The sequence below is a fragment of the Muscardinus avellanarius genome (assembly GCF_963383645.1).
Source record: "Muscardinus avellanarius genome assembly, chromosome: 15".
Lineage (NCBI taxonomy): Eukaryota > Metazoa > Chordata > Mammalia > Rodentia > Gliridae > Muscardinus > Muscardinus avellanarius.
Genome location: NC_137801.1, coordinates 32415565 through 32552403, shown reverse-complemented (window position 1 = coordinate 32552403; position 136839 = coordinate 32415565). Strand labels below are relative to the sequence as shown.

General features: G+C 43.5%; 2 protein-coding genes across 4 annotated transcripts; one reads left to right on the top strand and one right to left on the bottom strand.

The window, feature by feature from the left end:
• Positions 1-47602: 47602 nt before the first annotated feature.
• Positions 47603-56257, bottom strand: MORN2 (MORN repeat containing 2; the record flags this gene model as incomplete). The annotated part of the gene is made up of 2 exons (XM_080711134.1): positions 47603-47705; positions 56121-56257. The coding sequence occupies 2 exons, from the start codon at positions 56255-56257 to the stop codon at positions 47603-47605; spliced, it is 240 nt and encodes a 79-aa protein (XP_080567260.1).
• A 7659-nt stretch (positions 56258-63916) lies between these two features.
• Positions 63917-123476, top strand: DHX57 (DExH-box helicase 57; the record flags this gene model as incomplete). 3 transcript variants are annotated; one of them, XM_080710981.1, is made up of 23 exons in its annotated part: positions 63917-64149; positions 71921-72073; positions 73228-73416; positions 74132-74958; positions 76914-77092; positions 80328-80449; positions 81680-81875; positions 84068-84192; positions 88734-88867; positions 93878-93932; positions 95245-95450; positions 99575-99691; positions 103134-103230; positions 104765-104938; positions 105563-105763; positions 106819-107095; positions 109502-109597; positions 109686-109769; positions 112899-113033; positions 113857-113931; positions 117266-117400; positions 120318-120518; positions 123333-123476. In XM_080710981.1, the coding sequence occupies 23 exons, from the start codon at positions 63917-63919 to the stop codon at positions 123474-123476; spliced, it is 4155 nt and encodes a 1384-aa protein (XP_080567107.1). The 3 variants fall into 3 exon arrangements, with proteins under 3 accessions (XP_080567107.1, XP_080567108.1, XP_080567109.1); XM_080710982.1 differs by lacking the exon at positions 71921-72073 and having other exon boundaries at positions 63917-64143; XM_080710983.1 differs by lacking the exons at positions 71921-72073; positions 109686-109769 and having other exon boundaries at positions 63917-64143.
• Positions 123477-136839: the final 13363 nt, after the last annotated feature.

Genomic DNA, 136839 nt, shown 5'->3' with positions numbered 1-136839 from the left:
CAAACAAAACAAAATAAAAACCCCTGTAAATGTAGATATTATTTTATAAGTATGAACTTCATTAATCAAAAGAATGTTAATTTTTAAGGCCAGGTTAATGGTGCACACTTGTAATCTCAGCATTCAGGAGACTGAGACAGGAGGATCGCGGTTCACAGACAGCCTCAGCTACTTAACAAGGCCCTTTGCAACTCAGTGAGATCCTGTTTCAAAATTTAAAAAAAGCCAGGCATGGTGGCACATGTTTGCAATCCCAGCATTTCGGAGACTGAGACTGGAGAATTGTGGTTCGCGGACAGCCTCAGCTTCTTAGTGAGGCCCTCCACAACTCAGTGAGACCGTTTCAAAATAAAGAATAAAAAACTGGACACGGGGTATAGCTCGGAGGTCATATGTCTCTGGGTTCCATCCCCAGACCCACACACACACAGAAAAAAAATATATTTAAAAAAAAAGACTGAGAAATGGGGCTAGGGGTATAGTTCGGAGGTACAATGCTCCTGGGTTCTATCCCCAGTACTGCAAAAAAGAAAAAAATGTTAATTTTTTTAATATGATACATTTTCTTCTGGATCAAATTAATTAACTTAGGCCTACAGATTTTATTAGCAGGTTATATAGTTTAGTGAAATAATTTGAAGAAAAACCTTGAACAAGTATGAAGGTCAAAATACTTGCTTTTTACGCTGGGCGTGGTGGTGCACACTTGTAATCCCCGCGCTTGGGAGGTAGAGACAGGAGGACCATGCAGGTTCAAAGCCAGCCGCACTGGCTTAAGAGACCCTGTTTCCAAATTAAAAAGTATAAAATAGGTGTAGGAGTGTAGCCTGGAGGTAGAAGGGTTTCCAGTAACAACAAAAAAAAGAACTTGCTTCTATTTCATTAAACAAGTTCAGAATGCAGTCTAACAAATACGTAGACAATATGGACATTGCTTCTCTTTTTAGCCAACCAGCATTTTAAACCTTTCCTGTATTTGAGGAATTCTACTACCTGACAAGCCTCCTCCTGCAGAGGCTGAAAGAGCCAGATTTTCTAGACTCCCTTGCAGCTAAGGAAAGATGGGTGCATGAATAGGACCTGCCACTCAGATGTGCCTACCCCGACTGACACTGGAAGATTTTGTAAGAAATTTTCTAAGGCAGATCAACTCGATAGACTCTCTGCTTTCTAAGAAACAGAGCCAGAAAGACAGCAGTGACCATTTCTGGTACAGACAGCTTAGCCTGTGATACTTTCCTCATCCATAAAGGAAAAGAACACTTTTCCTATATGATTTGAGACATTATAACTGGACACATAATTCTAAACTTGGTTCTACCATCTCCCAGTGAGTCTATCTTTAAAGAAATTTCTTTCCTGCTTAAATAAATCAGAGGTGTTTTCTGACCCTTGCAATTGAGAATATTGATGGAAATAATCAAGATACATCAACACTAAGAGTAAAAAAATACAAATTTAAATTTTGCTCATCATTCAATAAAAGACAAATCTAATCTATAAAAGATGTAGATCAGTAGCTGCCTATGGCAGGAGGGGGTGGGGAGACTGAGAAGAGGCACAGGGGACTTTTTAGAGTGATATAAATGTTTTATCACTAAATTGGGGTAATAGCATACAGGTACATAAACTTGACAAAACGTATCAAATGTTTATTTATTTTTATTTTTTATTTTTTATTTTTTTGGTGCTACTGGGGATGGAACCCTTCAACCTCCAGGCTACATTCCCAGACCTATTTTTTATATTTTATTTGGAAACAGGGTCTCAAACCAGCAAGGCTGGCTTCGAACCTGCTTGATCCTCCTGTCTCTGCCTCCCAAGCTCAGGGATTACAAGCATATACCACCACGCCTGGCGTTCGAATGTTTATTTTAATTATTATTTAATTTAATTAATTTATTTATTTATTTATTGCGGGTCTGGGGGTGAAACCCAGGGGCATTTGACCTCCAAGCTACACCCCCTGCCCTATTTTTTATTCTTTATATTGAAACCGGGTCTCACTGAGTTGCAGAGGGCCTCACTAAGTAGCTGAGGCTGTCCACGAACCACGATCCTCTGGTCTCAGCCTCCCGAATGCTGGGATTACAAGCATGAGCCACCATTCCCGGCTAAATTATTATTTTAATAATAATTTTAAAGCTGGGTGTGGTGACGCACGCTTGTAATCCCAGCATTTGGGAGGCTGAGACCGGAGGATCGCGGTTCGCGGACAGCCTCAGCTACTTAGTGAGGCCCTTCACAACTTAGTGAGACCCTATTTCAAATTAAGAATAAAAAATAGGGCAGGGGGTGTAGCTCAGAGGTAGAATGCCCCGGGGTTCCATTCCCAGTACCACACACACACACACACACACACACACACACACACACACACAGTTTGATTATAGCCAGGTATGGTGGTCCACACCCATAATCCCTGTACTTGGGAGGCTGAGGTTTGAGGTCAGCCTCAGCAACTTAACAAGACTCTCAGCAACCTAGCAATACTCAGCTTCAAAATAAAAAATAAAATAGGCTGGGAGTGCAGCTCAGAGGAAGAATACCCATGGGTTCAGTCCCTAGAACCACACACACAAAAATATTTTTTATTATTATTATATTATTGTTGTTGTTGTTGTTATTAATACTGCCTTAATCACATTTTATTTGATTTTAAAATTGGGATCGTGTGTGTGTGTGTGTGTGTGTGTGTGTGTGTGTGTGTGTGTTTGTTAATGGAGATTGAACCCAGCCATGAGTGCTCTACCTTTGAGCTACACCCTTAGCTCTATTTTCTATTATTTATATTTTATTTTATTGCATGTGGTACTGGGAAGTGAGCCCGGGGACATTCTACCTCTGAGCTACCCTGGAGACCTATTTTGTTTTTTATTTTGAAAAGGAAAATATTCGAAAAGAAAAAAGAAATATTTTTATTTCTCACTAAGTCGCTGAGGCCCTCGCTAAGTTTCAGAGGCCGGCCATGAACCTGCGATCCTCCCGTCTTGGCCTCCCAAGTTCTGGGTGTACGGAGCATGCAGGTGCTCCTCCCCACCCCCAGCTGCTGTTAACCTCTGTTTTTCTTCCATTCCTTTCTCCATCCTCACATAATTCCATGTGTATGTGATGTGCACTTACAGGGCGAGGTTGTCTGGTAGGTTCATATACCTTTTTGCACCTTACTTTCTCACTTGATACACAATGGCGGTCTCTCGGAGTTAAGTGGCACAGAAGCAGTAAAGTATTCTTAATGGCTGCATAGTATTCTTTGACTTGAATAAACTCTTATCAATCATTCCTGAACTGATGGGCATTCTCTTTATTCCCAGTATCTCACCGCTGCAAATGATGCCACAGATACGTTGTTGCATCCCATCTTACATGGCTACGCTGCTTTCCAAGAGCCTTTAGTTACTCTGGTTTCCCGAGGAGCACAGCATCAATTCCCTTTCTCCCGCACCCCAGCCCATGGGCGGCGCGCTTTAGTTCTGGTTGCTCAGAAGGGCAAGGAGTGATATTCCAGTTACTTTTGCTGGTTGCTAGTGCTACGGGGCATCTTTCCATCGCTTACTGAACTCTTAGATTTGCTCCTCTGCACAATATCCCTTCCTCTAATTGTCTATTTTTCTATTTGGTTATCTGCCTTTTCCTTATAAATTAGTACAAGATTCTATATAATAGAAAATCTCTGTCCTGTGCTATATTGCTATATTATCCCTTTTTCTTTTCTTTTCCTTTTTTTTTTTTTTTTTTTTTTTTTTGGTACCGAGGATTGAACCCAGGGGCATTCTACGGAACTCCGAGCAACACCCCCAGCCCTATTTTTTTTAATTATTATTCTTTATTTTGAAACAGGGTCTCACTAAGTTGCAGAGGGCCTCACCAAATACCTGAGGCTGCCTCAAACTCAGGTCCTCCTGTCTCAGCCTCCCCAAGTACTGGGATTACAAGTATGTGCCACCATGCCCAGCTCCTTTCTATCTTTTTTTCTTTTGACTTTGTGACCACTTTTCTATTGAGATATTTTCAAATATATGAAGCCAAATGGCCCTTTTCCTTCACTGCTGCAAGTTTTAAGTATTTAATTCATCGGGGATTTTTTTATATATATGGTACAAGGGAATATTCAACTTCCTTATCTTCCAGAGAGATAGCCACTTGGCCCTACAACAGGCTATTAAGGACACCATACCTTTTCCTTCATGGAAATGAAATATTAATTTTTGTAACATAGTAAATTCCTTCTACATTGAAATCTATTATGGACTCTTTACTCCATCCTTGTATGTCTACCAATGCTTATTCTAAAACCACAGATTCTTTAGTGTTTTAAAAATATTTGGTGAGCCGGGCGTGGTGGCGCACGCTTGTAATCCCCGCGCTTGGGAGGCGAGACAGGAGGATTGCGCAGGTTCGAAGCCAGCCACGCTGGCTTAAAAGACCCTGTTTCCAAAAAATATATATGTAAAATAGGTCTGGGAGTGTAGCCAGGAGGTAGAAGGGTTTCTAGGAACCCCAGTACCACACATACACACACAAAAAAAAAATTGGTGAGGCAAGTCAACTATTATTCTCTGTGGGGAAGGGAATACTTGGCACTAAACCCAGGGGCATTTTACCTCTGAGCTACACTCCCAGACCTATTTTATTTTTATTTGGAAACAGGTTCTCACTAAGTTACTGAGAGCCTCACTAAGTTGCTAAAGCTGGCTTTGAACCTGTGATCCTCCTATCTAAGCCTCCCAAGTACTGGGATTACAGATATGTGCCACCACATTTGGCTTATTATTCATTTTTACAATATATTTTCCTGGTATTTATTTTGCCATATGAACAAATGAACTCCCAAACCATTTTGCCCATTATAAAAAATGTGTAATTCTCATTGGAATCCTATTAGGTTTATATACTAATTTGGGAGAAGTAATATTTTTCTTACATTGATTTTATCATCCAAGAGCAATATAGTTCTTTCCATTGTCTGGATTTTATTTTAGGTCTGCCTTTTATTTTCTTTATCTTTTTTTTCCTTGCAGTACTGGGGGTTGAATCCAGAACTTTATGTGTGCTAAGCAAGCACTACCACTAAGCCACATACCAGTGCTATTTTAGGTCTTTCAACTAAATTTCATAATTTTTTTGTTTTGGTGGTACTGGGGTTCCTGGAAGCCCTTCTACCTCTGGGCTACACTCCCAGACCTATTTTATATTTTTATTTGGAAACAGGGTCTCTTAAGCCAGCAAGGCTGGCTTCGAACCTGCGCAATCCTCCTGTCTCTGCCTCCCAAGTGCGGGGATTACAAGCGTGTGCCACCACACCCGGCTTAAATTTTTTTAAAAGATAATATCACATAGCCATGAAACCATTTGGTCCTGGTGCCTTTTTTATTTTATTATTATTATATTTTATCAATACAGGGAATTGAACTTAAGGGCATTCTTCCTCTAAGCCACACCCCAGTCTCCTCCTCCTCCTCCTACTCTCACTAAGTCTCTGAGGCTGGCTTTGAACCTTCAATCCTGTCTCAGCATCCCAAGTACTATGATTACAGGTGTGGGTGTGTGCTACCATGCCTGGGTCCAGTGACTTTTTTTTCTTAAAAAAGCAAAGCCAGGTGTGGTGGCGCACGCTTATAATCCCAGCATTCGGGAGGCTGAGACCAGAGAATCGCAGTTCCCAGCTACTTAGTGAGGCCCTTTGCAACTTAGTGAGACCCTGTTTCAAAATAAAGAATAAAAAATAGGGCAGAGGGTGTAGCTCAGAGGTCGAATGCCCCTGGGTTCCATCCCCAGACCAGCAAAAAAAAAAAAAAAAAAAAAAGCAAACATCTTTAAATTAAAGAACAGGTCTTTTCAATTTCTTCAGCAGTATTTGATCTACTCAACTTCCTTACTTAATTTTATCATTTACATTTTCCCAGGAAACCACGCAATCCTTACGTTTCTCAAATCTGTTTTGGAGCATAGCATTTTTCCATATGAAAGGAGAGGCAAGGAGGAGAGAAAGGTCCCTTCAGTGAACTGATGCTCTGTGCCAGACACTCCCCTTCCTATTTTATCATATTGTCACACTTAACTGAACCCTCGCATTGATCCTGTTTCACGTGTATCATTGTTCCCACTTTGTACATTAGAATTTTTTTTTTTTTTTGCAGTACTGGGGAACCCAGCGGCATTTGACCTCTGATCTACACCCCCAGTCCTATTTTTTATTATTTATTTATTTATTTATTTATTTTGGTGGTACTGGGGGTGGAACCCAGAGGCTTTCTACCTCTGGACTATACTCCCAGACCCTTTTTTATATTTTATTTGGAAACAGGGTCTTACTAAGTTGCTGGAAGCCTCACTGAGTAGCTGAGGCTGACTTCGAACCTGTGCGGTCCTCCTGTCTCAGCCTCCCAAGTGCTGGGATTACAAGCGTGCACCACTATGCCAGCTAAGATCATTGTATTTCACTTATATTAGGGTAATTTTCTGGTTTTCACTGTAATAAATAAATCTAAAAAGAAATACAGCCTTCTTTTTTTTATGTAGGACATTTTTTCTTAGGCTGGGTTTCCAGAAGGGGATTCCTAGGCTCAAGAGTATGATCATGCTAATTAGTAATATATACTGAAAAGTACATTTCAAAAGGGGAGGGTAATAGCATGATTACATAGAAACAATATGTACGCCGGGCATAGCGGTGCACCCTTGTAAGCCCAGTACTTGGGAGGCTGAGACAGGAGGACCACGGGTTCACAGATGGCCTCAGCTACTTAGGCCCTCTGCAACTCAGTGATATGCTGTTTATAAAGAATAAAAAATACGGCTGGGGTGTAGCTTGGAGGTTGAATGTCCCTGGGTTCCATCTCTAGAACCATGAGAGAAAGAAAGAAAGAAAGAAAGAGAGAGAGAGAGAGAGAGAGAGAGAGAGAGAGAGAGAGAAAGAAAGAAAGAAAGAAAGAAAGAAAGAAAGAAAGAAAGATGAAGAATAAAAAACAGGGGCCGGGGTATAGCTGGAAGGTAGAATGCCCCTAGGTTCCATCCCTAGTACACACACACACACACACACACACACACACACACACACACACACACACACGAGGGGTGACTGGCCACTTAGCTTGGAGGTAGAATGTTCCTGGGTTCAATTCCTTGTACCACAAACAAACAAAAACGCCAACCTAGACCTTCTTGGCAGACCCTTGGGAAATACCGTTCTGTTTTTCGGGAGAGCCCCAGTGGTCTCTCAGGCCGGATCATTGTCTAGAGCAACGGTTTCCCCCAGTCCTGGCCTGATTTGCACACGGTAGCACTGGGAAAGGATTTTCCTCAAAAACCCATTTCTGCTCTTTGAAAACAAAAGCCCTAAACTTATTAATATAGAAAAAGGGGAATGTTAAGACATTTTAATCTAAAGTTTGATTTTTATAAAATTAACTAAATTTTTTAAGTCATGACATTAACAGGAACCTAAAGAACTCCGAAACCTCTGCTGACCCTGTCCCAGAGTGACCTAGAATGACTCTCCTCTTCCCCACCCAGCACACATAAGATCACAAAAACTTAGGATTGCCTATTACTTTCCAATTACTGCTGCGACAGAAAAGGAAAGCTTGGCACTTCAGGGAATTGAAATTAATTGAAGGTAGACTTGAGTTAATTTCCATTTCAGTGTCCTTTATCGAATGGGTCTTTAGTGCATATTTCTAATTTAGTAAAATGAGAACCTTTAAATTGGGGGAAGGGTGATGAGAAAATATTTCCCCCTGAAACTAAAGTGATTCATCAAGAGAAATTCTGAAAACATTTCCAGAAAGGTCTATATCATTTTTGTGATGCAGGAAAAATGCTAAGGAGAAAAAAAAGGCCATGAAAGGGGCTGTATGGGGTGTGTGTGTGTGTGTGTGTGTGTGTGTGTGTGTGTCTTCTTTGTGGTACTGGAAATGGAACCCAGGGGCATTCTACCTCTGAGCTACACCCCAGCCCTATTTTTGTATTCTTTATTTTGAAACAGAGTCTCACTGAGTTGCAGAGGGCCTCACTAAGTAGTAGCTGAGGCTGTCCTTGAACCACAATCCTCCTGTCTCATCCTCCCAAAGGCTGGGATTACAAGCATGCACCACCACGCCTGGCTTGTTTTCTTTTCTTTTTTCTTTTTCCTTTTTTCTTTTCTTTTTCTTTTTTTCTTTTCTTTTTTCTTTTCTTTTCTTTTTTTGTGCAGTACTGGGGATGAAACTCAGGTGCATTCTACATTTGAGCTACATCCCCTAGCTCTATTTTTATTCTTTATTTTGAAACAGGGTCTCACTGAGTTGCAGAGGGCCTCACTAAGTGGTAGCTGAGGCTGTCCAAGAACCGCAATCCTCCAGTCTCAGCCTCCCAAATGCTGGGATTACAAACATGCACCATCACGTCCGGCTGTGTATTTTCTATGCAGCCTAAAAGCAGGGTAGTGCATGCTGGTAATCCCAGTACGTGGGAGACTGAGACCGGGATAACAGCAGGTTTGAGGACAGCCTCACCAATAGTGAGACTCTCAGCGACCCAGCGAGAGCCTGTTTCAAAATAAAAATAAAATCGGGCTGGGGGTTTCGCTTGGAGGTAGAATGCCCCTGGGTTCCATCCCCGGCACCATACACACACAAAATCAGCCTTATTCTGTGCCAGTAACGCCTTACTTGCGCATGCCCCGTGGTTCCTAAGCTCTCTCGCGGATTTTCTCGCTTGATCCGTGCAGTAACGCTGCACAGTGGGCCCCATTCATTTCCCATAGAAAGAAACCACAGCTCAGAGCATCGAGTATTTGCCCAAAGTTACACAGGAAGTAGTTCCAAGTAAGATCTTTAATTTTTGTATTAGTCTATATTTTATTTATTTATTGTCTATTTTGGTATTGGGGTTTGACCCCAGAGGCATTCTACCTCTGAGCTACATCCCTAGCCATATTTTAGTGTGAAACAGAGTTTCACTAAATTGCTGGGGTTGCCCTTAAACTGGTGATCCTCTGGTCTCAGCCTCCCAAGTACTGGGATTACAGGTTCACATCACCATGGCCAGCTTCTACTTTTTTTTTTTTTTTTTTTTTTTTTTAATACTAGGAGTGGAACCCATGGGCTTTTCTACCTCTGGGCTATACTCCCAGACCTATTTTTTTTTGGGGGGGTGGTACTGGGGGTATAACCAAGAGGCTTTCTACCTCCGGGCTATACTCCCAGACCTATTTTATATTTTATTTGGAAACAGGGTGTCACTAAGTCGCTGAGAGCCTCACTAAGTAGCTGAGACTGGCTTCGAACCTGTGTGATCCTCCTGTCTCAGCCTCCCAAGTGCCGGTAGTACAAGCCTGCGCCACCATGCCCGGCCAGTTTCTACATTTTTAAATAAATTGCTTCATGCCATAATATTCCAAAGCACTGTACTATAAGAAACCACTTTTATTTTTTTATACTGGGGATTAAATTCAGGAGTGTTCTATCTCCATGCTACCTATCCAGCCCTTTTAACCTTTGTGTATGTGGGATGTGTGTGTGTGTGTGTGTGTGTGTGTGTGTGTGTGTGTGTGTGATGCTGGGGGGATTAAAGCCAGGGGCATTCTATTGCTGAGCTATACCCCCAGCCCTATTTTTTTTATTCTTTATTTTTGAAACACGGTCTTACTAAGTTGTGGAGGGTCTCACGAAGTAGCTGAGGCTGGCTGCGAACCTGCAATCCTTCTGTCTTAGCCTACCAAATATCGGAATTACAAGCATGTGCCACCACACCTGGCTCCATTTTACCTTTTTAAATGTTGAAACAGGGTCTCATTAAATTGCTGAGGGTTTTGCTCAATTTCTGAGGCTGGCCTCACAACTTCAATCCTTCAGTCTCAACCTTTTATGTACTGAGATTACAGGTGTGGACCAATGCACCCAGAAACCACTTTTCCTGTCACACACACAAAGTTTCTGTTGCAATGTGAGCTCTGATAGCTATTTGAGGAGGCTGATAAAATACAAGAAGTTCAGCCCTGGTGTGGTGGCACATGCTTGTAACCCCAGCATTTGGGAGGCTGGGATGGGGGATCATGTTTCACGGACAGCCTCAGCTGCTTAGTGAGGCCCTTCACAACTCAGTGAGAAGAACTTGCTTCAAAAATAAAAAGACCGCTGGGCGTGGTGGCGCACGCTTGTAATCCCCGCGCTTGGGAGGCAGAGACAGGAGGATCGCGCAGGTTCGAAGCCAGCTGCCCGCGCTGGCTTAGGAGACCCTTTTTCCAAATTAAAATTTTAAAATAGGTCTGGGAGTGTAGCCCGGAGGTAGAAGGGCTTCCAGGAACCCCAGTACCACCAATAAATAAATAAATAAAATAAAATAAAATAAAATAAAATAAAATAAATAAAAAGACCAAAAAATAGGGCTGGGGGTGTAGCTCGGAGGTACAATGCCCCTGGCTTCCATCCCCAGTACCGCAAAAAAAAAAAAAAAAAAGCAAGAAGTTCTGGCAAGTGTGATGATGGAGACAGAGACTGAGAGAAGGGGAAAGAACAGGATCAGAAAGAAGAACATAATTATCGATTCAGAGAAGAGGAAATATTATTTGAAAAACTCCTGCCCGACTTACAATGATTTTTAAAACTAGATGAATTGGACAATTTTCTAGGAAAGCACAGATTACTGAAATTTATTTTGAAAACTATAGAAAAGTTAACCAGAATAACTATCTACAGAAGACATTGAAGTGGAGGATTAAATATATACCTCCAAATAAGTTATGACCCAGGATAATATCATAGTTTTATAAATAATGATGATGTGGTAGTTGATCCATACCAGAAAATAGTATATATGTAAGTTGTTAAATTTATTTTATGTGGTTCTGACAACCAAATCTACTCTAAAGTGTATAATAAATAGGCACATAGTCTAAATAAAATATCAGAAAATAAAATATAACACCAACTCCAGTGGAGGTTGTAATAGAACAAAAAGAAGGCCTATTAATATAACTCAGTAATCATTAAATGTAATGCAAGGAAACAAAGAACACAGAGAGACTGTCAGAAGCCAAATAATCAGGAGATAAATAATCAGGAGGTAAATGCCACGATCAATAGGCCCGCAAATGTTTAAAATGAGGATATCTCAAAAATAAAGCAATTTTTATGCCCACTCCCCCAAAAAAATCATTTTTGAATACACAACAAGTTAAAGTGGCAAAGACAAAAATGCTGACAATTAAAATGGGACTCTGCCACTAGACATCCTAACAGTGGGTAGCATCATTTCGGACTGGAGGATCGAAGGTTTGAGGTCAACCTCAGCAACTTGACGAGACCCTCTGCAACTTAGCAAGACTGTTCCTAATTAACGATAAAAAGAATTGTGGTGGTAGCCTGCAGGTGAAATACTCCTGGGTTCAATTCCCAGGAGTACCAAAAATAAATAGATAGCCTCATTTTTTAAAATTATCTTTAATAAGTTTAATAAAATGTCAGCTTTTTTATCCTGGTATTACCAAACACAGAGTGGTCCCTGCCACTGAACCAAGACCTGAGGCCATCACCTCAGCAAACTGCCCGGATGCCTTTCCCACATCAGACTCCATTCTGAGGAACAGATGTGTGTGTGTGTGTGTGTGTGTGTGTGTGTGTGTGTGTGTGTGTGTGTGTGAGTGACTGGGTATTCAACCTCCGAGCTACACCTCCAGCCTTATTTTTTATTCTTTATTCTAAAACAGGTCTTACTAAGTTGCGGAGGGCCTAAGTAGCTGAGGCTGTCAGCGAACCCGGATCCTCCTGTTTCAGCCTCCCAAGTACTGGGATTACAAGCGTGCACCACCACATCTAGCAGAGAGGGTGCTTTATTCATCTATCTATTCCTTCCCTCCTTCCTTGTTGGTGGTGCTGGAAATTGAAACCATGAACATTCTACCTCCAAGCTACACCCCCCAGCCCTTTTTATTTTTTATTTTGAAACAACGTCTTCCTAAGTTGCTGAGGGCCTCAATGACTTGCTGAGGTTGGCCATGAATCTACGATCCTCCTACCTCAGCCTTCCAAGTACCAGGATTACAGATGTGTGCCCCTATACTCGGCTTCAGCTTCCGTTTTCAACAAATATTTATAGAAATGACCTGGATTCTCACCCAGTAGACTACCAGAGAATTACCCTACTTAGCACAACTTGCTTCAAATTAACAACAGAGAGTTTGTTTGGCCTTGAGATGGTTTTGGTTAGGGGGGAGAAGCCCCTATTTTATTCTATTAAGGAGAGTTCCTCCGGCAGAAATCTATCCCCTGTGCCCATCACTGAGCTTGAAGACCCCTGAAAGCAGATCTCCCAGTGAACCTCCATCACCACCAGTGACCCCGGTGTGCCCAGAGCCGGTGAAAACTGGGCGATGCACAGAGCAGGCGATTCCTTAGCTCGGAAGCACACGGAAGGTTCTTGACACTAGAGTGTGAAGTAAAATCGGCCCTACCGCCTCCTCCTCCACTGATGGGTTGATTTTTTGTTGTTCACCTAATATGAGTCAGGATGGAGTAATTTGGTTGAGTTGACATGTGCCAAGGTCGATCAGAGAAAAAGAATGTCAGTGTGCCATCACACACACAAAGCAAACCACTGGCTTGGATCGGCGTTTTGAGTTTAAGAGGCCTCAAAACTCAGAGTGTGGTGAGGCACGCCTGTAAGCCCAGTACTTGGGAGGCTGAGCCAGGAGGATTTCAGGTTTGAGATCAGCCTCAGGAACTTAGGGATACTCTCAGCAACCTAGGATGACTCTGTTTCAAAACAAAAACCCCAAAAGGGCTGAGGATATAGCATAGAAGTAGAATGTCCCTTGGTTCAATCCAGTACCACAAAATAAAAATAAAAACTTATCAAAAATTTCAGACCATATTATTTCCAGGAGCTCCTCTGCCTCATTTTCTTGGTTGGCAAGAAAATGTGTTAGAACCAGATTTTGTGAGTCTGAATGTTTCATGGGCTGTGAGCCTGGACAAGAAGATGCCTCCTCATCTTTCTGTTGCTTTAATCTCAGTATTTCAAGCCTGTTTCTTCCCTGGATTCACCTGAGTGGAAGGACCTCTCAGAGACACGGTGCAAGAGGCAGTGCGCCCCAGTACGAGGCAAGTGTCTACTTAAAAGGAGAATACAGTAAATGCTACTCCACTTTCCCTAAGTAAGGCCCAGCTGGAAGAGAGGCTACAAAGGAGAGAAGACAGCCGGGCGTGGTGGCGCACGCTTGTCATCCCCGCGTTCAGGAGGCTGAGACCTGGAGGATCGCGGTTCGCAGACAGCCTCAGCTGCTTAGTGAGGCCCTCTGCAACTCGGTGAGACCCTGTTTCAAAATAAAGAATAAAAAATAGGGCAGGGGGTGTAGCGCGGAGGTCAAATGCCCCTGGGTTCCATCCCCAGACCCGCAAAAAAAAAAAAAAAAAAAAAAATCCAAGGAGAGGAGAGGCCCCAAGGAGACTTCTGGAAGGAAGGGAGCCTCCAACAGAGGGGGATATCAACGGGAACAACCTTCACTAGCCCCAGGAAATATGCCTTCTGCTGAAGCAGAGACAGTTACAAGACTTGCTAGATCCAAACCGGTGCCTGGTGAAACAGATCGTCCGTCACCGATGCCTATTTCAGGCAAGAGAAGAAATCAGGTTACTGCTCTTCTCCAGGGAGAACTTTTTCATCGTTCAGATGAAATGACATCCAATTTGGACCTGCCTTTGGCACTTTCAGAATTGCTAGAAAGGAGAATAGAGTACAGTGCCCATCTTCAGAAACACTAGTTTTCCACCAATTCCCAGAGAACAGGCTTCTGGGAGCAAAGACTCCAGGAGTTGGAAATCCTGGGCAGACTTTTAAAACCTGTGACCTCCAGCAGGAAAACAGCCCCAGCTGTGCCCCCGTGGCAGCGGCCGGGATGTCTTACATCCCTTCAGAACGAGTCTGCCCACGAGCCCTACGCATTCCTACCAAAGGATCTCAGTCCCTACGGGTCCCCTGCTCGGACCCGCTGCTTTCTGCAAACCCAAGTCCTGCGGACTGACTGTCAAGGCAGCTCCTCCTCACAGCCTTCAGGAAGCCGCCTCCGACGTTCTCAACTCTCCCCGCTCTTCGCCGAGGCTCACTGACAACCCGTTATGATTCTAGAGTCCTGCCACATGAAACTAAAGATAGGAAATGTTCGATCTTCTTATTGATCAAAGAACTGTATTAAATTCACCATTAATTCATTTTTATCATTTCAGCTTGTTTCATACATGCCCTCTCTAGAGCTAAGGCACACTAAATCCAGCCAATGTGATTTTTTTTTAACCACGACTGATAAATTTGAAACAAGGAGAAAAACAAGAGATATTTCATCAAAAGTCTAGAACACACATTGGGGATAGATTTGCTAAAAAGCTACATTTGGATTCCTTAATCTCATATTGCTTTATTTTAATTTCCTTTGTTGGAACAAGCTGGGACATGAATAAATTAATTAAAAAATAGAATAGAGCTAGGCGTGGCACACATGTTTGTAATCCTAATTCTTGGAAGGCTGAGACAGATGGCAGGGTTAAGGCCAGCTTCAGCAACTTAGTGAGACCCTCTATAACTTAGGGAGACCCTGTTTCAAAACAAAGAATAAAAAATAGGGCTGGGAGTGTTGCTCAGAGGTAGAATGCCCCTGGGTTCCATCCCTAGTACCACCAAAAAAAAATTTTTTTTTAATCTATTCTGGGGCCGTGTAAGCATGAAATAATTCCTTGTGTAGATTGTGTTCATTTAATCTTGTTCTTAATGTCACTGGAAAATGGTTCTTTTATGTGAAGACAAGTCAGTCTAATCGGCACACACAGGCGGTCCCAGATCATTTCCTGCTTTCAATGCTATTTTCAAAGGCCTTCCATTTTATTTTTGAATAACTCAATCTCTGAGCATTTTCATCAGTATAAATGTTGCCCAAAGAGTCAAGAAGGTAGAGTATTCAGGGGAGGGAGGATCGCAGGTTCGAGGCCAGCCTCAGCAACTTAGTGAAACAATGCTTTAAAATACAAAATAAAATAGCTCTGGGGTTATAGTTCAGAAGTAGAGTGCTCCTGGGTTTGAACCCCAGTACCAGACAGTGTGGAGGGGAAGGGGGAGGAGGAAGAGAAGGAGGAAGAGGAGGAGGAGGAGGGAGCTTTCCTGCTGGCCCCCATTGTGAGGTAGGGGAAGTGCATTAGCCTGGCATCTCACTCACCATGGGGCCACAGGAGCGCCAAGCTCCTTTCTGATTTTGCATTTTTTTTTCCTCTGCAGTATGAGGAGGTTTTCAAAGTCCTTACAGCTCTAAAATGCTGGGCTAAAGTTTAGCAGTGTCTTTCCAAATCTTACTCACCAACATGGCGATCCAGCGATACAATAAACAATGGCCTCCTTCCCAGCCCTCCAGCCCCAGACCCTTCCATAACTGTTCTTCTGTTCAATCTTAAAACAAAACAACACTGTGCTCATACTGAGATTCTGCAAGGCAATTCACCATTTCCGCATCCCTCGTTCTTTCTCTATGCACTTTTTGCTAACTTTTTTTAGTACTCAGGTCTTTAAAAAGGGGAAACAAAACTGCTCTTTCTTGGGACCTTTCCCATAAGTATTCCTGGTTTCACTTATCCTTCTTCCCAGTGAATACTGTCAAACTCAACCGGTTTAAATTACTTTGTTTGTTTGTTTGTTTGTTTGTTGTTTGGGGTTTTTTGTGTGTTTTGTGTGTGTGTGTGTGTGTGTGGTACTGGGGTTCCTAGAAACCCTTCTACCTCCGGGCTACACTCCAAGACCTATTTTATACTTTTCTTTATTTGGAAGCAGGGTCTCTTAAACCAGCACGGCTGGCTTCGAACTTGCATGATCCTCGTGTCTCCGCCTCCCAAGTGCGGGGATTACAAGCGTGCGCCACCACGCCCGGCTTACTTTGGTCATCTTTAGCCTACCCAAGCTCCCCCTACAAACTGCCCTAGCTCAGTCACTCACAACACCATCCACCCAGGCTCTGGACTTTGGAATGATCATTCTCTTGCCCTATAATCCACCATTCACAAATCATTATGGGTCTTCCTTTATAAGATTTCTTTAATTTCTCTCTCTCTCTCTATCTCTCTCCTTCTGAAATGGAGAATAAACCCAGGGGCTTTCTACCACCAAGTTCCACCCACAGACAGGTTTTATTTCTTATTTGTAAATGGGGTCTGGCTAGCTTACTGAGAGCCTTGCTAAACTTTGGAGGCTGTCCTTGAACCTATGATCCTTCTGTTCTAGCCTTGTACGTACTAATGCCAGTCCTTGCAAGGCACCACAGCTGGCTTTTTTTCCCCCTCTTTTTATTGTCTTTGATTCAACCTCTTTGATTCAACCCTGACTGCCCTGTCCCCGAACCTGTTAGGACATCCTAATTGGTTTCTCAACCTCCCTCACTGAAACTAAATTAATTTCCTTGACATATCACTTTGATAATCTCTTTCTCCTGTTCAAAACTTCAGTAGGTCTTTTCTTATTTTTAAAACAAAATAAAAGCCTCAAGCCCTTCACAATGTCCCTGTCCTGCCCCTCCAATCTTGTTCCAATGTGTCGGAGGTCTTTCAGCCTCCCCAGCCCATTTGCCATTTGCCTGCCTATCTTGGCTCTTCCTACCTTTCCCTGCTGCCCCATCTGCCATCCTCACCCTTTCCAATTTTCTTTTCTTTTCTTTTTTTTTTTTTTTTTTGGTAGTACTAGGGATGGAACCCAGGATTATTTTAGCTCCAAACTACATCCCCAGCCCTATTTTTTATTCTTTATTTTGAAACAGGGTCTCACCAAGTTGCAGGGGGACTCGCTAAGTAGCTGAGTCTGGCAGAGAACCTGTGATCCTCCTGTCTCAGTCTCCCAAATACTGGGATTATCAGCACGCGCTGCCACGCCCAGCCCCCTTTCCAATTTTCAAACCCCCACTCATTCACCAAAGTCTCCCTCAGGCTCACGCCCTTTCTAGAACTTCCCCTCTTCAACCAAGAGGAAATTATCCTTCCTTTCTTGGAATAACTATAGAACTCAATTTGCAACCCAAACCATGACTTCCTACCATTACTTATCTGATGTAAATAATCTCCTTTTCATTAACTCTTTGAGAAAAGGGGCTATTTATTTTTTCCACCTCCTAGTATTTATGATACCAGTTCCATGTTCTTACCTGAGTATATCAAAGTTTGTTGTCAAAGGCAAACCTGTTTAGACACTGTCAGTGCTGTTAGGTACATAATCCTTCTCACTTTAATTAACTGTTAGTAAGTAATCGATTGAGTAGTCTCTCCTCTACAAATCTGGTAATCAACAGTCATGGACATAAAGACTAAAGGAGAAAGAACCGGGGGAAGGAAATCAGGCTGGTAAAGTAGAACAAAGGAATTGAATGTCCTATCTGGGTCCTAGAGGTTATTTTCAGAGTGACAGATTCATAAAACATGATGATATGTGATAGCTCGGCCCTTGTAGATTCTAATTCTGCAGAGAAAAAGTCAATCATTTTCTCCCTTCCTCCGCTTTGGAACGCACCCCAGAAACCTCATTGCCCGAGTCTTGCCCATTTCTTTCTTCTTAATACTTGGGTACCTTGCCTTAGGCGCCTGGAACCGGCCATTCATCTTCCCCAGGGATCCCTGCTCCTGGTCTCCAAGACAAATTATGTGGTAAGAGGTAAAGGAGCCAGTAGATCCATCAAGACAAACAAAACCTTTGAAAGCAGCCTAGCCCTTGAATCTTTAACTCTTCCTATACATGATTTAGCTTCGGTCCTTCTTCTAGCCTGTGATTAGAGACAGTTACTGTAAATCTGAATTTCACATGAAAAATAAATACCTGCTCCTTTTTTTTTTTTTTGTAATACTGGGGATTGAACTCAGGGGCATTTTACCTTTGAGCACCCCCAGCCCTAATTTGTATTCCTTATTTTGTAACAGGGTCTCACTAAGTTGCATAGGGCTTCACTAAGGGCCACAGAACTGCGATCCTCCGGTCTCAGCCTCCCAAGTACTGAGATTACAAGCGTGCACCGCCACGCCCGGCTTAGATGCCTGCTCCTTAAAAGACTGTGAATTCAGCTACCATAGTTTTTTATTCACTATTATTAGCCATAATTCCCATTATTAAAAATTAAATAATATGTTGCTGGAATACATTTGGAAAGTCATTCAAATGTTAAAATAGAGCGTTTGTAATTATAGATGCAGAGAGAAGCTCCTGTGAGAATCAATCCTGAGACATAAGGGCTGCGGGGAGGAAGCAGGCTGAGGCTCGGCTCTTATTCACCTCTACCGAGGCTCACCTGGCACCTTCAGAATAGTCTCAAATTTACAATATTCTCCTATCACATATTAAGAACAAAATACCTAGCCGGGTGTGGTGGCGCACGCTGTAATCCCAGCATTCAGGAGGCTGAGACTGGAGGATCGCAGTTCACAGCCAGCCTCAGCTACTTAGTTAACCCCTCTGCAACTCAGTGAGACCCTGTTTCAAAATAAAGAATACAAAATAGGAGAGGGGGTATAGCTCAGAGGTCGAATGCCCCTGGGTTCCATTCCCAGACCTGCAAAAAAAGAAAAAAAAAAAAAAAGAAAAAAAATCTAAAGTCTCTGCTTAAATATCACTTTATTAGAAAGGTCTTCCTTGCTGGGCGTGGTGACGCACGCTTGAAATCCTCGTGCTTGGGAGTCGGAGACAGGAGGATCGTGCTGGTTCGGAGCCAGCCTCGCTGGCTTAAGAGACCCTGTTTCCAAATTTAAAAATATAAAATAGGTCTGGGAGTGTAGCTCGGCAGTAGAAGGGCTTCCAGGAACCCCAGTACCACCAAAAAAAAAAAAAAGAAAGAAAAAGAAAAGAAAAGAAAAGAAAGAAAGGTCTTCCTTGACTGCATATATAAAAAAAAATCCCCAGCCTCTATTCCATATTTCCCTTTCTTTCATTGCTTTATTTCTTCTGCAGCATTTGCTGTCAAATGATCATTTCATACATTTATTGGCTCACTAACCATCTTGGTCCACTAGCTCTATTTCTCGAGACATTGGGCATTTTTACTTACTTTGTATTTTGTAAGATTTAAACCACACGCACTGGCCTAGCACATATTTTGTATAAATAGGTGTGGAACAAATGAATGAACCAGCCTCACAGTTTGGAAGGACCAAACAAAACAAAACCACGCCCACCAGAACTGCCTGCAATTTAAACTAAGGTTCAACCTAGAGTGGTAAAGAACATGAAACTATAAGATTATACAGAAGCCAGGTGTGGCGCACACGCTTGTAATCCCAGTCCTTGGGAGACTCACCGGAGGAGCACAGGTTCGCGGCCAGCCTCAACTGTTTAGTGAGGCTGTTTCAAAACAAAGAATAAAAAATAGGGCTGGGGTGTAATTCAGAGGCAGAATGCCCCTGGGTTCAATATTTTAGAATTACACATACTCACACAAAAAAGAGCTGCATGGATGCCAGCCGACCAGAGGAACTAAAACATCCCTAAAAATGTGAAAGGGAGGAAACTATTTATCAGGATTACTCTCAAAAATAGTATGGTGTAAAACCAGGTGTGGTGGCACACGCTTGTAATCCCAGCATTCGGGAAGCTGAGACCGGAGGATCGCGGTTCGTGGACAGCCTCAGCTACTTTGTGAGGCCCCGTTTCAAAATAAAGAATGAAAAAAATGGGCATGGGGTATAGCTTGGGGCTTGAATGCCCCTGGGTTCCATCCCCAGACCCCCCCACACACAAAAAAAAAGTAAGGTGTGTGACTAAAAAGTATGTCTCAATAACCGCCTTGGGGGCACGCATGCGTACATGTGTGAGGACCCTAAACAGAGACTCGAGCAGCAAGAGATAGTCACCAGAACGCCTTCTGAGAAGACTGCCTCGTTTTCTAGTAGGATTTCTGTTGAGCTGAGTGATGGATGTAGTCGTGTGAGACCAGAGCTGGACTGCTGCCCATTCTGGATAAGAAACTGAGTGCTCCCCCTAGGAAGCACTAGCTCGTCCATCCTTCCTCCCTACAAGGACCAGTCTCTCTTTGTTCAAATGTTAAATACTGGGAAAAAAAAGTCTATTTGAACAAGTGCCAGGGCTTAGCCTGCCTTGGGTCTCTCTCTCCCCTCTCCCCTCGCCCGTCTCCTCTCACCTCTCTCCTCTCTCCTCTCTCCTCTCTCCTCTCTCCTCTCTCCCCTCTCCCCTCTCCCCTCTCCCCTCTCCCCTCTCCCCTCTCCCCTCTCCCCTCTCTCTCTCTCTCTCTCTCTCTCTCTCTCTCTCTCTCTCTCTCTCTCTGCATTGTAATCACACATCATGATGAAGTTCAGGGTTATAGAAGACACATGCAAGCTGGGCGTGGTGGCACACACTTGTAATCCCAGCATTAGGGAGGTTGACACAGGAGGATCACAGTTCGAGGACAGCCTCACCTACTTAGTGAAGTTCTCTGTAACTCAGTGAGACCCTGTTTCAAAATAAAGAATAAAAAATCATCCGGGCGTGGTGGCGCACGCTTGTAATCCCAGTACTTGGGAGGCTGAGACAGGAGGATCGTGTAGGTTTGAAGTCAGCCTCCGCTACTTAGTGAGGCTGTCACAACCTGTTTCCAAATAAAATATAAAATATTGGTCTGGGAGTATAGCCCGGAGGTAGAAAGTCCCTGGATTCTATCACCAGCACCACAAAAAATAAATAAGTAAGTAATTAAATAAATAAATGAATAAATCGGGCTGAGCTGGGCGTGGTGGCGCACGCTTGTAATCCCAGCACTTGGGAGGCTGAGACGGGGGGGTCATGGTTTGAGGAAAGCCTCAGCTACTACTTAGTGAGGCCCTTTGTAATTCAGTGAGATCCTATTTCAACATTAAAAAATAGGGCTGGGGGTGGAGCTTGGAGGTAGAATGCCCTTGGCTTCCATCTCCAGTATCACACACACAAAAACGATACATGCCCACAGCACGTGGTGAGCTTCTCCTGCTCCCTCCACACTCCCTCCCCTTCCCTGTACATGATATTAAGCTTGGACCTGATAGGTTTGTATACGTACATCACGTCAGTTAAAGTATTTCCTTCATCAAATGCCCTCCCACCTGTGTCCCCCCCCAGGCTCCTCCATCACTCCACTGGGGTTTCTCCTCCTTTGTCTGGAGCCCCTTTGTATCTCGATCCAGCTCTGTCTGTGGGGCCTTCATTTTAAGCCCCATCTCACTAAGCCCAGCTCATCAGCTCTGCAAATCGCTATCCCCCAAGCCCTCTTCTCATCAGGGAGCTGGCGAGGCTGCCAGGGTGGGGCTCCCCGCCGTCCAGTAGCCCACTGACATCCATTGCTCCTTGGAACAAAGTGCGACTGGACTAGCTGGACTTACTTGATTTCTCTATGTTGTAGAATTTCAAATACAACTTTTCACTCGCTCATCGACGTGGCGACGTGGCGTGGACGTGTAGGTGGCCGTCGTCGGTGCGCTTCACCGAGCCCGTCGCTGCGCCGCACCTTTGCTCCTCTGTGCCTCAAATATCTTTTCTTACAGAATGAACTATTTCTCATCCTGCAAGGCTCCCGTTGAGCACCTCCTCTAGGAAGCCTTCCCTGACCCTCCAAGTCAAAAGAGCCAGCCCTCTTCCTTGGAATCATGCCATATTATTAGCATTTCTTTTTGCTTGACATTATAGGCCATAGTTCCCATGTCTGTTTCTCGCTTAACATTCTAAAACCCCACTGGGGCAGGGACCAATTTTATTCATATCCATTGCAACTAGTTCCTTTTTCCCTGTAACTCTTTTTTATTTTTGACAATTTATAACTATGTACTTATGGGTGCCACTGAGACATTCTGTTGTGGAATTATTAAATAAAGCAAACTAACAAATCCATCACTCACATGCTTTCCATTTTGGCGGTGAAAACATCTGAAATTTATTTACTTAATAAGTAAGAAATGCACAGTAGCTGGGTGTGGCGTGTGTGCCTGGAATCCCGGTACTTAGGAGGCTGAGATGGGAAGATTGGAGGTTCAAGGCCAGCAATGGTAACAAGACCCCATTTCAAAGTAAAAAGGGCTGGGGTATAGCTCAGTGGTAGAATGCCCCTGGGTTCAAGCCCCAGCACCACACACACAAAAAGGAATAGATAATTTATTAACTATAATCACCTGCCACGCAATAGCACTAAAAGAAAACCAAATCCTGCTTCTTGTAACTGAAGCTTGAACTCTCTGACCATCACTCCACTCCACTGTCCACGCACCTCAGCCTTGGTAACCACCATTCCATTCTCTATTCTATGAGTTTCTTTTTTGTTTTTTTTTTTTTTTTGTTTGTTTGTTTTTTGAGTCAGCAAGGAGACTTATTTATTTGGTACCATATTTGGTGCTCACAAACTCCAATGAAAAAAAGTCACATCGACCCATGACCACATACAAAAAAATGTCCATGGATATTCATGGCAACATTCTTTTTTTTTTTTTTTTTTTCAGTACTGGGGATGGAACCCAGGGACATTCTACCTCCAAGCTACGCCCCCAGCCCTATTTTCCATTTTTTAAATTTTTTTTTTAGGTGAAACTATCATACATTTATTTATTTATTTTTCAGAAAAAATCTATCCTGATATGGAGTATGGACTCTAGATACCCAATATGAGTTTCTTTTTTGGATTCTACATGTAAGACAATGCTCGCAGCAACATCCCTCAGCGCCTGCTCACGTCACTCAGCGCAATGTCTTATCACCTAAGAGTGCTAAGCTTAAACATAGCACACCTTGCTGTAGTGGCAATTGTATTCCCTTTTTAAGTAAATTTTAAAATCATATTATTTATTTATTTATTTATTTATTTATTTTTGCGGGTCTGGGGATGGAACCCAGGGGCATTCGACCTCCGAGCTACAGCCTAAGCCCTATTTTTTATTCTTTATTTTGAAACCTGGTCTCACTGAGTTGCAGAGGGCCTCACTAAGTAGCTGAGGCTGTCTGCGAACCGTGATCTTCCGGTCTCAGCCTCCCGAATGCTGGGATTTTAAGTGTGCGCCACCATGCCCGGCTTAAAAATCATATTTTAAATGCTCAGGTATTTTATACAGAGGAACAAAAAATTAGCTTGAATTTTAAATGTAAACCTATCCTTAGTTCCCATGCCTCTGACATGTGAAAAGTTTGAGAACTTCTTGCCATGGGTACTCAACACAAATGTGAATTTAGATTCATTTCATTCCAAAGAATGTTTATGGTTAATGATTTCTTCCCCTAAAGAAAAGAATACAGAGCTATATTTTTTTCACATTCATAGCAAGAAGGCCCAGTCTTTTATTTAATTAAATCGTTAAGTTGGAAAAGGGCGAACTGAGCCAGGTGTGGTGGTGCATGCTCGTAATCCCAGTACTTGGGAGGCTGAGACAGGAAGATCGCAGGTCTGTGGCCAGCCTCAGCCACTTGGTGAGGCCCTCTGCAACTCAGTGAGACTGTGTTTTCATCCCTGCGTGTTTTAGTCCCGTGGGATTACAGGCATGGTGGATCATCGAGCCTGGTAGCATTGTCTTATTTTGCGGGTCTGGGGATTCAACCCAGCGGCATTCCACCTCTGAGCTACACCTCCAGCCCTATTTTTTATTTTTTATTTTGAAACAGGATCTCACTAAGTTGTGGAAGCCTCGCTAAGTGGCTGAGGCTAAACCAGACACGGTGGTGGTGGTGGTGGTTTCTTGTAATCCCAGCATTTGGGAGGCTGAGACAGGAAAATTGTGGTTCACGGACAGCCTCAGCTACTTAGTGAGGACATTTGCAACTCAGTGAGACCCTGTTTCAAAATAAAGAATAAAAAATAGGGCTGGGGGTGTAGCTCAGAGGTAGACTGCCCCTGGGTTCCATCCCAGACCAAAAAAAAAAAAAAAGCTGAGGCTGGCCATGAACCTATGAGCCTCTTATCTCAGCCTCCCAGGTACTGGGATTATAAACATGCGCCATCACACCCGGCTTAGTATGTCTTTTTAATAACATATTATTTAGCCAATATTTCCCCAAAGGAAAAAAATCTGAATCAAAAGGAATTATAGCTGTGCGTGGTAGCGCACGCTTGTAATCCCTGCGCTTGGGAGGCAGAGACAGGAGGATCGCGCAGGTTCGAAGCCAGCCATGCCGGCTTAAGAGACCCTGTTTCCAAATTTTAAAAAGTAGAAAAATAGGTCTGGGAGTGTAGCTCGGAGTTGGAAGGGCATCCAGGAACCCAAGTACCACCACCAAAAAAAAAAGGAATTATGTTTTATAAGCCAGCTGTTGTGGCACATAACCTCTGATAGCAGTATTTGGGAAGCTAAGAACGGAGGATCACAGGTTCGAGGACAGCTTCAGCAACACAGTGAGACTCTCAACAACCCAGTGAGACCTTCTTTTCAAATGAAAAATTAAAAAAGCCAGGGGTAAGCTCTGAGGTACAATGACCCTGGGTTCAATCCCCAATGCAAAAAAAAAAAAAAAAAAAAAAAGATATAAAAGATTCATAGTAAATTTATTGACTTTTTTTCAAGTAGACAAGAAGTATGTTACAAAGCCAAGCATGGTGGCACATGCTTGTAATCCCAGCATTTGGGAGGCAGAGACAGGTGTATCATGGTTAGAGGCCAACCTCAGCTACTTAGTGAGGCCCTTGCAACTCGGTGAGACCTTGTTTCAAAATAAAAAATAAAAAATAGGGCTGGGGTGTAGCTCAGAAGTAGAATGCCCCTGGGTTCCATCCCCAGTACTGGGAAAAAAAAAAAAAAGTATGTTGCAGTAAAATCTGCACTGGACAAAAGGAAAGATATAGAAGGATTTATACTAAAATACTAACAGTTAAGAGATACGGGGTTAGGGTGGGATGGGCTTTCAAATTTTACTTGTACTCTTCTGTATTGATCAAGTTTGTTTATTTTATACTGAGTACTTTTTAGTTTGGGTTTTTTTGTTGTTGTTGTTTGTTTTTGTTTTTTGCAGGTCTGGGAATAAAACCCAGGGACATTCGACCTCCAAGCTACACCCCCTGCCCTTTATTATTATTATTATTATTATTATTATTATTATTATTACTATTAATTTTGAAACAGGGTCTCACTGAGTTGCAGAGGGCCTCACTAAGTAGCGGAGGCTGTCCGTGAACCGCGATCCTCTGGTCTCAGCCTACTGAATGCTGGGATGACAATCGTGCGCCACCACGCCTGACTTTACTTTTTAGTTTTGAAACTTAAAAAATGATGTTTCAGCCGGGCGTGGTGGCGCACGCTTGTCATCCCAGCATTCGGGAGGCTGAGAGAGGAGGATCGCAGTTCACGGACAGCCTCCGCTACTTAGTGAGGCCCTGCAACTCAGTGAGACCCTGTTTCAACATAGAGAATAAAAAATAGGGCAGGAGGTGTAGCTCGGAGGCCAAATGCCTCTGGGTTCCATCTCCAGACCCGCAAAAATAATAAAATAAAGTAAAATAAAATAAAAAGAGATGTTTCAAGCTAGCATGGTGGCGCACATTTGTAATCCTAGTACTTGGGAGGCTGAGACAGGAGGATCTCAGGTTTATAGCCAGCCTCAGCAACTTAGGCCCTCTGCAACTTGGTGAGATCCTGTTTCAAAAATAAAAAATAATATAGTGCTGGGGGTGAGGCTCAGAGGTAGAATGCCCCTGGGTTCAGTTCCCAGTACCACATACACACACAATAAAGAGATATTTCAAACTATGGGACATTTTTCTTAAATGCCAAACATCTAGCTTGAACCCTCCAGTTCTATCACCTAGTTTAGTGACCCTGGGAAAGTTAATTTTTATAAGCCTGTTTCCTCAGCTGTGAAATGTGCATAATATTTAGCCACTTCACATAATTATGTGACAAAGCTCAACATAAAGTAAGAACTCCATAAATATAAATTCAATGTAAATTATCTTTCTTAAGTTTTTTTTTTTTGCAGTCCCCAAAAACATTCAAAAAATAACTCAATTAAAACATAGTGCATTCTTGTCGCCATATTGTAGGTAAGAATTCACACAGGCAGGAAGTCTGATAGCATGGCTGGTTTCTAAGGTGTCTATTCACCCTAACGGTTAAGGAAATGCTTAACTAATTTGTGTATTTGATGTTTCTATTTTTGTTTTGTTTTGCCAGCAATAGTGGGTGAGTCCATCTGTTTGACAGTTTTTATTTTTTATTTTTTTGGTATTGAGGATTCTGGGCTACACCCCCAGCCCTATTTTATTTTCATTTTGAAACAAGGTCTCCCTAGGTTGCTGAGAGTCTCACTACTTGCTGAGGCTGTCCTCGAACCTGAGATCCTCCTTTCTCAGCCTCCCAAGTATTGGGATTACAGGTGTACGCCGAGCCCAGTTTATGTGACAGTTTTTAAAAGATGCTTACAATGTTTTCTAGCCATTCACAATACTTCTACTATAAGTATCGCTGGTCCTACCAGAAACAAGCTCTTTGCTTGTTTTTCTACTCACCTCATGCCCTGTCTCCAGGAGATGTGATCACATCATGGAAGTGGAATCTTCTTCCCGACTGCCCTAGAGGTTCTGGAAAAAACAGAATGTCACTGACAGTGATGACTACCTTACATTTTATACCATCCTTTCCCTCATAATTTTATAATTCAAAGTTATTAGCCGGGCGTGGTGGCGCACGCTTGTAATCCCCGCGCTTGGGAGGCAGAGACAGGAGGATCGCGCAGGTTCGAAGCCAGCCTCGCTGGCTTAAGAGACCCTGTTTCCAAATAAAATAATATTAAATCGGTCTGAGAGTGTACCCCGGAGGTAGAAGGGCTTCCAGGAACCCCAGTACCACAAAAAAAGTTATTATATATGCAATTCATTGCTAAAGTTTTCTAATTGCTCAAAACTATAAAGTAATAAAGTAAAAAGTCCTTGTTTCTCTTAGCTCTTAATTTCTTTCTTTTTTTGGGGGGAGTACTACTGGGGATTGAACCCAGGAGTGCTCTACCACTGAGTTATATCCCTATCCTATTCCCCTTTTTAATTTTGAGGTGAGGTTTCACTTAGTTGTCCTGTTGACTTCAAACTTAACAATCCTCCTGCCTTAGCCTCCCAAGATGAGCCTGTTCTTTCCTTCTTTCTTTCTTTTTCCTTTTCCTTTCTCTCTCTCTCTCTCTCTCTCTCTCTCTCTCTCTCTCTTTCTTTCTTTCTTTCTTTCTTTCTTTTTGTGGGTCTGGGGATGGAACCCAGGGGCATTCGACCTCCAAGCTACACCCCCTGCCCTATTTTGTATTCTTTATTTTGAAACAGGGTCTCACTAAGTTGCGGAGGCCTCACTAAGTAGCTGAGGCTGGCTGAGAACCGTGATCCTCCTGTCTCAGCTTCCCAAACAGTGAGATTACAAGCGTGCGCCACCACGCAGGCTTCTTTCTATCTTTTGTCTTATGGTACTAGGGATTGAACGCAGGGGCATTCTACCTCTGATCCTCTTGTCTCAGCCTTTCAAGTACTGTGATTTCAGACATGCGTCACCACGCCTGGCTAAAAGCAATCTTTTAAATTAAAAAAAAGTTCAATAAATGAGAGAGAGAGAGAGAGAGAGAGAGAGAGAGAGAGAGAGCGCAGCACCAAGCTGGGCATAAAAATACATTTTCTCTAGAATAAAGTCAGGGTCCTTGACAAAATGACAGAGGAGACTGAGTCAGCTTCCTCTCCTTAGTCCCGCCCCTCCAGCCTTCACGACCCCCCCCCCCACCCACAGAACTGACCCACCCATTGCTCAGGTTAGGAAAGGGAGGCTGGGTAGATCTAGTGAGTTGGCAAAACTGTTCCAGAGATGTCAGAGAATGAATGATAGACAAGCAGGGAGCTGTGCTGGGACCCGCTGTACTGCTGTCAAACACCATATAAATCACAGAACATTTTCCAAGTAGATTTGTACTTAATTTTATTTGTAGATCGCTGTAATTAGTCCCTACAGAAAAAACTATTACAAACCCTTTTCATTTGGTACTTGAAGTAGGCAATTTCGTTTAGTGTGGAATACTTAAGGAAAAATTCTAGACTTGTGGTTTTCGACTGCTTTGAATTCTATGCTTCTCAATGCATAGGAATTTATTTTTTTTAGTCACCCCCAACACTGAGGTGGTTGTGTCAACTTAATACAAGTATCTTAAAAATTACAAAGTTCATCTTTGAACAGGCACAGTGGCGAGTGACTATAATTCCAGTACTTCGAAGGCTGAGACAGGAGGATTATAGGTTTGAGGACAGCCTCATCAATTTATCTGGGCTCTCAGGAACTTAGTGAGACCTTGTTTCAAAATAAAAAATAAAATAGGTCTGATGGTATAGCTCAGTGGTAGAATGCCCTTGGGTTCAATCCCCAGTACTGCAAAAAAAAAAAAAAAAAAGATTGTATCTGTACATAATGCTATACTTTGCCCTAAATGAATATAAGAGATAAAATTTTGGGCTAGCCATGGTGGCGCACACTTGTAATCCCAGCATTTGGGAGGCTGAGACAGGAGGATCACGGTTTGAGGACAGGCTCAGCTACCTAGAGAGGCCCTCTGCAACTCAATGAGACTTTGCATCAAAATAAAGAATAAAAACTAGGGCTGGCAGTGTAGCTCAGAGGTAGAATGCCCCTGGGTTCCATCCCCAGTATCGGGAAAAAAAATAGCCGGGTATGGTGGCGCACACTTGTAATCCCAGCATTCAGGAGGCTGAGACCAGAGGATCATGGTTCACAGACAGCCTCAGCTATTTATGAGACCCTGTTTCAAAATAAAGAATACAAAATAGGGCAGGGGGTAAAGCTCGGAGGTCGAATGCCCCTAGGTTCCATTTCTAGACCCCTCCACACACACAAAAAAAAAATTTTTGGTATTGGGTCTATCAGAACACTGATGGCTGTCGCCCAGTATCCACCCTCCCTTTTTCTTTTAATACTTTCATTATTATTATTATTATTATTATTATTATTATTATTATTATTATTAAAAGGGTACCACTAAGTGGCTGCAGGTCTTCGCTGGCCTCAATCTTCCTATCTGTCTCCCAAGCACCAGGACCACAGGCTGCACCACTATGCCCAGCCCCTCCCCTTTTCTTTATTAACCCTATTAAAAGATCATATTCACTGGGCATGGTGGCACGTATTTGTAATTCCAGTATTTGAGAAACTGAGACAGGAGGATCGCAGGTTCAGGGCCAGCCTCAGCAACTTAGTGAGGCCCTCTGGAACTCAACAAGGGCTGAGGGTGTAGCTTGGAGTTATAATGCCCCTGGGTTCCATTCCATTCTCAGTAAACACACACACGCGCGCGCGCACACACACACACACACACACACACACACACACACACACTCCTATTCCCTTTCTCCCTCACAGTTAGGTGTAACCAGGAGACTAGATTTCTACCCATGCTTATAAGTGGAAAGAGTGGCCGGGCGTGGTGGCGCACGCTTGTAATCCCCGCGCTTGGGAGGCAGAGACAGGAGGATCGCGCAGGTTCGAAGCCAGCCGCGCGCGCTGGCTTAGGAGACCCTGTTTCCAAATAAAAAGGTAAAAATAGGTCTGGGAGTGTAGCCCGGAGGTAGAAGGGCTTCCAGGAACCCCAGTACCACCAAAAAAAAAAATAATAATAATAAGTGGAAAGAGTGTGGGTGAAGCCACACACGGTGGCACACACCTATAACCCCAGTGCTTGGGAGGCTGAAACAGGAGTCACAAATTTGAGGCTAGCCTCAGCGATTTAGCAAGACTCTGTTTCAAAAATAAAAAGGGCTAGGGGTGTAGGTCAGTGGTAGAGCACCCTGGGTTCAGTTCTCAGAAGAAAGAAATTAAGGAGAAAGAAAGGAAGGAAGGAAGGAAGGAAGGGAGGGAGGGAAGGAGGAGAGGGATGGAGGAGAAGGAAAAAGAGAAGGCAGATGTGGGCGGCCCCTGAGAAATCTCCCTAAAAGAGAGAAGCGTCCTTTTCTTCCCACTCCACCTTCCTGCTGGCTGAACACCAACGCGTTAGGTGGAGCCCTCGCAGCTTTCCTGACAGAAGAGCCAGACAAAAGGGACCCGGGTCCCTCACACTAAGGAACTGATCTAACAGCCCGGGGCTGCCCATCTCTAATGAGTGTTGTGGGTTCTTTTTTTTTTTTTTCCAGTGTAAGAACATAATAAACTTTAGCTTATCTAAGCTAATATTATTTTGTTTTTTCCATCACATACAGATAAACTCAATCTTAACTGATATGTTGACTCTCTAGAAAGTTACCCAGCAGTCGGAACCATTTCTGAGCCCACCTGCGTGTGTTTTGCGCTTATTAATATAAAATTCTCTGGCGTGTCCCTCCAGCCATATTTCCCCCTCTCCCTTTCGTCTCCTATATCCTACTATTCATTTGAGCTCTTCAGCCAGAGACTTGGAAAACGGGGCTCCTTTATTGAAAAAAGAAGCAACGTTTTAGCTAAACTGTAGTTTTTAGCTTTTTGTGGGTTACAGGGGAAAACAGAGTCAATTCAACACGTTTTTATTAGGCATACCCCATGTAAAAGGAGTGTGCTGCGGGAAATACAGAGCTGGTGTTGCTCCTGCTACAGGGAGCTTCCAGTGGGCTAGGACGGGCAAGCCACACAAAGGACTGGAACGGAAGCTGGATGGTTCAGATGGGATGAGAAAGGTGTGAGGAGCCTGGAATTTACAGAGGAGAAAAAGACGAGTTCCAGCTGTGGGGATTAGAGAGCGTTTAGCTGGAAACCGGGATTTGAGCAGGGCTTTGCAGGAAATGGTAAACAAACAAACAAACAAACAAACAGGATTAGCGATGGAACCTGGTATAAGGTACAGGTGGATTTAGGAACTCAGGGTGGAAGGGAGGTCTAGACAGGCCGATTAGAGGCAGATGGAAGTGGAGACAGCAGTCACTGAAAGTTTGCGAGCAGGTTAGTCTGCTTAAGGGATCACATGTCTTGGGTAGAAAGATGACCCTGTGGCACTGTAAGGACCAGTGAGCATGCCCTGTAGTAACCAAGGAAAAGGTCATCACAGCCTGAATTTGAAAAGTGACTATTGGAAAGGAAAGGCGGACACAGAGGTGGCATTTCAAAGATCACTGCGTACGCTGAATGGACACTTTGCGCAAGAAACAGTGGGACAGGAACTCTCAACTTGAGAAGTTGAAAAGGCATCCTTTTTATACTGGGGGGGGGGGGGACTTACTGGAGACTGAACCAGGGCCATTCTATCTCTGAGCTACTCCCTGAGCTCTTTTTTTTTTTTTTTTTTTTTTTTTTTTTTTGGTGCTACTGGGGATGAACCCTTCTACCTCCGGGCTACACTCACAGACCTATTTTTTATATTTTATTTGGAAACAGGGTCTCTTAAGCCAACAAGGCTGGCTTCGAACCTGTGCGATCCTCCTGTCTCCGCCTCCCAAGCGCGGGGATTACAAGCGTGCACCACCATGCCCAGCTTGTTCTTTATTTTGAAACAGGGTCTCACTGAGGTACAAATGACACCAGCTGAGGCTGGTGGTGAACCTGCGATCCTCCTGTCTCAGCCTCCCAAATGTTGGGATTACAATGGTGGAACACCATGCCTGGCTTCTTCTTCTTTTTTTTTTTTTTTTTTTTTTTTTTTTTGGTGGTACTGGAGTTGGAACTCTTCTACCTCTGGGCTACACGCACAGACCTATTTTATATTTTATTTGGAAACAGGGTCTCTTAAGCCAGTAAGGCTGGCTTCGAACCTGAGCGATTCCCCTGTCTCTGCCTCCCAAGTGCGGGGATTACAAGCATGCGCCACCACTCCTGGCATATGCCCAGCTTCTTAACAGAATCTTAAAAATTGCTTAAACTTGCCGGGCGTGGTGGTGCACGCTTGTAATCCCAGCGCTTAGGAGGCTGAGACAGGAGGATCGCGCAGGTTCGAAGCCAGCCTCAGCTACTTAGTGAGGCTCTCAGTAACTTAGTGAGACCCTGTTTCCAAATAAAGTATAAAAATAGGTCTGGGAGTATATCCTGGAGGTAGAAAGCCTCTGGGTTCCACCCCAGTACCACACACACACAAAAAAAAAACAAGAATACTTAAACTTACTTGAATTGAGAAGCAAAAAGGAAGTTGAATATACCATAATATGAAATTGTTGAATCGAAAAAATTAACTTTATTTTCCTCCGATGTCAATTAGAAATATGCCAACTCTGCTAGAAGATGGAGAAAAGTTTTGAAAAGAATCTCAGTAGAGAAATACACCAGAGCAGCCGGGCGTGGTGGCGCACGCTTGTAATCCCAGCATTTGGGAGGCTGAGACAGGAGGATTGTGCAGGTTCGAAGTCAGCCTCAGCTACTTAGTGAGGCCCTTTGCAACTCGGTGAGACCCTTTTCAAAATAAGGAATAAAAAATAGTGCTGGAGTGTAGCTCGGAGGTAGAATGCTCCTGGGTTCCATCTCCAGTACCAAAAAATAAAAATAAAAAAAGGAATCTAAAGAAATAAAGGTGTCTCTTTTTTCCTGCTGTGTAGACTTTGCCCAGGCGTATGGTAGATAACAGGTGTCAGGGAACCTTACACAGTAAGGTTCTTCCCCTTCTCACAAGTCAGGTGTTTACGCATCTGTGTACCATCACTCGTCACCCCATCCACCCACACAGTCTATAAGAAATGCCAAGGAAAGTTTAAGAGGAGGTTTTTTTAGAAAGAAAAGGATTTTCTACTGTTTGCTTTTTCACTGCTCACTAACACCCGGCCAGCAGAGCTGAGGGAAACGGAAGGGCCGGCACAGACCCAGACGCAGGCACAGACCAAGGCGCAGGCACAGACCCAGATGCAGGCACTGTCTTCTCCAATGGCTTTGAGATAAGTAGGTCCCAGAGACAAATCCAAGACAGAGTCCCTCGTTCTCAAGAGAATACATTCTAGAGATTTCTTCAAGTGGACAAATTTGAGCATCTGACCAGCAGTTGGCCTGTTTCTTTCTCTCTCTCTCTCTCTCTCTCTCTCTCTCTCTCTCTCTCTCTCTCTCTCATTTTAGGAAGAGTTAGGTGTTAATACTCACCAACCTCTTTTTATCAATAGGGCAAGAACCAAAAAAATCTAACTCATGAACCTTCCAATCAGAACAGCATCGTGCATAATATTTAATACATGATTTGTTTAGTTCATCTTATTTGGGGCACTGAAAGTGCCTTATAAATAAAATAGCGAGGACTTTTTTTTTCTGTGACAACCAAAGTGGTTCCTGGCTCTCTTGAGAAGCACAAGTGATTAATCAAGTCCTTGGGGACCCAAAGCCGTAACATGATGGATGCTGGCTAAAATGTGTTTGTCTTATGCAAATGGGGAGTCAACATTTTAACCCTGACTCTGACAGAGGAATATTAAGAATTATTACATTTCATAAAAACCCAGAAACTAAGAAAAATACTGAACAATATATACGCCAGACCTAAAGTCAAAATCAAATAAAATATTCTTCACCTGAGGATGGAGCATGCATTGCATTTCAGGCTACCTATAAAGGTCCTGAAATTACACGCGAAATTTTGTGTGATCTTACTTTTTTTGGCAGAAAAAATAATGAACTGATTTCTGAAGATCTTTAAAGAAATCCTCAGCTCTCCCAAAAAGTTAAGAACTACTGTTATTAAAGGGAAAGAAGGAAGGAAAGGAAGAAGGGAAAGAGAGAGGGGAAGAAAAGAAAGGAGAGAAAGAGGGTAGTTCCTGCACAGGGCTCGGTTCACTAGTGGCTTGCTATGATGCGGTGCACTCTCATTCAAGAAGCAGAGAGAAGATGGAGGGAAACACAGAGAATCCAAGGGTCTCATCAATTTTGTCTGAAATCAAATCAACCAAACACATGAGGAATCTGTGCACGGTGCTTCAGCACTTGGTTAACTTTTAGCTTCAGAAAAATCACGTATATGCATTAAAAGTTAACGATATACCGGGCGTGGTGGTGCATGACTATAATTCAGTACTTGGGAGGCTGAGAGGAGGATCACAGGTTCAAGGCCAGCCTCAGAAACTTGTTGAGGCTCTCATCAACTCAGTGAGACCCTGTTTCCAAATAAAAAATAAAATAGGGCTGGTGGTGTAGCCCAGAGGTAGAAAGCCCCTGAGTTCAATCCTCAGCACCACAAAAATAATTTTTTAAAAAAGTTGACAATAGTATGATCTTTCTTTGAAAAGCCTCTGAATTTTTAAGTGGGTTTGCATTTTCTCTTCAAAGCTTATGGAGTCAGCCCGCTGTGGTGGTGCACCTTTGTAATCCCAACATTTGGGAGGCTGAGACAGAAGAACTGGGGTTCGCGGACAGCCTCAGCTACTTAGTGAGGGCCTTTGCAACTCAGTGAGACCTTGTTTCAAAATAAAGAATAAAAAATAGGGCTAGGGGTGTAGCTCAGAGGTAAGAATGCACCTGGGTTCCATTCCCAGTACTGCAAAACAAAACAAAAACAAAGCCTATGGAATCAACAAAAATGTAGACATTAATTAAATCTGAGAAAAAATGCTTAGAATAAGCATATGGCAAAACTTTTTTCTCTTGTATAAATTTCTGATCATTTATGTCGAATCCTTCAGAAGTAGACTTCAATGAAATACCTATACTATTTGCAGCTATATGATTTTATTTTTAAAAGAGCTGTTAAAAAAGGTAAAAGGGTAACACAAAATCAAAATAACCTATAGATTCAGAATACTGCTGTTTCAGCCTATAAAAACACACATAATTCCAATGCTAATTGTAACAGAATCCTTTTTCATTTAAGAATATAGAAACATTTTAAATTAAACCTAAATCTTTTCAGCATGCCCCTCAAGCCCCATAAAACGTTTAGAATTTGGTTTTAAAAATAAATGCCCCCTGTGTAATTAATCAGCACACATTTGCAACCAGAACACTTTTTCTTTCTGCACACAGAGGAGTGAACTCTGGCAGAATCCTCTATCCTTTTTCTTTGTTACAAAGGGATAACCCAAACTCCCACCATCCCTAATCTTTTCTATTCTTTAATTATTCTTAATCCCAAAGAGCCATACGCATGTTGGATTCATGCTGCCTTATAAATGTAGAATCCTATCATCCTTTCTTTAAAGCTGTTCTCAAAATATAATTCAGTTTCAACTAAATATCTAAATATGAAGAGCAACCTCAGTCCCCAAACACTTCATGACTGATAACCTGCAAAGATAGCTTAAGACATATAACATATAAGGAAGGAAATGAATGAAGGTTTTACATATTATTACAACTTCTGAATAAAAAGTTTACTTCGATGGCTGCCTTAAATGAACGTTATCATATTTTGAATTTAAATTAGCACACCATATGGCAAGGATGGATGAGTTTTCTTTTATAAAACTATTTTCCCTTTCGAGCCTCTTACAGCCCATAAAAGCACATACTTACCCCATGGTGCTTGCTGCGGTTAGATCATCGTCAGATCGGGGCTCATCTGAATTCTGAATTAACCTAACGGTTATAAAAGGAGGATGTGGAGTCGTTTGACTTCCCCTGAAACGAGACTGTCATATGCTAACAGGCTTTTAAATGAGGAAAACTAGTGTCTCCTCTAATTATATAAGCTCCAGGTCAAATCCTAGCATCAACTAATCAAATAGCTGAACTGCATCTAGTTCCAAGGAGTAAAACGAAGAAAAATCACTTAGCAGGAATGACTTTGGTATCTTAGAAAACCGAAAATGAATACACTGAAAAGCTGATAATAGAGCGATGAAAAGAGAAAGATATTAAAAGTAAAAAAATATATCCTCCTACTTTAAATAATCTGAAGAGTAGCATAAGGAAATTTTTAGTTTGCAGAAGAAAATTTAGTTTGTAAAACTAAAGTGTAGCTTGTTTAAGAAAATTTAGTTTGTAGAACTTCTGAAAATTTAGTTTCAAAAGTTTTGGGGTTTCCAATTATTTAGATATTCCTGGTTCCCAAAACTATCCTCTCACCTTATCTTAACCTTATTTATCTCCTTAAAAATAAAAATCGTTACAATAATAATAGCAATACTTAATTTAAAACCATATTGGCTAATGCTAAACATCTAGAAATGTTCAATTTTCAAAAACATATCTCAAAATTAAAAACAAAACTTTTAAGAGAAACTTATTTTATATCAATATTTTAAAGAATGTTTAAATTTTATAGTAGACTTAAATTTATAGTAGAGTAAAAATAAAACAATTTTTGTCAATGACATATTGAGAAATATAAACATTTATAATGTTTTAAGTAAAGAAACATGACACAGAGATCACCTATTGCATACACTATTTTTTAGGTCAGTTTTGGAACAGAATTTCAGCAAAACCCCTCAGATCTTTGGTTAATTTTGAAAATGCAGCTGTCTTGTACTGTTCTGATCATTTTAATTTTTTAATTGTATGGGGTACAATGTAATAAATCAATACATGTAGTTCTGATATTTTAAAAAGTATTTTGTCTAAAAGGTAAAGAAGACTTCTGGACATAGAATATATGATAACACACAGATCTACTTTTTTAAAAACATACTTTTATTGGTGCATTAACAGATCTACTTTTTGAGAAACTGCAGTACACTTCACATACCATACATAAAATTTGCCCTCTGAAGTGAATAATTTAGTCGTTTTTAGCAAATTTATAATGTTATATAACCATCACCATCATCACCACCACCACCACCACTACCACCTAATTCTAGAACATTTCTGCCATCCCAAAAAGACCATCATGCTTTCCTGTGTCTGTCTCCAGTGTTGGGCTATTACGAATGTCTTAGTCTGTTTGGGCTGCCACAACAATATACCTCAGATGTGATCATTTATAAACAACAGGATTTCACTGTTCACAGTTTTGGAGGCTCAGAAGTCTAATGTCAGGATGCCAGCAGAGTCAGTATCTGGTGAGCACTTTCTCCCTTCAAGATGGCACCTTCCTGCTGCATCCTCACACGGCAGAAGCAGCAGGCGGGCTCCCTCGTGCCTCTTCTATAAGGGCAGTAATCTGCCCTCTCTAATGATCAGCACCGTGGAAATGAGGTCATTAGGATTCAAGGTAAATTTGGAGGGACACGAGTATTTGGACCCCAGCAACAAGTAATATTACTGAGAACATTTCATAAAAGTTGGTTCTCTTGAGTACAGACCTAGGAATTGCTGAAGCCTACAGTAACTCTATGCCTGTCTTTTTGTTTTGTTTTTGATATTGAGGATTGAACCCAGGGGAATTCTACACCTCTGAGCTATATCCCCAGCCCTATTCTATTTTTTTTTTTTAAATTTTGAAACAGTCTAAGTTGTTCACGCTGACAAAAAAAAACTGCTATCATCCTGACTCAGCCTCCCTGGAATTTCAGGCATGTGCCACCATGCCCCATGTCTAGCTTTTGCACTGTGTCTGTACCATTGTACATTCCCACCAGTCATGTTTGAGGCTTCCAGTTTTTCCACATCCTTGCCAACCTATGTTACACAGTCTGTTGTTTTGTTTTTTAAATATAATCATCCTAGTGATGGTGAGGTGATATCTCGTTGTGGGTTTGATTTGCAGTCCCCTAAACAGGAATGATAATGGACATTTTTTGTTTACTTATTGGCCATTTGTATATCTCCTTTGAAGAAATGTATATTCATAACCTTTGTCCATATCCAGGCTGAGTAACACACTCCTATAATTCTAGTACTTGGAAATCTGGGACAGGAGAATCCCAGATTCAAGGTCAGCCTTGGGCACTTAGTGAGACTCCCAGCAAATCAGTAACACCCTGTTTCAAAATAAAAATAAAAACTCTTGGGTATAGCTTGGAGATAGGCTAACCCTGGGTTCAGTCATATATCATCCTAGTGATGGTGAAGTGGCATCTTATTGTGGGTTTGATTTGCAGTTCCCTAAAGAGTAATGATAATGGACATTTGTTTTGTTTACTCATTGGCCATTTTTGCCAATAAGTACCAAAAAATTACCTGTTTTTTATTTGGACTGCTGTTTGTGTGTTTCTGGGGATCAAAATCCAGGCCTCGTACATGCTAAGCAGTCTTCCACAGAAATACACCCCCAACCCTGGTTTGTCTTATTATTGAATTATAAGAATTCTTATTATATTCTGGAAAACTTTATCAGTGCTATAATTTTTATTGTTATGATTTCTTTCTAATTTGCTTCTGATCCATTAAGAGTGACCATTAGCCAAGACAGACCCTCTCACAGAGAGCCCTGAAGGGGAAAAGGTCGGGTTTGGGTGTATTGGTCAGGTGAGACAAAGAGGAGGTGAAACTGAAATGCCAAAGACAGAAGTCTACCTAAAGATTCCAGAGAGAGTAGGGAAGCCCAGCGGTGCAGGGAATCCAACCAGCAGGTGGGGAGTGAAGGCCTGTGGGCACAGAATCGCTGACATCCAGGGTATCAGCCTTGAGACTTTCCCTTGGTGGTTGTGAACTGGATAATTTAAGGGAAATTTGGGAATCAGGGGAACCTTTTATTTTCCAAAATTAAACAATCTTTTTTTTTTTTTTTGGTGGTGGTACTGGGCTTCCTGGAAGCCCTTCTACCCCCGGGGTACACTCCCAGACCTATTTTATTTTAGGAAACAGGGTCTCTTGACTGGCTTCAAATCTGCGCGATCCTTCTATCTCTGGCTCCCAAGCGCGGGGATTACAAGCGTGTGCCACCACACCCGGCAAAAATTAAACAATCTTTAATAAAATTCCTATAGAAAGCCCAGTCACAGGGCAGGTCCTCAGCGGTTCTCCCCCGCGGCCGAGGACGGACGGAGCGCGGATGTGAGCAATAATGGTATCCAGGGACACATTCAGACCAGGAGTTCCTATTGCCCGCCACCTAGCACCCTCAGTATATGACACCTCAAAAAGTAAACATATCCATGTAGCATAGAACCACTTCAAGCCGGGCATGGCAGCACACGCTTATAATCCCAGAACTTGGGAGGTTGAGACCAGAGGATTGCGGTTTGCGGACAGCCTCAGCTACTTAGTGAGGCCCTTTGCAACTCACTGAGAACCGGTTTCAAAATAAAGAATAAAAAATAGGGCTGGAGTGTAGCTCGGTGGTAGAATGCCCCTGGGTTTCATCCCCAGGACCATAATAAATAAATAAACAAATAAATAAATAAATAAATAATAAAACCACTTCAATATGAACAAATTCTTGAAAATCACATTATTACAAGTTTTAATAAATATAATAAGAACAGCTGGCATTTTACTAAAATGCTGACTTTTCAGTCTGGAGTTGATTCTATGGATAGGTTCTTTTTTGTGCCTCACTCTCTTGGCTATGTTTACTCAAGTGTCAGGCCCTTTCATAGATGTCATTTAAAAACTGCATTGAGCCGGGTGTGGTGGCGCACGCTTGTAATCCCCACACTTGGGAGGCAGAGATAGGAGGATCGCGCAGGTCCAAAGCCCAGTACCACCAAAAAAAAAAGAAAAGAAAAAAGAAAAAAATCTGCACGGATACGCGCCTTCTTATAGAAGCAGTGGACAAACTGGATCACACAGTTTAACTGGAGAATAATTGATGGGAAAGCTCCGCTTTTTGTAAAACTTTTTAAAACATGGGCTGAAGACTACCAAAGAAACATCTTTGTGTGTGTGTGTGTGTGTGTGTGTGTGTGTGTGTGTGTGTGTAAAACTGGGGATTGAACCCAGAAGCATTCTACCTTCGAGCTGTACCCTCAGCCCAATATTATTTCTTATTTGGAAATGGGTCTCTTTAGGTTGATGAGAGTCTCACTACTTGCTGAGGCTGTCCTTGAACCTGCTATTCTCATGTCTCAGCCTTCCAAGCACTAGGATCATAAGCATGCATGCACCACCACACTAGGCAGAAACATTTTTTTTGGTAGTGCTGGGGGGGTACACACTTGTAATCCCAAGATTTGGGAGGTTGAGACAGGAGGATTGCAGAGTCAAAGCAAGTCTCAGCAACATAGTGAGGCTCTCAGCAACCTAGAGAGTCCCTGTTTCCAAATAAGAAATAAAATTAATTGGGATGGGGATGTAGCTTAGAAGTATAGAATGCCCTTGCGTTTCATTCCTAGTGCAAAAAAAAAAAAAAAAAAAGCCGGGCGTGGTGGTGCACGCTTGTAATCCCCGCGCTTGGAAGGCAGAGACAGAGACAGGAGAATCGCGTAGGTTCGAAGCCAGCCGTGCTGGTTTAGGAGACCCTTTTTCCAAATAAAAATATAAAATAGGTCTGGGAGTGTAGCCCGGAGGTTCAAGGGCTTCCAGGAACCCCAGTACCACCAAAAAGAAAAAAAAGAAAAAGAAAAAGAAAGAAAAAAAGAAAAGAAAAGAAAAAGCACACAGGCTCTGACTGCTTTTTATATTTTGGAAATTAATACCAGAGCAATTTTCCAATACCAGCACATCTGGATCTTTGGATGCTGCCTTATGGCTGCTTAGCAACAGGAGATGACCCCAGCCCCATTGAAGTCATGAGCACCTCAGAAACAATGGCTGACAAACAATGCAGCTGCCTTTAACAAAGACGCCCTTCTGATTGGCTTAAGGAATAGAAGCCAGGGGTCTTCGAGTTTACCTTGTCCTGTGCTGGCTACTGTGTAGCTGGATATGTCCTCGGGATTGGTGACAGGCACAGTGACAACACACAGTCAAAAACACTAGCCAGCTCTTCCATATTAATTTTGGACATATTCTTGGAAATCTCAAATCTTTAAAAAAATTTTTTTCACTTTTGTCTTTTTTTCTTCTGTACAATTTCATTCATGCCATTTGACAAGGAAAAACAGGAATCACAGAGAAATCCAGCTGGTTCTGCCAGCGCTGTGAAGAGGTGTTTCTGATTTGACCGCAGCACGGGGATCTCTTCATCACCATCCTTGCGCTGATGTGGACTGCAGGGCGTCCTGGGCTCACTTCAGTCAAGGACGCACTCCCATTAGGGAAGAGTGAAGATGAAGCACTCAAACAATTTAAGCAAAAATTTGAAGATGCGCTCAGGGAAAGCTGGACCACTAAGGTAACTGGATGGCCCACGCCGTGCAGAAAGACTATAGATCTTAACGATGCCCTTCACTCCTAAGGCTTTGCTCCTGCGGCATCTGTTTTGTTTTCCGTTTGCACTTGCGCTGCATTGACTATGGCCCTGCCAGAGATGTTACAAAGGAAATGAAATCTTGGGACTCAGAGTTAAATCAAGAATCCCGCATCCCACAGAACCCAATCTGAGCAATCCCCGATGGCCACCCTCCGTTTTTCAATGCTTCCAAAACTCATTGCGAATCCTATCAGCGTTATGGATAATCATTTCCTGCTGACTTTGCATGCCAAGGAATGCTGCTAGAGATTGGTTTTTTAAGTGTTTGGTACTTTACCAGAACAGTATAAATACTTTTCAGTGTTATGACCAAGTGTTTCCACTCAGCCAACAACGTATCCACACCTGAGGGCTGGGTATTCTTCTCACTTTCCAAATAAGACTTCAAAGAAAGTTGTCTTCCTTCCCTTTTTAAGAATTCTGTAAACTACAAATTATAGTACAATTTGAAATTATTATTATTATTACTATTAGTAGTAGTAGTAGTAGTAGTAGTAGTAGTACTGGGGTTCCTGGAAGCCCTTCTACTTCCGGCCCAGGCTACATTCCCAGACCTATTTTATATTTTTTATTTGGAAACAGGGTCTCTTAAGCCAGTGAGGCTGGCTCCGAACCAGCGCGATCCTCCTGTCTCCGCCTCCCAAGCGCGGGGATTACAAGCGTGCGCCACCACAGCCGGCTGAAATTATTATTATTTTTTCAGGTCTGGGGATGGAACCCAGGGGCATTAGACCTCCGAGCTATAGCCCCTGCCCTATTTTTTATTCTTTAGTTTGAAACTGGGTCTCACTGAGTTGCAGAGGGCCTCACTAAGTAGCTGAGGCTGTCTGTGAACCGCGATCCTCCGGTCTCAGCCTCCCAAATGCTGGGATTACAAGTGTGTGCCACCATGCCTGGCTCTGAAATTATTATTTTTGGAAAAAAATTTTTAAATCTGCTAATATTAGGAGACCCTGTTTCCAAATAAAAATATAAAATAGGTCTGGGAGTGTAGCCCAGAGGTAGAAGGGTTTCCAGGAACTCCAGTACCACACACACACACACACACACAAACCTGTTAATATTTATTTATCTATTTTCAGTACTGGGACTGGAACCCAGGGGCATTCTACTTCCTGGGCATTGAGCACAGAACCTCAGGCATGCTAAGCAAGCACTCTACCGCTGAGCTACACCCCAGCCTCATCACTATTTATTTATTTATTTATTTACTTTCGGTACTGGGGATGGAACCCAGGGGCATTCTACCTCCAAGCTCCACCCCCAGCCCTATTTTTAATTCCTTATTTTGAAACAGGGTCTCAGTGAGTTGCAAAGGGCCTCACTAAGTAGCTGAGTCTGTCCTCGTTCCATGATCCTCCTGTCTCAGCCTCCCGAATGCCGCGGTTCACAGACAGCCTCAGCTACTTAGTGAGGCATACTCCACAACTCAGTGAGACCCTGTTTCAAAATAAAGAATAAAAAATAGGATAGGGTGTGTAGCTTGGAGGTTGAATGCACCTAGGTTCCATTCCCAGACCTGCAAAATTAAAAAATAAAATAAAAATAAAATAGACCTGGAGGTGTAGCTCATAGGTAAGTGCCTCTGGGAAGAAAGAAGAAGAAAGAAGAAGAAGAAGAAGAAGAAGAAGAAGAAGAAGAAGAAGAAGAAGAAGAAGAAGAAGAAGAAGAAGAAGAAGAAGAAGAAGAAGAAGAAGAAGAAGGAGAAGAAGAAGAAGGGGAGGAGGAGGAGGAGGAGGAAGAAGAAGAAGAAGAAGAAGAAGAAGAAGAAGAAGAAGAAGAAGAAGAAGAAGAGGAGGAGGAGGAGGAAGAGGAGGAGGAGGAGGAGGAGGAGGAAGAGGAGGAGGAGGGAGGAGGGAGGAAACAAAAATGTAGACCTTCCTTCCTTGTCTTAGAGTAAAAGCTTTCAATTCTCTATTGCTGCATGTCACATTAGCAAGTGCTCTGTGCACAGATGTCCCTATCACTTTGAGCTACATTATATGAGACTATAATGCAACATTAAAAGTATATTTTAAAAACTGTCTCATTAGCTGTAAACTTTTTATATATAATCTTTATTATATTAAGGTAATTTCCTAGTTTGTTGAGACTTTTTGTCGTGAATGGGGTGCTGAATTCTGTCAGATGCTTTTCTGCATCTATTGAAATGATCTATTAATGTGCTTTGTCATTCTGATTCCTTTTTTTTTTTTGGTACTGGGGATTGAACTCAAAGGCATTCTACCTCTGAGCCACACCCCCAGTCCTACTTTATATTCTTTATTTTGAAACAGGGTCTCACTAAGTTGAGGAGGGCCTCATTAAGTAGCTGAGGCTGGTCTTGAACCTGAGATCCTCTGTCTCAGCCTCTCAAGTACTAGGATTACCAGCATGCGCCACCACACTTGTCATATTGATTCTCATTTGTTGAACCATCCTTGAATCCCCAAATAAATTTCTCTTAGTCATGATATATGACCTACTTTTTAATTTTTTTAATTTTTAATTTTTAATTTTTTGCTTTTGGGGATTGAACCCAGGGACATTCTGCCTCTGGCCCTTTTTATTTTGAAACAGGGTCTCACTAAGTTGCTGAAGGTCTCGATAAGTTGCTGAAGATGGGCCTCAAACCTGGGATCCTCCTGTCCCAGCCTCCCAAGTATTGGGATTATAGGTGTTAGCTACCACACCTGGCTAGAATACAACCCTTTTAATATGCTGTTCAAAACACAATGAAAAATCTTCATGATATTGGTCTTAGCAATAATTTCATGGATATAACACCAAAATCAAAGGCAACCAAGAAATGAACAAGTGGGACTATGTCTAATTAAAGTGTTCTGCATAGCAAAGGAAGCAACCAATAGACTGAGAAGGCAACCTATGGGACAGGAGATGTTTGTAAACTATATACTGACAATGGTACTGTGTGTGTATGTGTGTTACTAGAGATTGAACCCAGGGGTGTTCTACCTCCAAGCTACACCCCCAGCCCATTTTTAACTTTTGTTTTGAAACAGGGTCTCACTAGGTTGCTAAGAGTCTCATTAAATTGCTGAGGCTGATCTCGAACCAGCAATGCTCCTTTCTCAGCTTTCCAAATTCTGTGATTACAGGCATGTACCACCATGCCCATTTTTAGGTACTTTTAAAAATAAAGAATCAGCCAGGTGTGGTGGCCTGTAATCCCTGGAGGCTGAGACAGGAGGATTGCAGGTTCAACAAGATCAGCCTCAACAATTTAGTAAGACTCTATTTCAATTTGTGTGTGTGTGTGTGTGTGTGTGTGTGTGTGGTACTGAGAATGGAACACAGGTCCTTTTACCTCTGGGCTACACCCCTGACCTATTTTATATTTTATTTGGAAACGAGGTCTCATTAAGTTGATGAGAACCTCACTAAGTAGCTGAGGCTGGCTTTGAACCTGTGTGATCCTCCTGTCTCAACCTTCAAAGTATGGGGATTATAAGTGTGCACCATGCCCAGCTTTCAAAATTTAAAAGTTAAAAGAGTTGTAGCTTGGAAGTAGAATATCCCTGGCTTCAATCCCTAGTGCCAAAAAAAGAAAAAAAGTGTAGACTTCATATTAAGAATCATCATAAGTTAAAAAAAATTGCATACTTATAAAGGATAACTCAGGGAAAAATTTCTTCAAAAATAAACATGGAGCGCCGCTCTCGGGAAGACCCGGTTCCAGGCTAGGGGCGGGCGGCCCGGTCCACTCCCAGGAAGGCCTGGTTCTGGGCGGGAGGCCAAGCTGCGGGTACCGAGGAACTCAGCGCTGCTGTGCTGCGCCGGGCTGTGATGCGCTTAGAACAGCAGATCCTGCTCTGAGCAGTGAGGCTGTGGGACTCCGCTCTTGGAAGGGAGAAAAAATTCATTGCTACCGAGTGCCTGATCCCACAACCTCTTCAAATCACACACACTGTCTTCTCCTATTCAAAAAGAAAAAGAAAACAGAAAAGAAAAAATATTGGAGAGGGGTCAAGATGGCCGCGGTGGCAGCCAGGATTCTGGAGATGCAGACAAAACATATCCAACTGACCTGGAACTTTTGGAAAAATTCCCTGCAAAGGGGGACTGCTCCTTCCTTATATGCTTAAGAATCCTGGACATAATCTGTAAGGAGGGAGCTCAGCGGAGACCTAGGAGGAAGGCGGTATTGGCAGTGGTGGCTGCAGTGGCAGTGGAGGCTTGTATTTGGGAGAGGCAGAGATCTGATCCAACCCACCCTGATCTTCTGAAGAAATTGCCCCAAAGGTGGAATGCTACTGTCACACATGCTCAGGAATACTGGACAACATGCAGTGTGGGAAAAGTTTGGGAAAGAATCGAGATGGTGGAGGCAGCGGCAATGGCAGCAGCCAGTACTTAGGAGAGGCAGAGATCTGATGCAACACACCTGGATCTTTTGAAGAAATAACCCTAGAGGCAGAACGCTACCACCGCACATGCTTGGGAACTTGGGACAACATGCTGTGTGAAGAGGGTGCTCAGACTGAAGCCTGCTGAGGGATGAGGCCGGTGCCGGGAACAGTGAGGCCAGGATCAGAGCCTGCCATAAGGCAAGGCCAGTGCAGGCGCCTCTGAGGCCAGGACTGGACTGCCAAGGGGTTAGGTCAGTGCCGGGGCCACCAAGGCTAAGATCAGAGCCTGCAGAGGGGTGAGGCCAGTGCCAGGGCCAGCCTGGTCGGGATTGGGGCCTGCCATGAGGCAAGGCTGTTTCTGGGGCCTTCAAAGCCGGGACTGGAGCCTGCCAAAGGGTAAGGCCAGTGCCGGGGCCACTGAGGCCGGGATCGGAGCCTGCCATGAGACAAGGCTGGTGCTGGGGATTCCGAGGCCAGGATTGGAGCCTGCCAAGGGGTAAGGCCAGTGCCGGGGCCACTGAGGCCGGGATCGGAGCCTGCCATGAGACAAGGCTGGTGCTGGGGATTCCGAGGCCAGGATCGGAGCCTGCCAAGGGATTAGGCCAGTGCCGTGACCAGCAAGGCTGGGATCAAAGCCTGCCATGAGGCAAGGCCGGTGCGGGGGCCTCTGAGGCTGGGATCAGAGCCTGCCAAGGGGTGAGGCCGGTGCCGGGGCCAGTGAGGCTGGGATCGAAGCCTGCCATGAGGCAAGGCTGGTGCTGGGGATTCCGAGGCCAGAATCAGAGCCTACCTAGGGGTTAGGCCAGAGCCGTGACCAGTGAGGCTGGGATCAGAGCCTGCTGTGAGGTGAGGCCGGTGCTGGGGCCTCTGAGGCCGGGATCGGAGCCTGCTGAGGTGTGAGGCTGGTGCCGGAGCCAGGGAGGCCGGGATCGGGGCCTGCCATGAGGCATGGCCGGTGCTGGAGCCAGCAAGGCTGGGATGAGAGTCTGCCGGGTTGCCAGGCCAGTGCCAGGGCCGTCAAGAGTGGGATTGGAACTTGCAGTGTGGCATACACAGAGAAATATCACAGAAAAAAAAAAACAACCAGATGCTTTCCCTAATATGCAAAAACTAGGAAGAAATAGGTGATAGGAAGAGATCTAGTTGAAGAAAGGGCCCTATAGAGGAGCAATTAAGGTGACCAATCAGAGGGGATGGGATAGGGGAGGATGGAATCTCTTTAAAACTCATGATGTACAAAAACAAATGTATCAAAGTTAATCACCAATCAAGCATGGGATGGAGGGAGGGGGAGGGAATAGAATGGGGATTGGATAAGGGCTAATTGGATGATGCGTGCTTGTATATCCTCACAAGTCTTGTATTCCATTGTGATGCATGACTACAATACACCAATAATATATATATATATACACAAATATATATGTATATATATTTGTATATATATGTGTGTGTGTGTGTGTGTGTGTAAAAAAATAAAATTAAGACTGAAAAAATAAATATATAAACATGGAGCTAGGAGTGGTGGCGCACGCTTGTAATCCTCACACTTGGGAGGCGGAGACAGGAGGATTGCACAGGTTCAAAGCCAGCCTCAGCTATTTAGTGAGGCTCTTAGCAACTTAGTGAGACCCTGTTTCCAAATAAAGTATAAAATAGGTCTGGGAGTATAGCCTGGAGGTAGAAAAGCCCCTGAGTTCCAACCAGATTACCACAATAAATAAATAAATAAATAAATAAATAAATAAAATAATAAAATAAAATACATGGAAGCACCATCTAGAATAAAAAAGACGGCAAAACCCAGGCACAGGACTAGAAATCGACTTTGCCAAAATTTGGATAATTCCTCTGTATTTATTAAAATGAGAAAACTCTGAATTGAATCACACACTTTATTTTGAACTAATGACAATAAAAATAAAACTCTGGCCAGGCGTGGTGGCGCACGCTTGTAATCCCAGCGCTTGGGAGGCAGAGACAGGAGGATCTCGCAGGTTCGAAGCCAGGCGCGTGTGCTGGCTTAAGAGACCCTGTTTCCAAATAAAAATACAAAATAGGTAGAAGGGCTTCCAGGAACCCCAGTACCACAAAAATAAATAAATAAATAAATAAATAAATAAATAAATAAATAAAAATAAAACTCTGAGCAATAGTTTATTGGTTAAGTTTCAGAGGTACAGTATGAAGCAATACCAGATGACAGACTGAGTTGCGTTACTCATAACTGAAGGCTTCCATTGCCGCACTGAAACCTGAACGCGGAGCGTCTACATCTGCAGCTTCAGTTTCAGGCCCGGGGCAGCCGTGAAGTGGAAGGTGCCACTCCACTCGAGTCCTCGGATGTCAGTGTATTCCCCTTCGCCTTCCACCCTGCAAGGGTGACAGATGAGTTTGTGCATTAACCAAGATCAAGTATTTACAGATCAGATATCAGGCTGGCCAGCGTATTTTATCCTGTGTCTGAAACATACCTTTCCACTTCCTAATTTTTTTTTTTTTTTTTTTTTTTTTTTTAGTGGTACTGGGGATGGAACGCAGGAGCCTTCTACCTCCAGGCTACACTCCCAGACCTTTTTTATATTTTTTATTTGGAAACAGGGTCTCTTAAGCCAGCGCGGCTGGCTTCGAACCTGTGCGATCCTCTTGTCTCAGCCTCCCTAGCGCAGGGATTACAAGCGTGCGCCACCACGCCCGGCTACTTCCTAATTTTTAATAAAACCAGCATCCCAGCTGGGCATGGCGGCACACGCTTGTAATCCTGGTACTTGGGAGGCTGAGACAGGAGGATCACAGGTTTGCGGCCAGCCTCAGCTACTTAGTGAGGCCCTCTGCAACTCAGTGAGACCCTGCTTCAAAATAAAAAGAATAAAAACTGGGGCTAGGAGTGTAGTTCAGAGGTAGAAAGCCCCTGGGTTCAATCCCCAGTACTGCAAAACAAACAAACAAACAAACAAACACCCCAGCATCCATCTTGCTTTTATATTCTGTGAAAAAATACACTATTCCAAGCACTGTCATGATGCAAATGTTGGTGTCCAGAATGTGAAGATCATATAAGCTAACTTCACATAAAACCAAAAAATCAGCTACAAAATGAAAAGTTCATATTGGTTATTTTACTGAATCAGTTCATGCACCTAGCCAGCAAACACAGCAAATCAGCTGTGTTTGAGGAGCGTGGCACGCGCTGGCGCTCTTCTGGGACCCTGGAGGGGCGGGACAGCACTCACTTAAACAAGCAGGCTTCTCCCCCAGGCTCCACTTCCTCCCTTTATTAGCATCAGTGGGAGAGTTAGTGTATTATTGGGAGAGTTAGTGTATTATTGCCACCAGCTTGGGAGCCAAATAGGTAAACAGTGTTTGGCCCTCCTCACAATGGATTCACACTGACCACTTCATATTCTAGAAATAAGAAAGAGATATTTATAAATAAGCTTGACCCTCTGGAAGGCATGGCCTGGTATTCAGTGGGAAGATTAAGCTTGTAAGATATACTCACATTTGATTTCATTTTTGTTTTTCCTACACTCATATGCTCAGAAAGGACAATAGTGAGTATATCTACAATTTGAAAACTGGCTAATTTTGCTTATATTTAAAAAGGTAGAGCCGGGCATGGTGGCACACATTTGTAATCCCAGCATTCGGGAGGCTGAGACAGGAGGATCGTGGTTTGCGGACAGCCTCAGCTACTACTTAGTGAGGCCCTCCGCAACTCAGGGAGACCCTGTTTCAAAGTAAAGCATTAAAAATAGGGGCTGGAGGTGTAGCTCGGAGGTAGAATGCCCCTGGGTGCCATCCTCAGTACTGCAAATAAATAAATAAATAAATAAATAAATAAATAAATAAATAAATAGCCTTAGTAGGGCTGGAGATACGGCACAGTGGTAGAGCACTTGCTGAGCATGTACAAAGCCCTGGGTTCAACCCCTAGCAAACACACACACACATACACACACACACACATGTATTTTTGGTCTGAATTTTCTCAGTAATTTCATTACGTTTTCCAATTGCAAGGTGACTGTAAAAAGTTCTGTAACGGTAGAGAGATAAGAAGGATAAGTAAAAAATCTAATAGATTATCATCAAGAATTATATTCTCTTTTTGAGGCTTATGATAGTCCTAGTCTCTCTTACAATATTCTCTACCCTCTAAAATAACAATTATTGGAAACAATACATTGCAAAAGAATATTTAGCATTAACTAAATATAATTGATAAGTTGGGTCCTGCACTCCTGTGACTTTGTGTCACATGACCTCTGCAGGGCAAGGGAGGGGCCGAAACCCCCAGGAGAATTGGGCGTTCCCGCGAGTAAACCCCCATCTCGCGAGATGCATACCTTGAAAAGGAGAGCCCGCGTCCTCTAGCTTCGGACAGGCACGCGGGCCCCACGGTGCCTCGCCCTGATCCCCGGGAGAGCCTTGCCATTAAAACTGTACATGCCACGTGTACCGGACCTCTCTCGTGTTTTTCACATTCCGCCGTACTCACATTATTTTTTATTTTACTCGCATAATTTTTTATTTTACTTAACATTTGGTGCCGAACCAGGAGAACTCTTGGGTCCCTCCCCTTTTTTTCTTTTTTTTTTTTTTCTCTTTTTATTTTTACTCTCTTTTTGAGCCCTGGACTCTCCAACCCGCCAGCAGCTCAACTGTGAGGTCCCACACCAGCGCTCTGCTTGCAGGCGTTGCTCCTACCACTGCCGCCGCTGCTGCCCCAGGCCTGCCTGGACCGTAAGCCTTCTCCCCCAGCCCCGCGCTCTCCGGGAGAGCCGTCGGCCTTCTTCCCACCCCGGGCTCTGCTGAGAGTCTGCGGCCATCTTTCTGGCCCTGCACTCTGCTGAGAGCCGGTGGCCATCTTTCTGGCCCCGAGCTCTGCTGAGAGCCCGCGGCCATCTTTTCGGCCCCGCACTCTGCTGAGAGCCAGTGGCCATCTTTCTGGCCCTGCGCTCTGCTGAGAGCCGGTGGCCATCTTTTCCCGCCCACATGCTCTCTTCCGGAGCGCCGGCGGCCATCTTCCACTGCCACCACAGCCGCGGCCACCACCGCCGGGGCATGCCGGCTCCGCCAGCTGCCAGGCTGCCAGTTCCACCCGCCCCGAGCCAGGCTCCTTGTGTGATGCTGGCACCTGCTCTGCCCGCCGACCGCCTGCGCGGGCCAGGACCTCTGCCTGCCGCTTGGACCTCCTAAAAACCACCGTTCCAGCTCAGCGCTCCAGTCACCGCCAGGACCTCTGGCCGGTTTGCCCCGCCCGCCCCGAGCCAGGCTCACTGGGTGGTGCACAGCCGGCCTTGGTATCCGCCGCAGTCACCCGCGCCAGGCGTAGCTCTACTCGCTGCTACTGCTCCATTCCACCCGCCCAAGCCAGGCTTACTGGCAGTGCTTCTCAGAGACCAGCCTCAGCGTCTGCCATGTGCCTAGAAGCCATTTTGTCTCCAAGCCACGCCGCCTGCGTGCCACCGTTTGATCCCACCTGCGCCGGCCGCCAGTGCTGTCCACACCAGCCACCGGCATCCGCGCGCCCCAGCTCCACCGTGCCCCCAGCAACTTCTCAGCGCTTGTCACAGCCAGCGCTGGCCGGCAACGCTTCACTCCAGTAAACTGCCTCCTTCCCTTGGTTAGTGGGTTCCAGACTTGGGTCTTCCGGTCCACTGGGACCCCAAAATCCAGGCTCTTGGTGACCAGGTCATCCTCCGGTTTTGAGAAGGAATGAAGATGTTCTTCCCTATCTCTTAACCTCCGTTTCCGAACGATTGAGCGGGGAAATCGGGGATGCCCATATTCTGTTCTTCGTTTCCGCCCGCGAACCAATTATGGGAAGTCGAACCTTTATACTAGCAGATGCCCTGAGAGCCTGTCTGTCTTGATACGAGTTGGGAAATGGGTTGTGGTGGCCCAGGAACAGTTAGGAACTTTTATAAGCGGTCTGGTATCCCTCCAAATGCTCTCCCCCATCAGCTGCCATTTATTTTCCCGCCAGCCGCCATTTCGTGATGGCGCGCAGTCACTGCCTGGTGATGTCACAGTCGCCATCTTGGCCCCCACCAGACTGCAATTTTGTTGGGCGGCTGCCCAGCCACTCCGCATGGTCCTAAACGCACTCGACTTCTGGCTCCCTTTCTGGTCGGCTTGGGCACGCCCTAGGTGCTGCGGGAAACGCCGGGACCAGGCCAGGGTTGGGGCGACACCCTCTGTCTGCCCTTGGGGAGTCCACGTTGCCATTCTTGCTGGACACCCACCCCGGGACACGCTCTTTGTGTGTGAGTATAGGTCCGTCGCAGCTGACAGAACCTTAACATGGCATCTAAAGTTTTAATTCCAGAGAGAAACAGGCGGAGATGGAGCGTACACTCCGACTTTGCCAAAAGGCAGATCCCTGGTAGCTGCCCTTCGGCTGGCGGTGGCGGCTCAGCCCTCTGGAGCGCCACCTAGGTGTGGAGGACTGCAACGACGACTACCTCCAGGAGCCTGCCTGAAGTGGGGTGAAGCCACGCCCACCAATCAGACTGTGCCCGTGTGGCCAGGAGGACCACTGGAACAGTGCCCTTGGAAAATGGTGAGCCCCAGGTGCTTCAACACAGGGGGAGCACCTTTCCAGACCAGGCCCCCCCACTGGCCCTACTCAGCCTGGCTGAAGACTGACGGCTCCTGGATCCCTCAACCTCAATCCTCCTTGCCAGCTCAGGGTAGCTCTCCAGGTAGTGAGTAAGCCAGTCTCCTTTTTGGTCGCTTGTTCAATCTCACAATTTGTTTTTTTCTTTAACAGCCCTCGCCTGTTCAAGCCTCCTCAAGCGCATATCACTAAGCTGTCCAGGGTAACCTCCAATTTGCACTGCAGCTATGCACCCACCTGCCCCACCTTCTGGGGGACTGGACTCCCAACTCCTCCCGGCCTGGGGCCCCTGACGACGGCCCCACCTTGACAGCAGGAAGAAGCTAGAGGGTCCAATTGTCATCTCTTATTCCTACCATCAAAAGGCCGGGATGATAAATTGGGTCCTACACTCGTGTGACTTTGTGTCACATGACCTCTGCAGGGCAAGGGAGGGGCCGAAACCCCCAGGAGAATTGGGCGTTCCCGCGAGTAAACCCCCATCTCGCGAGATGCATACCTTGAAAAGGAGAGCCCGCGTCCTCTAGCTTCGGACAGGCGCGCGGGCCCCACAGCGCCTCGCCCTGATCCCCAGGAGAGCCGTGCCATTAAAACTTTACATGCCACGTGTACCGGACCTCTCTCGTGTTTTTCACACTCTGCCGAATGTTAAGTTGGGTCCTGCACTCATGTGACTTTGTGTCACATGACCTCTGCAGGGCAAGGGAGGGGCTGAAACCCCCGCGAGAATTGGGCGTTCCCACGAGTAAAACCCCCATCTCGCGAGATGCATGCCTTTAAAAGGAGAGCCCGCGTCCTCAAGCTTCGGACAGGCGCGCGGGCCCCACGGTGCCTCGCCCTGATCCCCGGGAGAGCCGTGCCATTAAAACTTTACATGCCGTGTGTACCGGACCTCTCTCGTGTTTTTCACACTCCGCCGTACTCACTTATTTTTATTTTACTCGCATTTAATTTTTTATTTTACTTATCATTTGGTGCCGAACCGGGAGAACTCTTGGGTCCCTCCCCATTTTTTTTCCTTTTTTTTTTCTGTTTTCTCTTTTTATTTTTACTCTCTTTTTGAGCCCCGGACTCTCCGACCCGCCAGCAGCTCGACTGTGAGGTCCCACACCAGCGCTCCGCTTGCAGGCGTTGCTCCCACCACTGCCGCTTGGACCTCCTAAAACCGCCGTTCCCGCCTGCCCACGCCGCCCGCCGCTGGAATGGGACCGCGCCGCCCGCGGACTGCGCCACACCGCGCGCCTATGTCTTCTCCGCGCCTGGCGTTGCTTAGACCCGCCTGCCGGGGCCGCCTGCCTCCTCCATCTAGGCGGCCGCCACTCTGCTAAACAGCCCCCGGCCCGCCAAGTCCAGCCCGCGCTCCAGCTGGTTCCTCCACTTGGACTCGCGCCCTGGCGCCCTTCACCCTGTGCCTGCCCACCCCTGCTGCCTGGGCCTGGCCATTCCGGTAAGCAGCCACATGGAATTACTGGGGGGGGGGTCGCCAGCTTTGGCCCGCCATCTTGGACACGTGGAATCACTGGGGGGCCGCCATCTTGGCCCCACCATCTTTAACCCCTCCCACCTCATGGCCTCACTGGAGGCCTCGCCATCCTTAACCCCTCCCACCTCATGGCCTCACTGGAGGCCTCTCCATCCTTAACCCCTCCCACCTCATGGCCTCACTGGAGGCCTCGCCATCTTTAACCCCTCCCACCTCATGGCCTCACTGGAGGCCTCGCCATCTTTAACCCCTCCCACCTCATGGCCTCACTGGAGGCCTCACAATCTTTAATCCCTCCCACTTTCCACTCCTAACCAATCCTAGGAGTCGGCGGCCATCTTTCCGGCCCGAGCCAGGCAGCTTGGCACTTGCTCTGCCTGCCAACTGCCTGCGCGGGCCAGGACCTCTGCCTGCCGCTTGGACCTCCTAAAACCGCCGTTCCAGCTCGGCGCTCCAGTCACCGCCAGGACCTCTGGCCGATTTGCCCCGCCCGCCCCGAGCCAGGCTCATTGGGCGGCGCACAGCCGGCTTCGGTGTCCGCCACAGTCACCCGCGCCAGGCGTAGCTCTACTTGCTGCTGCTGCTCCGTTTCACCCGCCCAAGCCAGGCTCACTGGCGGTGCTCCTCGGGGCCCAGCCTCAGCGACTGCCACGTGCCTGGAAGCCATTTTGTCTCCACGCCGCGGGCCCGGCAAGCCATGCCGCCTGCGCACCCCCACTGATCCTGCCTGCGCCAGCCTCCAGTGCCGTCCACACCAGCCACCGGCATCCGCACGCCCTGGCTCCACCGCGCCCCCAGCAGCTTCTCAGCGCTTCTGTCGCAGCCAGCGCTGGCTGGCAACACTTCACTCCGGTAAACTGCCTCCTTCCCTTGGTTAGCGGGTTCCGGACTTGGGTCTTCCGGTCCACTGGGACCCAAAAATCCAAGCGCTTGGTGACCCATTGTCCCCCGGTCCACTGGGACCACCCTGTGGATGACCAGGTCATCCTCCGGTTTTGAGAAGGAATGAAGACGTTCTTCCCTATCTCTTAACCTCTGTTTCCGAACGATTGAGCAGGGAAATCGGGGACGCCCATTTCCTGTTCTTCGTTTCCGCCCGCGAACCAATTATGGGGAGTCGAACCTTTATACTAGCAGATGCCCTGAGAGCCTGTCTGCCTTGATACGAGTTGGGAAATAGGTTGCGGTGGCCCAGGAATAGTTAGGAACTTTTATAAGCGGTCTGGTATCCCTCCAAATGCTCTCCCCCATCAGCTTCCATTTATTTTCCTGCCAGCTGCCATTTTGTGATGGCGCATAGTCACTGCCTGGTGATGTCACAGTCACCATCTTGGCCTGCGCCAGACTGCAATTTTGCTGGGTGACCCGCTCGGGCGCGCCCTAGGTGCTGCGGGAAACGACAGGCCGGGGCTGGGGCGACACTCTCTGTCTGCCCGTGCGGAGTCCGCGTTGCCATTCTTGCTGGACACCCGTCTCGGGACGTGCTCTTTGTGAATATAGGTCCGTCGCAGCTGACAGAACCTTAACATAGCATCTAAGTTTTAATTCCAGAGAGAAACAGGCGGAAATGGAGCATACACTCCGACTTTGCCAAAAAGCAGATCCCTGGTAGCTGCCCTTCGGCTGGCGGTGGCGGCTCAGCCCCCTGGAGCGCCACCTAGGTGTGGAGGACTGCAACAATAACTACCTCCAGGAGCCTGCCTCAAGTGGGGCAAAGCCACGCCTACCAATCAGACTGCTCAGCGTGTGGCCAGGAGGGCCACTGGAACAGTGCCCTTGGAAAAGGGTGAGCCCCAGGTGCCTCAACACAGGGGGAGCACCTTTCCAGACCAGGCCCCGCCGCTGGCCCTACTCAGCCTGGCTGAAGACTGATGGCTCCTGGATCCCTCAACCTACATCCTCTTTGCCAGCTCAGGGTAGCTCTCCAGGTACTGAGTAAGCCAGTCTCCTTTTTGGTCGCCTGCTCAATCTCATGATTTGTTTTTTTCTTTAATAGCCCTTGCCTGTTCAAGCCTCCTCAAGCGCACATCACTAAGCTGTCCAGGGTAACCTCCAATTCGCACTGCAGCTATGCACCCACCTGCACCCCCTTCTGGGAGACTGGACTCCCGACTCCTCCCGGCCTGGGGCCCCTGACGACGCCCCTTGACAGCAGGAAGAAGCTAGAGGGTCCAATCGTCATCCATTATCCCTACCATCAAAAGGCCGGAAGCGGGTTTCGGCACCAAATGATAAGTAAAATAAAAAATTAAATGCGAGTAAAATAAAAATAATGTGCATACGGCGGAGTGTGAAAAACACGAGAGAGGTCCGGTACACACGGCATGTAAAGTTTTAATGGCACGGCTCTCCCGGGGATCAGGGCGAGGCACCGTGGGGCCCGCGCGCCTGTCCGAAGCTTGAGGACGCGGGCTCTCCTTTTAAAGGCATGCATCTCGCGAGATGGGGGTTTTACTCGTGGGAACGCCCAATTCTCGCGGGGGTTTCAGCCCCTCCCTTGCCCTGCAGAGGTCATGTGACACAAAGTCACATGAGTGCAGGACCCAACTTAACACCGAACTCACATTATTTTTTATTTTACTCGCATAATTTTTTATTTTACTTAACAACAATAATTATGTAAACATGACTGAAAAGAGTCTTTTAAAACGATAGTGATTTTTCTTTTATTTAAGCTTACCTATTTTCATTGAAATTTCCAGTATACTTCGCCCCATTTGGGAATATATAAGTCCCCCATCCATGAAACATATTGTCCTTAAATTGTCCTTCATATACTGCTCCTGAAAAATGCTCCAGTCTTCCAAAACCATTCATCTGTTTGTAATAAAGGAAATGACCTCAGAAACTAAACTATGCAGTTTTCCCAGAACCTTTTAAAAAGAGACATATACAAGTCTCTCTTATGGCCAGGCATGGTGTTGAACACTTGTAATCCCAGCGCTTGGGGGGTCTGAGACAGGAGGATCGCACAGGTTCAGGTTCGAAGCCAGCCTCAGCTATTTAGTGAGGCTCTCAGCAACTTAGTGAGACCCTGTTTCCAAATAAAATAGAAAATAGGTCTGGAGTATAGCCCCTGGGTTCCACTCCCAGTACCACAATAAATAAATAAATAAATAAATAAATAAATAAATAAATAAATAAATGCTGGAAAAACTGGGTGTGGTGGCGCATGCTTGTAATTCCAGTACTTGGGAGGCTGAGATAGGAGGATTACAGGTTCGAGATAAGCTTTAGCAATTTAAAGAGACTCTCAGCAACCTAGTGAGACCCTGTTTCAAAACAAAAAATTAAAAGGGCAGAGGGTGTAGCTCAGAGGTAGAATGCCCCTGAGTTCAATTCCCAGTACCGCAAAACCAAACAAAGCCCAAACCAACACTAATACCTTGTCATCTCTCCAGTTTCCTGTATAGACAATCCCATTAGGAGTGGTGTGAACGCCTATCCCATTTCTCTCATAGTATCCAGAAGATGTTCTTACACAGTCACCATCTAAACAAGGGAGACATACTGAAGTTTTCTATTTCAATGGGAATTATGTGTGGCTCTGTAATTGAATATTTATGTCTAGGTAAATTCACAAGTGCACCCCTATGTAGGGGCTTTTGGGGGGTGCTCCCTAGCACTGAAACCAATGAGACCAAGATCCAAGGACTGGGAGCACTGTAATCACTGAGATCTGGGGCCAGAAGTCTGGTAGATATCGAAGGTTTCCAAGGCATATTGCCTAGACCCGAGATTTGAGTTTTTATGTAAAATCTTTTCATCTATTAAGATTTCTACGTTATTTAAGTTAATAACATAGATACAGAAATTGATTGCTGAAGCAGTTTTATGAAGTGTGAAGGTCTCAGTCAGGGTGGTGACACATGCCTATAATTCCAGTACTTGGGAAACCCAGAAGAGGATCACAGGTTCATGGTCGGCCTCAGCAACTTAGGGAGGCCCTAAGCAAATAAGTGAGAAACTATTTCAAAATAAAAAAAAAATAAAAACAGGGCTGAGACAGCCGGCCTTTTCCATCCCCAGTACCGGAAAAAAAAAAAAAAAGGGCTGGGAGTATAGCTTAGAGGTGGAACACCCCTGAGTTCAATCCCCACTACAAATAAATGAATGAATAAATAAATAAATAAATAAAATGTTAGTCTCATTTTTATTCTTAAGCTATTTAATTTTTTATATAGAAAAAGTAATTGAAATGTATGCTTACCATACTTGTCTCCATTTGGAAATATAAAGCTTATCCTGTATACTTCTGAAGCTGCTTTAAAAGTTTAAAAAGAGTTATATAAGTTTAAATATTCATATAAGACCTACTAATAAATGTGCTATAAGCACTATCTAGAGAGACTCACTTCACACAATCACAAGCATATCATGATTCCTGCATTTCCATTGTGCAGAGTAGGGTCCTGAGGAAATAAATAATTTGGACTATGATGTATTTTTATTGATTTATCATAACAACTTTATTAACATATAATTCATATACCACAAAATATATCATTCAAAAGTATGTAACTCAATGTTTTTAGTATATTCACAGAATTATACAACCATCATCCTAATCTGATTTTAGAATATTTTAATCACCTCAAAAAGAAACCCTATCCCCATCAGCAATTATTCACCATTCCTCTCAAAAATCCACTCCCCATTGCCCTGATAACTACTAATCTACTTTCTGTCTCAATGCCTTTGCCTGTTCATTTCTTTTTAAGTAGATTCATACACTATGTGGTCCTTTGTGACTGGCTCCTTTAACTGAATATTTTCAAGGTTTATCAGTGTTGTATTATGTATCTGTACTTCATTTTTTTTATTAACAAATATATTGCACATACATGTTGCATGGAAAAAGCACATTTGTGTTTCTAGTCATCAGTTAATGGACATTTAGGTTGTTTCCACCTTGAAGCTTTTAGGAAAAATGCTGTTGTGAGCACGGATGATCCAGTGTTTGCATGGACACAGTCTTCTCTGAGGTAGCTTATGGGATCTATCGAATGTCCTGCAGAGGTAAGGTGGTGAGGGATCTCTGATTGGCAATGGGGAGAAATACAAAATATAATATGTGGAGAAGGCACAATCTTAAAAAAATATAAATAGGTATATTTGTTCATATTTTTTTCTATAATTTCTAAGATTTGGTTGTGGATAAAGGGTGAAATGTGGATGTATATCGAGACATGTCTTCAAAATTTGAAGTTCCAAGAGAACAGGGACACAGAATTGCTTTCTAAGGACTGAATATACTAACTAGAGAACCAAATCTGTGTGTAAGGGTTCCACAGGGACCCTGCTGTACTCTGTCCCTGAAATACTCCTCTTCTGAGGCTGGTTAACCATCATCCTGAAGGAGTTAAAACGTGGAATGCCCATAGTCTGGGGTTCCTGCATGCTCTGCCATTAGGCTGGGTTGGCATCTGGATTCCATAATTTTCATTGGCCTTGGACAAATGACTTATTTATGCCTCATTTCTTCATCCTTAGATTAAGTAAGTAAATGACTTAATCATGCAAGCACTTAGGCTAGTGTCTAACTCTGTAGACATTCACTACTGTTATCTTGTAGCCCAAGCTCAGGTATAGCAGCCTCTCTGAAAGACTTCTCTTTAGCCCCAGACTCTTCTTGAAGTCTCTATAGTACTCTATTAAAACAAGGCTTTTGTGTCAGATTCCCTATCCACCCACCTCCTACAGGACTAGGATCACGGATTGGTCAATTTTTTCTCACAGTATTGTCCAGTTCAGTTTTTAATGCTGATAGGAACTGATTAACCAATGAATGAATGACACTTGGAAAGTCATCGCTAAATATCTATCAGCACGCTCGTAATCCCCTGCTTGGGAGGCTGGGACAGGAGGACCGCACAGGTTGGAAGCCAGCCTCAGCTACTTAGGCTCTCAGCAACTTAGTGAGACCCTGTTTCCAAATAAAATATAAAATAGGTCTGGGAGTATAGCCCGGAGGTAGGAAGTCTCTGGGTTCCACCCCCAGTACCACCAATAAATAAATAAATAAATAAATAAATAAATAAATAAATAAATAAAATGGAATATAAAATAGGTCTGGGAGTATAGTCCAGAGATAGAAAGCCCCTGGGTTTCACCCCCCAGTACCACCAAAAACAACAACAAAAAACACTAAATGTAATCACACAAGAAACAGAACTATTTCCAGTCGCCACATTCTGAACTTTCGAAGACTACTGAAGCTAAAGGGAACCTCAGCGCTCCATACCGTCCGGAACCATAAAGGAAGGTTGGCACTTGCCTAAGGTGTCACAAAAACGCATCACCGGCAGAATCGATGGGCGCTCCACCCATCCCGCTCCGGGGGGGAGGTTTGTTACACAGAAGTTACAGGGGCCGAGCTCCCGCAGGCGCAAGTTCTACTTAAAGGCGCCCATGCCGGCGTGGTGGTGCACACCTGTAATCCCAGTAGTCCGGAGGCTAAGACAGAGAATCACGAGTTTGAGACTACCCTCAGTAACTTACTAAGACTTCCGGCAACTTAGACACTCTACTTCAAAAAAAAGAAAAGAAAAAAAGAAAGAAAGAAAAGAAAAGATCTTCAGGTATAGCCGGGAGGTAGAATGCCCCTGGGTTAAATCCCCAGTCACACACACACACACACACACACACACACACACACACACACACATTGAAGGAGCCCATCCCCGCCGAGGCCTGAAGAGAACAGCACTCACTCGATGGAGAGATGTCGGAGAAACTTTGCTGGCTCTGCGAATCCCCCGGGGCCGCCAGCTCTGCGATCCGCAGGACCTCGGCTCCCGCGAGCTCAACTCCGAGTGCGACTCGTTGCTGGGCGACCGGGCAACCTCTCACCCGGAAGCTAATGTGCGAGCGGCCAATCAAAAGGCGCCGTGCCCTGCCCTGCGCCGGGCCGCCGCGGAGCCGCTCCAGGTGAGGTCGGCGAGCGCCGCCGAGCCGGGTCCCAACCCCGAGCCGGACCCTGCCCCGAGCCCGGCCCCTGCGCGCCGCCCCCGACCGCCGCCCGGGCCTCGCCGCGAGCCGGGTACGCCTCCCCTTCCCCGACCCGGGGTGTGGGCGTGTGCGCGGCCGTGCCCGCGCCCTCCCGCTCCGGGAGTGGTCAGCATCGGAGGGTCATGCCAGGTGTGCCCCAGCCTGGTGTGAATCTGGTCCAGCAGGATCCCCGGACCTGCGACCCGGCCAGGCGGTCTGCAGCCGAGCTTATCCGCGCTCGCGCTGGAGGCGGGAGAGCGGAATCAGCCCGGGTGGAGTGAAGGGGCTTAAGGCTCCGTTTCCTGTCTGTCTCCATTTGGAACCGAGTGGCCTTTGGGGAGGGGGTTGGAACGGAGAAAGGTGCCATGTCCAGGCAGCTGCATGGAGCTAGATGATGCGTTGTGATCAGAGATTTGCCTGCGAGGGGAGTGGAATGTGCTCAGTTTTCAGTGCCCAGCTCGGGCATGCTGTGTGAGCCAAACTTAGGTGGGAAACAAAGGATAGATACCCTTACAGGCAAACTTAGGTCCCTGTGTGCACAGTGAAGAACGATGGAATCTTTCCGGGATGTATGGAATACAGTAGTGTGGCCTGTATCCGTGTGAATGATACAACAGATTGCCTACTGCCTGGAAAGCGTCTGGCTGTAGTTGGATACAACTACAGCCAGCAAGTCTTCATTCAAAATTTTGTGTGCAAATCTCACATCACACTGCAAAAGTAGCATGTTCTGGTTTGGTGTGAGACAGGTTGTTTTAAATCAGTACAGTATCTTGGTCCCCCTCCCCCTTAACCTTTCGATCACCAGTTAAGCTTTTTTTTTTTTTTTTTTTTTCCGTGGGGCTGGGGATTGAACCCAGGGGTACTCTACCTCTGAGGTACATCTCCAGTCCAATCTTTTTTTATTCTTTTTTTTGAAACAAGGTCTCACTAAATTGCCGAGGGCCTCAATAAGTACCTGAGGCTGGCCTGTCTCAGCCTCCCAAGTACTGGGATTATTAAGCAGGTGTCACCACACCGTTTTACCAATTAAGTTGCTGTTTTTTTTTCTTTTTTTCTTTTTTGCGGTAATGGGGATGAAACCCAGGGACATTCTACCTCCGAGATACACCCCCAGCCCCGTTTTTATTTTTTATTTTGAAACAGGGTCTCATTGAGTTGCAAAGGGCTTCACTAAGTAGCTGAGGCTGTCTGCTAACCATGATCTTCCTGTTTCAGCCTCCAGAATGCTGGGATTACAAGCGTACACCACCACACCGGACACCAATTAAGCTTTTAACCCTATGTGTGTGTGTTGGGTGTGTGTGTGTGTGTTTTACTGGAGGTGGAACCCAGGGGCCTTCTACCTCCGGGTTACACCCTCAGCCCCATTTATTATTATTTTTTATTTGAAAACAGGGTCTCGCTAAATTGCTGAAAACCTCACTTAGTAAGCTGAGACTGACTTTGAACCTGGACTCCTGTTTCAGCCTTCTAAATACTGGGATTACAGATGTGCACTACCATTCCTGGCTCCCCCCCCCTTTTTATTTAAATATTTGCATATGTACTTCTGTTTTTATAGAAGAATTAATAATTTAATCTTTCTTATGATGTTCTTTTCTAGAGAGGACCCATACTCAGAAAATTTGTAACGATTGGACCTTAAAATTTAGATTAAAAGGGTGTGTTAATCATGTTTTTTATTTTCTATATTTATGATGTTTTGACACACTGAGGTCCTACCTGACCAGGGAGAAAACTACCCCTCCCAGGGCTGGGTAGTAAAGTATATAACTGTGAACATGCCTTTCATATGCAAAACAACCAATCCAGAGATCGAACTTCCAAACCTAACTCTCAGAGTCAATATTGCCTCTGCCGTAAATCAATCTAGGGCCAGGTACGAGACAACTAGGGGCAGTTCTGGTGCCTTCAGTGCCTACCTGGAATTATTCACAGTAACTGGTCCTAAACTGTTTGCTCTGCTTGGCCTTCCCTTCAGAAACCTCAAGGTTCCTAAATTTAGTTGCAATCACTAGAGGATGGAGGAAGAATTAATGGAAGTTAATCATTACCAAAAAGACTATTTATGTTGAAAGCTTGACTTAAATCCCATCACAGCCAGCCACTATGCCTGTTTATGTATAAACTTTTGGATTGCTAACCCCATACACACAAACACCGGTAATCAGCCCTTCTTCCTCCTCCTCCTCCTCCTCCTCCTCCTCCTCTTCCTCCTCTTCCTCCTCCTCCTCCTCCTCCTCTTGTACTGGGGATGGGACCCAGAAGCATTGTACCTCTGAGTGACACCCCCAGCCCTATTTTTATTCTTTATTTTTGAAACAGAGTCTCACTGAGTTGGAAGAGACCTCACTAAGTAGCTGAGGTTGTCCACGAACCCAGATCCTCCTGTATCAGCCTCCCAAGTGCTGGGATTACAAGCGTGGGCCACCACACCCCATTCAGCCCTTCTTATCTATAGCCAGTGTGGGTTCAATATAAATAACTTATGCCTTCTTTGCTTCTGAGGTCCCTCTTTGATATTTGTTTTGATGCATAGACGGCTCCTCTCCGTGGGCTTATTCGTTGGCTTTCTCCTGCAGTCTGGTTAACTTCAGTCTAAACTGTATTTCCATTAAGTCTTTTAATCTTCCTTTCATTATAACCTCACTGCTCTTGAAAGCACCTTTTAGGTTTGTACCTCTTCATTCTTCATTGCAAATAGAGTCAGTTACTTTGGAAAGAAATTAGGATCAATCTGTCCCATGACCTAGGTCTCCTCATTAGGCAAAATCTCTGAACCAGGGCTGTGGTCCTGATAGAGAATATGTAAACTTCTTTTTTATTTATCAGATCTTATAGTAAATACATGCGATCATCTCAAATAGAGGCTTTTTATTGTTTCTGGGGATTAAACCAGAGGGCTTCTAACACACCCCCAGACCTTTTTATTTTGAAAGAGAGTCTCACTGAGTTGCTGAAGCTGGCCTTGAACCTGTGATCGTCCTGTCTCGGCCCCCCAAGTACTGGGATTACAGGCATGTGGTACTGTGCCTAGTTTCAACTAAAGTTTTATAACCTCTATACTAGATCTAACATATGGATGTGTGTTTTGAAACTTCTCTGATACACATCCTTGATTAAGAAATCGGCATCAACTCAGTGAGACCCTGTTTCAAAAGTAAAGAAAAAAATAGGGCTGGGGTTGTCACTTGGAGGTAGAATGCCCCTGAGTTCCATCCCCAGTACTGCAAAAAAAGAAGAAGAAAGAAAGAAAGAGAAGGAAGGAAGGAGGAAAAAGAAAAAAGAAATCTGCATCAGAGGAACTTACTAAATATTAATCCTAAGAGACATGTTATAATTTGGGGGAGAAGCAGTTTATACACACCTTCCTTAACCTGGCCCTTTTTCTTTGTTTCTTTAGACTCTACCTATAACGTTGACAAATAAACAATTTTTATACTTTTCTAACACTGTCTATATTTCTCTCTCTTTCAGGTGAAAATGAGTTCTTCAGTAAGAAAGAAGGGCAAGCCAGGCAAAGGAGGTGGAAAAGGGTCTGCTAGAGGAGGACGAGGAAGCAGGAGTCACGCTAATAAATCTCATGGGGGCGGCGGCGGCGGCGGCGGCGGTGGCAGTGGTGGTGGTGGTGGCAACAGAAAGGCCTCCAGTAGGATTTGGGATGATGGAGATGATTTTTGTATCTCCAGTGAATCCAGGCGCTCATCCAGGTCATTGTGCTCTTTGAACATTCATATGTGGAAACAGTATCAATTCCTACTGTTCCTAGGGAGGATCAAGACTGGGGTGGGGGAGGTTAAGTAATGCTTGTCAGGTTAATTGTTCTTATTTTAAGACCTGACAGTCTCCTTCTTAGTAATCTTTTCTAAAGGCATGATGATAAATCACAGCTTGTTTGAATTTTTTTCTTCTTTTTTATACTTTTATTTGGTGCATTGTAATTAAACATCATTTTTGGGTAAAATAATAGAAAAATACATGCACTTAACTCTCAGAGCACTTCTTTCTGGGTCTCACCCCCCCGATTGTTTTTATTTAATTTTTCTTTTCCTTTTTCCTTATTTTTTTCTTTTCTTTTCTTTATTTATTTTTGCAGAACTGGGGATTGAACTCAGGGGCATTCTGCCTCCCAGCTACACCCCCAACCCTGTTTTTTATTCTTCGTTTTGAAACAGGGACTCACTAAGTAGCTGAGGCTGGCCATGAACCTGTGATCCTCCTGTCTCAGCCTCCCAAGTACTGGGATTACAAATGTGTGCCGACATGCCTGGCTTTATTTTTATTTTGGGGGGTAGTGTGTGTAAATGGAAATCTAAAGTCAACTTTACTCACACATGATGCTGTGAGTTGAGTGAAATACTGCTGTTGAACCCAGTGTACTAGGAAAGTAAATCCTGGAAAAGATAAAGGTGATAAAAATTATCTTAAGTATTCTGTAGGCATCATAAGTTGATCTAAAGCTCAAACAGCCCCAAATGCAACCTGATTGTACCCTGTCTTTCTAGTTGATGAGTTATATATTTTCTAGCCAGTTTGGCCAGGGCCTGGTAATGTTTCATATGTTAACCAGTAACAGATGTCATATCCAGGCTTATCTCATATTCTTTTTTTTCTTTTTTTCTTTTTCGGCACTAGAGATTGAACCCATGGCCTGGCATATGCTAGGCAAAACCTCTATCACTGAACTGCACCCTCAGCCCTTTTGTTTTAAGACAGGATCTTGCTATATTGCTCAGGCTGGCCTTGCGTTTGTCATCCTCCTGCCTCAGCCTCCTGAGTAGCGGAGATTGTAGTGTGGCCACTATAACCTGCTCGTATTCAACATTTGACCAATGATTGGACTTTAGAAACTTGTAGTTTTGAGTATTTCATGAAAGTAAAGATTTCACTAACTGGGTATGGTGGTGCAGGCTTATAATCCTAGTACTTGAGAGGCTAAGACAGGAGGATCACAGGTTCGCAGCCAGTCTCAGCTACTTAGGCCCTCTATAACTTAGTGAGATCCTGTTTCAAAATAAAGAATAAATTCGGGCATGTTGGCACACGCTTGTAATATTAGCACTGTGAAGGCTGAGACCAGAGGATTGAGGTTCACGGGCAGCTTTAGCTACTTAGTGAGGCCCTCTGCAACTTAGTGAGACCCTGTTTCAAAATAAAGAATTAAAAATGAGGCAGGGGGTGTAGCTCAGAGGTCAAATGCCCCTGGGTTCCATCCCCAGGCCTGCAAAAATAAAATAAAATAAAATAAAAAATTGGGCTGGGGGTGTAGCTCTGAGGTAAAATGACCCTGAGTTCAATCCCCAATACCAAAGGAAAAAAAAGGTTTTACTACTAGTGTGTTTTGTTTTATTTTGTTTTTTGTTCTTTTCTTGTATTGGGGACTGAACCCAGGGGCGTTCTACCTCAGAGCTACACCCCCAGCCTTGTTTATTATTCTTTATTTTGAAACAGAGTCTCACTAAGTTGCAGAGGACTTCACAAAGTAGCTGAGGCTGGCCATGAACCTGTGATCCTCCTGTCTCAGCCTCCCAAGTACTGGGACTACAAACGTGTACTACTGAGCCAACTCACTAGTGTGTTTTATCTAGTGTAAATATAAAATTTTTATTATTTATTTTTTATACCTTTTTTTGTGGTACTGGGGAGAGAACCCAGGGGGCCTTCTACCCTCAGGCTATACTCCCAGACCTATTTTATATTTTATGTGGAAACAGGGTCTCACTAAGCTGCTGAGAGCCTCACTAAGTAGCTGAAGCTGGCTTTGAACCTGCGCAATCCTCCTGTTTCATCCTCCCAAGAGCTGGGATTACAAGTGTGCACCACTACACCCAGCCTAAAATTTGTATTCTTTCAAAGTGCACTTTAAGTTGTTTATGGGATTTTTGGAGATAAAGATATTTCTTTAAGTTTTATATATAAACACATACATACATTCATGGGAATGTCTTACCTAAATATTAGTTAGAAAGGATTATAAATGAGAGCTAACATTTAGCTAAGAGCCAGGTGTGATGGCTTTTAATCCCAGTACTTGAGACGCTGAGATAGGAGGATCACAGGCTCACCACCAGCCTCAGCTCCTTAGAGAGGCCCTCTGCAACTTAGTGAGACCCTGTTTCAAACTGGAGAATAGAAAATAGGGCTGGGGGTCTAGTTTGGAGGTTAGAATGCCACTGGGTTCACTGGGCTCAGTCCCCAGTACTGCAAAACAAAAAACTGTATACTAAGAAAAACCTAAAAAGAGAAATAGCATTTAGGTAGTTTAACCTTACCACTGAATGAATGTGGACTCTGCAGTAAGGAAAATAGGAAGAGAAGAAATGTCATTTTCTCAGTCAGACTCAATTTCCAAGCACTTTAGGAAGTTTAAGCCTCTCGCTGCACTGAGTATGTGATTTTAGGGTTTAAATATATACTCTTTAGCCAGGCATAATAGTACAAACCTGTAATCTCACTACTTTGGAATTCTGAGACGGGAGGATCACAGGTTCAAGGCCAGTCTTAGCAACTTAGAAAGACCCTAAGCAACTTCATGTGTCTTTGTTTCAAAATAAAAAATAAAACAGGGCTGGGGGGTGTCACAGAGGTCAGAGGTAGAATGCCCCTGGGTTCAATCACCAATACCACTAACAAACAAACAATAATAATATATGTGTGTGTGTGTGTGTGCATATACATATATTTTTTCATACTTGGTCCCTAAAGTACCCCAAATACTTCACCTGGTATCCAACTGGAAAATTAATGTTTTTCTATTCTCAAATAAAAATAATAAAAATTATCATTTAATACATATGTCTCATACATATGCCTCATATTACATATGTCTCATATTAGATGTCATTATATATGTCTCAAACTTCTTGACACCATTTTATTTTAAGGAACTTTAATCTTTTTTTTTTTTTCTTGGATAGTGGAGATTGAAGCCCAGGGCATTCTACCTTTGAGCTATACCCCCAGCCCTTTGCCTTAAATGTTCATTCATTCAGCAAATATTTACTGAATACATATGCACCAGGAACTGTTTTTAAAGAATTACAGCAATGAGGGAAATATTGTAGTTATACTCATAGTTATGTTTGAAGTTGAAAGAGCACAGATACATATATCAGTGCTATGGGAAGGATAAAGAAGGAAGCTGGGCGTGGTGGCTCATGCTTGTAATCCCGAGTACTTGGGAGGCTGAGACAGGAGGATCGTGGTTCATAGCCAGCCTCAGCTACTTAGTGAGGCCCTCCACAACTTAGTGAGACCCTGTTTCAAAATAAAGAATAAAAGAATTGGGCTGGGAGTGTAGCTCGGAGGTAGAATACCTCTGGGTTCAATCCCCAGAACCACACACACAAAAAAATAAATTAAAATAGGGCTGGGGGTATAGCTCAGAGATAGAATGCCCTTGGGTTCAGTCCCTGATGCCACATACACAAAAAAAGAAAGGAGGATAAATTTTTTATAAATATAAAGTGCCAGAATAGGGTGCTATAACGTGTAAAAGGCCTTTCTGAAAGATTTCATTTGAGTAAGGACAAGAAGGAAGCGCAGGAGTAAGCCATGAAGCTGTGAGGGAAAACATTCAAAGCAGAGGGAACAGCAAGTAGGAAATGGGGTAGGGAGCCAGGCCTGGTGACGCACGCTTGTAATCCCTGCATTCGGGAGTCTGAGACCAGAGGATCGCGGTTTGCAGACAGCCTCAGCTACTTAGTGAGGCCCTCTGCAACTCAGTGAGACCCGGTTTCAAAATAAAGAATAAAAAAATAGGTCAGGGAGCCGGGCGTGGTCGCGCACGCTTGTAATCCCTGCGCTTGGGAGGCAGAGACAGGAGGATCGCGCAGGTTCGAAGCCAGCCTCAGCTACTTAGTGAGGCTCTCAGCAACTTAGTGAGACCCTGTTTCCTCATAAAATATAAAATAGGTCTGGGAGTATAGCCCGGAGGTAGAAAGCCTCTGAGTTCCACCCCCAGTACCACCAAAAATAAAAATAAAAAAAAAATAAAAATAGGTCAGGGAGTATAGCTCGGAGGTCAAATGCCCCTGGGTTCCATCTCCAGACCTGCAAAGAAAAAAGAAAAAAAAAATGGAGCATGGGTATGGCTCAGTGTTAGAATGCTCCTGGGTTCAATCTCCAGTACCACATATACACACACACACAAATCATCCTTTGGTAACAGGAAGGCAAATTGAGGGTATGCAGATAAGTGAGGAATGAGATAGGATCCTGTGAAACTTCTTCCGTCCCCTTTCTTTACTATCAGACAAATCCAAATTATAAGAATTTCTACAAAACAGCTGACCTGAGCTATTAGAAAAGTCAGAGTTGGGCGTGGTGGCGCACGCTTGTAATCCCCGCGCTTGGGAAGCAGAGACAGGAGGATCGCGCAGGTTCGAAGCCAGCCGGGCTGGCTTAAGAGACCCTGTTTCCAAAATAAAGTATAAAAATGGGTCTGGGAGTGTAGCCTGGAGGTAGAAGGGTTTCCAGGAACCCCAGTACCACCAAAAAAAAAAAAAAAAAAAAAAATTCATTGTCAGGAATAAGAACTGTTCTAAATTGAAGGAGTTTGAAAAATAATTAAATTTTTTGATTGCTTACTCAGTGAAAAAGTATAAAGGACATGATGGAGGAAATTAGGAAACTGAATCTAGGAATTTGAATATAGGCTGCTGTATATTAGATAATGTTACTGTATTTGAAAATGATGATGATATTATGTTTAGGAATGTAATTGGGTTCTTAAAAATACATGTGAAGTACTTAAGGGTGGATATGATGTCTGCAGCTGACATTTCAGCTGGTTCATCACAGTATGTACAAATATATATATATAGCTAGAGGAAGACATATGTAGGCCTACAGAGAGGAAGAGAAGTGCATGCATGTATGTAGATACATATACATGTATGACAAAAGGCAGTTGGTGAATCCAGGTTAAAGGTACTCTTCTGTATGTTTAAAGTTTTTTAAAAGCCAGGTATAGTGGTGCACTCCTGTAATCCCAGTACTTAGGAGGCTGAGACTAGAAAATTGCAGGTTCAAGGCCAAACTCAGTAACCTAGTGAGACCCTATTTCAAATATAAAATAAAATAGGGCTGGAGTATAGCTCAGAACCTGGGTTTAATACCCAGTACCACAAAAATAATAAAATTAAGGTTTTTAAAACAAAAAGTTGGGAAAATGATGGATTTAGAGTCATACTCTTTTTTAGAAGTTGCCACCATGTGGTTAAAAACTAGAATCATATTTCCTTTTTCATTATGTGCAAGAGTAAATGTGTTGTTCTTTTAAAGTCTCAGTAATATGTTGGATTTTAACTACAGTTTCTTCCATTTCCTAGGTTCATGAATTTTTTTTTTTTTTTTTTTTTAATGGTTCTAGGGCTAGAACCCAGGGACATTGTACCTCCAAGCTACACCTCCATCCTTATTGTTTAGAGTGCCTCACTAAGTAGCTGAAGCTGTCCTTGTTCATCCTCCTGTTTGTAATCTCTGGGATTATAAGTGTGAGGCACCACACCTGGCTTCATGAAAATTTATAGTGAAACGTACCAAAGGAAAAAAAATAATGAATAAAACTAAACTTTAGAATGAATATATTTTATGGTACTGGGGAGTGGATCCCAGGGGCTTTTCTACCTCTGGGCCATACTCCCAGACCTATTTTATATTTTATTTGGAAACAGGGTCTCAGTAAGTTGCTGAGAGCTTCACTAAGCCTGACTAAGTAGCTAAGGCTGGTTTCGAACCGGTGCGATCCTCCTGTCTCAGCCTCCCAAGTGCTGGGATTACAAGTGTGCACCAACACGCCCAGCCATAGAATATATTGTTTTAAATATTAGAGTTTCAGCTGGGTGTGGTAGTATATGCCTGTAATCCCTGTATTTGGGAGGCTGAGACCATAGGTCTGCAAGTTTGAAGACAGCCTGAGCAAGTAGTGAGAATCTCATCAACCTAAGATCCTGTTTCCAAATAAAATCGGGCTGGGGGGTATAGGTCAAAAGCATGCCTCTGGGTTTAATCCCCACCATCCCCCATACAGGCACACAAAAAAAATCAGTTTCTTAAAAACTAAATTCCAAAAATGAAAGGTTGGTGAAGTAAATTCAATAGTCTATACCTACATGTAACCATTTAAAATTTTGTTAGGGCTGGATGTGGTTGCAATGCCTATATATCCCAGTACTTGGAAGGCTAAGACAGGAAGATTATAGGTTGGAGACCAGCCTCAGCAACTTGGCAAGACACTAAACAACCTAGTGAGACCCATTTCAAAAACAAAAGGTAAACAGGGGCTGAGGGAGGTGTTGCTTGAGAGTAGAATGCCCCTGGGTTCAGTGCCCAGGAGCACAAAATATACAATGATTTTAGGGTCCAAGTGTTTAACTCTGGGGTAGAGCACTTGTCTAACATGTGCCAGGCCCTGGGGTCAATCCCCAGCAGCACAGAGGTGGGGGGAGTAACAAAATAAAATTATATTTTAGGAGGATATTTCATTTTAGGGAAATGTGAGTACTATTTTCATAAGTAAATAAAGCAAATTTTAAAGTTACATATACTATAAGCCGGGCATGGTAGCACATGCTTGTAATCCCAATACTTGGGAAGCTGAGACAGAAGGATGGTTCGAAGCCAGCCTGAGCTACTTAGTGAGGCCCTCAGCAACTTAGTGAGACCCTGTTTCCAAATAAAATATAAAATAGGTCTGGGAGTACAGCCTGGAGGTAGAAAGCCCCTGGGCTCATTTTTATAATGAAGAAGCAATGATAATTTGTATATTTCAAAAACAAGGCCTAATTGTAGGTTTGAGGCTAGCCTCCGCAACTTAGTGAGACCCTCAACAAGAACCTATTTCCAAATAAAAAAATAAAATATGGCGGGGGTATAACTCAGTGGTAGAACATCACTTGGTATCCTAGTACCAATACCAGAAAAACAAAACAAAAAAAAATAGGGCATTATATTTATGGGTAGGATGAGACTCGATTTTTTTTTTCTTTTTGGATACCTAATGTAGAATGAAATAAATACTTTTGTTTTTAGATTCTTTCTTTGGAAAACCCTGTAATGTAGAGATATTCATCGTTAGCATTGCTTTTTCCAGAGAATGCTTGAGGTAGTGAAGCCAGATTGAGAATCTGATCCTCCCCCACCTCTAGCAGCTCAACTATAAAGTCTAGTTGTCATTTTTTGTAAAATACTTGGTAATTCAGTTGGTGTTATGAATACTTGGGGACTCTGAGGAGAGTATAAAAGTTCTGATCACAGTGCAATCCCAGTATTTGGAAGGCTGAAACCGGAGGATCACAAGTTTGAGGACAGCCTCAGCAATACAGCAAGATTCAACAACTAGACAAGACCCTGTTTCAAAACAAAACAAAACAAAACCAAAAGGCTGGGGGTAGATGCCCCTGGGTTCAGTCCCCAGTACAAAAATAAAAAAGTTTTGATCACAAGAAAGTATATAATTAAATCTCCTGTCCTTTGCAGACCTAGCAACAGTGGCACAAGCAAGGGAGAGGCACGCCCCAAATGGAAGCCCAAAGCCAAAGTGCCCCTTCAGACTCTGCACATGACCTCGGAGAATCAAGAGAAAGTCAGAGCTCTTCTGCGAGACCTGCAAGAACAAGATGCGGATTCTGTATCTGAGTAAATTATTTTCTTTGAGTAAATTATTATATTAAGGAAGACGGTATTGGCAGTCTGTGCATCTTTGGAATGCTGTATCAATACTGATCCTGTTGTGGCCATGTAAATAATCGAAAGTGAGCCAAGAAAAATACAGGAATAACTATTCTGCCACAGTTTTGGAGTGAATTTGTTTCGCACCATCCGTGAGCAGTAATACTGATTGCCTTTTTTAGTTTATTTATTCCCAGGACAGTGCTAATAGGGGCTCAGTCAGTGTTTTCTACATGATCGTCCAAATAAATCCGTGTAATGAACAAGCAGAAGTATTGTTAGAGAAGCAAATATTGTGTCGGTTAGATGAAGATCACCCCCCTCATGACCATCCGCCTAAGTGAAACACAGTTTACTCAAGTCTTAATCATTTCCCTTCCACCTCTTCACTGCATTTGGGCTCTTTTACAATTTCAGTGGGAAAAGTTCATTCTTCCCATTTGCCAGAATTAATTAGTGGTCAGTCGTGGACAGATCAATTTCTATCCTACCTACAAATCTTTTACCTCAGATTTAGGAAAGAGGATGATGCAATAAAGAAAAAGAATAGGGACAGTATTTATAGATGAGAAGAGAGAGGAGAGCCAAGCTGTTTGTGGTTAAAGACACAGGCTCTCTAGGCATGGTAGTGCATGCCTGTAATCCCAGTACTGGGTGCCAGCCTCAGCAACTTAGACTGTTTGAAAATAAAAAAGGGATGCAGGTATAGCTCAGAAATAGAATACGCCTAGGTTCAATCCCTAGTGTACCAAAAAAATATAAAAGAACACAAGTTGTAGGTCAGACTGCCCTTGGTAAATTCTCTAGTTATACCTGGGTAGTTACTAACCCTCCCTTAAGTTTAGTTGATCATCTAATGGGCAGCCCAGTAGTATCCAGCAGGATCACTGGGAAGAGGAAAAGAGTAAGTACATATAAAGTGCTTAACACAATGTCTGCCATTTGATGAATACCTGATAAATTTTAATTGCCAATCCTGGCAATTAAACTAACAGTCCAATAAAACATTGAATCAGCAACTGAGTCACCAGAATCCTATGTCCTTGGCTCCTTGAATTAAACTCTTAGACCCTTGCTAAGTTAAATTAATATTTCGTGCATGATACTGTTATCTTTGCTAGGAGAGGCATTTCTGGGGAGGAGGAAGATGATGAGCCCGACTGTTGTGAAGATGAGCAGTACTGGCCACCTGGACAAGAACCGTCCCTTGTTCCTGACTTTGAGCCTCTGGAATATGCTGGCTCAGGCCCAGGGGAGCCTCATGTTCCAGAATTTGCAGTCTCACCATTTGCAGCGCAGAAGCTTTCCAGGTTATTGCTTTTTGTTTTTTATGAGAGTTGGGGGATAATTCAGGTCATCTTAAATGTTATAACCCTAACTACCCTTCCTCGTGCATTTTCCTGTTGTGTGGGTTCTAGCAGAGCCTGATATGCCTAATATTCTCTCAGGATGGGGGCTGGGCATGGTGGCATATGCCTGTAATCCCAGGATTTAGGAGGCTAAAACAGGAAGATTGCAAGTTCAAGACCAGCCTCATCAACCTAGCAAAACCCTGTTTCAAAACAAAAAATGAAAGGAGATGGGGGTCTAGTTTAGAGGTAGATTGTCCCCAGCTTAAGTTCCCAATACCAAAAAGGAAAAAAAGCTGGGCTTGGTAGTGTACACTTGTAATCACAGCACTCAGGAGGCTGAGATAAGAAGAGCTCAGGTTCTTGGCAGCCTCAGCTACTTAGTGAGGCCCTTTGCAACTTAGTGAGATCCTGTTTCAAAATAAAGAATAAAAAATAGGGCTGGGGATATAGCTTGGAGGTAGAATGGCCCTGGGTTCAATCTCCAGCACTACAAAAAAAAAAAAAAAAAAAAAGAACAAGGATGGAAGATTAGTATTATCTGGACACCTTTTCCAAATACAAGCTCTACCCATATTTAACCATAATTTAATGTAAGCATATTTAAATGAATTTGACTTCGGTGGAGTGATATTACTTTTCATATGTCATTTGTGTTATGTTTTGCCCTCGACAGGTACGGTTTCAGCATTGAACACTGTCAAGCAGCTCTGAGGATTTGTGATGGAGATTTGGGGGCATCACTAGAGCGTCTGCTCACCCAGTGTTTTTGGGAGGCCTTTGGAGAGAGGATGCGAGTCCCCAGGGCAGCCGTCCTCATGAGCCTGGATGAGTGTGTGGAGCAGAGGCAGGAAGAGGCGCTTGCTCTCAAGTCAATCTGTGGAGAGAAGTTCATAGAAAGAATTCAGGGCAGAGTCTGGACCATTGGACTGGAACTGGAGTATTTGACAAGTAAATTCAGCAAGTCCAAGCAAAAGGAAAGCAAAAATGTTCAAGACACTCCACCTGAAACCTGTAAATTTTACCTGAAAGGAAATTGTAAATTTGGATCAAAATGCAAATTCAAACATGAAGTGCCTCCAAATCAAATTGTTGGGAGAGCAGAAAAAATTGTAGATGATTCTCATCTCAGTGCTAATGAAGATACATCTTTTTTATACGAGCTTGAAATTCGATTTTCTAAAGACCACAAATACCCCTATCAAGCTCCTCTGGTGGCATTTTACTCCACCAATGAGAATCTACCTCTGGCTTGTCGTTTACATATTTCTGAGTTCCTTTATGGCAAAGCTCTGACATATGCGGAAACCTCAGAACCTGTTGTGTATTCTTTGATAACCCTATTAGAGGAAGAATCAGAAATTGTCAAGCTACTAACAAATACCCATCACAAGTATAGTGTCCCTCCTGTGAACTTTCTGTCCTCTGGGACCAGAATAAATAATCCTGCCTATCGAAAATCAGTGATTCCAAATCATGCTGTTTCATATCAAATTTCAGGAGGTAAGATATTAAGGTGGGGGGATAGCATTCAAAATGATAGATTTAGAAGTCAAAACTTCTGTAGGGAGTATTGGGGCTTACCTGTAATCCTCCTACTTGGGAGGCTGAAACAGAAGGGTCTCAGGTTCATGGCCAGCAATTTAGTGAGGCCCTGTTTCAGTTTTTTTTATTTATTATTATTATTATTTTTTTTTTTTTTTTTTTTTTTGCAGGTCTGGGGATGATGGAACCCAGGGGCATTCGACCTCTGAGCTACACCCCTCTGCCCTATTTTTTATTCTTTATTTTGAAACAGGGTCTCACTGAGTTGCAGAGGTCCTCACTAAGTAGCTGAGGCTGTCCATGAACTGTGATCCTCCAGTCTCAGCCTCCCGAATGCTGGGATTACAAGCGTGCGCCACCTCGCCCGGCTCTGATTCAAAATTTTTTAAAGGCTGGTATAGAGGCACATGCCTGTAATCTCAGTACTTGGGAGGATGAAACAGAAGGGTTGCAAGTTTGAGGACAACCTTAGTAAGTAGTGAGACTCTCATCGACCTAGTGAGACATTGTTTTGAAATAAAAATTAAAATTGGGTGAGTCTGGGGATGGAACCCAGGAGCATTCGACCCCTGAGCTACACCCCCTGCCCTAGTTTTTTTATTCTTTTTTCATTTGAAACAGGGTCTCACTAAGTTGTGGACGGCCTCACTAAGTAGCTGAGGCTGTCTGTGAACCACAATCCACAGCCTCAGTTACTTAGTGAGGCTGCAACTCAGTGAGACCCTGTTCAAAATAAAGAATAAAAAATAGGGCTGGTTGTGTAGCTTAGAGGTAGAATACCTCTGGGTTCCATCCCTAGTAATGCAAAAAAAGTATATAATTCTGTAGTTTTATTATATTATACAAAGTTGTGCATCCATGGCCACTATCTAATTCCAGAATATTGTCATTTATCCTAAAATGAAAACCTGTGGTTATTAGCAGTCCTTTCACATTATCCTCTCCCAGACAGCGCTAACCTACAGCCTATCTCTATAGATTTGCTTGTTTGAGACATTTCTTTTTTTTCTTTTCTTTTTTTTTTTTTTTGGTGGTACTAGGGTTCCTGGAAGCCCGTCTACCTCCGGGCTACACTCCCAGACCTATTTTATACTTTTTTTAAATTTGGAAACAGGGTCTCTTAAACCAGCATGGCTGGCTTCAAACCTGCGCGATCCTCCTGTCTCTGCCTCCCAAGCGCAGGGATTACAAGCGTGCGCCACCGCGCCCGGCGAGACATTTCTTAGACATGGAATTATAGTGTGGCTCTTTGAGACTGAGTTCTCTCTCTTGCTATACTGTTTTCAGGTTCATGTGTGTCATAGCATGTCCTTTTGATTCCTTTTTATTATGTTCCTTCATAATATACATAGCACACTTTATCAGTCCATCATTTGACAGATATTTGGATTGTTTTATTTTGTTGAATTTGGGGGAGACTTGCAGATAGTTGAACTATTCCGTGTTAATTGCTGATAATTCTTTGTTTTCATTTTGATTTAACAAAACCACTTCTACTTGAATAGCTTATTTGAGCTGGATGCAGTGGTGCACACCTACAGTCTCAGTACTTAGGAGTCTGAAACCAGAGCATCTCAGGTTTGAGCTCAGCAATAGCAACTTAGCAAAATCCTTAGCAACTTAGTGAGATCTTGTTTCAAAATAAAAAATAATTAGTTAATATTTAAAAAGAGCTGGGAATGTAGAATGCCCCTGGATTCAATTCCTAATGCTGAAAAAAAAATTTTAAAGAAAAGTTTACTTAAAAATGCGTTTTAAGTTCTTTAGCAATAGGAGTATTCAAATAAAATGCTATGCCTTATTCAAGTTTCAGCTTTTCCTCTATTTTATGATTTTGTTGTTGTTAGGCATTGACTTTCCCTCTTCGTTAAAGGAAAGGCTAATTGATAGTGCTTCCTTTTATTCCCTTCAAGTTGAAAAAGAATTAGAAACTGAAGAGGAGGCAGATGAGGATGAAGGTCCTGCACCAGTTATGGTGGAGAAGGAAAGCTACGTGAACCTTAAGAAAAAGATTTCCAAAAGATACGACTGGCAGGCAAAGTCAGTACGTGCGGAAAATGATAAAATTTGCAAGCAATTTCGAATGAAGCAGGTAGGTATGCTAAGAGGTGCACTGCCATTCCTTCCTTATGTCTGGATGGAAGCAATAGGGATTAGGCAGCTTTGGCTACCTTCTCTCATTTCTTTTTGGTTCTTTTTCATAAGTGGTTAAAGTTTCTACGTGCCTTAACGAACTTGGGTGCACATGCTAGGTGGTTTTGGAAAACCCTACAGTTGGTAAATATCAAACATACATGTATACCAAATATTCTCAGAAATGCCTTTAGTACTCTGATAGACAATATGCTTTGTGAAAATATTAATACTGAAAAGTAATCAGAAAATCAGTGTGTAGAAGGATAGAGAGGAACTCAGAGCATATTTCAAAGGCTCACAGGATAAGTAATGTGTCAAAGGTCACAGATATAGTAAGTGGCCAAACGGACTCAAGCCAGATCTTCTAAAGCCCGTGTTGGTTTTACTCTATTCCCATGAAGATTATTTTAAAAGAAACTAAGTAAACTATGAAGATACAGTTGAGTGTGCAACAGTGAATTGTTTAATCAGTTTAAAGGTTGAATTAAATATTAAGAGCCCTTCAGTTCTGTGATTCTGATTTTTTTTTTTCCCCAGTACTGGGGATGGAACCCAGAGGCATTCTCCGAGCTATACCCCAGCCCTATATTTTTAATCCTTTTTATATTTGTTCTTTCTTTTTTTTATTTTGTGGTACTGGGGATGGAACCCAGGGGCTTTTCTACCTCTGGGATATACTCTCAGGCCTATTTTATACTTTATTTGGAAACAGGATCTCACTAAGTTGCTGAGAGCCTCACTAAGTAGCAGAGGCTGGCTTTGAACCTGTGCGATCCTCCTGTCTCCGCCTCCCAAGTGCTGAGATTACAAGCATGCACCACCATGCCTGGCTAATCCTTCTAATATTTGAAACAGAGTCTCAGAAAATCAACTGGGTATGGTGGCGCATGCTTGTAATTCCAGTACTTGAAGGCTGAGACAGGATGATTGTGGTTCTCAGACAGTCTAAGCTACTTAGTGAGACCTTCCACAACTTAGTGAAACCCTGTTTCAAAAATAATGAATAGCTCGGCATGGTGGCGCACACTTGTAATCCCCGCCCTTGGGAGCTGAAACAGGAGGATCGCACAGGTTCGAAACCAGCCTCAGCTACTTAGTGAGGATATTGGAAACTTGGTGAGACCCTGTTTCCAAATAAAATATTAAATAGGTCTGGGAGCATACTTGGAGGGTAGAAAGCCTCTGGGTTCCACCCCCAGTACCACCAAAAAAAAAAAAAAAAGACTAAAAAATAGGGTTGAGGTGTAGCTCAGAGGTAGCATGCCCTGGGTTCAATCCCTAGTAACACACACACACACACACACACACACACACACACACGTATAGAAAAATCACACCATAAATAATAAGATGGTAGAGACAAAAATTACATAGTTTAATTTGTGTGATAAATTTATTTGATAAAATTATATGCAGGAAATGCCATGTTGATACAGATTTATTTATTTATTTATTTATTTTGAGAAGAGGGTCTTACTGTGTTGCTCAGGCTGGTCTTGAACCTCTGGACTAAAGCAATCCATACTCTTCAGCCTCCAAAGTACCTAGGACTACAAGTGTACACTCCTGTGCTGGTTTAATATAAATTATTTTTTTAATTTTTTTTTTTTTGTGGTACTGGGGATTAAATCCACAGACGTTCTACCTCCAAGCTATACCCACAGCCCTTGTTTTAATTTTTTGTTTTGAAACAGGGTCTCACTAGGTTACTGAGAGTCTAATTAAGTTGCTGAGGCTAGTTTTGAACTTGCAATCCTCCTGTCTCAGCCTCCCAAATACTGAGAATACAGGCATGCACCAAAATACCTGGCTAGTATAAATTTTTATATTGTTCAAAAGTATAGCCATATATTTGTGTTTGTGTGTATGTGTGGTTTTGAATATTGAACCCAGAGCCATTCTACCTCCAAGCTACACCCCCAGCCTTATTTTATTTTGAAACAAGGTCTCACTTGGTTGCTGAGAGTCTTACTACTTGCTAAGGCTGTCCTCAAACCTGCAATCCTTCTATCTCAACTTTCCAAATACTTTGAGTACAAGCATGTACTACCACACTCAGCTAAATATTTTTAATTGACACACATATATTTATGGGGTACAGTGTGACATTTCAATACATGTATATAATATGTAATAATCCGATTAGGGAAATGGGCATATCTACCCCCTTGTTTACCATTCCTTTGTGTTGGGAACATTCAAAATCCTCTCTACTAGCTATTTTAAAATATATAACTAATTGTTTTCAACCATATTTACTCTACTATGCTATAGAACATTAGAATTTATTCCTCCTATCCAGCTGTGCCCCTGTACCCATTAACAGTCCTCTGTCCATCTCTTCTTGCCCCATAATTTTAACATATAATATAGTGTTTATAAAACTAGCCATTAGATATGAAGCTGATTAGCATAGTTGTAGTGATTGGCCAAAAAACTCTTTAGCAAGTGCTATTACTGATTTAGGAAAAATCTGATATTGTATATAGCTGTGTTGTCCACTATGGTAGTTTCTAGCTACATTTGGCTATTTAATTAAATTAATTAATTTATTTTTTGCAGGTCTGGGGATGGAACTTAGGGGCATTTGATCTCTGAGCTATACCCCCTGCCCTATTTTTTATTCTTTATTTTGAAACCGGGTCTCACTGAGTTGCAGAGGGCCTCACTAAGTAGCTGCGGCTGTCCACGAACCACGATCCTCCAGTTTCAGCCTCCCAAATGCTGGGATTACAAGTGTGTGCCACCACGCCCGTCTTTGGCTATTTAATTTTAAATTGATTCATTTAAAAGGAGTGGTAGCACATGCCTCTACTCCCAGTACTTGGGAGGCTGGGTCAGAAAGATTGTAGCTTTGAAATTTTTTCAAACCTACAATCCTTGCCAGCTCAGCAACTTAGCAAGACCCTGTTTGTAAATAAAAAATATAATCGAGATGGGGAAAGATATTTCAATGTATGCAGACATAGAAAAACTATGCAGATTCTGCAGCTTCCTCTGGTTGGTTCTCTAAGCAACCATCCTCTAGCTAAAGTTATCTACATCCAGTCCCAACAAGTTTCTGCAGTCTCTGTCTCAGAACATATTTTTAAAGAGGGCAGAAAGGGTGTCTAAGTGTGAGATTTTGGACTCAGAGTTGGGAAGGGTGATTAAAAGGAACTCAAATGATGCTTTATCCTTGATTTTATTAGGCTTCCAGACAGTTTCAATCAGTTCTGCAAGAACGGCAGTCACTCCCTGCTTGGGAAGAAAGAGAAACCATCCTTAAATTGTTGAGCAAGCACCAAGTGGTTGTCATAAGTGGTATGACTGGGTAAGAAAGTAATTCATAATTCAGCTTCCATCAATAAGTAGGCTATGTACACTGGTTAACCAATTCTACTTATTTATTGTTTTTTTTTTATTTTACATTCTTTTTGTTGGTGCATTGTATTTATACATCAGCCTCCCAAATGCTGGGATTACAAGCGTGCACCACCATGCCCGGCCTAATCTTTATTTTTGAAACAAGGTCTCACTAAGTTGTGGAGGGCCTCACTAAGTAGCTGATGCTGGCTGTGAACCTGTGATTGTCCTTTCTCAGCCTCCCAACCATTGGGATTACAAGCGTATACCACCAAGCCTGGGTTTAATTCAGTTCTGTATTCAGTAGTACAGTTTAAGCCAGGCATGATGGTACATACCTGTAATCCTAGTACTTGGGAGGCTGAGACAAGAGGATCAAAAAATATAATCAGTAGCCAGGCATGGTGGTGCCTGTAATCCCAGTACTTGGGAGGCTTGAGACAAAGATCACAGGCTTGAGGTCAGCTTCAGCTACTTAGCAAGACCTGTTTCAAAATACAAAATAAAATAGGGTTGGAGGTGTAGCTCAAAGGTAGAATGCCCCTGCGTTTAATCCCCAGTACCACACACAAAAAAAAGTATAACCAGAGCTAGGCGTGGTGGCACATTGCTAGTACCACTCAGAAAAAAAGTATAATCAGTAGCTATATTCCCTTTCTTTACGATTCGTGTGTAGAGTTCACATTCCTAGAGGCACAATAGACCTTCATCTGATGTCTGTTTAATAGTCTCAAATTTATAAGTGATATTAAACTATTATTTGGTTGTCCTTTTCATCTGAGTGCTAATTCCTAGAATTTACTAGTGGCTGGTTTTACTTATTTATTGTGTGTGTGTGTGTGTGTGTGTGATACTGGAGACTGAACCCAGGGGCATTCTGCCTCTGAGCTACACACCCAGTCCTATTTTATTGTTTATTTTAAAACAGAATCGCACCAAGTTGCAGAGGACCTCACTAAGTAGCTGAGGCTGGCTGTGAGGCTGGCTGTGAACTGCCATCCTCTGTTCTCAGCCTCCCAAGTATGGGGATTACAAGCATGCACCACCACACCCAGCTCTAATGGGTGGTTTCAGAAGGTAGATGAAACCAAACCACATTTATTCTAATTAGTTTTATCGCTTTCCTCATTGCCTGTGATTGCTTTGTTAACTAGCCCTTGAAAACTTCATTTTAGGACTCATTTGTTTTGACATGCAGATGTGGGAAAACCACACAGATTCCACAGTTTATTCTGGATGATTCTCTGAGCGGGCCTCCTGAGAAGGTGGCTAACATCATCTGTACCCAACCCCGACGCATCTCCGCCATCTCTGTTGCTGAACGCGTTGCTAAGGAACGAGCAGAAAGGGTGGGGCTGACTGTGGGATACCAGATTCGGCTGGAAAGTGTCAAGGTTTGTATGCTCTGCTCATTTCTGGGTAGCCCAATTAAGAATGAAGAGTTTTGGGATTTGGAGATTCATGGACAATTAGGGATATACACTTTGTGTGTGTGTGTGTGAGACTGGGGATGGAACCCAGGGGCATTCTACCTCCAAGCTACACCCTTAGCCCCAATTTTTTTTTTTTTTTTAAATAAGGTCTCAATAAGTTGCAAAGGGCCTCACCAAGTAGCTGAGGCTGGGCGCAAACTTGTAATCCTTCTGTCTCAGCCTCCCAAGTTCTAGGATTACAAGCTTGCACCACTGCACCTGGCAGGATATACATTTTAAGTTTATCTGTGTATTTATTTTTGTGTGTTACTAGGATTGAACCTAGGGGCATTCTACCTCTGACCTACACCTCCCACCCCTATTTTATATCCTTAATTTTGAAACAGGGTTTCACTAATTTGCATGGGACCTCACTAAATTGCTGAAGCTGCTGCAAAACTGCAGTCCTCCTGTCTCAGCCTCCCAAGTACTGGGATTACAAGTGTGCACTACCACACCCAGTTTACTTTCAGTTTATTGTAATTTAGTAACCACCATCACTAGGGCAGAAGTCCCATTAGATATATTTTGGTATAATGTCAATCTCAGTACTCTGTATTAAAAAGAAAGGAGATGGGAAGGTTGGGGAGGGGCTACCAAGTGTATGTCACTGTCAACATTTACATATGATGTGAGACTATAATACACCAATAAAAGCATATTTAAAAAATAAATATTTTAGACAGGTGTGGTGGCGCACGCTTGTAATCCCAGCACTTGGGAGGCTGAGACAGGAAGATCGCACAGGTTTGAAGCCAGCCTCAGCTACTTAGGCTCTCAGCAACTTAGTGAGACCTTGTTTCCAAATTTAAAAGAAAAAAAGTTTTGGTACAAGAATTCTTAATTGATTGTACCAAATTTCCTTTATTAAAGCTTTTTATTTTATTTTATTTTATTTTATTTTTGTGGTACTGGGGGTAGAACCCAGGTGCTTTTCTACCTCCAGGCCATACTCCTAGACCTATTTTATATTTTATTTGGAAACAGGGTCTCACTAAATTGCTGAGAGCCTCACTAAGTAGCTGAGGCTGGCTTTGAACCTGTGCGATCCTCCTGTCTCAGCCTCCCAAGTGCTGGGATTACAAGTGTGCGCCACCACGCACACCTGGTTAAAGCCTTTTATTTTATATTTAGCAAAGTGATTTAGTAAATGCTCTTGAACCTGGAACAGATTTGGAATTGATTTTATTACTCAGATATGGTGATACACACCTCTAATCCCAGAATTTCGGAAGCTGAGACAGGAGGATCACAGGTTCAGGGCCTACCTCAGCAACAGAGCAAAACCTTATTTCAAAATAAAAAAGTAAAAAGGGTAGAATGTGCCAGGCATGGTTACACACACCTATAATCCCAGTACTTGGGAAGCTAGAATAGGAGGATTTCAAGTTCAAAGCCAGCCTCAGCACTTTATTTATTTATTTATTTATTTATTTATTTGTTTATTTTGGTGGTAGTGGAGGTGGAACCCAGAGGCTTTTACCTTCAGACTATACTCCCAGACCTATTTTTTATATTTTATTTGGAAACAGGGTTTCATTAAATTGCTGAGAGCCTCACTAAGTAGCTGAGGCTGGCTTCGAACCTGTGCGATCCTCCTGTCTCAGCCTCCCAAGTGCACGCCACCATGCCTGGCTCGGCCTCAGCAATTTAGCAAGACTCTCAGCAACCTAGTGAGACCCTTTTTCAATACAAAAATTAAAATGGCTTGGAGGTAGAATGCCCCAGGATTCAATCCTCAACTCACACACACACCACACACACACACACACCACACACACACACACACACACACACACACACACACACACAGAATGTCCTCAGGTTCAATCCCCAGTACCAAAATAAAGAGTTGATTTTAATCTCCACTCACTTTTTAAATGGTTTATGATTTTGAATGCTTCTTCTGAGAATCTTAAACTTAAATTTTTGATAGGAAGCAGAAAAGGCTTCAGTGTTGTCTCCAGTAAGATACTATACATCTATTACTGTTTCATATTAAGTGGAACTGATGGTGCCCTCAGTACGCTTTTCCTTATCCATTCAGAATGACTTGCCAGTGAATGTCTTTTTCAAAAATTGTATCGGTGCTTGATATTTCCCTCGTGTGTAAGTCTGCAGCCACCAGACTGCTCTACTGCACCACGGGGGTGCTGCTGAGGAGGCTGGAAGGAGACACCGCTCTGCAAGGAGTCACCCACATCATCGTTGATGAAGTTCACGAGAGAACAGAGGAGAGGTAAGGAGAAGGCTTTCCCAGCGAACACTCCCACACGCAGGCAAAATGAAGACGTGGCTGGAAAAAGTAAGTTAGAGAAGAGAGACCACTTGCTTTCTTTTTTGGTACTGGGGCGTTCTACCTCTGAGCTACACCCCTAACCTTATTTTATTTATTTGGAAACAGGATCTCACTAAGTTGAAGAGGGCCTCACTAAGTTCCTAGGCTGGCCGCAAACCTGCGATCCTTCTGTCTCAGCCTCCCACGTATTGGGATTACTGGTGTCCACCACCATGCCCGACTAGGAATGCTTTCTTGGTGCACAGGGTCTGTAACATGTGCTCATCACTAGGAGAGCCTTTTTTTTTTTTTTTTTTTTTTTTTTTGGTGGTACTGGGGATGGAACCCAGGGGGTTTCCACCTCTGGGCTACACCTCCAGACCTATTTCTTATATTTGATTTGGAAACAGGGTCTCACTACATTGCTGAGAGCCTCACTAAGTAGCTGAGGCTGGCTTCGAACCTGCACGATCCTCCTGTCTCAGCCTCCCAAGTAAAAGAAGAGCCTTTCTATTGAACTAGGAGGGATACTTCTGACCCTTCTGGACATCATACTAGGCTAAACACTATGCTCTGTAGGAATAACAGATGTGACACATGCTATTCCTGATGGATTGATTAGTCTGCGCTTCCTTTTTTGTTCTGTTTGGTCATTCAGTCAACATTCATTCATAGACTTTTTTTTATTGAGCCCGTGTAAAGTGCCAAGTGAGAGGAATATAATGATGACTAGGCATGAACAGTTTTCCTCTTCTCTCTTACAGTCTGATAGGGAAACAAAAATTATGAACAAGTAAATAATCTTAAAAGTAACGACACATTGGAGTTAGTACTATGAAGGAATTCCAGGATGCTGTGATTGGAGTGGGGGACTCATAGATGGGCAGATATCACACCTCTGAAGAAGTGATATTTAAATTGAAGACTGAACTGTGCGGGACAGGCCTGTGTGACAAATGGGGCAAGGACCACGTGTATGTAGATTCCGCAGCGGTCAAAGGAAGTGTGTGGCTGGTGTGTAGCAAATGAGAGGGGAGGAAGCAGGAGCCAGGTTTCCTTTTTATTTTTTTATTTTTTTATTTTTATTTTTTTTATTTTCTTAGTACTGGGGATGAAACCCAGGGACATTCTACCTCTGAGCTACACCCTCAGCCCTTTTTTTTATTCTTCATTTTGAAACAAATGGCCTCAAAGGAGAGCTGTGTCTCCTTCTATCTCTTAGGCCCCTCCTTCTAGGCCTCATTTTGCAAAGGGCCTCACTAAGTAGCTGAGGCTGTTGGCAAACCAGGATCCTCCTGTCTCAGCCTCCAGAATGCTAGGATTACAAGCGTACGCCATGACACCCGAATTAGGAGCTAGGTTTTCCAGAGTCTTAGAAACCATGGCCAATAAAACACTTAGGTTTTGAGCTGGGTGTGATGGTACACACTTGTAATCCCAGCATTTGGGAGGCTGAGACAGGAGGATTGGGGTTCGAGGACAGCCTTAGCTACTTAGGTCCTTTGCAACTCAGTAAGACTCTGTTTCAAAATGAAAAATAGGGCTGGAGTGTAGCTCAAAGATGGAATGCCCCTGGATTCCATCCCCAGTACTGAAAAAAAAAGGGGGGGTTTTTACCTTAAAAAAAGGAATTAGAAGTTAATAAAGAGCTAACACCTAAAATTAAAATTCTCAGTATCTGGCTGAGAGTGGTGGCATATACTTGTAGTACCAGTACTTGGGAGGTGAGACAGGAGGATCAGCCAGCTTCAGCTACTTAGTGAGGCTCTCCACAAACTAGTGAGACCCTGTTTCAAAATAAAGAATAAAATATAGGGTTGAGGGTGTAGCTTGGAGGTAGAATGGCCCTGTGTTCAATTCCCAGCACCATAAAAAAAAAAAACACCTTAGTATCTTAAATGCTGAGGAAGGGTCACAGAGAGAGAGAGCATCAATCAGAGTTTGTTATGTGGATCATGCCCTAGAGGGGTGGAGGGGAAAAACAGAAAAAGAAAAGAAAAAAGGACAAACATGCATGGCAGTGCAGGCCTATGATCCCAGTACTTTGGAGGCTGACAGAGGAGGATCACAGGTTTGAGGCCAGCCTCAGCAGCTTAGCAAGACCTTATTTCCAAATGAAAATAAAAGAAGTCTGGAGGTATAGCTCAGAGGTAGAGTGCTCCTGGGTTCAATCCCCAGTACAAAACAAACAAAAAAACCCAAACTGGATCTCTCGCTAAGTGGCTGAGATTCTTACTACATTGCTGAGGCTGTTCTTGAGCCTGCGATCCTCTTGTCTCAGCCTCCAAGTACTGAGATTACAGGTAGGCATCGCTGTACCTTGCTTGTTTTCATACCTTTTTTATTTTATACAAATGATAGGTACATTTTGTAAGTTAAAGGCTATTCATTGAGCACTTAGGATGTCCTGGGCATTGTTGTAGACACCAGAGTAGTAAACAAGTGGAACAAAATCCTCCCTGCAGTACTAACATTCTAATCGTTGAGGAAGCCCAGCAATAAATAAGCAGTGCAAGTAAGTAAAATACAGAGTTTAAAGCCGGGCGTGGTGGCGCACGCTTGTAATCCCAGCATTCGGGAGGCTGAGACAGGAGGATCGCAACTCACAGGCAGCCTCAGCTACTTAGTGAGGCCCTTTGCAACTCAGTGAGACCCTGTTTCAAAATGAAGAATAAAAAATTGGGCTGGTGGTGTAGCTCGGAGGTAGAATGCCCAACTTCCATCCCTAGTACCGAAAAAAAAAAATGCAGAGTTTATTAACAAGGAAAGATAAAGCAGGGAAAAGCCAATATGAAATTTGAAGAAGGGGTCATTTGAAATTTTAGATAGGGTAGCCATGAAGGCCTTGCTAAGAAGGTATCTTTTGAGTAAAGACTGGAAGGCAGGCAGGCAGTTTCCTCTGTGAATGCTGGAGAAGCCCCCTCAGGGATTAAAGATGCGGACGAGGCTCTGCGCAGCTGCAGGCCAGAGCTGAACCAGCAGGGGGCAGTAGGAGGTGCCACGCGCTTGCCTTGTTATTAAGGGCTCTGGTGACCTGCGATTGAAGGAATTTGAGCAGAATGGTAGCGCGTCATCAGATTAACATTTCAACTGAGTTACTTACTGACTGCACCGAGAATAGATTGCTGGAGGCAAGGGCTGGAGCAGACCAGACCCGGTGTTGCAGTTCTGCAATGCGTGTCATTCCACGTCATACTTTTTTTTCCCACTAACAATGTTTTCATATCATTACCTAAAGTTCTATCTTTGTCTTTTTCTTATTTAATCTTAGTCTTTTTTAAATTCTGTCTCATGTTATTCTATAGATTAGATGATAGAATATTTAGCTAGTTTTTGTTTTACTGTTACAAACAGTGCTATAATGCAAATCTCTGTGTATGCTTTTTTTTTTTTTTTAGAGTACTGGGAGTTGAACCCAGGGCCATTCTACCACTGAGCTACACCCCGAGTCCTATTTTTATTCTTTATTTTGAAATAGGGTCTCTCTCAGTTGCTGAGGGCCTCATCAAGTAGCTAAGACTGGCTGCAAACCTATGATCCTCCTATTTCAGCCTCCCAAGTACTGGGATTACAAGCGTTCTCCACTACACCCAGCCATGTGCCTTTTTGATACCTATAGATATCAAGAAATAGAACTGTTAACCGGGCATGGTGGTGCATGCTTGTAATCCCAGCATTTGGGAAGCTGAGACAGGAGGATAGTGGTTCACACCTAGCCTCAGCTACTTTGGGAGGCTCTGTGCCACTCAGTGAGATCCTGTTTCAAAAATAAAGAATAAAAATTTGGGCTGGGGGTGTAGCTCGGAGGTAGAACACTCCTGGGTTCTGTCCCCAGTACTGAAGGAAAAAAAAAAAGAAATAGAATGTTGAATTTGATGATAAATCCTACTGGTATTTTGATTAGTAATGTACTGAACTTAGTTTATTTGGGATAGAATTGATATCTTTTGTGTGTGTATGTGTGTGTATGGTACTGAGGATTGAACCCAGGGGCATTTTATGTCCAAACTACATCCCAACTCTTTATTTTTATTTTGAAACAGAGTCTAACTAAATTGCTGAATGTCTTGCTAACTTGCTGAGGCTGTCTTCGAACCTTCAATCCTCCTGTCTCAGCTTCCCAAGTACTGATATTACACGCATGCGCCCCCATGCCCAGCCAGGAATTTAAATCTTTATAATATTAGGTTTTCCCATCTAGGAACATGACATTTTTTTTCTATGAGTGTTTCAGTTTGTTTTCACATAGGTCTTATGATGCCTTGCTCCACATACATCAAAAACTATTCATAGCTAGGCATGGTGACACACGCTTGTAATCCCAATACTTGGGAGACTGAGACAGGAGGATCACAGGTTTGAAGCCAGCCTCAGCTACTTAGGCCCTCTACAATGTAGTGAGACCCCGTTTCAAAATAAAGAATTTTTAAAAACGAATCATTTTCACATAATGAATCTGTTGGATCTTAACATGTTTCTCATCTTTCTTTTATTTCCTCCAGTGACTTCTTGCTGCTGGTTTTGAAGGACATTGTGTTGCAGAGGCCCAATCTTCAAGTTATTCTAATGAGTGCGACTTTAGATGCTGAGCTATTTTCAGAATATTTCAATTCCTGCCCAGTTATTACTATACCAGGTATTAAAATGCATCTTAAGTGTATATAATTCTAATAAGCATATACAATCATTTAAAAGTTTATTTGAAGGCCAGGCGTGGTGGCACACGCTTGTAATCCCCGTGCTTGGGAGGCTGAGACAGGAGGATCCCACAGGTTCAAAGCCAGCCTCAGCTACTGAGTGAGGCTCTCAGCAACTTAGTGAGACCCTGTTTCCAAATAAAGTATAAAATAGGTCTGGGAGTATAGCCCAGAGGTAGAAAAGCCCCTGGGTTCCATCCCCAGTACCACACACAAAAAAAGATTGAGACATAAATTAATAGATATTCATACTTCTTTTTAGAGAAGTGATTCATTTATAATAAAGTCATAACTATATAATGCAATTGATAAGGAAGTAATATTATATTCATTTTTCAGGAGATTTCAATTTTGTGTATAACTTTTTTTTGTGTATGTGTGATACTGGGATTCCTGGAAGCCCTTCTACCTGTAGGCTACACTCCCAGGCCTATTTTTTATATTTTTATTTAGAAACAGGGTCTCTTAAGCCAGCATGGCTGGCTTCAAACCAGCGTGATCCTCCTATCTCCATCTCCCAAGTGCGGGGATTACAAGAGTGAGCCACCACACCCGGCGCTTGACTTTTTTTTTTTTTAAGTCTTTTAAGATTTCTAGCAAGCCAGGTGTGGTGGCGCACACTTGTAATCCCCGCGCTTGGGAGGCTGAGACAGGATGATCGTGCAGGTTCGAAGCCGGCCTCAGATGGCTTAAGAGACCCTGTTTCCAAATAAAATATAAAATAGGTCTGAGAGTACCCTGGAGGTAGAAGGCCCCTGGGTTCTATCCCCAGTACAACCAAAAAAAAAAAAAAAAAAAAAAAAATTTCTAGCATTTCATTTTGTATTATTTCTTTTTTTTTTTTTTATTGGTGCACTGTATTCATACATCATAGTAGGATACATACTTTTGTCGACATACATGCACACTTTTCCCAGTCAGCCCCCACCCAATCCCCACCCCATTCTCTCCCTATCCCTCCCTCCCATGCTTGGCTTAGTAGTTGACATCTAGTATTATGGCAATTTATCTAAAATTAAAAATGATAATCTCACATAACAGTTTCATTTGTCTGATACCAAGCTTTTGATGACTTAAAGATAACATTTCAATATTTCTTTTTGCTTTCTTTCTTACCAGAGAATATTTTTTTCTATTTTTTAGGTGAAACTATCATATGTTTATATATTTATTTTTCAGAAAAAAATCTATCCTAATATGGAATATGGAGTCTAGGTACCCAAAACGATCTTGAAAAAGAACAAAGCTAGAAGATATATATTTTCTGATTTCAAACCATATAAAGCTACAATAATTGAAACAGTGTAGTACTATTCTAAAGGCAGATATATAAACCATTGGAGTTAAATAAAAGCCTAGAGCTAAATTCTTCCCTATATTGTCAAGTTATTTTTGACAAGGTTTCCACGAACATTTGGTGGTAGAAATAATAATCTTTTAACTAAATATTGTTGAAAAATAATAATTACATGGAAAAGAATAAAATTGGACCCTTACCTAATCCTATATACAAATATTAACTCAAAATAGATAATAGACCTAAATATAAATCTTAAGACTATAAACTTTTAGGAGAAAATCTGGGTCATAAAACCTCACAACATTGAAATTGGCAGTGATTTCTTGGTTATGATTTCAATGGCACAGGCAACAGAGGAGTATACAGACTCCCTAAAAAAAAAAAAAAAAAATTGTATATCCAAAGACAATGTAAACAGAGTTAACAGTTACTAATAGAATGGGATAAAATATTTCCAATTGCTATATCTGAAGGTATATTAATATTCCAACTAGAAATCCTAAAAATTAACAACAATAAAGGCAAACAATACCATTTAGAGATAGGTAAAAGACTAACATAAATAATGAATCTCCACAGATAACCAATCTTAATTGTCTGTTGGATGGAAACTCTTGTTTCTCTGGTTCTGGTGTGTGTTACCTATTTCTTCTTTTTAGTTAATCTCTTTGAGTATTTTCTCTAGTGCTGGTTTTGAAGACATAAATTCCTTCAGTTTCTGTTTGTCATGGAAGCTTCTTATTTTTCCATCTAATTTGATAGAAAGTTTTGCTGGGTAGGAAATTTTTGGCTGGAAGTTGTTTTCTTTCAGAGTTTGGAATATGTTACTCCAAGCCCTTCTGGCTCTCATGACTTGGTTTTGGAAGTCTGGAGTGATTCTAATTGGTTTGCCTCTGAATGTCACTTGGCCCTTTGTTTTTGTTGCCTTTAAGATTCTCTGCTTGGCTTCCACATTGGTCATTTTGACAATTATGTGGCGTGGGGATCCTCTTCTCCGATCCTGTCTAAAGGGAGTTCTATAAGTTTCCTGGACCTTTGTATCAACCTCTTGCTCTATGTTTGGAAAATTTTCTGCTATTACTTCTTTGAAGAGATTGTTGATCCCTTTGGTTTCACTTTCTTTTCCCTCCTCTATTCCAATTATTCTTAGGTTAGCTCTCTTAAAATGGGCCCATATTTCTTCAATATCAGATTCCTGTTGTCGGATATTTTTTTCTAGATTAGAAACTATGAGTTCATTTTTGGATTGCTCATCTTCTAAGAGCGAGATTCTGTTCTCCATGTGTTCTAATCGGTTGTTTGTGCTTTGAATTGAGGCCTTTACTTCATTAATTGCATCCTTTATCTCTTTTTGGCTCTCTCTGAGTTCTTTTCGAAGCACCTCTATTATTTCTACAGTTTTTTTTCCTGATTTGATCTTCTAGAAATCTTTGATTTTCTGTTTTATCGGGTTCTGATGTTGTGGGGTTGTGGGCATTAATTGCTCCAGTATTATTCCTCTTTCCCATGATTTCCGATGTTTGTGCCTTCTCTGGGTTCTTCCCTTGGGTCACTATGACTTCCCTTAAGGTGTTCTGGATCTCGAGTCAGTAGTATCTCAGACCCCACTACTCCTTTACTGGGTTTTATCACAGAGTCTTCGACCCAGAGAGTCGATAGAGGCTGCTTTAGACTGTGGGGGGTGCCAGGTTGCACGTTCTCCTATGGTGTGATATCTCTGCCACCGCCCCTCCCCCACTGGGTCAAGTCCCAGGGAGTACAGTACTGGGATTTCTCCTCTGTGGCCCGCAATTTTACTCACTGTTCTTGAGTATGCAGATGTAGCTGTACTGGCCTCGCTGAATTCGCTGCTGCTGCCGCCGGTGGCAATATGGCGCCGCTGCTACGCCCTCGGCTATGGGGCTGGCGTTTTTCTTCTTGATTTTGATTTCTTCTGAATCCCTGCAGCGTGTGCTGAGCTCAGCCACTGGGAGCTTTAGATGCTCTCTGCGCGGAGAAATCCTGCCTGGCTGTTCCGCAGTGGCTCACCTCGGCTTGCTGTAGCCGTCCAGTGAATTCGCTGGTGCCGCCGGCAGTATGGCGCTGCTGCCGCCGGCCTTTTGTATTATTTCTTTGTTTTGTTTTTGTGGTCATGGGAATTAAACCCAAGGCCTTGTGTTACCTGACAAGTACTCTACCCTGAGCTATATTCCCAGCTCCTTCAATGTGTTTAACATCAAAATATGTGCTACTAGCTGGGCGTGGTGGTGCTGCACACTTGTAATCCCAGCATTTGGGAGACTGAGACACAAGGATCATGGTTCGAGGACAGCCTCCACTACTGAGTGAGGCCCTCCGCAACTCAGACCCTGTTTCAAAACAAAGAATAAAAAAATAGAGCTGGGGGTGTAGGTAGGAGGTAGAATGCCCCTGGGTTCCATCCCCAGTACTGCAATAATAGTAATAGTAATAATAATAATAATAATAATAATAATAATAATAATAATAAGTGTTGCCAGTGGTAATCTGTCATGAAGAGGGAAGGCATGTCTGTGGATAGCATATCTGTTTGTTTTCATTCTTAGAACTTTCTGCATAGAAGTCCACCCTAGGAGAAAATGAAGTTGGACATCCTGTTTTCTTGGGGTGCTTTTCGCAGTCACATTGTACAGTTTACCTGTCACCCTGGACTTTACTTCATCCCTCTGCAGTTGATTTCCAAAGGGGCAGTTTGGAAATACTGATGAAAAGTGATATAGTATTGTTTGTTCTAATGAGGGTGTTGACAGTAGATTTTATAAAGAAATGCTATGTTTGAGCTAGAATAACCTGTCAATGTTGGAGAGGGAGAATAGGAAAGATGTAACAGGTTTTTTAAAAAGTCATATTAGCAAATTATGATTTCTCTACTGGTTCACTTCTGTTTTCTTTCAGGAATCTATCCCTTACAATTTATATTATCAAAAACATTTTTTCTTTTTTTTTTGTGTGTGTGTGTGGCACTGGGGATGGAACTCAGGGGCATTCAACCTCCGAGCTATACCCTCGCCTTATTTTCATTCTTTATTTTGTAAACAGGGTCTCATTGAGCTGCAAAAGACCTCGCTAAGTAGCTGAGGCTGTCTGCAAACCGCGATCCTCCTGTCTCAGTCTCCTCCCAAATGCTGGGATTATAAGCGTGCGCCACCATGCCCGGCTATCATCAACATTTTTTAAGCCAGGAATGGTGGTATACATCTGTAATCCCAGTACTTGGGAAGCTGACACAGGAGGACCACAGATCCAAAGCCAGCCTCAGCAACTTAGTGAGATTTGAGCAATTTAGCAACTCTGTCTCCAAATAAAAAATAAAAAGGGCTAGGAGTGTAGCTTAGAGATAGAATGCCCCTGGATTCAAGCCCCAGTACCACAAAACAAAGAACAAAACTTTCTTTTTATAGTTCTAAGACCACAGAACAAATAGTACCTATTGTGCTAAACTTTAAGAGATATATATATATTCATATATGTGTGTACACATATGTATATATGTACACATGTATATGTATATAGTGTAAGATAAATAACATAATTTTATGGTAGCTATATACATATAACTATATCTATTTATATGTATATATTATTTCAAGAAAGCATTCTGAGGCCTTTCTATTTTACTTTGTTTTTCTAGGTCGAGCATTTCCTGTTGATCAGTTTTTTCTGGAAGATGCAATTGCTGTGACAAGGTAAAGAGGTGTTATTTAAGATTCAGTAAAAGTTTTTGGAAACAATTATCCGTGTTTGGTGGTGCACACTTGTAATCCCAGTACTTGGGAGGCTGAGACAGAAGGATCACAGGTTCAAAGCCAGTCTCAGGAACATAGTGAGACTGTCAGCAACTTAGGGAGACCCTGTTTCCAAATAAGAAAAGTAAAATAAAACAGGGCTGAGAGTGTAGCTCAGAGGTAGAAGCCCCCTGGGTTCCATCCCCAGTACACAAAAGAGAAAACAAACATTTTGTGGTACTGGAGGTGGAACCCAGAGGCTTTCTACCTCCGGGCTATACTCCCAGACCTATATATATATATATATATTTTACTTGGAAACAGAGTCTCACTAAGTTGCTGAAAGCCTCACTAAGTAGCTGAGGCTGGCTTCGAACCCGTGCGATCCTCCTGTCTCAGCCTCCCAAGCGCGGGGATTACAAGCGTGCGCCACCACACCTGGCTTAGTATAGGTCTTTTGTGTGTGTGTGTGTGTGTGTGTGTGTGGTACTGGAGTTCCCGGAAACCCTTCGACCTCCAGGCTATACTCCGAGACCTATTTTATATTTTAATTTGGAAACAGGGTCTCTTAAGCCAGCGCTGCTGGCTTCAAACTTGCGCGATCCTCCTGTCTCCACCTCCCAAGCACGGGGATTATAAGCATGCACCACTACGCCCGGCAACATAGGTCTTTTTAAGAGAAATCTCAGGTAGCTTGAGAGGTTAAACAGATTAAAAGAAGGAAGGAAGTAAAAAATTAAATACTTAAATTATCAAAAGATACTATGATACCACCTAAAACCTACTACCATGGCGGTAGTAGTAAGCTTAAGCCACAGCCAAGTTTCTAATGTGAGCTTTAGCAATTACGTAGCAGGGGCAAGTTTGCTGTGGTACATTGATCATTTGGGCCCAAGAGGTTATTTCACCAGGAAAAGGTCAAAACAGCTGAAGATAAAGCCAAATAGAAAGGAATAGGTACAAAGGAGGATCCAGGCTTCATGGTGAAGCAGGCAGTGATGGGGCAGGCTTCTCATGCTATACTTTTCTTCTAACTCTAACAATAGTTTTTTGGTTTTTCTTTTTTTCCTACCCATCCTTCAATATAGTGAGTTGTTTGGGTTTGTTTTCACTAGTTTTTAAGTTTCTGGAAAGAATATTTATCCTTACATACTACACCACCACTACCAGTTCCTTGCACAAAGTTGAATGAGCACATAACAGAGGTGAGTATTTTCACTCCTCACCAGTAGACCCACACACACAGACACCTTCTTTTGTCTTCCTCCTTCAGATATGTGTTGCAGGATGGGAGCCCATATATGCGCTCCATGAAACAGATCGCAAAGGAAAAACTGAAAGCAAGGCGCAACAGAACTGCATTTGAAGAAGTGGAGGAAGACCTGAGGCTGTCCCTGCACCTCCAGGATCAAGATTCTGTCAAAGACGCAGTGCCGGATCAACAGTTAGATTTTAAGCAGCTCCTGGCTCGCTATAAAGGTAATGTGCTTCCTGGGAGAATATTTTAATTAGGTCAAAGATTTCTAGTATTTTTCCCCACCATGATCCAGAAGAAGACAACTATAACTTATTTCAATTATAATGCCTTTAACTCATCAGTACAGTCTTTCTTGTTTTTTCTTCTCTTTTCTTTTCTTTTTTCTTTTTGGTACTAGGGATTGAACCCAGGGGCATTCTACCTCTGAGCTATACTCCCCAGCATATTTTATTTTGAAACAGGGTCTCGCTAAGTTACTGCACACTGCCTTGAACCTGCCATCCTCTTGCCTTAGCCTCCACATATTGAGATTAAAAGTATATGCCACTGTGCCCAGTTCATCAATAGAATCTTAAGTTGTTTTGTTTCTTGGTGCTGGGGGTTGACCCTCATGGCATTCTACCTCTGAGCTATACCCTTGGCCCTATTTTATTTTTTTTACTTTGAAATAGGGCCTCACTAAGTTGTAGAGGACCTCAAAGTCTGGCCACAAACCTGCAATCCTCCTATCTCAGCCTCCCAACTACTGGGATTACAAGTGTGCACCATCATGCCCAGTTTTCAATATAATCTTAAGCTTGAAAAAATATGAGGCTGAGACAGGAGGATCACAGGTTCACGGCCAGCCTCGGCTACTTAGTGAGGTCCTTTGCAGCTCAGTGAGACCCTGTTTCAAAATAAAGAATAAAGAATTAAAAAATAGGGCTGGGGGTGTAGTTTGGAGGTAGAATATTCCTGAGTTCCATCCCCAGTACCACACACACACACAAAAAAAAATAGGGCTGGGGATGGAGCTCAGAGGTAGAATGTCCCTGGGTTCAATCTCCAGCACTACAAAAAAAAAAAAAAATAGTGGTTCTGATACATATTTAAATCATATTATGCCAGGTGTGGTGGTACACACTTGTAATCCAACATTTGGGAGGCTGAGACAGGAGGATCATGGTTCGCAGACAGCCTCAGCTACTACTTGGTGAGGCCCTTGGCAACTCAGTGAGACCCTGTTTTGAAATAAAGAATAAAAAAAATATATGGCAGGGGGTGTAGCTCAGAGGTAGAATGCCCCTGGGTTCCATCCCTAGTACCAAAAAATTTTCAAAAATCATGTTATTGCTATATTTGCCAGTGAGGTTTTTTCTGATTATTAAAAAACGTGTTCATTAAAGAAAATTGGGGAGTACTAAAATCTAAATTATATTCATAAGCACTTTCTAACTTCTCATTTTGATGTGATTTCAAATTTATAGAAAAGCTCGCAAATCTTTTCAGTAAACTCATTTTTTTTTTTTTTTTTTTTTTTTTTTTGGTGGCACTAGGGTTCCTGGAAACCCTTCTACCTCCGGGCTACACTTCCAGACATATTTTATATTTTTTATTTCGAAACAGGGTCTCTTAAGCCAGCACGACTGGCTTCGAACCAGCACAATCCTCCTGTCTCCGCCTCCCAAGCACGGGGATTACACGCGTGCGCCACCATGCCTGGCAACTCATACCTTTTATACCAGTTTACCAATGACTTTGCTATGTCATTGGTTCTATGTGCATGTATGTATTTTTCCACCTGCATCTCTTGAGAGTAAGTTTTAGATGTGAATCCAACATCTTAATGTGTACTTCCTAAGAACAAGGACATTCTCTTGTGTAACTGTAGTACAGTGGTCAAAATGAAGAACACTGATGCTTTTTTTTAACCCACAGTCTATGTTCAAATTTTGCACCAGGCGTGGTGGTGCATGCTTGTAATCCCAGTACCTGAGAGGCTAAGACAGTTCAAAGCCAGGTTTAAAGCCAGGCTCAGCAACATAGGCTCTCAGAAACCTAGTGAGACAGCCAGGTATTGTGGCGCACGCTTGTAATCCCAGCATTTGGGAGGCTGAGAGAGGAGGATCGCGGTTCAAGGACAGCCTGTGCTACTTAGGCCCTTTGCAACTCAGTGAGACCCTGTTTCAGTCATTTCTAAGGAAGGAGAATAATGGTGTTGAAGTCAGAAAACATGTACTTGAGGCCAGCCTGGGCAACAACATAGTGAGACTCCATCTACAAGTAAATAGAATACAGTACAATAAAACAAAGCCGGGCTTGGTGGCCAGCTTGTAATCCTAGCATTTGGGAGGCTGCAACAGGAGGGTTGAGCAGGTTCAAAGCCAGCCTCAGCTACTTAGTGAGGCCCTTTGCAACTCAGTGAGACCCTGTTTCAAAAATAAAAGAATAAAAAATAGGGCTTAGGGTATCACTCAAAGGTAGAATGCCCCTGGGTTCCATCCCTAATACTGCAAAAAAAAAAAAAAAAAAAAGAATACAATAAAACAGAACAGAACCTATGATACTCCTGTCCCAGTCTCCCAAGTACTGGAATTACAGGCATGTGCCACCACGCCTACCTCAGATTTGTGATTTTAATTAATACATATCTAATATGGAGGGAAATATACCAAGTGATGTACATGTGGTGGTGCATGCTTATATTACTAGTACTTGGGAGGCTAAGACAGGAGGATGAAGGTTCGCGGCCAGCCTCAGCAATTTAGTGAGCCCCTTTGCAACTCAGTGAGACCCTGTTTCAAAACAGAGTATAAAATATAGGACTTAGAATATAGCTCAGACGTAGAATGCCCCTAAGTTCAATCCCCAGTACCACAAATTTAAAATTTTTTTTAAAACATGTACTTGGGAGGCTGAGACAGGAGGATCACAGGTTCAAAGCCAGCCTCAGCAACTTAGGTTGTCAGCTACTTAGTGAGACCCTGTTTCCAAATAAAAAGTTAACCAGGCATCATGGCACACATCTGTAATCCCAGTACTTGGGAGGCTGAGACAAGAGGATCATTAGTTCAAGGATAGCCTCAGCAAGTAATGAGACTCTCATGAACCTAGCAAGACCCTGTTTCAAAACACACACGCATGCGTGCGTGTGTGAGTGTGCGCATGCCAGGCATAGTGGTACACGCTTGTAGTCCCAGCACTTGGTAGGCTTAGACAGGAGGATCACAGGTTCATGGCCAGCCTCAACTACTTAGTGAGGCCCTCTGCAATTTAGTGAGACGCTGTTTCAAAATAAAGAAAAAAAATAGGGCTGGGGGTGTAGCTTGGAGGTAGAATGCCTCTGGGCTTAATTCCTAGTACTGAAAAAATAAGATTAAATAAATATAATAGGGCTACAGTGTAACTCACAGGTAGAATGCCCTTGGGTTCAATCTCTAGTACCACAAAAAATTAAAAAATAAAATAAAATAAGGTTGGGGTGCACTTCAGAGTAAGGATGTCCCTGGGTTCAATCCCTAGCACCACACACACACACACACCAAAAAAAAAAAAAAAAAAAAGGAAGAAGGAGAAGGAAGAAGAGGAAGAGAAAAAGAAGAAAAACCTTCATTTTCATACCCCTTTCAGCTTTTCAGTATCATATAGGAAGTTTCTCCTTCTTGATACCAACTACAGATACTTTATTTCAGGTAGACGTAGTTAGGGTAATGGGCCATTAGGAGAACCAAGAAGAAAGGACCAAAGTCTTTGGAGAGATATTCACCCCAAGAATATGCTACTTGTTTTTAAAAGAACTGAGGTTACAGTACCAAAGAACTGTGTCTTTTACCAAACAGATTAGGAGATTGTAGGCTCTTCACCAAAAGTCTCTGGATCGGCCTCAGGAATGTTGAGGACATCCTTAAAATCGCATGCATGTTTTCATGAAGAGCCACAGCTTCTGTCATTTACTCAAGGGAACCCGAGGTTAAGAGTCACTCTCAGAGAGGCTGGTGACAGCTCTGGTCTCTGTTCGTTGCCTTCTGTGTGTTGCTGTCACCTGTATGTCTCACTTCTCTGAGTCCTGATTTGAGTGAATCCTGGGTCTCGACTGTGAGATGGGGGAAGAGAGGAAGGAGGTGTTAGGAGTTGCTCATCCGGGCCTCCGCAGCCGAGGCAGGAGCCTGCTCTTCAGGTTGCTGTCTAAGAAAAGGTACTTCTGGTAAAGCTGTGTTTTCTGAGAGACTGAAGAAATAAAGTTTGCTTCTCACATTTAATGTGAACATCTGTGTTATTAAGTCAATTCGATACATCCTAGTTAACAGACATATATATGGTGTTCAGTAAGGTATAATTAACTTTCTCATTTTTACTTTTCCTTCAGGAGTTAGCAAATCAGTCATCAAAACAATGTCCATCATGGATTTTGAAAAGGTTAATCTTGACTTAATAGAGTCCTTATTAGAGTGGATTGTGGACGGAAAGCACTCCTATCCCCCAGGTAACTGCTGCTTCATTCCCTCCTAGGTGATGTGTGTGTTAAACAACTGTGGTTTTTTTTTTTTTTTTTTTTTTTTTTTGGTACTGGAGGTGGAACCCAGAGGCCTTTCTACCACCGGGCTATACTCCCAGACCTATTTTATACTTTATGTGGAAACAGGGTCTCACTAAGTTGCTGAGAGCCTCACTAAGTAGCTGAGGCTGGCTTCGAACCTGCGCGATCCTCCTGTCTCAGCCTCCCAAGCGCAGGGATTACAAGCGTACCACCATGCCCAGCTAAACAACTGTGTTTGAATCACGAACACACTTTTGCACTCAGAGCCCACAAGCCAGTGGGGTTAATAGCTCAGGCTCAGAGTCTGAGAAATTGTCTAGCTCTGCTCTTCAGGAATCTTATAACCTTGGATAAAGCTTTTATCTTTTCTATTCATGAGTTTCTTATTTATAAGATGAAGGCTAATAAATCTTCTTACATAAAGCTGTTTCAAAGACTAAAAGAAACCACATAGGGCCTGGGGGTGTAGACCAGGGGTAGTGTGCCTGCTTAGTGTGTGCAAGGCCCTGGTTTCAGTCCCAGCACCACTATATAAAAAGAAACCATGTGTGTAGCGTTCGGCATAGTGCCTGGCATATAGTTCATGCTCAGTAGATACTACCCCTAATAATTATAAATGTTGTAATACAGCTGGGTATGGGGATGCACGCCTGTAATCCAAGTATTTGGGAGGCTGAGACAGGAGGACCATAGGTTCATGGCCAACCTCAGCAATTTAATGTGAGACCCTGTTTCAAAATTTAAAAATAAGATAGGGCTAAGGGTTTGGCTCTAAGGCATAAAGCTCCTGGGTTTAATCTCTGTACCACAAGAAAAAAAAAATTACTTTATGTGCTCATTACCTGTACTTAAGAAAAGTAGAGCCAGGCGTGGTGGCGCACTCTTGTAATCGCTGCGCTTGGGAGGCTGAGACAGGAGGATTGCACAGGTTTGAAGCCGGCCTCAGCTACTGAGTGAGGCTCTCAGCAACTTATTGAGACCTGTTTCCGAAGGAAGGAAGGAAGGAAGGAAGGAAGGAAGGAAGGAAGGAAGGAAGGAAGGAAGGAAGGGAGGGGCTGTCCTCTTCTGCTTAGACTTTACTGATTATGTGGTGTTTTTAAGAGATTAAAGTGCTTTATTTCTCTTCTGTTGGCAGGTAGCCAGTTGTGGCTGATACATTATCAATTTGGCTGAATATCTGTATCATCCTAAAAAAAAAGTCACCAAGAAAAAAAAAGTCAAGCATAGGAGCCCCCCCAACCAAGAAATGTTATAAAATTGCCTAAAATCAAAGCAGAATAGATATGGTGATTAGAGAGTCAGTGGCATATTTGTGAATATTAAAAATATTAAAGATATCCCTGACATGGATGCAAGGCCATGAGGGCAGATCAGATCTAAGGCACATAAAAATGTAGACAAGCCAGGTGTGGTGGCACACCCTTGTAATCCCCGGCGCTTGGGAGGCGGAGGCAGGAGGATCACGCAGGTTCAAAGCCAGACTTGCTGGCTTAAGAGACCCTGTTTCCAAATAAAAATATAAAAATAGGTCTGGGAGTGAAGCCCGGAGGTAGAAGAGCTTCCAGGAACCCCAGTATCACCAAAAAAAAAAAAAAAAAAAAATGTAAACGAAAACTTTTTCCTATCTGTATCAGTTATTTTACCACTTTTTATTTATTTACCTGGTAAATCATACAGTTTTTTTGTTTGTTTTGTTTTTGGTGGTACTGGGGTGGAACCCAGAGGCTTTCCACCTCTGGGCTATACTCCCAGACCTATTTTATATTTTATTTGGAAACAGGGTCTCACTAAGTTGCTGAGAGCCTCACTAAGTAGCTGAGGCTGGCTTCGAACCTGTGCGATCCTCCTGTCTCAGCCTCCCAAGTGCGGGGATTACAAGCGTGCGCCACCACACCCAGCTCACAGTCATACAGTTTTATAGGATGAGGACAGCCAAGCATGGTGGCACATGCCTATAATCCTAGTACTTGGGGGGATGAGACAGAAGGATCAAAGATTTGAGGCTAGCTTCAACAATTTAGCAAGACCCTCAGAAATGTAGTGAGACCCTGTTTCAAAATAAAAAATAAAAAGTGCAAGAGTTGTAGCTTACTGGTAAAATGACCCTGGGTTCAAGCCATAGTATCAAAAAAAAAAAAAAAAAAAAGATTAGGACAACTCTCTCTGTAGAAATGGATCATGAGTGGCCAGTATACTGGAGAATTATGTTTAACGAGCTTAGCTAACCCAGCATGGTGGTGCATGCTTAGAATCCCAGTACTTGGGAGGCTGAGACAGGAGGATCACAGGTTCGCAGCCAGACTTATCTACTGAGGCGCTCAGCAACTTAGTGAGACCCTGTTTCAAAATAAGGAATACAAAATAGAGTTAGGGTTGTAGCTCAGAGTTAGAATGCCTCCGGGTTCAATCTCCAGTACTGGAAACTAATAATAATAATAATGAGCTTAACTAGCGGGGCATGGTGGTACATGCCTGTAATCCCTGTTCTTGGGAGGCTGAGACAGGAGGATGGTAAGTTTGTGACCAGCCTCAGCAACTCAGCAAGTCCCTATTTAAAAAAAAAAAAAAAAAAAAAAAGGCTGGGGGTGTAGCTTAGAGGTAGAATACTCTTGGGTCCAATCCCCAGTACATTAAAAAAAGAGGGAGGGGAGGGGGGAGCCTGACATGGTGGTGTGTGCTTATAATCCCTGCATTTGGGAGGCTGAGACATGAGGATGGGGGTTCACAGACACCCTCAGCTAATTAGTGAGCCCCTTTACAACTCAGTGAGACCCTGTTTCAAAATAAAGAATAGGGCTGAGGGTATAGCTCAGACGTAGAATGCCCCTGGATTCCATCCCCAGTACCAAAAAAAAGGGGGGAAGGGGCTGGACGTGATGACATACACTTGTAATCCTAGTACTTGGGAGTCTGAGACAGAAAAATCACAGGTTTGCAGATTTGCTGACAGCCTGAGCTACTTAGTAAAGTCAGTTCTCTGCAACTTAGTGAGACCCTGTTTCAAAATAAAAAATAGGGCTAAGGGTGTAGCTCAGAGGTAGAATGCCCCTGGGTTCAATTTCCACTTCCACAAAAAAATAAAAAAGAAGAACTTAGCTAATAATTTATTACTTAGCCGGGCATGATGGTGCACGCTTGTAATCCCAGTACTTGGGAGACTGAGTCAGAAAGATCTGGATTTGGGACCTGCCTTGGTGTCTTAGTAAGGCCCTTTGCAACTTAGTGAGACCCTGCTTCAAATTATTACTTCAATCCTTGTGGACCCTATAAAGAAAATAAAACTGTTAGTGAAAAATTATCCGATTACTTCATTTGGGGTTTAAAATAGCTTTAAGATCTAAATTAGCTTTTCTTTTTCCAATTATCTTATTTTTTTTCCTATCTCCAGGAGCTATACTTGTATTTTTACCAGGACTAGCAGAAATCAAAATGCTTTATGAACAGCTGCAGTCTAACTCTCTTTTCAACAACCGACGTAGTAATCGGTGAGCGAATTGCTTCCTAGATCTTTAATCATGCATTGCAGTGCCTGTACAGATGAGCAGCCAGCAGGGTCTTTGGTAGGCCTCACCTTCTTTAGACTCTGGAGTCATTCCTCCAGCATGTGATTGTTTATGCCAGCTGGAAATGGACCGACCTGTCTGCTCCAGGAAATCAGTTATTCCATTCCATCAAAGACAGATATTTCTCTTCACTTAGCATCGTGGCTCAGCAGATGTGCATGTAATTTCAGTTACCACATGCGTTGGAGGAGAGGAAGCCAGGGGGGAGCCAGCATTCCTAACAATAAAGAAATGCTGCCATTTTGAGAGAAAATAATTTTCAGTAGTTCCTCTTCCAGAACCAAGGCCTACTAGGATGTCTTAACATCTAGGGAGAAACCAGCTAACAAACGGACACTCTAAAAATGTAAGAGTGCGATTTCTTAGCTTGTGTCACTATCTTTGCCTCTCTTTCCCTTAATTTGAAGATGGAGAAAGATTCATCTCTGCTGGTTAGTTTGTTCTAGGTTTGTTACTTGCACAATACCAATTTTTGATTCTCCTTGACTGTTGACGACTGAATTATACTTTACCACTTTTCCCCAAGTTGGTACAAGATTTTTAGTTCCTAGAACTGATGAAGAACCTTCTCATTCAGAAGAGCCAGGACTTAAGGACAGGGGCAGAGAAGCTGCTCATATGTGGGGTTGTACTGATAGTTTTGGGTTTTCTGTTTGTTTGTTTTTTTGTGTGTGCGGTACTGGGGGTGGAACCCAGGGATTTACTTCTTCTGGACTATACTCCCAGACCTATTTCATATTTTATTTGGAAACAAGGTCTCACTAAGAGCAACTTAGCTGAGAGCCTCACTAAGTAGCTGAGGCTGGCTTCAAACCTGTGTGATCCTCCTGTCTCAGCCTCCCAAGTGCTGAGAATACAAGCGTGCACCACCACGCCCGGCTTGTACTGATAGTTTTAATAAAAATTTACCCACTGGGCGTTTTGGTGCATGTTCCAATCCCAGTACTTGGGAGGTTGAGACAGGAGGATCACAGGTTCTTGACCAGCCTCACCTACTTAGTGAGGCCCTCTGTAACATAGCAAGACCCTTTTTTATTTATTTATTTATTTTTTTTTGGGTGGGGCTATACTCCCAGACCTATTTTTACATTTTTATTTGGAAACAGGGTCTCCTAAGCCAGCACGTGCAGCTGGCTTCGAACCTGCATGATCCTCCTATCTCTGCCTCCCAAGTGCGGGGATTACAAGCATGCACCACCACGCCCGGCGCGAGACCCTTTTTTAAAATAAAGAATAAAAAATAGGCTGGGGGACATAGCTTGGAAATAGAAGGCCCTTGGGTTCAATCCCCAGTACCGCAAAAAAAAAAAAAAAAAAAAAAAAAAGGAAGGAAGGAAGGAAGGGAGAGAGGCAGGGAGGAAGGGAGGAAGGGAGGGAGGGAGGAAGGAATTTACCCACTGTAATCCAGTTTTAGTGCTTTGTGCCAGAATACGTATGTGATTTTATTTCCTTTCAGATGTGTTATTCATCCACTACACTCGTCCTTATCCAGCGAAGAGCAGCAGGCTGTGTTTGTGAAACCTCCAGTAGGTATAACTAAGATCATCATTTCCACCAACATTGCTGAGACGTCCATAACCATTGATGATGTTGTCTACGTCATCGATTCTGGGAAAATGAAAGAAAAGAGGTATTTTTGGATGATGTAGTAGAGGGGCTAAAGATGCTCCATTAGGGTGACTCTGCTATTAATGGCTAATGTTAAGGTACATGGATTTCTGTTCTACAAATAATTTATGAAAATTATGTGAGCCAGGCGTGGTGGCTCACGCTTGTAATCCCAGTACTTGGGAGGCTGAGACAGGAGGATCACAGGTTCAAGGGCAGTCTCAGCTACTTAGTGAGGCCCTCTGCAACTTAGTGAGACCCTGTTTCAAAATAAAGAATAAAAAAAAAATAGGGTTGGGGGTATAGCTCAGAGGTAGAATGGCCCTGGGTTCCATCCCTAGTATGCAAAAAACAACAAAATTGTATGTGGCTGTGAACAATTCTCTAGCTAGGACCATGAATCTTAAAGTCAAACAAGGGTGGAAAGTTTGAGATTTTACTTTGGATGTGCTCAGATGCAAAGGAGTTGACTGACGAGACTGATTGACGTGGCCCTTGCTGCCGTTTAACGCAGCACCAGGTGCTCCCACCCGGGACGCGGCTGTCTTCGCACATACAGGGAGCTGTGTCCTTCCACAGGTGCAGGGTGGTTCCTCTGTTTTATTCATGTGAAATAACTCAATTTTTATTGCCTTTTCCTTTATAGATATGATGCAGGCAAAGGGATGGAAAGTCTAGAGGATACTTTTGTATCTCAAGCCAATGCTCTGCAAAGAAAAGGCCGAGCAGGCCGCGTTGCATCTGGGGTCTGCTTTCATTTATTCACTAGCCATCACTACAACCACCAGCTTTTAAAGCAGCAGCTACCAGAAATGCAAAGAGTGCCGCTGGAACAGCTCTGTCTAAGGTTACATCCTGATTTTTTGTTTTCTGCTTTCTAAAGGTCTTAATGTAGCCAGGCAGCTGTGGCTCACACTTGTAACCCCAGTACTTGGGAGGCTGAGACAGGAGTATTGCAGGTTCGGGGCTAGCCTCAACAACTTAGTGAGACCCTATTTCAAAATAAAAGAATAAAATACGGCTGGAGTTGTCGCTCAGAGGTAGAATACCCCTGGGTTCCATCCCCAGTACCACAAAACAAAACAAAATAAAAAACGATCAGTATAGCCAGGCGTGGTGGCACTTTTCCCAGTATTTGAGAGGCCAAGACAGGAGGATCACAGGTTTAAGGCCAGCCTCAGCAACTTAGTGAGACCTTCCACAACTTAGTGAGACCCTGTTTCAAAAATAAGAAATAAAATAGGGCTGGAGGTTTAGCTCAGAGGTTGAATGCTCTTGGGTTCCATCCCCAGTACCACACACACACACACACACACACACACACACACACACACACACAGAAGTTCTAAATGTTTCTCACTTTATTTATATTCCATGTTTTCTTTTCCTGGTAGAAGGCATTTTGCTAAGAATGGACAAGGGTGAATTCATTCATTTTTAAAGAAAGAGCTCTTCAATATGTCAGCTCTTTAACATTCCTTTTATTTTCATGCACATAGAAATCTCTGACAGTGCAGTTTGGCCCTAAAGTAGAGCTCAGAAATACAATTTAGGTTGGCATGGTGGCACACGCCTGTAATCCCAGTATTTGGAAGGCTTGAGACGGAAGGATCGCAGGTTTGAGGACAGCCTCAGCAAATAGTGAGACTTTCATCAACCTAGCAAGACCCTGTTTCAAAATTTAAAAAAATAATAATAGGGGCTGGGAGTGCAGCTTGGAGGTAGACTACCCCTTGGTTCAATCCCCAGTAAACAAAAAAATTATTTAAACTAGCATAATATAGGTTTATTAAGGTATATGTCTGAGAAATTACAAATTGTTGTTACTCAATTAAGAAACTATTTCTCTGCATCATTCTACCAGATATAAAATTGACAGATTATTTTTTTTTCTTTTTTCAGAATTAAAATTTTGGAGATGTTTAATGATCACAGTCTTCAATCTGTGTTCTCTCGCCTCATTGAACCTCCACACTCTGATTCTCTTCGTGCCTCCAAAATACGATTACGAGACTTGGGAGCATTAACCCCAGATGAAAAATTGACCCCTCTAGGCTATCACTTGGCCTCTCTGCCTGTGGACGTGAGAATTGGCAAACTGATGCTTTTTGGGTCTATCTTCCGCTGTTTGGATCCTGCTCTCACCATTGCTGCCAGCTTGGCCTTTAAGTCTCCCTTTGTGAGTAAACCATCCATTTAAGCTAGAGTTTGTGCCGTAGGTCTCAGGGGAGGAGGTGATCCCCTAAAAATGGGGTTGTATGTTTGGTATGAATTTTTCAGGAATTAATATTTTCTGAGTCTCAAAGAGATCCATGTCCCAAATAAAGACTTAAAAATTAGAGATAGCTGGGCGTGGTGGCGCACGCTTGTAATCCCAGCGCTTGGGAGGTTGAGACAGGAGGATCCCACAGGTTCAAAGCCAGCCTCAACTACTTAGTGAGGCTCTCAGCAACTTAGTGAGACCCTGTTTCCAAATAAAATATAAAATAGGTCTGGGAGTATAGCCCGGAGGTAGAAAGCCCCTGAGTTTTACCCCCGTACCACACACACACAAAAAAAAAATTAGAGATATAACTTACTAAAAATACCTGTAGCCAGGTGCAATGGTACATGCCTCTAATCCCACTGCTTAGGAGGTTGGGATAGGAGGATCACATGTTCAAGTCCAGCCTCAGCAATTTAGCAAAACTGTTTCAAAATAGAAAATAGGAGCTGGGCATGGTGGTGCACGCTTGTAATCCCAGCATTTGGGAGGCTGAGACAAGGAGAATCGAGGTTCGCAGACAGCCTCAGCTACTTAGTGAGGCCCTCTTCAACTCAACTCAGTGAGACCCTGTTTCAAAATTAAGAATAAAAAATTGTAGCTCGGAGGTTGAATGCCTCTGGGTTGCATCCCCAGACCCACCAAAAAAAAAAAAAAAAGGAAAGGAAATAGGGTCGGGTGTAGTGGCACACGCTTGTAATCCCCGCACTTGGGAGGCAGAGACAGGAGGGTCGCGCAAGTTTGAAGCTAGCCTTGCTGGCTTAAAAGACCCTATTTCCAAATTTTAAAAATATAAAAATAGGTCTAGGGGTGTAGCCTGGAGGTAGAAGGTTCCAGCCCCAGTACCACCAAAAAGAAAAAAAAGAAAAGAAAATAGGGCTGGGAGTATAGCTCAGAAGTAGAACATCCCTGGGTTTAATCCCCAGTTAAAAAAAAAAAGGCAGTAAATACACTGAACTTCTAAAAATAACTTTACTGAAATACCCATATACAGTTTACTCACTTAAAGTATACAATTCAGTAGTTTTTAGGGGCTAGAATGTAGTTCAGTGGGAGGTCACTTAGCATTTGTGATGTCCTAGGTTCAGTCCCCAACACCAAAAATGATAAAACTAAGTACCAGAAGATATGGCATAGCTTACTCAGGGACACAGTGTTGGTATCAACATTGTGAATAGGATTTTCCTTGCTTGTTTTTCCAAATAATCTAAATAAGCCTGTCAATGTTTTCTTTTATTGCAGCTCATGAATTAGTATGAGTGAGGGTGGAGGAATAGAGCAAATTTACTTCTCTGGTTATTTTCAGATTTGTAGGGAAAAGGAAGAAATGTAAGCATTATTTAAAAAAATAAGAGGAAGCCGGGCATGGAGGCGCTCTCTTGTAATCCCAGCATTCGGGAGGCTTAGACCGGATGATCGTGGTTCGCGACCAACCTCAGCTACTTAGTGAGGCCCTCCACAACTTAGACCCTGTTTCAAAATAAAGAATAAAAAACAGGACAGGGGGTGTAGCTCGGAGGTCAAATGCCCCTGGGTTCCATCCCCAGACCCACAAAAATAAATAAATAAATAAGTAATAAAAAATAAGAGGAAAACATTATTCATGGGTATAGAAGCAAGAGAAACTCAAATATAAAAGATGAGCGGGGCTTGGTAGCGCACGCTTGTAATCCCAGAGCTTGGGAGGATGAGACAGGAGGATCCCACAGGTTCAAAGCCAGCCTCAGCTACTTAGTGAGGCTCTCAGCAACTTAGTGAGACCCTGTTTCCAATTAAAGTATAAAATAGGTCTGGGAGTATAGCTGGGAAGTAGAAAAGCCCCTGGGTTCCACCCCCAGTACCCCAATTTAAAAAAAAAAAAAAAAAAATATATATATATATATATATATATATATAGAGAGAGAGAGAGAGAGAGAGAATAAGAATCCATAAAATAGGACTTGCCTACCATATACAAGGTCCTGAGTTCAATCTCAATCATTATAAAAAAAAGAAAGAAAAAGAATCTGTAAAACAGAGCTACCACAAAGTTAATAAACTTTTTTTTATTTGAGATGTAGCTTTTAGAATGAGTGACTCTGATGAGTCTTGCCACTTGCAACTAAAAGACCCAAAAGAGCTTATTTTGAGTGGGCAGACAGACTCGGGACAAAAAGACCATCCTTAGCTTGCAGTGACTGCCGCACTTGCCTTCAAGCAGCCAACCAGAGTGTGCTCTGTTCCAAACTGAGACTCTCCCAGGACAGCCGACTTCTCAGTAGGAAAGTGCCATGTGAAGCCTCAGATATAATGTGTCCTTCAAATCCAGTTTTCCTCACTTAGGTATCTCCTTGGGATAAAAAAGAGGAGGCCAACCAGAAAAAGCTGGAATTTGCATTTGCAAACAGCGATTATCTGGCCCTTCTACGAGCATATAAGGTAAGTAGATAACCCAATGAAATAGGTTTATTACCAAAGCTGACACTAAAAACAGAGTAAGTTCAGTTTGATTTTCTCCAAAATTTAGGGATGGCAGCTGAGTACAAAAGAAGGTATGCGTTCAAGTTACAATTACTGCAGACAAAACTTCTTGTCGGGAAGAGTTCTGCAGGTGAGTTGTTTCTGTGGCAATTTGTTTGCATCCATCTGCCAAACATCATAGTTACTTGCCAGAGGGCACTGCAACCTTATCTCACTTGTCTGACTTGACATTGGAAATGTTATTTCTAGACTGTGCTTGGCTTTCCCAGCTATGTAAAATGAACTCCTGAACCATGACATCAGTCCACTGTGTTGAAACTTTCAACTGATCTCTTTCTCTTCAGTAGCAAATTTGTGTATTCTTTTTTTTTCTTCATCTTCTTTTTTTTAGTGTGTGTGTGTGGTACTGGGGATGGCACCCAGGGGCATTCTACCTCTGGGCTACACTCCCAGCCCTATTTTTTATTCTTTATTTTGAAACAGGGTCTCTTGCAGAAGGCCTAAGTAGCTGCGGCTGTCCTTGAACCATGATCCTCCTGTCTCAGCCTCCCAAATGCTGAGATTACGAGCGTGCACCACCAAGCCTGGCCTGTGAATTCTTTTTGTTTTTTCTTTTTCTTTTCTTTTTGTTTTTTTTGTACTGGAGATTGAACTCTGAGCATTCTACCTCCATTCTTCCTCTACACCTTTTGTTTTAAGCTGCTGAGGCTGGTCTTGAGCTTCATCTCTGGTGTCTCAGCCTCCCAAGTCCTGGGATTTTAACTGTGCAGCACCACACCTGGCTGTATTTTTTTTTTTGCAGGTCTGGGGATGGAACCCAGGGGCTTTCTACCTCCGGGCTACACCCCCCAGCCCTATTTTTTATTCTTTAGTTTGAAACCAGGTCTCACTGAGTTGCAGAGGGCCTCACTAAGTAGCTGAGGCTGCCCGCAAACCGCAATCCTCCTGTCTCAGCCTCCCAAATGCTGGGATTACAAGCGTGTGCCACCACACCCGGCTTTTTTTTTTTTTTTTTTTTTTTTATTCTTTGTTTTGAAACATGGTCTCAAGGAGTTGCAAAGGGCCCCACAAAGTAGCTGAGGCTGTCCTCACGATCCTCCTATCTCAGCCTCCAAAAGCTGGAATTACAAGCGTGCGCCACCACGCCCAGCTCCAGCCTATTTTTGAACAGAAGCCAGTGCTCACTTCGGCAGCACAGATACTAAAATTGAACGGAAGCCACAGAGAAAGAGATTTCTACTTTTCTTTCTCATATTTGCCCTCAACTACACCAAGGAGTATCTATATCGAGAACAATAAATCCCCATTCCTAAGAACAGATGTGTGCCAGCCAGCAAGACAAGATAGGACAAAAAGGGAAATTTCTGCCAAGTTCCACTGGGAGAAATGTTAACCACCCGAGCCACAGGTGAGGAACTTAGAGGACGTGAACAGGGAGGCCAACAGAAAGAGCCAGGTAATAGATGTTAGGACCTCAGAAAAATAAAATACACATTTTTTTCCTGTCCTAAGAATTTCCAGAAAAACCAGACCTGCTCTAATTTTAATGAAAATGTTTAAGCCAGGCATAGCGGTGCACACTTGTAATCCCAGTGCATGGGAGGCTGAGACAGGAGGATCGCACAGGTTCAAAGCCAGCCTCAGCTTAGTGAGGCTCTCGGCAACTTAGGGAGACCCTGTTTCCAAATAAAATATAAAAATCAGTCTGGGAGTATAGCCCGGAGGTAGGAAGCCCCCTGAGTTCCATCCCTAGTACCACATATACAAAAAAAGAAAATGTTTAAAAATGTAATGTAGGCCAGATATGGTGGTGCATGCCTATAATTCCAGTATTTGGGAGGCTTAGAAAGGAGGATCACTATCACGTCCCTAAGGCTCTGACCAGCAGAGCCTAGGGAAGAAACAAACGAACGCCGACTCTATTGATGATGCTTCCTCTTTAATGCTTCCCTTCAATGCTTCTCACTCAATGCGCACAGCAGGCAAATATATATCAGTCTCATAACCCCTCCCTCATCACTCCACCAACCCCAAGCTTCCCACAGCTAGGGCATGCGCATTTCTAACCCTCTCATAGGCGGGCTGGTGGTAGCACGAGGCGCTGCGTCACTGATCATCCGTAGGGCGCCTGATAGGGCTCACTGCGCAGGCTCAGGGCACCGCCAGCCTCGTGAGCCTCGTGACTTGGCTGCAAGCCTAGGCGCCATCTTGAGTCCACGCTGGCAACAAGCCTGGGTGCCATCTCAGTCCAGCCGAGTGGGCCCCGACAGATCACAGGTTCAAGGACAGCCTCAGCATCTTAGGAGATCTTGTTTCAAATAAAAAATAAAAGAGGGCTGGAAGGTATAGCTCAAAGTTCAATACCCCAGGGTTCAATCCTTGGTACCAAATAAAACAAAAATAAATGCTGGGCACAGTAGTACATGCTTATAATCCCAGCACCTTGGAGGTAGAATGTCCCTGAGTTCAATCCCCAGTACCACAAAAAATAAAATAAAAGTAACGTAAATCCAGATGTGGTAGCACCCATCAATAATCCTAGTACTTGGGAGGCTGAGATAGGAGGATGACAGGTTTGAAGCCAGCCTAGCTACTTAGCGAGGCTCTCAGCAACTTAGTGAGACTCCCGTTTCCAAATAAAATATAAAATACGTCTGAGAGTGTAACCCAGAGGTAGAAGACCCCTGGGCTCCATCCCCAATACCACCAAAAAAAAAAAAAAAAAAAAAATTGGGCTGGGACTGGGCGTGGTGGTACATGCGTATAATTCTAGCATTTGGGAGGCTGAGACAGGAGGATCACAGTTTGCGACAGCCTCAGCTACTTAATGAGGCCCTTTGCAACTCAGACCCTGTTTCAAAATAAGGAATAAAAAATAGGGCTGGTGGTATAGCTCAGAAAGAGAATGCCCTTGGGTTCCAACCCCAGTACAAAACAAAAAAGGTAAAAAGTAAAATTGGGCTAGGGTATAGCTCAGAGGTAGAAAACTCCTGGGTTCCATCCACAATGCAAAAAAGAAAAAAAAAAAAAGTCATGTAGAGTTAATGAATCAACTGTGGGTTTTCTCAAATTTTTTAAGTTCTGTGTAACTCTGCCTACCAGTTTGTATAAATAAAAACTGCTATTTTTGAAATGACCAGCCAGGATCATTGCTAACCACCGCCGTTCCGCATTGGTGTGGGCACTTATTGTTGTAAGCCTAGGCACCCACCTTTAATATGCCCTTGCCCTTTCTTTAAGGTTTTTCCACTTCTTTCAGGAAATGGCCAGCCTCAAGCGACAGTTCACCGAACTGTTATCGGACATAGGGTTTGTAAAGGAAGGACTCAGAGCCAGGGAAATTGAAAAGAGGGCCCAGGCAGGAGATGGGGTCCTCGATGCCACCGGAGAAGAGGTAAAGAATGTGTAGTTACTTCTTACGTCTGTTTTTTTAGCACATGAATAAAATATGAACTTGGACATACTGGACATTCTTCTTCACTTGAGTGCACTGAGCAGGGGATTAGTGGATATTTAATTTCCTTTTCTCCACAAATGTTCAGCTAGCAGGCATCAGAACAGGAGGGTTTTTCTGTTCAGTGTTGCTGTTAGTTTTGTTTTTTGAGTTTTACTGGTTCTTGATAAATTGGTAAAAGTACAATAAAGTTTCCAGTAATGTTTCTCAAATCAGGCCAGATTTTCCAACCAAGGACAGTCCTTTGTCCTTTTGTCCAGGAAGAACTCTTCTTCACAACGAACCTGATGCTCCTCGGCTCTGGTAATTCTGAAGATCTCATGAATCAGAGTCTCTCTCCACTGATGCCTAATAGCACTGGCTTTTTTTTTTTTTAAACTATAAAAAAAGATGTATTTAGCTCACCATGGTAGAGGCTCCAGGGCATGGCACTGACATCAGCTTGGCTCTGGCAAAGACTTCCTTTGGCTAAGTCACAATCGGGAACACTAGCTTTGTAACCCCGTTACAGAGATCTAGAAAGATTATTGTGGGCTCCTTGGAGTGGGTCCTCTGCGACTGTGGGCCAGTAGGTTTTTTTGGGTTTTTGTTTTTGTTTTTTTACTTAGACAAAATTTTTCTAACAAAAAAAAAATTATTTTTGTTTTGTTTAGTTAAGCTAGAGATCAAATGTAATATAATGGTAAATTTCAGGACCCATATAGAAGTAGCCAGATTACTTGGTAAAATTTCTTATAAGATTAATACTATATTTTTCTCATAGGCAAACTCGAATGCTGAGAACCCCAAGCTGATATCAGCAATGCTGTGTGCTGCTCTGTACCCAAATGTAGTGCAGGTAACAAACATTTTTCCTGAGTCCTTCCATTTTTTGTTCAATTTATAGCAAAGGGATAAATTTAAAATGTACACATGGCATGGTGGTGCACGCTTGTAATCCCCGTGCTTGGGAGGCTGAGACAGGAGGATCACACAGGTTCGAAGCCAGCTGGCTTAAGAGACCCTGTTTCCAAATAAAATATAAAATAGGTCTGGGAGTGTAGCCCAGAGGTAGAAGGCCCCTGGGTTCCATCCCCAGTACCACCAAAAAAAAAAAAAAAAACCATGGCTAGGGATGTAGAACATCTCTGGGTTCAATCCCCAGGACCACAAAATAAATAGAAAAAGTTTCCTTTAAAAAATATAAATAAATAAATAAAGTGTGCTCATTAAACATCTGAAAAGTTATGTATTTGTCAAATACAAATACATAACTCCTGTGGATTCATCATATATATTGGTGTATACTTATAATCCTTTAATGCTCCCAATCTGTATTTGTACATAATTCAAGGACATATTTTTGTATAAAATGCAGCGTGTGTGTGTGTGTGTGTGTGTGTGTGTGTGTGTGTGTGTGTGTTCTGCTGGCGATTGAACCCAGGACCTTGCCCATGCTAGGCAGTTGCTCTACTACTGAGCTATATCCCCTTTTTCATTTTATATTTATGAAACCTCAAGCTCACTTTGAATTTATAATCCTCCTCTCTCTCAGTCTCCCAAGTAGCTGGAATTACAGGTGTACATCACTATGCCTGTTAACTTTTTTTTTTTCCCCTGGGGTTACTGGAATCCCTTCTACTTCCAGGCTACACTCCCAGACCTATTTTATACTTTGTATTTGGAAACAGGGTCTCTTTAAGCCAGCGAGGCTGGCTTTGAACCTGCGCGATCCTCCTGTCTCCACCTCCCAAGCTCGGGGAGTACAAGCGTGTGCCACCACGCCCAGGTTTTGTGTGTGTGTGTGTGTGTGTGTGTGTTACTGAGGATGGAACCCAGAGGCCTTCTACCTCCAGGCTATACTCCCAGACCTATTTTATATTTTATTTGGAAACAGAGTCTCACCAAGTTGCTGAGAGCCTCACTAAGTAGCTGAGGCTGGTTTGAATCTGCGATCCTCCTGTCTCAGCCTCCCAAGCGCTGGGATTAAAAGCGTGCACCACCACGCCCAGCTCCCAGTTAACCTTTTAAATTCTTCTGACATATTATCACCTTCCAGAAATTAGTGTGGATATAAATATCACTCTGCAAGTCAACATTATGTAATTAACCTTCTATGTTAGGTGGATTTTTTTTTTTTTTTTTTTTTTTTTTTTTTTGTGGTGCTGGGGTTCCTGAAAACCCTTCTACCTCTGGGCTACACTCCCAGACACCTATTCTTTATATTTTTATTTGGAAACAGCGTCTCTTAAACCAGCGTGGCTGGCTTCAAACCTGCATGATCCTCCTGTCTCCGCCTCCCAAGCGGGGGGATTACAAGCATGCGCCACCATTCCCGGCATAGGTGGAAACTTGAGTCTACTATAGTTTTCTTTATTTTTATATTTTATTTTAGTTTTTTGCGGGTCTGGGGATGGAACCAAGGGGCATTCAACCCACGGGCATTCTACCTCTGAGCTATACCCTTTGGCCCAGTTTTTGTTCTTTATTTTGAAACAGGGTCTCACTGAGGTGTAAAGGGCCTCACTAAGTAGCTGAGGCTGTCATCAAACTGTGATCCTCCTATCTCAGCCTCCTGAATGCTGGGATTACAAGCATGCGCCATCATGCCCGGCTCTCATTGTGTTTTGAAAGAAATTTATTTTGGAATTGAGATTGATTCTAAGGTCTCAGGTCAGGATTACCAGCTGGATTTCTACACCTGATTACAGACCCAACATATCAGGCACAGTAGCACGCTCTTGGGAGGCTGAGGCAGAAGGATTACTTGAGCCTATGTATTCAAGGCCAGCCTTGGCAGTATAGCAAACCTGTCTTAAAAAAAAAAAAAACCTCTCTGGGCATGGTGGCACACACTTGTAATCCCAGTACTTAGGAGGCTGAGACAATAGGATTGAAGGTTTGAAGCCAGCCTCAACTACTTAGGCCCTCTGCAACTTAGTGAGACCCTGTTTCAAAATAAAAAAATATGGCTGGGGTATAGTTTGGAGGTAGAATGCCCCTGGGTTCAATCCTCAGTCACACACACACACACACACACACACACACACACACACACAGAGTTATCTTCTGGGAGTGGGAGTGTAGCTCAGTGTTAAAGTGCTTGCCTAGAGCTGAGTGTGGGGGCCCACGCTTGTGATCCAGGTACTCGGGAGGCTGAGACAGGAGGATCGCAGGTTCGCAGCCAGCCCCAGCAGCACAGTGAGGCCCTCTGCAACTTAGAGAGACTGTTTCAAAATAAAAATAAAATAGGGAGGCCGGGCGTGGTGGTGCACGCTTGTAATTCCCACGCTTGGGAGGTGGAGACAGGAGGATCACGCAGGTTCGAAGCCAGCCTCGCTGGCTTAAGAGACCCTGTTTCCAAATTTAAAAAAAAATAAAAGTATAAAATAGGTCTGGGAGTGTAGCAGTAGAAGGGTTTCCAGGAACCCCAGTACCACCAAAATAAATAAATAAATAAAATAGGGAGCTAAATGTGCGATTTGGAAGTAGAATGCTTCTGGCTTCAATCCCCAGTACTGCAAAAAATAATACGAAGAAGAAAATAGGGCTGAGAGTGTAGCTCGGAGGTAGGATGCCCCTGGTTTCAATACCCAGTGCCAAAAAAAGTGATTCATTCCTAGTATATTCCACATATATCCCTCGTATATGTAAAGCCCTGGGTTCAATCTGCAGCACCAAAAATTGAAGGGTACAGACCCAAAATATCCATACCAATTCTTCCCCATGTGGCTGCCATATAGACACCCAGAGCCACGGCACCTTGCACTTCTTGGTAGATTTGTTTGTTTGTTTGTTTGTTTGTTTTGTGATACTGGGGATGGAACCCAAGGGCATTCTATCTCTGAGTGACACCCCCAGGCCTATTTTTTTATTCTTTATTTTGAAAAGGGTCTCACTGAGTTGCAAAGGGCCTCACTAAGTAGCTGACGCTGGCTTCGAACCTGCACAATCCTCCTGTCCCAGCCTCCCAAATGCTGGGATTACAAGCGTGTGCCACCACGCCCAGCTGGTAGTTTGTGTGTGTGTTTTTTTTTTTTAAGTGTGCTTTTACTATTTTCAAAAAGAAACAAAGCGAGAGAAGGAAGAGGCAGCAGAGCTATTCAAACTAGACTGGTTTGTGCCAAGGGACAAGACATACAATGAAAACATGTACATATTATAATCTATTTTTATAAATATTTGTTGTTCAGGTGAAGACGCCAGAAGGAAAATTTCAGAAGACCAGCACTGGAGCTGTCAGAATGCAACCCAAATCAGCCGAGTTGAAGTTTGTTACCAAGAATGATGGATATGTTCACATCCACCCTTCCTCAGTGAACTATCAGGTCAGGACAGTGGTGTACACTTGCGTTTACCAATGGCAGATCCTGGATGAGCAATAGCCCTTTAAATCGGGCAGGCCTTATTCTAACCACTCGTAGTGTCTTCAGTAGAACCACTGGCTTAGAGAAAGGTGAATAATTATAAGCAGACTGGCAGTTGAGCTATTTCTAGTAAAGCTATTTCCATTTCAAGAGAATTTCTACTGGTCACAAAATAAAAAAGAAAACCTCAAGTCTACTTGCAGAGAAAAAAATTTTTCTTTTGCTGTGGTGATTTAAGAAGTTAGAAGTTGTAATACTGGTGTAATCCCAGTTCTAGGAAGCTAAGACAGGAGACAGGAGAATCACAGGTTCAAGGACAGCCTCATCAGTATAGCGAGACTCTGAGCAACCTAGTGACACTCTGTTTCAAAACAAAAAATAAAAATGCTGGGAGTGTAGCCTGGAAGTAGAATGCCACTGGATTTAATCCCAAATATCACACACATACAACAACAAAAAAGAAGCTATGGGCCAGCCAGGCATGATGGCATACATCTCTAATCCAAGCTACCTAGGAAACTGAAGCAGGAGGACCACAAGTTTGAAGGCCAGGTTAGCAATGTAGTGAGAGCTTGTCTCAAAATAAATTTAAGGAAAAAAAGAGGGATAAGCTGAGGATGTAGCTCAGTGGTAGAGCATTTGCCTAGTATGCATGTTTAGTACCACTAAGGGAAAAAAAACCACCTCAGGAGCTAATTGCATCACTGGTCTCTGGCAGCCGCTGTGAGGCGGCTCCGCCCCGCCCTCCGCTCCCTGGAGTCACTGTGGCCTCCCGTCAGCTCAGTGGGCATCAGACCTGCGCTCACATGGTACTTGATAGCACTGGCCGCCCTTCTTCAAACTCTCCTTGATGTTCTTTTAGCTTCTGAACTTTCACTTTCTTCTCTCTCTCTCTGGTGACCCTCTACCTGCTTTACCAACTTCTCTTCCCTTTGCTTTGAAATAGTGGTTCTGTCCTCTGTCTTTTTCTTACTATGGTGTATGTACACATGTGAACCCTCCAAAGGCACAAACTCAGTGATTCCAGCTGCTGCCTCCCTGCCAGCACAGACCCCAGAGCTCTCCTCCCGTGGTGGAGTTTTTCCTATGCTCTCCTGCTGGAAAATGTCAGCTCATGTCTTCCAGTCATGTCCAGCTCAGTATCTCTCAGTTCACCCTTCCTTCTCTTGTGCTCCCAGTCTTATGAATGGCGCCTTCCAAATCAGGACCCTGGCGTCACACCAACGCCTGCTCTTGTCTCCGATCTTCAGTCCAGCTGGTCACCAAGTCCAGGCAGTGACATCTTTATGACATCTCTGGGTTTACCTGTTCCTCTTGGCCTCCCTGCCACTTCCTCAGTTCAAATCCCAATCCTTCCTCCCTCTTCTCTTTCTCTCTCTCTCTTTTTCTTTTCTTCTCTCTCTCTCTCTCCCTCTTTTTTTTTTTTTTTTTTTTTGCAGTACTGGGGATGGAACCTAGGGGCATTCTTCCTCCGTGCTACAAGCCAGTCCTATTTTTTTTATTCTTTATTTCAAAACAGGGTCTGAGATGCAAAAGTCCTCACTAAGTAGCTGAGGCTGTCCACGTACTGTGATCCTCCTGTCTCAGCCTCCCAAATGCTGAGATTACAAGCGTGCGCCACCACGGCCAGCTTTCATTTTTTTGTGGGGCGGGGGGGGACTATGGGTTGAACCCAAGGGCATTCTACCTCTGAGCTACACCCCCAGCCCTATTTTATTTTTATTAGGAAACAGGGTCTTGCTAGGTCCATGAGTCTCACTACTTGCTGAGGCTGTCCTCTAACCTGCAGTCCTCCTGTCTCAGCCTTTCAGGCTCTGGGATTACAAGCATGCACCACCACACCTGTCTCCAGACATCTATGTCTTGCCTTTTATGAGATTATTACGGTAATCTCAGTTCTGTTGCTATCTCCAGCCTTCTCCTTCTGCTGCCAGAATCATCTTTATAAAACACACACTTGACAGTGTGAGTCTCTTGCTTGAATCTTCACATGTGGGATAGAACACAAACCCACCTGACCCTTCCCACGAGCCCCTTTCTATTGTCAGGTCCTCCACAACCTCTTCCTTTGTCATTCTGTCTGCTCCAGTGACACCAGACGACCAGCAAGGTCCCCTGGTGCTGTGACATTTGATACACCACTTTCTGTGCCAGAAATGACATTTCTCATATTAATGGGGTTACGGAAAAGAGGTGCCAAGGATGACTCCTAAAGTGGGGGCCTGAGCCCGTAGCAAATGGGAGCAGACTCTACTGAGGGGGAAACACTGTGAGGGAGGGCAAATCAAGAATTCCTTGTTAATTTAAACATTACGCACTAGTACATGCACCAAACGTGACATGGAGCGGGGCGTGGGGTGCACACCTGAAATCTCAGTACTTGAGAGGCTAAGACAAGAAGCTCACAGGTTCAAGACTAGCATCACAAACCTAGCCAAACGCTGTTTCAAAACAAAAAGGGCTGGGCATGTAGCTTAGATGTAGAATGACTCTGGGTTCTCTCCCCAGTACAAAAAAAAATCATATTGTTCCCCATACATAGGTATAATTTTATGTTTTTATGTACCAGTTAATAATTTAAAAAATTCCCTTGAATTTTTGGATTTTGTGGGTGTTGGGGCTCCAACCCAAGGTCTCCTGCATACTAGGCAAGTGCTTTATCTCTGAGCTACATCCCATCCCTGAACACGAGAGTTTGAGATGCTGAGTAGACGCCCAGTGGAGATGGCAGGTAGGCAGTCATCTAAGCCTTGGCAGGGATAGGACAGGCTGGAGATGAATTGGGGATCATTAGTAGATGTTAACTCCGTAGGAATGACGGGGCTCCCTTTCTGTTGCCGGTGACTTCACCGTGGTGATCTGAGAGTTTATGTTACAGGTCAGACACTTCGACAGCCCCTACCTGTTGTACCACGAGAAGATCAAAACCAGTCGGGTATTCATCAGAGACTGCAGCATGGTGTCCGTGTACCCTCTGGTCTTGTTCGGAGGCGGCCAGGTGAATGTGCAGCTGCAAAGGGGAGAGTTCGTCGTCTCCTTGGATGATGGTTGGATCCGTTTTGTGGCTGCTTCCCACCAGGTAAAGGGATCATCTCTGTTCTTGAGGCTCAGGCCGGGAGGGGCTTTGATAATATGGAGTACAGGGCACTCTTTTAGGGACCAAGGACAACAGAGCTAATGGAGAGTAGATGAGCAGGGCGTGGTGGCGCACACTTGTAATCCCAGTCCTTGAGAGGTTGAGACGTGATCACACGTTCTCGGCCAGCCTTGGATACTTAGTGAGGCCCTACTTACTAAGACCTTGTTTCAAAATAAAGACTTTGAGCCACACACTTGTAATCCCAGCATTCGGAAGGCTGAGACTGGAGGATCGCGGTTCGCGGACAGCCTCAACTACTTAGGCCCCCCGCAACTTAGTGAGACCCTGTCTCAAAATAAAGAATAAAAAATAGGGCAGGGGGTATAGCTTGGAAGTTGAATGCCCCTGGGTTCCATCCCCAGATCCCCCCCCCCAAAAAAAAAGAAACAACTGTCAAAATAAAAGTTTAAAACAGGGCTGGGGTAGTTCAGAGGTAGAATGCCCCTGGGTTCAACCCCTGGTACTGCCAAAAAAAAAAAATGTAAATAATAAGCCGGGCATGGTGACACACACTTGTAATCCCCGCGCTTGGGAGGCTGAGACAGGAGGATCGCACAGGTTCGCAGCCAGCCTCAGCTACTTAGTGAGGCTCTCAGCACCTTAGTGAGACCCTGTTTCCAAATAAAATATAAAATAGGTCGGGTGTACTCATTCGAGTCATCCCCTCATGCCATCTTGGCATGGGGCTGTATTTCTATTTTCTGTATTTCTATCTTTCTAATAAACTTCTTTAAATCTTAAAAAATTATATATATATATATATATATATATATATATATATATATATATATATATATATATATATATATAAATAATAGGTCTGGGAGGATAGCCTGGAGATAGAAAGCCTCTGGGTTCCACCCCCCCCCAAAAAAAAAAAGAATAAAAAATAAGTCTGGGGGTGTAGCTTGGAGGTAGAATGCCCCTGGATTCCATTCCCAGTACCACAAAAAAATAAATAAATAAAAAAGGAAAAGAACAGAAAAAAGAACTGGCTCCTGTCTGAGTCCCAACAACTCAGGAAGCTGAGGCAGTAGTATCATTTGGGCTCAGGGGTTTAGCAGCATAACAAAATCTAATCAAAAAAGTAAAAGGGCTGAGTGAGGTGGCACAAGCTTGAGGCAGGAGGATCGCCAAGTCTGAGGGCAGCATGCAGTAGCTTAGTGAGACCCTGCTTCAAAATAAAAACATTTAAAGGGCTAGGTATGTGACTCAGAGGTAGAACACCTCTAGTTTCAATTCTTAGTATCAAATAAATAAATAAATAAATAAATAGGAGAGCCAGAGATGCAGCACAGTGGTAGAATATGCACGTAGCATGCACAAGGCTCCAACTTCAATATCCAACACAGAAAAGAAAGAAGGGAGGGAGAAAAATTCATCGTGTGTGTGTGTGTGTCTGTGTGTGTGTGTGTGTGGTACTGGGGATGGAACCCAGGGGCTTTTCTACCTCCGGGCTATACTCTCAGACCTATTTTATGTTTTATTTGAAAATAGGGTGTCACTAAGTTGCTGAGAGCCTCACAAAGTAGCTGAGGCTGGCTTCGAACCTGTGCGATCCTCCTGTCTCAGCTTCCCAAGCGCTGGGATTACAAGCGTGCGCATGCCCAGCTGAAATTAATCTTAATGTATTTTCCAAAATACTTTAATTTCAACAATGTAATCAGTATAAACAGCTATTGAGATATTTTACATTGTCTTTTCATACTCAGTCTTTGAAATCTAGTGTATATTTTTCCTCAGCACATCTCAGTTTGGACACATTTTGTGTGGTCATTAGGTGAACCACAGGTGACTAATGGCTGCCGTATTGGACCACACAGGGCAGGGGCCGGGCGGATTGGTTTGACTTAGCAGCTCAACGATGGAAGAAGCTTGGCTGTCCTTGTGGTAGCTGTGGTCGCTCCTGGCTCCACAGCTGAGTGGCATACCATCCAGAAAGCAAGATAGGAACCTTGCTGCTCAGAGCTCCGTCACAGCTCCCCTTTTAAAACAATTCTTGCGGCCAAAGGGACGTCCTGGACTCCAAGGACCGGAGCCATTCACCCTGCCAGGGCTCGGTGTGAATCTGCTTGAATGAGAGCAGGTCCACACGGCACCGGTGCTGCCGTGGGAGGATAAACATGTAGGGACATCTACAGTGCCCCACAACATCAGCACAAGCAAAAAGCTAAAAAGCAAGTGTATCCCAAAGCTAAAGTGTGCGTGTGTGTGTGTGTGTGTGTGTGTGTGTGTGTGTGTGTGTGTTTTACTGGGGATTGAACCCAGAGGCATTCTAACTCCAAGCTACCCCCCCTGCCCCTTTTAGTTTGTTTTAAAACACGGTCTTGATAGATTGCTGAGGCTGGTCTCAAACCTGCAATCCTCCTGTCTCAGCCTCTCAAGTACTGGGATTGCAGATGTGTGCCACCACACCTGGGTAGAGATTATTTTTGCTGCTTTTAATACCTTCCATTTTTAATTTTTCATTTTCCTGCTTATCTTGGGGCAAAGTGTTAGTCAACCAGGTTTTAATATGAATTCTCCATAAGAGCCATATTTCTAGAATTAGTCTTTTCTTTAAATGAGATTTAATAGAGGAGCTTTTCTTTATAATGGGCCTCATCTCGCATGTTACAGAATGAAGATGTATTTAGGTTATTTTCCTCCTAATAGAGTTAAAACTTTTATCAGACACATAATGGAGTGTTTCCCTTGCTAACCTATCTTCCTCTGTTGCCCTAAGCAGCGCTTATAGTGTGGCTTTCATTGTAGGTGGCCGAGTTAGTAAAGGAACTGCGTTGCGAACTTGACCAGCTCCTCCAGGACAAAATTAAAAACCCGAGCATAGACCTGTGCACGTGTCCTCGGGGCTCCCGGATCATCAGCACCATCGTGAAGCTCGTCACCACGCAGTGAAGACCAGTCCGCGGGCGCTCGCTCCTCCCGCCGGCGCTCGTGGACGCCACGGCAGCGCTTCTACCTCAGCCTGGAGACCTGAGCGCAGCCCTGGGCGCTCCCCTCCAGAGGGAGGCTTCCCACCTGGGGCTCCTGACAGCGCGGGCACTCCCAGCACAATTTGGAGTGTCAGTGGTGACATCTAAAGCCAGCCTGTCTCTTTCTGTGACTGTTCTAGAGTGAATGAAATTCACCTGATAACACAAAAGCGAATGTTTAATACAATTCTGTTGTAATCTATGTGTTCTTTTCCTCCTGCTTTTTATTATGTATATCTATATATAATCTATGGTTTTAATCTCCTGTTTTTATTGGGCATGAGGAAATAGAGGGTTTTTTTTTTTCTGTCCTAATAAAGGTTCAAATTGAGAGAAGGAAAAAACAAAAAATCATGTGAGTAAGAAAAATAAAAATTTCATTTAAGGCTCCTGGCTACTGAGTAGACTTAATTTGTGAGAGCTTTTTATTTTTAATTATTAATGGTCACTTTAAGAAACTAATTTCTCTCAAGAGGCTGAGGCGAGGGGATCACAAGTTTGAGGCCACCTTGGATAACTTAGTAAGGCTTTTCCTGAAAAAGTAAAATATTTTAAAAAGAGGGGGACTGAGGATGTAGTCCAGTGGTAGAGCACTTGCCTAATACGCACACCACCACGGCTTCAATCCCCAGGCCACAAAAAGAAAAAGAGCCAGGCGCAGTGGCACACACCTGTAATCCCACTACTTGGAAGGTTGATACAGGAGGATCGCAGGTTCAAAACAGCAAGACCGTGTTTAAAAATAAAAGAATAAAAAGGGCTGGGGTGTAGCTTGGACGTAGGATGTCCCTGGGTTCAATCCCTGGTACCACAAAGAGGAAAAAAAAAGAACAAGTTCTGGGTTTTAGAAAGCACGCTGGTCTTAGGTATCGCACTCCTATTGGAAGGAGGGCAAACTTAGTGTCTTATTCTAACTTCTCCATTTAGAAGTAGCTGCTTTCGCCGGGCGTGGTGGCGCACGCTTGTAATCCCTGCGCTTGGGAGGCGGAGACAGGAGGATCGTACAGGTTCGAAGCCAGCCTCTCTGGTTTAAGAGACCCTGTTTCCAAATAAAATATAAAATAGGTCTGGGAGTGTAGCCCGAAGGTAGAAGGGTTCCATCCCCAGTACCACCAAAAAATAAAAAATAAAAAAAAAAAGTAGCTGCTTTCACCAGGCATGATGGCGCACGTGTGTAATCCCAGCATTCAGGAGTCTGAGACTAGAGGATCGCGGTTCGCGGACACCCTCAGCTACTTAGGCCCTCCACAACTTAGTGAGACCCGGTTTCAAAATAAAGAGTAAAAAACAGGGCAGGAGGTGTAGCGCGGAGGTCGAATACCCTGGGGTTCCATTCCCCAGACCCGCAAAAAATTTAAAAACTTTAAAAAAATTAAAAAGGACTAGTGGTATAGCTCTGAGGTAAAAGGCCTCCAGGTTCAATTAATAGTATCACCATCCAAAAAAAGGTAAGAAGCTGGGCGCGGCGGCGCATGCTTGTAACCCCAGCACTCGGGAGGCTGAGACCTGAGGGTCGTGGTTCACGGACAGCCTCAGCTACTTAGGCCCTCTGCAACTCAGTGAGACCCAGTTTCAAAACAAAGAATAAAAAATAGGGCAGAGCCGGGCGTGGTGGCGCACGCTTGTAATCCCCGAGCTTGGGAGGCAGAGACAGAGGATCACGCAGGTTCGAAGCCAGCTGTGCGTGCTGGCTTAGGAGACCCTGTTTCCAAATAAAAATGTAAAAATAGGTTTGGGAGGTAGCCCGGAGGTAGAAGGGCTTCCAGGAACCCCAGTACCACCAAAAAAAAAAAAAGAAAGAAAGAAAAAATAGGGCAGGGGCTGTAGCTCGGAGGTCAAATGCCCCTGGGTTCCATCCCCAGACCCGCAAATAGAAAAAAAAGGAAAGAAAAGTAAAAAATAAAACCCCACTCCCAAAACTAAACTTAATCAATGAGATTAAAGTAAAAATATTTTGAAAAAAAATTATAAAATAAGATTTTTTGCAATTAAAGATCAGGGCATGGTGGTACATGCTTGTAATCCCAGCATTTGGTTTGTTTTGCAGGAGCATTTCCCTCTGAGCTACATCCCCTGCCCTATTTTTTATTTATTTATTTATTTTTTGCGGGGCTGGGGATGGAACCCAGGGGCATTTGACCTTCGAGCTATACTACCTGCCCAAGTTTTTATTCTTTATTTTGAAACAGGGTCTCACTGAGTTGTGGAGGGCCTAAGTAGCTGAGGCTTTCAGCGAACCGCGATCCTCTGGTCTCAGCCTCCCAAATGGTGCGATTACAAGCGTGAGCCACCATGCCCGGCTTTATTCTTTATTTTGAAACAGGGTCTCACTGAGTTGCAAAGGACCTCACTAAGTAGCTGAGGCTTTCAGTGAACCAGGATCCTCCTGTCTCAGCCTCCCAAATGCTGGGACTAGGAGCATGCGCCACCACACCCAGATGTAGTACTTTATTTCAGAGTGAAACTATATTTCTAAGCTCCAACAAGATGGTTACTATTTAATATAATTTTATAGATAATTTGGTAAATGGTTTCCTTAAGTATGCGCTTTATCTGGGCCTGGTGGTGCACACTTGTAATCCCAGCATTTGGGAGGCTAAGACAGGAGGATTGCGGTTCTCTGAAAGCCTCAGCTACTTAGTGAGGCCCTTTGCAACTCAGTGAGACCCTCTTTCAAAATAAAGAATAAAAAAATAGGGCTGGGGATGTAGCTCAGAGGTAGAATGCCCCTGGGTTCCATCCCTAGTACTGCAAAAAAAAAAAAAAAAGAAAGAAAAGAAAAGAAAAGAAAATTGCTTTACTGGAATCTAACTGGGGAACAATATTAATGAACTATTGCTATGAAGTTGGTTTGCATGGCTCTTTTATGCTGTTCAGCTGGGGAGGTCTCAGAAGTGAGATGACTGACCATTCAGAGACAGGTGCCACAGCTTCTTATCTGCCTGTCATCAGGTGGACTCCCTGGCAGGTCGTAAACTTCAGTCTTTATCCTCTCCCTCTCTATCTCAGCAGTCTGATTCAAATAATACATCGAAGCATGTGTAGCCTGTGGCTCTCTAGGCATATGGTAAATCTCAGCTCCTTTCTAAGCCAATAGTTTTGAATGTGTTCCTAAGAGGTTATAAAATAAGACCTTGTAAAAGTACTTTGTAAAATTAACACAGCCAATGCCGGGCGTGGTGGCGCACGCTTGTAATCCCCGCGCTTGGGAGGCTGACACCGGAGGATCACGTAGGTTCGAAGCCAGCCTCAGCTACTTAGTGAGGCTCTCAGCAACTTAATGAGACCCTGTTTCCAAATAAAATATTTTAAAAAGGGTCTAGGAGTATAGCCTGGAAGTAGCCTCTGGGTTCCACCCCCAGTACCACAAAAAAAAAAAAAAAAAAAAAAAAAAAACCCAGCCAGTGTACAGCTGGAGTCTGAGGATGTGGTTTTCCAGTGGAGCCCAGGCTGGCCCTGTGGGGACTGACTGAATTGTGTTATCTCAACGGTAGGATCTCAGGTTCAAAGACAGCCTCAGCAAGTAGTGAGACCTAGCAAGACTCTGTTTCAAAATAAAAATAAAATAGGGATGGGGGTATAGCTTGGAGGTAGAATGCCCCTGGGTTCAATCCCCAGCAACACACACACACACACACACACACACACACACACACAAGTAATTTGGCCCCAGGGAACTCTTGACAATGTCCAGTGTTGTTGGCTGCCACACCTGAGGGCTGGTACAACTGACATCTAGTAGAGGCCAGAGGTGCTGCTAAATATACTACAAGGTACAGGACACTCCCATGAAAAGTGATTAGTACAAAATATCACTAACGCCAAGGTAAGAAAAAAACTTTAAGTATCCATTTATAAAATCTAACTAATTATACCTAATTATTGTATCTGATTTATTAGCTATAAGTTATGCCCACAGACATCTCTAAAAATGAAATATATTTTGGACTTTTTAAAGTGAAAACCTAGCCGGGCGTGTTGGCGCGTGCTTGTGATTCCCGCGCTTGGGAGGCTGAGACAGGAGGATCACACAGGTTCAAAGCCAGCCTCAGCTACTTAGTGAGGCTCTCAACAACTTAGTGAGACCCTGTTTCCAAATAAAGTATAAAATAGGTCTGGGAGTGTAGGCCTGAGGTAGAAAGACCCTGGGTTCCACCCCTAGTACCACCAAAAATAAAAAATAAAGTGAAAACCTAGCCGGGCATGGTGGCACATGCTTATAATCCCAGCATTTGGGAGGTTGAGACAGGAGGAACACAGTTTGAGGGCAGCCTCAGCTACTTAGGCCCTTTGCAACTCAGTGAGAGCCTGTTTCAAAATAAAGAATAAAAAATAGGGCTGGAGGTGTTGCTCAGGAGTAAATGCCCTTGGATTCCATCCTCAGTACTGCAAATAAATAAATAAAATGAAAACATGCCAAATAAATGCTAATAAACATGAACTCTGTGAATAGGCACTTATGAGTACCTCCTGTTACCAAATACAGAGTATTTGCCAGGCATGGTGGTGCACACCTGTAATCCCAATACTTGGGAGGCTGAGACAGGAAGATCACAGGTTTGAGGCCAGTCTAAGCAACTTAGTGAGACCTTGTTTCAAAATAAAAATAAAATAGAATCCAGGCCTGTTGGCTCAATCTGTAATTCTAGTATTTGAGAAGATGAGACAAGAAAATCACAGGTTGCAGGACAGCCTTAGCCACCTAGTAAGACCCTGTTTCCAAAGAAAAACTTTAAAAGTGCTAAGGGTGTACCTGGGGGTAAAATGCCCCTGAGTTCAACCCCCAGTATCACTCAATTAATTAGTTAATTAATTAATTAAAATAGGGCTGGGCAGGGTGTAGCTCAGAGGTTAATACCTTTGGGTTCAATCTTCAGTACCCCCCCACACAAAAAAGAATACAGAGTACTTTGAGAAAATAATAGGTACAAAAGGGAAAGTCATGCAGAGGTGGACAGATAGGAGTATCCTTCTTTTAAAAACATGCTCTACCATTATATTTAGGTTTGATTTTTTTTAAACTACTTTAAAAATATGGAGCAGCTGAGCATGGTGCTTGTAATCCCAGCATTTGGGAGGCTGAGAAGGATGATCATGGTTCACAGACAGCTCAGCTACTTAGTGAGGCACTTTGCAACTCATTGAAACCCTGTTTCAAAATAAAGAATTAAAAAATAGGGCTGGGGGTGTAGCTCAGAGGTAGAATGCCCCTGGGTTCCATCCCCAATACCGCAGAAAACAAAAAATAAAATAAAAATATGGAGCCAGGCATGGTGGCACACACCTGTAATTCCAGCATTTGGGAGGCTGCAGGAGGATTGGAAATTCAAGGACAGCCTCATCAAGTAGAAAGATGCATCAACCTATCAAGACCCTGTTTCAAAACTAAAATAAATTAGGGAACCAGGTGTGGTGGCGCACCCTTGTAATCCCCGCGCTTGCGAGGCTGAGACAGGAGGATCACGCAGGTTCTAACCCAGCCTCAGCTGGCTTAAGAGACCCTGTTTCCAAATAAAATATCAAATAGGTCTAGGAGTGTAGCCCAGAAGTAGAAGGCCCCTGGGTTCCATCCCCAATACCAAAAAAATTAAAAAATAAAATTAAAAAATAAATTAAATTAAATTAAATTAGGACTGGGGGTATAGCTCAGAGGTAAATTGCCCTAGTACCACGTTGAATAAATAAAATAAAAATTGAAGATACTGTTTGTGATTGCTAATACTTGGCACTCCGAGACTCAAGTTCTCATACTCAGGTGCATGTTAAGATGTTTAACACACACACTCTTACCTTATCTTTGTGTGAAGTGAACAAAGGCCAACCTAATAGACTTTAGCCAACCTGCTAAAACACAAATGGGGTTAAAAAAAAAATCCTGGCCAATAAATGTATGAAAAGACTTTCAACATCATTAAGCAATCAGAGAGATACAAATCAAAACTACCCTGAGATTTCATCTAACGCCAACTAGAAAGGCAATCATTCAAAACACAAATGTTGAAGAGGGTGTGGAGAAGTAGGAACTCTAATACATTGTTGGTTGGATCACAAATTAGTGAAACCACTTTGGAAAACAGTATGGAGAATCCTCAGAAGAATGGGAACAAATCTACCATTTGATCCAGCAATACCACTTCTGGGTATCTACCCAAAAGAATGGAAACCAAACTACCAAACTAATGCATGTGTATCTATGTTCATAGCTGCACAATTCACCATTGCCAAACTATGGAACCAGCCAAGATGTCCATCAACAGATGAATGGATTATAAAACTGTGGGATATGTACACAATGGAATCTTTTTTTTTTTTTTTTTATGGGTCTGGGGATGGAACCCAGGGGCATTCAACCTCCAAGCTACAACCCCTGCCCTATTTTTTATTCTTTATTTTGAAACAGGATCTCACTAAGTTGCAAAGGGCCTAAGTAGCTGAGGCTGTCTCCAACCCATGATCCTCCGGTCTCAGCCTCCCGAATGCTGAGATTCCAAGCGAGTGCCACCACACCCGGCTCACAATGGAATTTTACTCAGCCATAAAGAAGAAAAAAAATTACATCATTTTCAGGGAAATGGATCGAACTGGAGAACATTGTGCTAAGCGAGATTAATCATCACAAAAAGTAAAAAATCAGATGCTCGCCTTAATATGCAGAAGCTAGGGAGATAAAGGATCATAGAAGGAACTCTAGACAAAGAAGAAGAAACCATAAATGAGCAAATAAGTTGACCTACCTGAGGGGGAAAGAGAAAAATCCTAATGTGCATGAAGTACATTAATGACCATTAATAAAATTAATGGTCTGGGAATAGCCTGGAGGTAGAGAAGCCTCTGAGTCCCACCCTCAGTACAAGAAGAAAGAAAGAAAGAAAGAAAGAAAGAAAGAAAGAAAGAAAGAAAGAAAGAAAGAAAGAAAGGAAGGAAGGAAGAAAGTCTAATGTGATGGCGCACACTTGTAATCCTAGTACTTGAGAGGCTGAGACAGGAGAATCTCGGGATCGAGGACAGCCTCAGCAAGAAGTTAGACTCTCAACCTAGTGAGACCCTGTTTGTTTTTTTTTGTTTTTCTTTAAAAAGCCAGTGTGGTGGCACAGGCTTAATAATCCTAGCATTTGGGAAGCTGAAACAGGAAGATGAGGCCCTTTGCAACGCAGTGAGACCCTGTTTCAAAATAAAGAATAAAAAATAAGGCAGGGGGTGCAGCTCAGAGGTAGAAGGTAGAATGCCCCTGGGCTCCATCCCCAGTACTGCAAACAAACAAACAAACAAACAAACAAAAAAAAACCCAGTGGGAATATGGGAATATAGCTTGAAGGTAGAATGCACCTGGGTTCAATCCCTGGTAAACACACACACACACACACACACACACACACACACGAAGCCCAATTAGGAACCTTAATTTCTAGGCTCAGTAACCCTTCTCCTACAGATAGAACTGGAAAGCTCATAGGACTTGTTAGTAAGATTACCAGACAGAACAGCACAGATGAGTTCTGCTGTCTTGGTAAAGACAGACGCCTTTATAAATCAGAGGCCGTTCTACACAGTGAGTTCCAGGGGACCGTCCCACTTGATAAGGAAACTTTCCACTGATTGTAGACTCAACTCAGAACAGTAACTAGAGATGTCTCCATGGATGCTGCCCTTCTGTCTCTGAAATTCACCGGTGCGCTTTCCTGTTGAAACTCCAGCTGTCCCCATTACTTCCAGCCCATAAATCTTTATACCATCCTTTTCTACATAATTTAGCAGGGCTAAAACTGGATTCACTGAAGCATGCTACCCGATTAGCTAACAAGAAGGTCAACTATCCAGTTTATAACTGATGTGTGATATACGGCCAGTGTGCAGAAATGCCTCTCACATTTATGTTTGTAATTTCAATTAAATCAGGGTTTTTTTGTTGTTGTTTTTTGTTTGTTTGCGGTACTGGGGCATTCTACTTCTGAGCTATACCCTCAGGCCTAGCTTTGATTTTTTATTTTGAAACAGAGTCTCACTAAGTTGTGGAGGGCCTCACTAAGTAGCTGCGGGTGTCCTCAAACCCGCAATCCTCCTGTTTCAGCCTCCCAACTACTGGGATTAAAAGTGTGCACCACCATGGCCAGCTTCAATTAAATCAACATATTTTAAGCAAGTGCTATGTGCCAGTCACTGTAATAAGAACTCAGAATACAAACGTAAACAGGACACAGTAGAAACAAAACAGAGAAAAAGTTTACTTGAATAACTCAATCTGGAACGCAAATTAGCCTCCGGAAGGGCTGCTGAAAAGTCTGGAAGCTTTTTTGGGTTTTTTTTGGCAGGCTCTGGGGATGGAACCCAGAGGCATTTGACCTCTGAGCCACATCCCCTGCCCTATTTTTTATTCTTTATTTGAAACAGGGTCTAACTAGGTTGCAGAGAGCCTCACTAAATAGCTGAGGCTGTCCGCGAACCGCGATCCTCCAGTCTCAGCCTCCCAAATGCTGGGATTACAAGCATGCGCCACCGGCTTCTGGATGCTTTTTTGTTGAAATTAAAAGAACAGGAGCTAGCTAGGCATGGTGGCACACGCTTATAATCCCCGCCCTTGGGAGGCTGAAAGAGGAGGATCACAGTTCGAGAACAGCCTCAGCTACTTAGTGAGGCCCTCTGCAACTTAGTGAGAACCTGTTTCAAAATAAAGATTAAAAAATAGGGCTGGGGGTGTAGCTCAGAGATTGAATGCCCCTGGGTTCCATCCCCAGACCCGCAAAACAAGAAAGAAAGAAAGAAAGAAAGAAAGAAAGAAAGAAAGAAAGAAGGAAAGATAGAGCTGGAGGTGCAGCTCAGAGGTAGAATGCCTATGGGTTCCATCTCCAGTACCGCTAAATAAATAATAAATAAATAAATAAATATAAAATAAAATACAAAATAGGGCTGAGGGTGCAGCTCAGAGGTAGAATGCCTCTGGGTTCCATTTCTAGCACCACAGTGGGCTGGGGGCGGGGGTCTTCTGGGCTCCAGCACCCCTGAGGAGGCTGGGCCACCCAGGAGGGCCTCCTGGGCCCCTTCCATCCCGCAGCTGTCCGGGGAGACCCACGCCCTCCTCCAAGGACCTGGCCACGCGTGGGGGCGGCCCACACCCCGGCTGCAGGACGCAGGACAGGGCGGTGCCGGTGGTTGAACGCGGTGGAGGTGAACTCCCGGGACCAGTGTGGCCGAAACACAGGTCACAGTCAACTACTTAGATGTTTGTTTATTTAGTGTGTGTGTTGCCAGGGTCCAGCCCTAGCAGGAGTCGGGGGTCTGCGAGCGGTGGGGTGAGGAGTCGGCAAAGTACGGCGGAGAAACAGCACACAGGCTCAGTGGAGGCTGAAGCATGCATTTTATACTTTCTATTTTGGCTACATTCTACTCTTACAATTTTTTTCTCAGAATTAATACAGCGGTAAATATACAAAGAACTAATACATCAAGGCAAGGTGGCAGACGGCCAGTTTCTTTTTTTAAGGAAACATTTCCTCTTACAAGCAACCAAGGAAACGATCAGAAGTTTATTATTAACTACTAATGTAATATCGTAATAATATCCTATAATAAGCATTAAATTGTCTGATTGATAGGCATCACTGTTTTTTAGTTAATAGGCACTACTGAGGAGAGGAATGTTTTACGCTTTCCCATGTCCCCAGGCTGTGCCTGGTACCCATCTGTGCTGCTGCCGTCCACGTACCCAGTGTACGACCAAGGGGGTGGTGTTACTGGGGTCAGTGGGCACTCTACCATAGCCTGCCTCTGATTACATGTTGGCCGCCCAGAACTAATGACGGTGGGAACAACTTGCCTTGGCTCTGTTTTAGGTTTATTGTTAATATTTGCTTGGGAAACGCCTGGGGAGGTTCAGTTGCCTTCAAGGCTTGTTTTGATTGTGATTATCTGAGTCTTTATAGTATTTTTTGTTAGGTCGGTCATTTGGAAACCTGTACATAAATGTTAAAGCTTCAGGGGGTAAATCTTGCATTATTTTAAGCAATTTGGGGCTATTAATAAACATAAGTCTCAAGTACCTTTTGGGTAGCAAGGCCAATTAAAAAAAAAAATCCCCATGCCTAATACTATTCCCCAGGAGGAGATGCCGCGCGCCGGTTCCTGGGAATGTCTGCCGTGCGGCATTCCTGCCAAAATGGGCCTTGCTCAATTTTAGACTGGGAAGAAGCCGCGGCAGTGTGTGGTCCTGGGGATTGAACCCAGGGGCATTCTGCCTTCGAGCTACATCTCCCAGCCCGATTTTATTACTTGGAAACAGGGTCTCACTAGGTTGGTGAGAGTCTCACTACCGTCTCAGCCTCCCAAATACTGGGATTACAGGCATGTGCCACCATGCCTGGCTTATTCGACAGTTTATAAAACACGAGCGAAGCCGGGTATGGTGGCGCACGCTTGTAATCCCAGCATTCGGGAGGCTGAGACCTGGAGGATCGCGGTTCACAGCCAGCCTCAGCTACTTAGTGAGGCCCTCTGCAACTCAGGGAGACCCGGTTTCAAAATAAAGAATAAAAAATAGGGCAGGGGGTGTAGCTCGGAGGTCGAATGCCCCTGGGTTCCATCCCCAGACCCACAAACAAACAAACAAACAAACAAACACGAGCGAGTCTGGTATAATTTGGCCTCCTGAGATTCTCTTGGGAAAAAAACTAAAACAATAATAAAGCCTCAATTTATTTTTACAAGGTTGTCAGGATACTTCCAACATGGAAACTTTCCCCAACATTGTTTCACCTGGTGTGGGCAGTGGGAGGCCGGGCCTCCCACTGAATCTGAGCTCCGAAAATCATTGATTGAATATAGGTGCAATAGGGCTCGGGGTATAGCTCCAAGCTAGAATAACCTGGTTCAATCCCGAGCGCCCCCCAAAAATCTTTTTTTTTTTTTTTTTGGCTGAAGGTATACCTCAGCCCTTTTCATGTTTTTTTTGAAACAGGGTGTCAACAGTTTGCTGAGAATCTCACTGTGTTGCTGAGGCTGGCCTCAAACCTGTGATCCTCCTATCTCAGCCTCTCAAGTATTGGGATTATAAGCATGAGCCACCATGCTCAGCAGAAAAATCCTTTCCTGTACAATACTGTATAAACACCAATAGTAGCCAGGCATAGTGACACACAACTATAATGCCAGCTACAGGGAAGGCTGAGGCAGAAGAATCACAAGTGTAAGGTCAGCCCTGAGCAATTTAGTGAGACCCTATCTCAAAATAAATGTTCAATCCATAGCATCACAAAAAAGAAAAAGAAAAAAGCGTGTGTGTGTGTGTGTGTGTGTGTGTGTGTGTATTACTGGGGATTGAACACCCAGGGGCATTTTACCTCCAAGCTACCCACCCCCTTCACTGGCTCTATTTTTTTTTTTTAAACAGGGCTCACTAAGTTGTAGAAGGCCTCACTAAGTAGTTGAGGCTGGCTGCAAACCTGCAATCCTCCTGTCTCAGCCTCCCAAGTACTGGGATTACAAGTGTGCACCACCATGCCTGGCTAAAAAAAAAAATTTTTTTTTTGTGGTGGTACTGGGGGTGGAACCCTGGGGCTTTCTACCTCCAGGCTTTCCTCCCAGACCTATTTTATGCTTTTTATTTGGAAACAGGGTCTCACTAAGTTGCTGAGAGCCTAAGTGGCAGAGGCTGGCTTCAAACCTGCGCGACCCTCCTGTTTCAGCCTCCCAAGCAGGGGATTACAAGCGTGCGCCACCACGCCCGGCTTAAAGAAACATTCTTACTACCATGTACAAAGACTTCCTTGGCTGTGGCTCAGAGCCTGCTGTAAGCAGAGCCGGCCTGGGGAAGGGGTCTCCCTCTGGAGCCCCAGAGGCTGAGATCCCCGAGGAGGGATCAGAAGCAGATGAGTGAAACTCCTGGGAAGAGTCTTGGCTGAGGCCCCAACTAGGAAAACTCCCCAAGCAGGCAGTTTCCACAGCAGAGCTGGATCATTTGCCCTTTCCAAGCACTCAGTTTTTGTTTGCACGTAAATTGTTTAAACAATCAATGGACTCAGTTGCTAAGAAATCGTCTATGTCCCCAGCTCATTAGTTTAAGAGCAAATACATCTACCAACACCACTGCACCAGAGCCTGCCCCTGAGCCAGGACCAAGCCCAGCTGGTGCTGTGGTGACCTAGAAGGCTTCTGCCATTTCAAGGGCTCCTGCATCTTGCAGAATCATTCCCATGCTGAGTAAGAAAAGGTTCTTATTCTCTATGCTCTATTTGTTTTCTAAAAAGTATTTTGGGGGTTTGAACGGGAGTCTTAGCCACAAGGAGAAAAGCTATGCCCTAAATTTTATTTTGGGGATCATAGAACTTAAAAGCTGTCAGGAAAACCTGTTACCCTAAAGTTCCTAAAGTGCTGCTGCTAATGGAGTCTGGGCCAGGCTTGGTGACACTGGTCTATAATCCCAGTACCTGGGAGACTGAGACAGGAGGGTCGCAGGTTTGAAGCCAGCTTCAGCAACTTAGGCCCTCCACAAGCTAGTGAGACTCTGTTTCAAAATAAAATATAAAATAGGGTGCCGGGCGTGGTGGCGCATGCCTGTAATCCCCGCGCTTAGGAGGCTGAGACAGGAGGATCGTACAGGTTCAAAGCCAGCCTCAGCTACTTAGTGAGGCTCTCAGCAACTTAGTGAGACCCTGTTTCCAAATAAAATATAAAATAGGTCTGGGGGTATAGCCCGGAGGTAAAAAGCCTCTGGGTTCCATCCCCAGTACCACCAAAAATAATAATAATAAAAATAAATAAATAAATAAATAAAATAGGGCTGGGAGTATAGCTCAAAGATACAAAAAAAGTTAATGAATACAGTGTACCAATAAAAAAAATAAATTTAACAAAAAAAAATTGTAGTCCAGAATTGATAGCATCATTATCTAGGAGTTTGTTAAAAATCCTGAGTCCCAAACCAGACCTACTGAAACGACTGGGATAGAAACTACTGGGACATCAAGTGGTTCAGCAATGTGCTTCAGCAATCAGCTCTCCAGCTGATTCTGAGGGTTAAGTACAAGCAGCACTGGGCTAGGACATCTTTTAGCCAACTGTGCGGGGAATTGGCTGTGCTATCGGATTGTATTCAAAGACCTCAAAACCTGCCAGGCGTGGTGGCGCACGCTTGTAATCCCAGCATTCAGGAGGCTGAAACAGGAGGATCGCGGTTCACAGACAGCCTCATCTATTTAGTGAGGCCCTCTGCAACTTAGGGCAGGGGATATAGCTCAGAGGAGAATGCCCCTGGGTTCCATCTCCAAGCCTGCAAAAAAAAAAAAAAAACCTCAAAA